General features: G+C 40.2%; 5 protein-coding genes and 2 long non-coding RNA genes across 30 annotated transcripts; 3 read left to right on the plus strand and 4 right to left on the minus strand.

Moving 5' to 3' along the window:
• The first annotated feature begins 1,600 nt into the window (after nucleotides 1-1,600).
• LOC124429437 (fasciclin-2) lies at nucleotides 1,601-68,468 on the plus strand. Of its 7 annotated transcripts, XM_046974738.1 has the most exons (12): nucleotides 1,601-1,674; nucleotides 2,084-2,204; nucleotides 50,532-50,697; nucleotides 51,453-51,476; nucleotides 52,405-52,574; nucleotides 52,881-53,146; nucleotides 53,288-54,347; nucleotides 54,431-54,889; nucleotides 61,674-61,805; nucleotides 61,951-62,020; nucleotides 62,922-63,047; nucleotides 64,345-68,468. In XM_046974738.1, exons 2-12 carry the CDS (start codon nucleotides 2,171-2,173, stop codon nucleotides 64,484-64,486), a joined length of 2,649 nt encoding a protein of 882 aa, XP_046830694.1. In that variant the 5' UTR covers nucleotides 1,601-1,674; nucleotides 2,084-2,170; the 3' UTR covers nucleotides 64,487-68,468. The 7 variants fall into 7 exon arrangements, with proteins under 7 accessions (XP_046830694.1, XP_046830693.1, XP_046830689.1 ...); XM_046974737.1 differs by lacking the exons at nucleotides 1,601-1,674; nucleotides 2,084-2,204 and adding an exon at nucleotides 16,387-16,845; XM_046974733.1 differs by lacking the exons at nucleotides 1,601-1,674; nucleotides 2,084-2,204 and adding an exon at nucleotides 18,732-18,819.
• Nucleotides 68,142-70,786, minus strand: LOC124429451 (galactosylgalactosylxylosylprotein 3-beta-glucuronosyltransferase I). The gene is made up of 4 exons (XM_046974771.1): nucleotides 70,518-70,786; nucleotides 69,502-70,022; nucleotides 69,042-69,338; nucleotides 68,142-68,957 (listed from the first exon to the last, which is right to left on the minus strand). The coding sequence occupies exons 1-4, from the start codon at nucleotides 70,615-70,617 to the stop codon at nucleotides 68,859-68,861; spliced, it is 1,017 nt and encodes a 338-aa protein (XP_046830727.1). The 5' UTR covers nucleotides 70,618-70,786; the 3' UTR covers nucleotides 68,142-68,858.
• A 455-nt stretch (nucleotides 70,787-71,241) lies between these two features.
• On the plus strand, nucleotides 71,242-92,169 carry LOC124429434. Of its 12 annotated transcripts, none has more exons than XM_046974711.1 (19): nucleotides 71,460-72,157; nucleotides 72,285-72,434; nucleotides 81,232-81,481; nucleotides 81,707-81,783; nucleotides 82,088-82,301; nucleotides 82,686-82,820; nucleotides 82,969-82,998; nucleotides 83,076-83,157; nucleotides 83,242-83,436; nucleotides 83,514-83,648; nucleotides 83,714-83,954; nucleotides 84,066-84,294; nucleotides 84,387-84,832; nucleotides 84,975-85,936; nucleotides 86,036-86,820; nucleotides 87,172-87,484; nucleotides 87,576-87,825; nucleotides 87,986-88,213; nucleotides 88,384-92,169. In XM_046974711.1, the coding sequence occupies exons 3-19, from the start codon at nucleotides 81,405-81,407 to the stop codon at nucleotides 88,587-88,589; spliced, it is 4,605 nt and encodes a 1,534-aa protein (XP_046830667.1). In that variant the 5' UTR covers nucleotides 71,460-72,157; nucleotides 72,285-72,434; nucleotides 81,232-81,404; the 3' UTR covers nucleotides 88,590-92,169. The 12 variants fall into 12 exon arrangements, with proteins under 12 accessions (XP_046830672.1, XP_046830676.1, XP_046830667.1 ...); XM_046974712.1 differs by having other exon boundaries at nucleotides 72,285-72,402; XM_046974716.1 differs by lacking the exons at nucleotides 71,460-72,157; nucleotides 72,285-72,434 and adding an exon at nucleotides 71,242-71,265.
• On the minus strand, nucleotides 72,795-98,000 carry LOC124429470. The gene is made up of 2 exons (XR_006943467.1): nucleotides 97,966-98,000; nucleotides 72,795-73,095 (listed from the first exon to the last, which is right to left on the minus strand). It is a non-coding gene; the product is annotated as an uncharacterized LOC124429470 (long non-coding RNA).
• On the minus strand, nucleotides 91,923-96,353 carry LOC124429462 (kelch-like protein 10). Its single transcript, XM_046974798.1, has 9 exons — nucleotides 95,751-96,353; nucleotides 95,162-95,499; nucleotides 94,749-95,080; nucleotides 94,495-94,676; nucleotides 93,997-94,208; nucleotides 93,600-93,935; nucleotides 93,389-93,511; nucleotides 93,132-93,299; nucleotides 91,923-93,011 (listed from the first exon to the last, which is right to left on the minus strand). The coding sequence occupies exons 1-9, from the start codon at nucleotides 96,149-96,151 to the stop codon at nucleotides 92,815-92,817; spliced, it is 2,289 nt and encodes a 762-aa protein (XP_046830754.1). The 5' UTR covers nucleotides 96,152-96,353; the 3' UTR covers nucleotides 91,923-92,814.
• Nucleotides 96,806-101,249, plus strand: LOC124429458 (15-hydroxyprostaglandin dehydrogenase [NAD(+)]-like). 7 transcript variants are annotated; one of them, XM_046974784.1, is made up of 8 exons: nucleotides 96,811-96,927; nucleotides 97,135-97,187; nucleotides 98,347-98,480; nucleotides 98,696-98,819; nucleotides 98,895-99,001; nucleotides 99,099-99,272; nucleotides 99,380-99,534; nucleotides 99,710-101,249. In XM_046974784.1, exons 3-8 carry the CDS (start codon nucleotides 98,388-98,390, stop codon nucleotides 99,822-99,824), a joined length of 768 nt encoding a protein of 255 aa, XP_046830740.1. In that variant the 5' UTR covers nucleotides 96,811-96,927; nucleotides 97,135-97,187; nucleotides 98,347-98,387; the 3' UTR covers nucleotides 99,825-101,249. The 7 variants fall into 7 exon arrangements, with proteins under 7 accessions (XP_046830744.1, XP_046830740.1, XP_046830739.1 ...); XM_046974783.1 differs by having other exon boundaries at nucleotides 96,909-97,000; XM_046974788.1 differs by lacking the exon at nucleotides 97,135-97,187 and having other exon boundaries at nucleotides 96,806-96,927.
• Nucleotides 101,250-101,724: 475 nt separating this feature from the next.
• Nucleotides 101,725-102,951, minus strand: LOC124429469. The gene is made up of 2 exons (XR_006943466.1): nucleotides 102,128-102,951; nucleotides 101,725-102,052 (listed from the first exon to the last, which is right to left on the minus strand). It is a non-coding gene; the product is annotated as an uncharacterized LOC124429469 (long non-coding RNA).
• Between the last annotated feature and the right edge of the window lie 26,544 nt (nucleotides 102,952-129,495).

Raw genomic sequence — 129,495 nt, forward strand, 5'->3', positions numbered from 1 at the left:
ATGAAGATCTAAAGGGAGAAAGAAATATACGGTCTAGCCCGATCGTTTATAAGAGAAGGTACTTAACGAGAGATATAACTCATTCGTGAATATGCATACGTTGGAAAGAAGCAAGGTAAGTAATTGTCGGTTAATTGTCGTACCCAACTTTGGAGTTAGAGGTAGGCACAGGGACAATTTAGAGCGACAAAAACAACGCATAATAATTTAATCGTCGAATTAATCGCAACGGGACGAGAATTACTCGATCTCTTCCTTTTTTCGCGTGCAACATGGATCGTACGGAGATGCGTTTGTAGGAACCGCGTTACTCCCTTACTCATGAAACTATAATCGTATAATATTCGCCGATAAAATATCGAGTACTCTCCTCGCAGACAGTTTTTAATGAAGCAAACGAAGGCATTTTTAACGAAATTTAGTACTTTCAATTCTCTTTCGCTCCTCTTTTCTTTTTCTATTTCGACTTTCGAAATCGAGGACCGAGGACAAAGAAGAATCAAGCCCTCTCCTCTTTAACGAACGGCTACTTGACTGGCAATGAAAAAATTATCGAAATCGTCGGATACCTTTTGCCCGAAGGGAAAACTTTTCAAAGCCAGTGCTCCATCTGACCGTTCGTTCAATGGTAGAAACTGAACTGTTTAATCGATCGCCTGTACGAACGCAAATATTAACGTACCCACGTATGCACATAATGTGCCCATTAAATAACGCAAGAGAGTTCCTATTGAAATTATGCTATACATTTTCTACGTCACAATAGAACGTACCATTTTCTAAGAGAGAGAGAGAGAGAGAGAGAGAGAATATAAAGCTGGCTCATCATTTTTGCAAATAAGAAAACGATTGCGTAACGGAAAAGTCATATAACGGATGAAGATGATTATTTTCCTCTTATGGGGTGCGTGCAACTATGAATGGAATATATATGAGAGAAGTGAAAAGGTATGCGAAGGGTGGGTGCAAGTCTACTCCTATGAGCAAGGTTAGCTTGTGCCAACGCGTAGTAACAGTCATCGAGGACGAGAAACCTATTCGCATGGATGCGTCCCTCGAGGGCGACTTCTTCCCTATCTAGAAAACAGGCCCACGATGGCCCTTCATTTCGTACTACTCACGTTTTCCTTCTTTCGACGCCAAAAAGGACGTCCTCTCGTTTATGATATCACAGGAGAACTTGGAAAATCTCCTAAAAAAGGAATTAAACGGATGAACGGCATTTGTTACCGATTCGTTTCCTCGTCGCTATCGAATCTATTTATCCTTATCGCGTATTTCTTCTCCTCGAGGGAGACGTATGACGAATAGTGATTAATTATAATTCTTTTATTATATTTCATTTATTCATTAATTCGCGTTTAATATAAAAACTATAATGGAAGGTACGCGCGATACAAGCACGCGTCTATTTTACATGCCTATTTATTTAAAAGCTTTAATTATTCGATTAGAAAATTGTTGTTTACATTTAAAATCGAAATTAATTACATTCTTCGTGTATATCATACTCCTACGTATTCATATTATATACTTTTTATTATTTTTAATCAAAGAAATTAATATTTGTATTGACTCGCTATGTACCCACAGTGACGCCATTATCCGAACTACGGGGTCCACTTTGCGTGCTGACAGGTGTACAGGGTACTTTATCGCTCCTCATAGTTGCAGGTAATTACGACATTATTTTCTAACATATACCCTCTTCCGATATATCAATCGATAGCCGAACGTGCGATACTTAAGAGGCCGTGATCGCGAGTTGGGGGATCAACGCTTTCGAAAGATATCTGCGAAGATATAATCGAAGACCCCCGAGTGGGGTCTATTACGTCATAATTTCTCTCTCGGATTTTTTCCTCTTATTTTCACGATATCGATACTTTTCTCGCCTTTTACGATCAATAATTGTCCAACGATAGATGCGACGTCTCTTGCATCGAATTCGAGTTTCATATATACTCGCCTGTACACACACGCGCATATATTTCCTACACGCACACATACATATGCACACAGACATATGCACGCACTCTTTTAATCTTATCCTAATACTAATGTAAGTTTTAACGCTTTTCAGAGATTTTCCAAAATTTCACGAGATGGAACAGCAGAGCGCCAAAGCAGCTGTTGGTGTATCATTTCTTCGTGTTCCTTGGTCAAAAGGATGCTCATAATCCAAAGGATCAACGATATATCAGGTAAGTAAATTTCTTTCTTAAATATTTCCTCGATAATTGTATAAGAAGCAACATAACCTATTATTCTATATGATCGGAAGGTTGGGCTTTTCGAAGAATTTGTTCGCCTATGTACGTGATTATATATACATATATATGCGAGTGTGTGTGTGTGTGTGTGTATATAAAAAACTACTTATTACGAGCGTATTGTCGTTGCCGAGCTCGACGTTCGTCTACACGTCTGCACGTGTAGAAAAAAGCGACAGTTTTTTTTCGTCCTCTCTTTCGCATCGAAATCGGATATTTTCTAAGAAATTACATAGGTCAGTACGTCGATCCAGTTCTACAATTTATATAGGTTAGTCGTCGCATCCAAAAATATATGTCGTAGTCTCTTTTTCATTTCCACCGTCTATGCACATTCAATGTATTCCTTCGCGATGTAAATACACATATATCGTTTTAGTTTCTTCTTCTTCTTCTTCTTCTTCTTCTTCTTCTTCTTCTTCTTCTTCTCGATAATCGACCATGTCCGACTATTATCGAATCATGATGCATTACTTTGATCATATAAATGATTCGATATTCGTAGGTAGAAATTCGATAAAATATTTCTTCCTTACAAGATATATATACATATATTTATACACATGTAAATACGTAGATTCTACGAATCGTCCGATTTAATAATGACCGACGCCGAGAGAGAGAGAGAGAGAGAGAGAGAGAGAGAATATGTAGAAACTAATGATGGCTCGATCGTTTCGTCTATGGATAAGAGTAAGTAGGCCTATGTGTACACTATTGAAATGGCTATTCGATGGTTTAACAGAGCTTTGAGTCTCCCTCTCGAATGGAGTAACGACGTGAAGTAATGCATTTCGAGACTGATGGCGTCATCGTTTTTGTTACGGGGCCGTATCAAAGGCTCTCTCTAGATGATGTTTAGGCTTCGAAAGCCGAAGCCGGTCACGTTCCTGATATAAGAGGAGTTTTTCTTTTTTCAACACAGTCTTTTTCAACACGGGGCGAAAATTATTAGGGCGATCAACCGCGCCGATCGAATTTCTCTTCGTGGAAAGGAATCGCGAGATATCGATCTATTATCGCTGTTTCGCCGACGTTTGCTCGATACTTTTTCGATAATTGCTTCGACGCGATATTTATTAACGACTAACATTATACGTATTTATAAATGATAATGTTTTTTTCGTAAATATCTCGCTCGAGAAAAAGAATCGTACATGGATGTTGCTCGTCCCATCGGACACGCGCGTCCACGTTCACATACTCGCTTTCAGGGTCGGCTCTCCTAACACTTTGTCCTCTCTTTTTACCCCCTTCATCGAAAGCCCCCGAAGCCGCAGATTGATGCGTCGAATTATATTTGTCGCATGGCGCAGCTGCTGTCTAAATTATACGCTACATTTAGTCGGACAACCCTCTACCTCCTCCTCCTCTTTCTCTCAACGTCGCGTACAGCTAGGCGCATCGTCCCTCTCATTGGCTTTGATGTACTCCGAGACTCTTGGGAGTCGATGAATTTTATTCCACCTTTGCGGTCGTCGGGAGAGAAGAGAGATGGGGGAGGGAGAGAGAGATTTTCAGACGGGGAGAAAGTCGATGGTGGATTATTTAGCGTTCTGTAACGAGAATCGGATAGGAGAACGAAGAGAGAAAATGTTAAAAATGTTAAGTCGTTAGATTTTTGCGTCTAGATCTATCGGCTACTATAAATGAAAATCCTAACGATACACAATCTCTCGCCATAGTCTCGAATTCTGAGAGAATTTACATCAGATTCGACCCCAGCGTACTTTCCTCTATGCTTTTAAATTTTGACGTATGACGAACGACGGCAGGTGTGCTTCCATTAATTTCTTTTTCGTGAGAATCGACCCTAAAATTCAACGTGCATTCTCTTTAATATCTTGGATTACGTTGGAATTATGAAAAAATATCTATTGTTTTGATGCTATTGGATATATCTTTTAGATGAATGCTTTTCTATATATTTCAGTTTTCTATTATACTAGAAAATTATTTATCTTTCGAATAACTCTCTGTATATACGCATATGTCAGATTATTTATTCGAATCTTCAAGCCATTTTAACGTCCGCGCATAAGCAACGTGTTTTCGCGATCATCTCGGATGGAAAACAGATCAGTTTGTTCGTTTATTTTACAGTACTCCGATGCAGGCACACGAGTGATTAAGTTTCAGAATATAGAGTTGGAAAGGGCGTCGACGATAACAACGTTGACCGACGAAGAGGTTACATCGATGACACGTTGTTTACGAACAAGGAGAGGGTGTCGATAGACTAGAAGGCAACGAATAACGTGTATAAGAACGTGTACAACTCTCGTCCAGATATTCCTCCTCTTCCTCCTCCTCCTCCTCCTTCTTTTCCTCTTTTAATGCGCACATTTTCTTATGGATTTTCACTTAAAGGCGATCTTCGTCGTCGTCGTCGTCGACGTCGTCGTCGTTGGCGAGCGAGCATCTCCTTCATTTCATATCGAGATCAACCTCTCTTTCTACCTGTCGGCTCGCGTACCTGACGCGTACTAAAAAGCTTTGAAAAATAAATAAGCTCGGTTATACGCTATGCTGCGTTGTAGCATTCATCCGTTATTGCATACCTGGTTTCGTGCACGCGCACATAAAATAGAGACAAGTGCAGCTTGTTTCGATAAAATTGCAACCGACGTTTTTGCTTTCCTTTCGCGATCATGCACGCGTTGCAACAAGTTTTTTCTTTTTTTTTTTTTTCCTTCTTTCTTTCAACCAGTGGAGCACCAACGAACGGAGAGAGACTCGTTGCTTTATTATGAATTTGTTTCACAGACGAATGGCGATTCAATATTCCATGTTGTATTTATTCTCTTCGTTGACATTGTCGTCGTCTTAATCGTACATATATATATCGTTGAATGAACGAGCATTTTAGTATTTTTTAATTGACGTCGATGAGAGGTTTCAGTCGAGTGTTATCGAATAAATGACTCTCGTTTTTCTTTCTCCTTCTTTTCATCTCTCTCTCTTTCTTTTTTATCTCTTCATCCATTGCTTTTCCCAGTATCACTTTTTCATGACGTTTCACATCGGTGCATATAATCTCGACGAGGAACGAATTTTCAAGTGGTTGATCGGTCTCGTCTCTCTCTCTCTCTCTCTCGTCCCTCGGCCTCTCGTCGGAATAATATATATATATATATATATATATATATATATATATATATATATATATACACGACATACTCCATGAATTATGCATATTTTCCGCGATATGAGTGCCTGAGCGATGGGGTGGCACGTAGATTTGACAGACTGTAAATTAGGTTGGAAAAATGCACGCAAGCCCAGAATCCGACTTCGTATCGTGATCCTCTCTGATGCGTCGAGAGAGAGAGAGAGAGAGAGAGAGAGAGAGAGAGAGAGAGAGAGAGAGAGAGAGAGAGAGAGAGAGACGAGACCGGAAGAGAGGGACAGAAAGATGCGTCGAAAGATCGATACATGGCCTCGTTTAAGAACGAACGTCATATCTTTTCCAAGAAGTTTACAGACACACGAACGAAGAATCCCTTCGCATACGTATTCCTGAACGTTCTCTCGACTATCATTTTGGAACTAGTTCAGCAGGATGCATTTCAATCGTTCGCGCTGTCTAACATCGATTTATCGAAGAAAAGAAACATGGAGCTTTCCGCGAGAAAGGGAATTAAAAGACAGAAATTACACGGCACCTGTAAAGGTAGCAACGCGCTTTAACGCTTGCCTAGACGTTAGGTAATGAGATTACTAAAATGAAGTGCACTTAATTAGCTTCTACTTTCGTTTTCCACCTATCAAGGAAAGGAAGACAGCCACCTTGTCTTTTCTCCTTTGCGAGACGAAAGAGAATTTCCGAGACTACAATTATATAAGCTTATATAGGTACTTTGGTATAATAGATATTTCTTCATTCTTCTTTGCACCTGTCACTTTCATCGTTTCCTCTCGAAAATTTATTGCGATTAAATGATAAATTTTCGAAAATGTTTAATAACAAATTCGAAAGAAAAAAAAGAAAACACGAAAATCTCGCAGTTTAGAATTTTGCAGATGATTGACATGTAGCTTTGCACCTCGAATTACTATCGTTCTCCACTCACTAGCTCTCTCCGTCTAGAGCGAGGAGAAGAGGGAGAAAGAGAGAGAGAGAGAGAGAGAGAGAGAAAGATGGTGACAATAGGATAGAAACGATAAGCGCTTTCGAAAATGATCATTCGAACAGGCACCGTCCATTCGCGTCCAACCAAGCACGTCGTCGAGAGGAGGACACTGTTCGATAATTCTGATACTACCTTCTATGAATGTAAATCGACAACGACGATTCCGCCACGTTGTAACATTTATTCCGTACTATCGAGTTACATCGCGAGATATTCCTTTGTTAGAATTCCGTGCTAGTTCGATCATTGAGAATCTTGTTTCTCGATGAGAGAGATCTTCTGCCGCCAACTCTAGATAGTTGCTCTAAATATCTAAAGAGCACGAGCGCATAATTGTACCTATATAATCCAATAATATCCCTGTACACGTATCTCTGTCTTGTATCGTTACAGAAACATCGAACCGATAGAGGGATCGTTTATCATCCGTTTATATCCATTTACGTCACACGCGTATCGATCCAAACTACATTATTGATAAATAAATTATCGAATTTCACCGTTAATTCGTTATGTCATATATTCGAGGAAAAATACGAGCGATTTTCTACCGTAAAACTCGTCGTTACCCTTTGATATCTAATTTGTCATGGTAGACGGAGTATTTCTAATCGATATCGTTGCATCTGTCAAGTTTACCCTTCCGCAGGTTGAACGCACTATATAATTTCGCTCTGCGAGCCTTCTCTCCCTCCCTCTCTCTCTCTCCCTCTCTCTCAGGCACTTCCTAAAGCCAAACAATGCGTAACCATATTGGCACGTATCACGAAACATTAGAACAGATTGAATTAAACGCATCGATCTCGGACAAATATAATGTTATAACTAGCCTGTAGGCTTTATGAACAAATATGTATGCGCGCTCATACACACACGCATATGCTTAGAAATTCATAAATTCTATGTAATCATTATTACATATCAAATTAATATAATTGAGAGCTATCGAGTGCATCGTAGAAAGAATTAATCGTTTTCAAGATTGGATCGTTCATTTTTGACTTAGATGAAGAGAATATTTGCCAAAAGCAGAAACATAATACCTTCGGAGATATATACGATACTATATTCTATGAGACTAACGTAATGTCGACTAATTTATTGGTTAAACATTTGCACAGTATGCAATTAATGTTACAAACGACTGCATATGCGTATCACGGAAACTGTATTTACACACGGCAAACGAGATCATATTCTCGCAATTAGAATCTCTCTCTCTCTCTCTCTCTCTCTCTCTCTCTCTCTCTCTCTCTCTCTCTCTCTCTCTCTCTCTCTCTCTCCCGGCACTCAGATAAAGATAGGAAAACAGCAAAGAAAGATAAGAGTGAGATAGAGAAAAATGTACATAATATAGGATGGTGACATAACTTTTGAGGTAGATGGAGTATATAAAAATGATGAAAAAAAGAGTATGCGCGTTTGTCTTTTCTTTTTCAAAGTAGAAATTCTTCGTTGGCGTGGTCAGAATAGCTAAGAACGTAGGCGGGAGTTATCGATTTTGTTTGAATCTCGTAAGCAAGCATAGAAAAGGCAACTCGTAGAGCGTGGAAGGCAGAAGACTCGAGTATGAGAGATGGTGGATGGTGGGAGACGGGAGGAAAACGGCGACACGATTTCGCGACGTTAACACGGATCGTCGTCCTTGGAGATCGTCCAGCCGACGGGGTGTTCGTTGCCAGGAGACCCGGAGTCATCGGAGTCCGACAAAACGCCATGGAAAAGCGCCTCGTCCGACCTTTTTGTCGGCGAGCAGAGAACAAAATTCGTGTCTCTGCTCGCTCGTAAAAGGGATCAGAAACGATTTTCGCGCCGAGTTTTGTGCCTGTTCTCGCCTCGAAAATCTACCTTCGCGTATTACCTAAGTACTTTTGCAACCATCGATCTACTCGTCGACGGCGACGACGGCGACGATAAAAATGTTTGCTCGACTTTACTCGTTCTAGTTTTCTTTTTTTTCTTGCTTTCTCTCTTTTCTATAACTTTTCCTATAACCAAAACGAATTTATTATTTGATCATTTCAATGTTATAATTTACGTATATATTATTATTCTAATAAATGTATACTCTGTCTCTCTCTCTCTCTCTCTCTCTCTCTCTCTCTCTCTCTCTCTCTCTCTTATTTCCTCTCTATAACGACACTTGCGTACTTTAACGTTTTTCGAAACCAGAATCGAATCGTTATGTATTTATAAAAGCTCGTTTATACGCGTTAGAGCTCGAATTAGAACGTACATTGATACGTACCGTGAATTTATGATATTCTTTATTACCCTTTGCATATTTATAAATTGGGGTTGTGCGACGATATACGCACAGAGAGATAGATAGAGTGGAGAAGAGGGATAGAGTATTCAACGTTTGGAAGCCGCGACGAGTCGTACCGAAAGAGATCGTGACGAAAGATTTAAAAAAAGATGACGACGGGGAAATCTTTTCTATTCCTAAATTTAGCACTTACGCGGATTAAAATCCATTAAATCGTTCTGTCCTTTCGGAACATGGTCACGGGAGCTAACCTGACCCGCTTTTGTGCCGCGCGTGTACATACAATAGACAAGTATCCCGTGGAAGAATTTAAATTTAATACGTAAATGGAGGCAATGCACTCTGCTAATGCAATAATTGCATTAGGTCGAAGCGACGTTCCAGCGCGATAATTCAAGAACCCATTGCCCATCTATTTAGACGTCCACGGAGTTCCGGACGACCAAGTTTCCCTTTATTTAAGTGCCGAACGATCCTCGCTGTGTGCTCTTCCATCCGCGACCGATCGAGAAGCATCCAAGTAAGGAACGATAAATGATCGCGAGTCGATGCACAGAACTTGTCATTTATTTTCGAGACATCAAGGAGGGACTTTGTGTTTTTGTTTTTTTTTTTGTTTCCTTTAATTACTTGCCAACATTCTTTCTTTCAATTTGTCAGGATAATTCAGCGCACGGATGAACTCGGTACGTGATCGTACGTGACCTACCCCGTTCCCTTCTTCTAAGCGAAGGTACGTGTATTTTCTTCACAAAAGAATGTTGACAGAAACGAATGAATTCCGTTTGCATAACGCACCAGTCATATTCGTAATTTGCATAGCAATTTCCGCGCTCGCTGCCTTCCTCATTTTCCTCGTTCTAACGTTCTTTGCTCTATTGTATTCGTTCAGGAAAGAAGCAAAGAGGAAAAATAGGAAAGCAACGACGGCAACGATAATAATATCTCGGTTCGGTTAAGACGGTTGATAAGTCATAGAAGAAAATAAGCGGTTGCGTGTGACGCACATGGACGAGAAACGTTTAAAATTTATCCGGACAATTTATCGAGGACAAGTACAGGAAAATATTGCAATTGTACCGTTTCTGTTCAAATCGCACAAAACTGAAAGAGCACTTTCTTTGCGTAGTTACATCTTTATCGGTGCGCACGTAAAACACCGATATCAACAAGACGCTCGATAAAAGGCGCGCATGTGTGCATGAAAAGCTACTCGTTAAAATTTTAACGGCACGGAAACGCCAAAAAGGAGGAAAAAAGCGAGAAAAGAAAAAATCTCTGATAAAGACAGGTGATTCTCTTGCGAAAAAACGATCTTTTTTCGATTATATGGGTAAAGGTCAAAATCCTGTTTCCCTGTTTTCTACTGGAAATCGAGGAAAGATAGCGCAGCATCCCTTCCCCGAACTCGCGCGCTACAAATTCGCCAAGTCCGGTAATTCCAGGATACGCCGTCGGACGAGGGTAACGAGGTTCCTGTCGGATTATCTGGCGCTCGCTGGCGACCTGGGAGGGCTGAAAGGGAGATATATGTACACGCGCACATCTATGTATAAATGTATATTGAGAGAGAGAGAGAGAGAGAGAGAGAGAGAGAGAACTTGGCAGGAGGGTTCGCGTGTGCGTTGAGTATCGTTGAAACCCCCTCGGACGGCGCATCGCGGAAAATATCGATCTTCCTTCTCTTCTGGACGTTTAACAAGCGCATTACGTTAGCCCCTTTTAAAAGATCGCACTTCTGACTTCAATGGGCCGTGTAATCCGATTAGGATCGGCACAATGCACCCTTCTTCTTCTCTCTTTGTTGCAAATGTGTAACGTTCCATGCCGTTTGCATCTGCTGTCGGTCTCTCTTTTTCCGAGGATATGCCATGGCCTACGTAGCATGCATATGTCCGATTTGCATCGATCGAGTATCATCCGACAACGAAGTGGTCCACATTATTGGACGTCGAATTTTTATTACGCGACTTCTCTCTTAATTAATAATCGTCATTTACGATCGTCATCCCCTTCTTCGTTTTTATTTCATAAAATGTATTTTTCGAGAAAGAGCTGACGATCGTAAAAAAATCTCTTGGTTCCTTTTTTCAGAAACGCTCGATAAAGATGTCATGAAAATATTTAAATAGAAAACGATTACTCGTTCCAAGATTCCCTGAGTAAACGCAGACGCGAATGCATCATTTTACACGACATAAAAAAGAATTCTTCGCAGGACGATAAGCGATTACCGTTTCTAGCGCGTTATCGTCCTTTATCGTGATCGAATTTCTCGAGCGAGGGACAACGATGATAAGGAAACATCTGCTTAAGGTACGGCAAGAAGGTACGATAATCGAAATACGCTGTTTCGCGATCCCTCGGAGTTATCCAATTGCATGGAGGCTTGCTTAATAGACGCTACAATTTCAAGGATGTAAACTTTAATTGGCAAAAATTCCTTCGAAACTCGGGGACGATATACTCTCTATATCTCCGAGAAAGGGAATTTCTACTTTAACGGGTTCGATGGGGAACATAAGATCGCTACGGTAGAATGCCGATTATTTTCCAAGTTGAAGGGAAACTAAATCTTTTATCCGGAGTATAAATACCTTATCAATATCAAAACAATATTAAAAAGTTTTCCTTTTTATCGTACATCGTCTTAAACCACTTTTCCTATTAATATTGATAACTACGAAGAAAAGGTAAGAGAAATAAATGCACATCTATCTACGTATCTAGAAATCTAAACTTTTTACTTCCGCCAGTCGAAAACTGTTTATATATTCTCGAATAAGGGGGAGGAGGAGGAGGAGGAGAGGGAGAGAAAGGTTAAAGAAGGAGTAGGTAAGTACGCACCAAGAAGACACGAACAATGCTGCCTTTTTACGGATAAAAAGCGGTTACTGTCTACGTTCGAAAGTTTTCCCCTCGGAGAAATAGCACCTTTCTTTTGGTCGTGCTCGTAGGACCGAATAAATGTAACTTTACCGGCACGGGGCGGCTTCCTCCTTAAGACGATTCACGGCCTCGCCCTTCTCTCTCTCTCTCTCTCTCTCTCTCTCTCTCTTTTCCCAAAGGGGTGGGGTGGGGTGGGATAGTCTCAGGAGCAATATTTCTCAACTGAATCCACCCTACCTAAGTTCTACGTGTCCTCCTTTTCCTTCGAACAGCGGACCTATCGATTTGTCCCGCGGAATATTCCGATTCGGTGAGTCCAGAGAGATTTTGATTTTCAACGTAGATCCCGGCATTCTTATCTTCCTCTCGGTACTGAGAAAAAAAAGCATTAAAACATTGGAGAAATTCTTATGTCGGCGAATCAACGATAATCCTCTTTGCAACGCGATTTGGTATCCGTTCTTGTTCGGCAACATTTAGTTTCTCTTTGCAAATGCTTTCCTCTCTTTCTCTCTATCGCTCTCGTCGAAGTAGGACGACACAAATATCTTTCACTCCCCGCAATATCGTCTCGCGTCTCGGTTGCTCTAACCAAGAATACGTATACCGACGACAGATGCTGTCCTCGTCTGGTCGATGCGAAACCCTTTCGAGCAGAGGCGCCCGCCTGGCTGCCTGCCTTTCAGGCGCCAGCAAACCTAGTTCGAAGGAAGAGTAGTGGGAGATAAAGGGAAAGAGAAAGAGAGAAAATCAGCTAGCAGTGCATCTCCTTTTCTTTTTCATCCATCCTGCGCGTCTTCCTTTTCTCCTCCTCTTTCTTTTGATTCATTTTGTTTCGTTTCATTTCTTCCAATAGTTACACCTACCTCATACTTTTCTAAATGATAAAGAAGCAAAATTATATTATATGGAAAATTCATATGTCGTTCCAACGGCTACTGCGCTAGGCACATTTTTTTCTTACGACTTTTACCTCTTTTAGAGGTAGACTCTTCGAGTTGATTTATCTCATCCTATGAGTCATCCATTTCTTCGCGTTCGTCGTTCCGAGCTCACCCTCGAGCCCTTCCACCTAGCTGCTCTTTTACGTTCTCTAAAAGTTCGACGAACCTCTTCGAATCGCACGACACTTTTCTCGATCGCAACGTAACGCAAATATTTATTTAACGTTCGTATTTTCTTCTTTCGAAGTTTCTTGACCCGTTGTATATTTTTCCTCTTTCCCCGGTCCCAAAAGCAATGCTTTTCTATCCAGGCAGGAAGATTTAAGTGTTTAATAACCGAAAACTTTTCTCGCGGCTTTCTAGAGAAACGGAAAGAAAGAATTCATTCTAGCATCTAGTCGACGTTCATCGGGCATCGATGGCACTTTACTTCTCTCTCTCTCTCTCTCTCTCTCTCTCTCTCTCTGGCCTTTCCTCCTTCATTGCCTTCGCCTCTGACGTCTCCATGAATCGACGATACCCTCGACAGGCGTTTATTAATCTTCGGTGCCTTCCGTCGGTGCAACGGTGCCGCTCTAGAAAATGAAATAAAACCATTCGAGGAGGGTAAAAAATCGAACAAGGGCTGTTCGAATAAGAAGCCATGCAAAAAAGGGTCGTCTTTTTCTAGAGAATAGAATATCTCTGAAAAATTCTCATGGAACTCGTCGATCAACGTCGATATTGCTCGTGCATTTCGACATTAACTACAATATGTTATTCGAATGGAATTATCGGATTGACTATTGGAATGTTCCAACTGCTCCTCATTCTAGAGAACGTTCGCAAATGGTCTTTGAAAGGGGAATCGTAAGAGGAGGAATCGTTAAAAAGTTTTTCTCCGTTGTTCTTCCGTTTTATGTAGAACGCGTGCACCGGCACGCGCATAAACGTATATAACGTTTGGATTATCAAACACGCCGATTGTGACGCGAAAACAAAGAAAGAAGAAATTTGTCCTTTTTTCGAATTAAAAACGAATTACTTTCGTGGCAAAGTTTGAAAGAATCGACTCGAAAGAGTGATCTTTTTGATACATAGCTTGCGAAAGAGATAAAGGGACGAAGAAGATGGAAAATACGTGGGAAAAAGAGAATCGTCTTTTCGGTTCGAAGAATAAACGTTCTGCTAACGAGAAGTTTTTTACTAAAAAAATGAACGGCCCCCTCTCTCTCTCTCTCTCTCTCTCTCTCTCTCTCTCTCTCTCTTCAGTTTGTAAACATCACGCCACGCACCGTGACAAATGACAAATATGTAAAGAGCCCTCTCATCTCCTCTCCTTCCTCTCCAATCCTCTCTTTTCTTTCTGCCGAGGTGGATAGTCGGTTAGACTCGGCAGCATCGCGTTTCCTTGCGTCACGAGAGGCAAGTTGATGCCGCGAGCAAGCGGAGGAGGGTACACGCGAGAACATAAACCATCACTGTGGGGTCGACGAGTTTATTTGAACAAGTACGAATCTCGAGAGACAGAAGGGAGAGGGAGAAAGACAAAAAGGCTCGGTTTGGGCCAAGAAGAAGATAAAGGGAAAGAGAAATGGAGGAGAGAGAGAGAGGGTGTTTTTCTAAATAAGAGAAAAGCACTCGAAAGAAGCCCTGACTTTGAGTATCGTTCAGTGTCGGAACGTAGGTTTGTCGTCTCGCCTCGTAATCGGACCGCCTCTTAATTTGCATCGCTATCGTATCTTTTGATATTCGCACATAGATGCCTTTTAATTTTTTCTTTTATTTCTCTTCTTTTACTCCGTCATCGTCGAATTAAATTTATGTTAATTGAACATAAATACGCCTTGAAAATAATTTATAGCTACTACTACGACCATACGATCAAATTCTAATTGATTTGTTCGGGGGAGAGTCGTTGGTTGTCGTTACTCGTGTTTGGCCGATCATAAAGCAATATGCAAATTGCACGAGGTATTTTGCCATGATAACTCGATTATTCGCATAAATTTGCAGATTTATCTTTGCTATCATATATATTACGCGAGCTTTAAACGAAGTCGTATAATTCGACTCCAGAGGAGTACCTGCGTCTTTACTTTTCACTCGTTCTGTTTTCTACGATCGAGACCAAGATAGATGAGTAGACGGATGGATAGAGAGAAAGAAAGAGATAATTTTCCAAGCATCATAAGCAAATCTTCGTGCAAACAGCACACCGATTCTAGGCGCCTGGCTCGAGTAATGCTGAACTAGGTACTATCGCATGCTCGGCATTATACACACGAGCTATTATCACGCGCCTAATTACAATGGAAGAGTCGTATCGCTATGGCGATATTTGTTCGAGTTTTACGACGGAGCCCATCAATCTTCCAGATCCTCGAGAATCATCGACCATTCGTAATTCTCTCTCTCTCTCTCTCTCTCTCTCTCTCTCTCTCTCTGGTTCTCCTTGCTCGTCAGTTAACGAGAGGGGCAAAATCTTCGACGTCGAGTATAGGTCGCACTTAGCAGCCTGCTACACGATTTAATTTTTACCTCTTCGACTCAGAAATCTTTTATCTTTTATTTTTTACGCGTGTCAACAAAGAAAGATAGAGATCGTGCCGTGTCGCGATAAAGAAATATATATATATATATATATATATATATCTTCAGAAACGTGTGCCGTATCAAAGAAGACATAACCCGATTCGTAAAATCGTACCTCGATTACGTGATATTTCATGCCTTTTTTCTTCAAAATGGATCACTCACAGAATTACAACATAAGCTTGCTCGTTCGTAACAATATGGTAGTAGTCATAGCATTGTTACAAAGCTAAACGATATATAATGCACGCAGCATAGCTAAATATCGTTTACGTATCAGTTTCTCTCGACAGTATTGTATTTTATCTCGTATTTACCAGAACGAGAGGGAGAGAAAGAGAAGGGGGAGTGAAATCGAACGGAGGTAATGTCGAATCGAGGTAAATTTTAGGAAATGTAAACAATTTACCAAATATATTGACGTAAAACGTGACTAATATACACAACGTACACAATGAAATATCGTAGCGTTTGCGCGTCTATAGAAATAAATGCAAATAGGACGCGTCGACACTCACCCGCCTCCTTTCCACGAATACGTGTTCTTTGCTTCTGTCGTATAGGTTTAATTAGCTAACAGAATCGTTCATTAATACAACCCTTAATTCATTCGAATAATATTTCTGGCGAGGTACATACACTTTCGAATTCTTTATAGTCTATGATGATGAATAATGTCGATCGATACGCGATCGGCTTTTCTATCGTTTACGTTACGCTTTCTAACGTATCCCCCCGGTTTTACGTATCGTCGTTTGCTTCATCGATATCACTCTTCTTTTCTTTTTTCTTTCTTTCTAGTAGCAATAGCAGTGGTTCGTTGAAAATCTCCACGCAGTCGAAAATGATACTAATTCCAAGAACAAGACGTTTCATTGTTCAAATTTACCTGTACTAAATACTGGCTTTTTTTACGTTCGACGATGCATAACAGGCCGTAGCAAAGTTAGTTCGTTATCTTTCTCTTTTACACTCTTTTAATAAAGCAAACTCTACGTTTGGCGTAAAAATTCTCTTTCGCGAATTTCGTTACCTGTACACCGTGTATAAACGCGTTTGCGTGTAGGAGGTATGTACGAACGGAAAATGCGTATTATAACGTATATATGTCCACCGCCACCGCGCATTTGTGTGTGTACGTGTGTACGTGTGTACGTGTGTACGTGTGTACGTGTATACGTGTATACGTGTAGGTAGAAGAGAGAGAGAGAGAGAGAGAGAGAGAGAGAGAGAGAGAGAGAGAATACGAGCACAGCCGAAGGTCGACGATTTCGACCGAAGGCCGAGCCGAGCGCGTTCGCGGCGCTCCCCGTCACAGTTTGAGATCGGCCAGCGTGACGATACGACGTGAAAATCAAGTAAGAAAGAAAGAGAAAGAGGAGGCGCACCGTGTGGACTCTCACCTTTGCATTTTTTTTCCCCTCTTTTCTCTTCTTAGGCCGGTGATGGCGCACGAGATGCAAAGTATATAACGAATTTTTTTATTTTACATTCGTGATTATTAACCGTCGCTCGTTGGCCAAGATAATAGAGAGTTCGCGTGTGGTGAAAAAACGATAGTGCTAGAGAGATCGGAGAACGGTGAGATTCCACTATAGTAAAAGAAGAATATATTTTACCGTCGACGACGGTCAAGAAGAAGAAAAAGAGTGGAATCAGAGTGGAGACGAGAAGGAAAGAAAAGGCGATCGGTTAATCCACGATGGCAGATCACGGGCATCCGGCTGCAACAGTATGGCTCTTTGCGTTATTTTATCTTATAGGTAAGTGAAATAAACGAAAGGATAAATTTTATTTCTTTCTCTCATTTCTTTTTCCGTTTTTTTTCTTCCCCCCACCAAACTCATCGTCGAGATATTAGCAAAGGTCTCGCCTCGAAAAAGACGACGCTCGATCTCGCATAGGCGGCGAAAAACACTTGCGTCTTTTTTCTTCTCTCTCTCTCTCTCTCTCTCTCTCTCTCTCTCTCTCTCTCTCTATTCCGCCATTGGTAGATGGCGGTTACATTGGTTGGAATTCGTTCGCGATCGCGGATTCATACGCTGTTGGCGCCGTGATTTCAACCACGTTTTTCCTCGTAAGTCAGCGACAGAAGACGGAGAGAGAAAGAGAAAGAAAGAGAGAGGAGAAGATCGCCGCCTGGTTCGAGCGATCGCTACCTTTTAGAATCGTCTCTTTGCCATGAATTCGTCTCGCGGTACCACGTTCTCAACCTTCTTAGCGGTGATTCATCGTCTTCTTTAATACGCGTGAACTTGTGTCGTTCGAGGCTAATTAGACGGCAACGTAAAACCTCTAGTACGCATTAAGAAAGGACGTACGTTGACCCTCGCCTCTCTTTCCACGTACCTACGTACGTATTTACGCGCGCACAGAGAATTTTTTTTCTAAAGGGCTCGTTGGGCCTTGCCACGCACCTGTTAGAGGCGGCGCTTCGGATTACGACACCTTTCGAACGGAAGAAGAGAGAGAGAGAGAGAAATCGACGAGCATTTTCTTTTTTCTTTCTTTTTTTTCCTTTTTTTGTTTTTTATATCTTCGGAGAAAGGAGGTAAAGGTAACTCTTTCGGTAACTACTCGTTTCTTAAAAAATCGTCACGTAGATAGAAGAATCGCTTCTTTTTCTACGACCGGTGCTAATCGTCCAAAGACGAAAAGAGATGGCGGGGGGACTCTTTCTCGAACGCGATTCGTTTCGTTCCTTTACTATCTCCCGTCTTTTCTGCGAGGCCGTGCGTTAAACTCTCTTTCCCTTTCGTCCTTTGCTCTTTCGTTCTTTCTATCTTTCTCTCGCTTCTCTTGGTCCGGTTTCAAACGGCTAGCCTCCGAGAGCTCGTCCTGCTTTTCTTCTTTTTCTCTTCTTGTCCCTTTGGTTTCCAAGCGTACGAGCGCGTTACTGCTCGTAGCCTCTCGTAGATTTTAATTTACGTTTTAAAGAAGCGTGCCGAGGGAGAAAGAGAGAGAAGGTAGATAGCCGAAGGATAGCGCTTGTATACGATACGCATATATACGCATATATATATATATATGTATGTATATATGTATTAACGTTCCTTCGATATCAGGTTTCACTTTCGAGCGATTTCGATTCGACGAAAAAAGGGGTTTGCGACACCTTACAGTCGTCCGTACGCGAAAATATTTCGTCTTACCGATCGAGAGGAAGTACAACGATGATATATCATTCCATATTGAATTGTTCGAGCTCTTACCGATATCGTTCGAGCTCTCTCCTCCTCCTCCTCCTCCTTCTAAGGAAAGCGTTATAAGAGGAAATGTAGAAATAGTGCCGTGAAAAAGGCACTCCTTTTATTCGAGGCGAAAGCAAAGATCGGCTTATTGGTGCGCGGGCCTTGCTACAAAGCCGAGGAAGGAACACCTTTCCTCTTCTTTTCATACACTTTCTCTCTATCTATCTCTCTTTTTCAGCGTACAATGAACGATGGAAAGGTGAAAAGCGTATCGTATGGATGATAAAGAAGCTTCATTCCCTGACAAGCACTCGCACGCACACACGCGCGCGCGCGCGCTTTTTCTTCTCTTCCTCTTGTTGCGTTGTAATAAGCATGCGCGTGTGTATGAAGAAGAAGCGAGCGAGGAGGTCGTCAATCTTCTACTTCTCTCTTTTAACACACGGTATTGTCGTACCGTGACCCGCGCGCGTATGGATTACGGATTCTCTACATTCCGTTCTTTCTTCGCTCGACGACAATATTTTACATACCTACGGTATCTATGTACGTTCGACGCGAAGTGGTTTCCTCCGGTAATCGTCGTCGTCGTCGTCGTCGTCGTCGTCGTCGTCGTCGTCGTCGTCGTCGTCGTCGTCGTCGTCGTCGTCGTCGTCGTCGTCGTCGTCGTCGTCGTGTCGCAAGAAACTTCCTATTCGAACAATTCCGCGTTTCGAGTACACCTCTATAGGGAATTTATTCCATTATGTTGGAATTTTCCGAAAGAAAATGGCATGTCTCGTTGTGCACGCTTTTTCCACTCGATGTAATAAGAAAAGACGGGAACGCGATAATTCGTTGGAACATTAACGTGAAAAGATAGCGATATATGCGTGCGTACATATATATATTATCTTATCGATAAAACGAAGAGATAAATCGGAATCAATGGAAAACGAGTACTACTATGGTAGTAAAATCATTAAGTTACATTAAACGATCTTTTTCTTTCAATTTCTACGACAAAGATTACGATGGCGAAATATGCGTAGAGAAGAGAGAAGAGCGTGTTCTCGAAGCGTGAAAGATATTTCTTTATACTTTCGAGACAATGATATCCTCTTTCGTTCTCACGAGACCTTTTATTTCGATCGTCACGCACATCGCTCTCCGTGTTAGACGAGAGAGAACGAGACAGCCATCTTTTTTCTCTCGATCTCGAATTTAAGACCACCTTTAGAACCAAAATCCTCAAGCTTTGCTTTTTTTCTGTTAATTTTTAAATCACGATTGCCCCCGCCTCCCCTCCCTCCTCCCTAACTACCATTTCGAGTCATTAAAAGGGAATTTGTAGTAATTTTTTGATTTTCTTTCTTTACTCTTTTTTCCGTTTTTTCTCTCTTTTTTTTTTTTCTTTTTTTTCTTTTTACAACGACTATCGTTGGACCTTTCAACGATATATCCTTTGAACGACTCAAAATAACTTTAATCGACTCGAGACCGTCGAACAAGCTGTTGTACGAGATAAAAACGTTTTACGTTTTTAATAAAAAGATTGAATCGATTCTATATGCAAAAAGGAAAGAAGATAATTGGGAACGTATAGTGTTTTGTTTGGATAATTAATCGATTAAACGATTTCTTTTATCACCGATACGGACGTTAATGAACGTAATAGGAAAGGGAGATTGATTTGAATCGTAGCGAGCCATACCAAGGGTTTATCGTTTGAGAGAGGAAGCATGCGTTTTCAGAGGAGGGATATTAGAGATACCAGCAGGCAAGAAAAGAAAAGAAAATGAAAAAGAAAAAGGAGAAGGAGGAGAAATGAAAGGACGTAGAAAGAAGACGTGAAGACTAGATGCACGCGTTTTCTCTGGTCCCTATCTCTTCCTCTCTGCGTCTCTCTTCCCGCCCTATGTATCTCTTGACGAGCCGAAATGTGACGTCATCGAGCAACCCGTAGGATCAAACAGTTAAATACTTGACGCGAATTAAATCCACTGCCCACCCGTGCGTTCGTCGAAGGCACGTCGGACGGTGACTTACTAAAATAACAGACGTTGTTATTTAATGAGAGAAAGGGAGAACGCATGGATCGCTCTCTCGAGGAGGAAAATAGGAGTGGAGTCGTCGTCGTCGACGTCGTGGTTAATACGAAATTTCATCCTTGAGGATTCAGAACTCAACCGATTTCAAATTCTTCATTTACGCACGTCATTTTTTCCTTTTTTCTTTTTCCCCGTATATAACAATAGGACTCTTTTCGCTTCCGACGTTGCTCTCGTCGAATATTCGTTTTTGACGAATCCTTTAAACGCGTCCTAGTTTAAAAGAGACAAATTACGATGCCCGAATCGTTCCTAGACGATTCTTTTTCGTTTTTTCCTCGCCTCGTATTTTACGACGCTGTCCTCGGCGAGATGCAAAAAAAAAAAAAAGAAGGTTGAGACATTGTGGAAATAGAATTTAATTAAAATATCCCCCAGCACCGTTTGTTTCTTCTTCGCCCGTTATTGCTATTAAACCGGTAGAAAAAAGAAGATAGCTGTTCGAAATCATCCCGGTTAAAAAAAAATGGAAAAAGAGAAAATAAAAAAAAAAAAATAAAAAAATAAAAAAAAGAAAAAAAGAAAAGGTGAGATATCTTCGGGAAAGGCGAGAGAAACGGTAGACCTCTTATCTCTCGGGATAAATGAGACATTCTAGGTAATTAAAAGCCTCTTGGCATGTATTTTCTTCCTGTGTTATCTCTCTCCCTCGCTCGCCGCGTCTCCTTTTATTTTCCCAAGCACGGAACTCGATCGCAAAGAGACGGAGCGAATATGTATATCGAGGTTCGAAATAGCTTCAAAATGGTCTTGGAAAGATCCTACGAAACGTTCGTTTTAAATTGCTCGAGGTAAGAGAAGTTAGCGACGTATTTCTCTTCTCTTTGATGATAGAATTGGATTCGCTGCCTAGAGCTCTCCTCGCTGTGTTTTCCAATTCAAAACGCATTCCCTCCACGAGGAAGAAATAGAGAAAGGAAGGATCCGTCGAATTTCAATGCCTTGTCCCTTGCGCGGATTTTTGTGGAAACCTGTTTTGGGCTTCTGCCAGCAACCTGCCGTGTGCACCTGTACGGACAAAGGGCCCCTTCTTCAACTTTTCAACGGACCACCGAGTGCTGCTTCCCCTTCGAGATAGTGCGTGCCTTTCGTAGGTAGGTAGGTAGGTAGGTAGGTAGGTAGGTAGGTAGGTAGGAAGGAAGGAAGGAAGGAAAGGCCTCGCTCTATATCGGGTGTCTAAACTAAATCGTAAGTCGTCGAGCACGAAACGTTCACGACGTAATTTATCCTAAGTACAGAATCGGGAAGAACCGATTTTGTTGCATTTTGCTGTACCACGCGAATTAAAAGAAACTCGAACTTTTTTTTTTTCTTCGCATCTCATCCGCGGGACCATTGAAAGTTACTCTCTTTCTCGATCGATCGTATCGAAAGATCTCAGGAACTCGTCATTTTCTACGACGTCGTGGAAATTTATCTCGAAGGCTCGTTAACCGTCGAAGAAACGTAAGAAAGGAGAACCCATAAAACCGCCCTCTGAGTTCTCTTTTTTTGTTCTTTTCGGAGCCCGTTGGAGGAAGTCTCTCCTTTGAGTCGACGGGGGGAGAGAGTTCGTCGTTGTTACGACGCGAGGTCAGCCGTGACTCCCCGTGGTTCTAAGCTTCTTTCCGTTAGTTTCGCGTCGACCGATACGAACGTGAGAATAAATCAGAATCTTCGGTGTCAAAGTGTCGAGTGTGGTCTCCCCCCCCCCCCCCCCCCAAGTTCTATATTACTCACCCTTTACGATAATAGAGCTAGTTTAGCAAAGGTTTCTTCTTGAAAGCGATAAGAGTCCTTCTTAATTTTCCTTTTCATCCTTTTGAAGGATTTCATCGTTTTCCCTTTTTCATCATTATTGTCATCTTTTTTAAGCGAGGAACGATCGCTTAATTGCTTTCGTCGAGAAGCGAATGCCGCACGATATACGACGTGTTATTTAGGCCGATTATTTACCAAACCTGTAATCATTATTTTCCTTTTATTATTATTTTTCTTTCCTTTTTTCCCTTTTATTAAAAATTCTCGACCACCTCCCTTTCCTTCTCTATTATTGCCGATTGTGCATTCAAAGGGACGTTTCGACAAAAAAAGGGCATAAGGAAAAGTAAATCTTTGGTACGAGTCCGCGGTCTCTCTCCATAGAAGTAAACGCTTTGAAACGAGCTCGTTTCATCTTTCTCTCTCCAATTTGTTGAAATATCTGGTCCTAAGTGGTATTCAAGCAGCGCACGAGGTACCCACGGTAGAAAGGAACTCTCGCGTTGCTCCTACAGGATACATACTTCTACCTACCTACGGGACTTTTGCACCGGCTTATTAAAATTGAAGCCAAGCTCCTTCGCTTGAATTTTTTTTTCAAACTCGTATACTTAAACGAAACCAGTATAAATCTAGTCTAGTTCTCTGCCAGTGCTTCATAATTTTATCGTAAATCTAGACACGCGCGTTAACGACCTCGCGTATGACTCTCTCTCTCTCTCTCTCTCTCCTTTTTCGTAGTAATTTTACGCGCGACCGATAACGAGAGCGACGAGATAATCGATAAAGCATCGATGAGATATAGATAATCGAGCAAGGAAGGGGGAGATAGAGAAAGAAGAAAAGAGCACGATAACCAAGAACGATGTCAAGTTTGCGTTCCCTTTAACGAGAGTAATCAATGAATAATGGATTTCTAGAATTCTGAATGTGGTATCGATGACTAATTTTCACGAGTATTTTGCAATTTTTTTCCACGGAGAAGACGTATGTACTTACTACTTTTCAATCTGAGAATATCCTCTTGGGGACGATAAGATCTTAATCGACGTTCTTAATCGTTTTAGAATTAATTTCTAATGTTATCTACTTTTTTGTGTTGTATTTTTTCAACTCTACTTTTTTTCTTTTTCATTTTATCTGCAATTCCTTTCCATTTTCTCTCTCAGCCCCCACCCCTCCCTCTCACTCTCTCTCTCTCTCTGTTCCTTTTTCCATCCAAAGGATCCTGGAACAAACGAAACGATCGAGGATCGTCGACGGTCTCTATAAATATTTATCCTTCGCTACGGGCTATTGCCAGCAAATATTTGGCCGTATTACGGCGGTAGCAGCGACAAATAATAGTCGGGAGTGTACCTCTAACGATATATGAGAGAGAGAGAGAGAGAGAGAGAGAGAGAAGCTGTGTACCATAAACGGGGCCGGTCGAGCGAATAATTTATTACCAGAGTGCGGTGCGCAGCGAGATTTGCATAAAACAGGGGTTTTCGCGCGGGAATCGATCGAAAATTGTAACCTTCCTTCTCTCACCCCTGGTGCTTTCTAAAAGAGAACGCGAAACATACGAGTTCCTCTAGCTCTCTCTCTCTCTCTCGTATGAACGTGGCCAATATCACACCAGTAGGTAGAAAACGTAGCTTACACTCTCGATCGAGGGTCATCGGTTCGATTAATAAATTAGTACGGCGCATCGAATCTCGTAATTATCGAAAATCCAGGGAGTATATGGGATGCGCCTCATGAACTCACTCATTTTCTCTCTCTCGCGTGCGCGCGGTCTGTTAACCGTAATGCGTTGTACGTACGAATCGTAGTAAAGAGGGTTGCTCGCGTTCGTCCCTCTCTCTCTCTCTCTCTCTCTCTTTGTATTGCAACAGACCAAACAGACTTTCTGCTTTCCCGTTCATCGATCTCTTTCATCTCTCTACGTCTCTCGCTTTTGCCCACTTCATTTCGATCCTTTAGTTTTCATTGAGCGGACCTAGCGTAAAGTCAGCGATCGCAAAGGGACGTCATTAATGAGTCCGAGGGAAATAGTCATCCTCCTTGTTAACCTCTGTCAGCTTGCTCGTCGTCGGATATGAAACGAGGAAAAAGTTTCTAATAATCGTCGAGTCCTCGGCTAACGGCTTTTTCATGGAATGCCCGTTAAACGATCGAAGGCTATTAAAAGTTTCGATGTTGTAAACCGAGAGATAGAAGGAGAGAGAGCCATTGGTGGTAAATAGGCACGCTATACTTTGAACGTTTCCTTATCGATAAGGATAAAGGGATTATCTATTTTATTCCGCATAGAATAGCGTCCCCCCCTTCCTTTATCTCTTTTTATTTCTTAGCTTCTTCCCTCTTCCCGTTCTCGACGTTGTCGCGATGGAAAAAAGAAAGGAAAAGAAAAGAAAGAAGAAGAAAAGTAGAGCGTAAGTAGAGATCGAGGAGGAAGATGTCTGGGTCCATTCGATCGCGCTTATGAGATCCCGAGCGAGAGTATCTCGGAACGAGACAAAGTTACAAACTGAGACCTCGATCGGATGGCGATACTCGTCGTCGTGCTCCTTCCGAGTCGATTCAATTGGAAATTCCTCCATTTTCTTAGATTAGAGTCTTCCTCGTCGTTCCTTTCCACGACTTCCTCCCCCTTTTATCTTTCCATCTCCTCGTCTTCGTGATAAGGACTAACAAAAAGTACGTCGAGATTCCATATTTCGTTCATTTCGGCCTCGATAATTTCCCGGCTTTATTTTTCGAAGCTTATCGGCCATTAATCGCGTCATTGCATCCTGTATGGGCCGTATTCATCCAACGAAAGAGAGACGAGAGAAAATGGTCGAAGGGTGAGAGAAATCGAATTTCGCTTAATAAATGATGTATACGGAGAGTATGATTCGCGCGCGAATGCACGACCGAAAGGATCCTCTCTCTCTCTCTCTCTCTCTCTCTCTCTATTCTGCGGCCGTCTATTTCGCAATTCGGTACGTATTTCGTTTTTTATTTCATTTTTTTCGTCGAACGTTCGATACAGGGACGTCGCGATTAGTAGTCGTGTTAAATTGATTATTTCATTCGTAGAGGAACGTTCATAGTAATAAATTTCCCGATCAACGTCTTCATTCATTCATTGGGGCAATCCTTCTCCCCCTCCCTCTCTCCTCTTTCGACGCATTTATTTTCGAAGCGCCGTCGCGTCGCGTAGTCGCGATTCGTCATCGACTTTTTCGCCGTGCTACCCGTTCGATGCTTCGTCAAAGGAACGATTTATTTATTCTCGACTCCAAATATTTACCCTCGGATGGAAGAGAGAGAGAGAGAGAGAGAGAGAGAGAGAGAGAGAGACGTGATAGAGTGGGAAGGACGCTGGACAAGTAGAAGCATTTTTGAGAGAAATGAAAATGGAGAGAGAGTTCATTGTAATTAATAGCCCGCAAAGTCCTACGATGGCAAAAAAGAGATGGAAAAGGAGAGAATTAAAGGGGAGAAGGAGACTCGTTTTCAATTGAATGGAACGTAATTCGGTCGTCTGATTTCTTTGTGAATAGAGCTTGATTCGCCTGCCTCCTTGTCGTCGTCGTCGTCGTCGTCGTCGTCGTCGTCGTCGTCGTCGTTAGGACGACGCACGCAGCCATCTTGTCGGCCTACGACACAGAGAACGAGAAATTGCGCGCAGGGCCGATTTTGATGGATCGCTCGGTGATATCCTATCCTTGTCCCGTTGCCGGGAGAGAATTTCGACGAATTTCTTCCCATGGGATCTGACCAGACGAGCTCTCTTCGCTCGACGTAGACAGGACATAGAAAGGCACTCAACTTGAGATGCGAGTTTCTAATCGGGACATATTCCTGGCCAAAGTTTTTTCTTCGGATAGAATTTGTTGAAGGTTGAATCGTTCATTTTTACCTATAAATCGGGCGCATCCCGCGCGATCGAACGAATAATAAAAGTCTTTAAATCATTTTTGCCCATTCGGATTATTAGATAGACGGGACTTTTGGGAATCGCATGCTGCGAGTTTTTCGAGCGTACGAACGCCGATATAATACGCCGTACGTACCGCGTGCAAGGGGGACGCGAAAGGAAATACAATAATTGAATTTAGATCGAAGGGCTGTCTTGTCACTCGTCGTAGTCAGTCTCTTTCTCTCTTTTTACGGTCGCTTCGCTTCCTCAATTAATTTGTGAGGCTTCTCTCGCGTGCCTATCCTCATCTTCGCTCCCCCTACCTTGGGAGCCTTTTTCTCGGGATTCATCCCTTGTAAGTCTTCCGCGCTTGGAAAAACACTGTCCAATGACTCTGCATTGTTTTCTTTGCCATCTCTCACTTGCTTTGTCCTCTACCCTTGGCCTTTCTCTCGATCTAGACGACGCGCTCGATAATCAAATGTGCTATTTCGAATGAGCTTCGATATGGCTCGTTGAAAAGAAATTGAATGCAAAAAAAGAAGGAGATTAACTATTCGTAAAATTTCAAGGATTTTTAAAAGAAGTCGTAAAATAATATATAACTTTTTAAAATGATCCTGCAAATTGTGGGAAGCAAAGGAAAGAGTTGCATTATCAGAACGGGAAAAACGGGCGATTATAACGCCTCCAACTCCATGTGCCATCATTTTTGTCTCATTTTGAGTGTAAGCAGAGACTTTCGTCTTTTCTTCAATCGAAAGAGGAGACAATGATAAAGATTATTACGCGTCTCTTCCTTCCTTCTCTTCTCTACCGTTTTATTCGCCGGACAAACATGGAAATGGAGAGAACGTTTCTCATTTCTGTTCCCCCGACAATTTTTTCCTTTCTTTTCCACTTTTTAAATTGCGACTTGCGTCGTCGTCCTCGGGGCAATGGAATGCGTCGCGGAATTTACGAACGTGCGTGCGAAATGAATTATTAATGACTTCTGCCTGCGTCTGCGTGTCCCCCCCCCCCCCCCCCCCACGTATGAGAGAGAAAGAGAGAGTAATCCAGTAGAGACTGCGTAGATTATGTATTATCGTAAATAAAGTATTTTTCATTAGCCACTTTCATTGCTCTCGCGTTTTCTACTTTCGTTGATAAATATGTGTATCGGCAGTGTAGAGGGGAATATCTCCCTATAATTTCCAGGACACTCTACTTGTTCGCTCTCTCGTCCTTTTCTGCGCTTTCGTCGACTAAAAGATATGTGCGTGCACGCGTACATACATACATACATATGCATATGTCGTTAATCGGAAGAACATTTTTACCAAGCGAAAAATTCGCTTCGTGACGTAAGCAAGTTCCGATTATTAGCTCGATCTGAAGCTGAGTCAGAAAGGACGATCGCAAAGTTGGCTCGAGAGAAAGAGTGGTAATTTCTCGTAGGATTAATGATGAGACCGTGTACTACGTTTAATGGATCCCCCGTGCGTCAACCATTGTTCCGGAGGATCGTTCTTGAGAGAGCTTCGCGAGAGTATTTTTCCGACGGAAGAAAATGCTCTTTATGAAACAACTTAAGGAGAAAAAGGTAAATAAAAAAAAGGCCTTGATGTACTTTTTTCCGTATATTTACCAAATATCTTACTAATTGTATCTGCAAACTTTGCGACGATGTAGAAAATGTGATTTTCAGTTGACGCAAAAATCACGACTGGTTCGTTGTTCAAATGATGTCGACCGTGATGGTAGATAGTGCAGATTTCCATAACATGACACTAACTACTTGGATTTAAGGGCAGACAAAGCGTTTGTAACTCGAGTACCAGGAAATCTCGCAATGCCTCTTACCAACTCTCTCTCTCTCTCTCTCTCTCTCTCTCTCTCTCTCTCTCTCTCTCTCTTTGTCGTCGTCGTCGGAACAGAGCCTTCGATATCCTTCGTATAATCTCGTGGCCCATCTTTCACAGCTCGAGGCGAGAAGTGGAAAGTGACGCGGAAACGTTAACGGAGTGTTCCGAGGGTCGCGTGTACCGTAAAAAAAGAAACGAAGAATTCCCTGGCTTTTTTACGAGTCCGTTTGTTGGCCTAGTAGACGTTTTGCGGAAACACGAGAGCCTTCGTTACGACAGAAGAGGATACACAGCGTACTTTTCTTTCTTTCGCTCTCGCACTACTCTATCTTTCGTATTTCCTTTTGGTACACTTTGCCCGAATCATTAAAAGACTCGTCGTCTCTCGTGACTCTCAGTGAGATCTTCTTACTTACTAGATCGGATTTTGAAAGATTATATCAGACGTCAGTACGTTAACCATAGTTTCGTCTTCTTAGTATTGCTCTTTGTCTCGTCCGCAAAAAAATATGTACTTTTGTGTCTAAATTTTTTTTTCCCTCCCAACATTGGAAAATAACACAATTTTCTACTTGTAGGCTTTTCTAGAAAATCCTGGTAATTAAAGCTGATAAATGAGGCGTCCTAAGTCAACTAATGCTTTACGTCGCGTTTCCCCGTAGTCGACGAGTAAACGTGAAGAAGTAAGAAGGAAAAAAGAGAAAGAAGAAGAGCCAATTCTTTTTCTACAACTCGAAAGCGTTCTCGGTAAAAATTTTACGAGTTCGCCTTACTGCCGCTACCTTTGTTGCTACCTGCTACTCATTGAAAAAGTACGAAGGAAGATTAATCGAGCTAAAAAGAAGTCGAAAGAGCGAGCGGATTTATTAGAAAGTTTTTTAAGAGAAACTTTTTCAAGTGATAGAAATGGAAAAAGAAATTGTAATGGTAACTGCAATAGGTAGCGGTGCTGTAGCGTAAGTACTGTTAATTTTTCGGGACATACGCTTCAACGATCTCGAATTAAATTGTGAAAGACGGAATGAGAAAATTCGAGATAACGGCGAAGCACACTTTGTGCTTCGGGCAATTCCGAAGTTGCCTCGGAACTAGTTCAATTTACTCTCTCACTCTCTCCTCCTCTTCCTAGTTACATTGTTTTCGTTCAGCGAAAGAAACGAAAAGAGAGAGAGAGAGAGAGAGAGAGAGAGAGAGAGACGCGCGTAGGCAGGCACGACCTGTTTAGGCTCGTACTCTCGAGAAAGAGTAGAGAAACTTTAGAGGTTCTTACAACAAAGTGTTGCTCGAGGTGAAATCTTTTTTCTTTCTTCGAGAAAGAAATTAAAGCAAGTCTTTTACAGTAGTTTTGCCATTTTTCCTCCCAGCTTCTCCCCCGAATTCGATCTCTCTCGTAACGTATCCGATACTTGGCGACCGGCCAAGAAACTGTGAATTTCGAATAGAGAAATTCTTCTTTCTAGAGAATTCGTTATTTCTGTTTTTATACCTCGAGCGACAAGCGGGCGCTGGTTTTGAGTGTCAGCTTGTGGACGTTTGCAAAAATTGGAAAGACGAACGGTCATGGAGAATAATAGAAAAAACTTGTTTCTTTCTTGTTCCTTTTTTATAGACAGATAGGAGAACAGACAGGTCGAAGCTCATAAATCTTTTCGCGATCTTTGATTACGCGTTCAGAGCATATGAAATCGCGAATCCACTTGTCATCGTCCTATTTTAATTGGACAGATAGATGTTTTCAATAGCTGTCAAACCGCAAGCGTTATTGGAGAATACTTGGATGAAAAAAGAAATGAAGAAAAAAAAAGGGACAAACGAATAAACAAACAAGAGCAAGCTACTCTTCGAACTTCCTTTCGATTATGATTTTTCCATTTCTTTCTTCCTTCGTTATCTCGATACGTCTTTTTTCTAATATTTTCACGCTCTCGCTGTTCTTTGAATAACTCCTTTGCCGTATCTCTTTATGCGTTGGCAGAAAGCCGAGACAAGGAGAATGAGATATCAAAAGAGCTATCGTCGTGTGTCCGCGCCTTATCGGTCTCCTCTTCGCGCGCGCGCGAGAGAGAGAGAGAAAGAAAGTGCGATGACTGTCTGTCTTCGACGGCCGTCGAAGAAGTACTACTACCTATTCTCGTGGTCACACACGTGTTTCGCCTACGTTGTGCAACACCGAAACTCCCGTGTGAACGCGACTTCCATGCTTTCCCAAACGCGTGCCACCGATCCCTACTCGTCGCACGAGAGTCCAGTCGACAATTTTTTTCTTTTTTTTCTTTTTTATCTCGGCTCTTGGACTAGACGTTGGATTATTTACAGATTTTTTTTCTTTTTTTTCCTTTCAAGATGTGGGAATTTCAGGAACATTTTCTCTTCATTTTTTCGTATATCATGTCTTAACACGATATACGATATTGATCATATTTGTTGGATGTATTTACAGATTGGTATTAACAGGGAGTATATTCACGAGGAAACGCTCGATAGTGTTAATAGTATAACCGGATTCTTCCGATGCTTTCTTTCTCTCTCTCAATTTCGATGTAACCACCCCATATTAACGGATCAGAGACTAATACGTTCGCGCTGCAGGAGTCGATAGGACTCTCCTGGTCTTAATTAAGACCCAATAATCTCCGACCCTCCCCAGGCTGAGGGGAAAATCGGGTAACGTTGACAACGTAAGAAAAGAGAGAATTAACCATCAAGGCGAGCAAGAAAGGACGAACAAATGGTTCGCGCTCTGGTTCTCTAATAAAGGTAAATTTTTCTTGCTCTCGATTCGCTCGATAAATAGAAAGATTACCTATGAAATATACGTAGCACGTATGCATTTATATAGAAAAAAGAAAATAATAAGAAATTAAATCGAATATTCGACGAGGAAAAATGATGGTTAATTTTCACTTTGTTAGAACGCCAGGGCGTATCTCCTCGATTTCTCGCGCTCTCTCTCTCTCTCTCTCTCTCCCTCAACGCGAGATCCCCGGGGATCCAGGAAGAGCACCCTCCCTTTTCCTCTTCGGTTCGTTTCTTCCACCCTTCGCTTCCAGGCTCCCACACTCCATCCCGTGTCTCTTTCGAATTATATCCTTTGAATCTACAATTATGGAGCGGCACTGGCATGCGGGACACGTTTTCGCGAAAGTTTGCGCGCCGAATACTAAAGCCACGTGGGCAAACAGGATCAATACCTGAAGGAGAGGGAGAGAAGAAGGCAGGCTGCGATATTGTACGTGTTCTTTGGTTGGTCGACCGCTCGTTCCGCTTTCTTTCCTTCCTTCCTTCCTTCCTTCCTTCCTTTCAGCTTCCTTTTCCTCTATCTACCTTCTTGCCTTTAGCCGTTGCCTTTCTTCTCTTTTATTTTTCTATCCTTTGTTCGTTTTATGCAACCTCACGAACGATCCGCACACTTCGAACGGATAGATATCGTTCTCTCTTTTTCTGTTAGGAGTGTTATGTGACACGTGATTCGAAATTCTACTTGGCTCATCTTTGATTCTTTTAGATCTATTCTCAGAGATTTTCTTTCATTCGAGTAATCGGTCGGTCATCGGACGTAAAATTGGATCTACGTGAAAAATATTTTGTCTGGAAAAGCAACAGCAAATGGCTCGATAAAGAGTACCTTCTTCTTCTTCTTCATTTATTCCATTGCAATTCTCAGAAGAAGATGACACGTCTTTAACTTCATCTCCTTACATTCCCGAATTCGTATTTTTCATTACGATTCTTTTCTAGTCGTTCAAAAATGAAAGCTTTAACTCGCGCGAGAAGATTAACCACGAGAATCGTAAACGACGATGATCCTTTCGCGATATTATATCTCTCTGTCTCTCTTCTCGATAATAGCGTAGAAGAAAGGCGTACAAACTCCGAGCAAAAAGGGCTTTTTAGCGAATGAATCGAACGAAATTCGATGATAGCTATCCTATTCCGTTCGACCTATTTCTCTTAAAGAGAGAGAGAGAGAAAAAAAAAGAAAAAACATAGCCAAGAGAAGACTACTATGCTAAAAGAAGAATGAGAGGGAGGGAGATAGAGAGTAGCGATGGTTAAGGGCGGAGTTTCGAATTTCTCGATAAATTCTCTCTTTCTCTCCCCTCTCTTCCCACGTGAAACAATGGCAGAGTGGCGTGGAAAGACGTCTCGAATTTCGCTGAATCAAAGGTGATGGGTCGAGAAGAGAGAGAGAGAGGGGGGGGGGCATAAAAGATGATCGGGCGGGGGTGCGAGGAAAGAGAAAAAGGTGCAGAGGGGTCGGTCTATGGCATGGCCAAGGGTGTAATCGATTTTGTCTAGGGTCTTGCGTACCGGCCATATTATCCCTTCGCGGTTTTTCTATAGTGTCATTGTTGCGTTGGAAAGAGAGAGAGAGAGAGAGAGAGGGAGAGGGAGAGGGAGAGAGTGGAGGAAAGGAATACTCGCCGACAGTCTGAGTGGGGTAGACACAAAGCCTCAGCTATATTACGTTTCCACTTGTACTTTTGTAGTGTCTCCTTGGGGGCCTAGGCGCCGACGCCACGTTCCACGTGTTCTTTCCTCGCTCTTTTGCTCTTCCTTCGTGGTTTCCGTTTCCACGGAGAGAGAAAGGGCTCTCTGTCCTTCTCGTGCTCCTCGTTGTAGAGGCCTCTTCTCTTTCCTCTCATATACATAGACATCTGTTGCCAGATTTCAAAACTTCCGCAATTTATCGTTCAAGGTTTTAGCGATGAAATTCAAACGTATACGGTAAAGATTTGTAGAATATTTTCTTCTTCTTTTTGACATAAAAAATGTCAGAAGACGATTTGCGGGAAGCTTGAAAATTTAATTTCAAAACTTCGATAGATGAGCACGCACATCGTGGTATTACACTCACGTAAATATAGGCACGTCAAAGGATTAAAGGCACCGCTCGCTGATTCAATCCGCTGCTTCACGTTCTTCAATGGTTACTGTAAAACGAGTCGCGTGTGATGTGTTTCTGTCGGCTATATACTGCCCAGATACGATCCGTTTTAAATTAAAGTACCCTTGGCCATCGTTCGCATCGAATTCGGCTTCCTCTCTCTCTCTCTCTCTCTCTCGTATTCGTTTGCGCGTGGGTGAAGGTAATTCTTTAATTAAAGGATCCTCCGGTTGTGACCCTTGGTATCGAATATGGAACGACGTTAACGTCTTTGATCTCTCAGTGTTAGCTTCTTAGATTAGTTCTTCCTCGGCTCCTCGTTTACGCGAATATCTTATCTCTCTTTGATTTCAATATTTCATATCGTCTCGCTAAGCTCTCTAGCTTTGATCTCTCTCTCTCTCTCTCTTCCTCTCTGTTTGTCGATTTCGCGAGGCATCATTAATTCGTGGCACTCGGAAACGAATATCTTCCGAATAGTTTGGCGAGAATTATTTTTTTCTTCTTCCTCCTTGAAAACCATCGTGGAGCGGTGTTCACTTTGCGAAGCCAAAGAAAGGAGAAGAGGAGTCTCGCAAAATGGCGTAGAGCAAATGTTCCATTCACGCGACGATTCGCGCGCATGCGACTTCTCTTCAATTGATAACTTTTCTTCCATCTCCTTTAGTCCTGTTACTCTCTTCGAGCTAACTTGACCGGCCATTAATCCTATGGATAGAGTCTGGAACGCGTGCGCGCGCGCGCTCTTTAGCATCGAAAATGCGATTAAGAAGAAGTCAGATAGAGAAGAAAATTAGAGGTCGGTTCTCGGTCAAAGTTCGCTACAATCCGACGATCGCATTAAAGGGTATTCTCTCGTTATACCTTTCGCAGGAGAAAGCATTTGATGTTTTTTTTTAGTAGCCGTCCTAACTGCCAGGAAAGACTGACTCGAACGATCTTCGGATCGTTATTTTCTTTTTGGTTGATTCCTAAAGTAGTAGTAGTCGGTATCGAGAGCGAAGGAAAGGTCGATTCGAATTAACCGTTCCGAAGAAGAAAATCCGTCTTGCCTCGCTGGACCCTCCTTTTAATCCTCGGAGAGAGTCTCAATTCTGACCAGTGGGGATCAACGAGAACGAACCGTTCTTACTCACCGTTATAAATCCAACGCTTTACGTTGAAGGAAACCAGTCGTGGGGCTATGCTTGTTCCTCTTTCGTTTTCTTTTTCGAACGAACGCGCAATTAAGTGGAATGTTTAAGATAAACTGTGCGATTTCGTTCGAGAGAAAATCGTTTCTTTGCGCGTTCTCGAGTATCCTTCTTTCTACGAGCCATTGCATATTACTGGAGCAAAAGGCAAGCCTTTTAAATATATCTACGTAATGACATCGTCGAGAGTATCGTTCAAGAGTAATCGTTTGTAATATTTAAATAAGTCGCATTTATTCTTTCTTGACGCGAACTCTCCCCCTCTATCTACCTATCTATCTATCTATCTATCTATCTATCTCCGTTCAACTTTAAGATTTATCGCATCGTCGGAATTTCTATTCGCGCGTCGAGAGAGAGAGAGAGAGAGAGGAGGAGGAGGAGGGCCAGCTAGCCACTCTGGTTAACTTTCCCGAATGCTGCCCATGCGGCTCTGGGCGATCGGATTGCCAACGAATCTCGATACATGAATCACGATTACTGTCGGCTGAAACAATACATTTCCCATAGGATACGCGGGAGCAATGGAGATACAGACGGAGAGATAGCGAGACTTATTAATCATAATAGGCGGCGTTACGTAGTAAACGTAAAAGTCGTCGTTAAACTTTTGTCGATCGGCCTATAGCCTCGTACCTTCTTTCGTCCCTAAATTGGGGATTATTCGAAAAAAGAAAAGTCCGTATAATCTCTTTTATCGTACGATCGAAAAAAGTTTGAAAATTCGCCGATTCTCGTTGCTTTATTATCGTACCTTTTCCTGGCTCTTCCTCCTTTCTTCCACCTCGTATATTTTAACTCGCGAGACGTGACTATGTTGCGTAGCTAGATAACGTTATTACGGTTAGCAATATATCCTACCTCCCGAAAGGATAAAAGGAGAGTAAGTATGTTATATAGCATCGTAACTTACGATTAACTATGATTATTATTACTCGAATGAGCGTAGAGAAACAGAAGGGAGGGAAATTACATTCTTCCTCTACTTGCGAGAGAGTCCTACGACTACAACGAATATAAACAACCGTAGAATCGGTAATAAAAACCACTAGGGTAGAAAATTATCAGGGAAAGAAATCACTAGCCTGTAGTGTTTTTATTACGTCCAGCGGATCGAACCTGATTTTTTTCTTTTTTTATTTTTTTATTTTTATTTCTTTTTTCTTTTTTTTTCTCTCTTTTTTTTTTTCCTTCTTTCCTTTCTTGTTCATTTTTAGAGTAAAAAAGGAAGGTCTTGAAGCGTGAAAAGATTCTACCTTGGTGGTCTTTGAGAATCGAGGGTTATACTTTGACCCATCTATGCGTCAGTGTTTGTAGGTACGGAACACGGAGAGGGTGTCTTTGTAATCTGACGAGAAAGAGAAAGAGAGAGCCTCGATTTTCTCTCTTCTCGCGATCGAGCGAGATACTTTTTGATGGAAGCCCTTACACGGTAAACATATAAATGCAAATTTTTTGAACGTTGCCGCGCTTCTGCTTGAAAAAGAAACAAAAAGAAGAAAAAAGCGAGCTTGGGACGACACAATGGCCGAAGAAAAAGATGGGTAGCATAAAAGAGAGAGAGACCCGTTCTTCCGAACTTCGTTGCGGAAGATTGCACTTTGGTTGTTGTTAGTCGCCTCGTACCTAGTTGTTTTATGAGAGAGAGAGAGAGAGAGAGAGAGAAAGAAGGAAAACGGTAGGATCCTTCGAAAGAAAAAGATGAAAGTGATATTTTGGTACGAAAGAATGGAAGGGGTGGACGTCGTATTATCAAGCCTAGTATTATCAAGCTAGAGACGAAGGGAAAGTTCGATCGAATGAGGAGAGGCGACGCCAGCTAGAAACCCTTCCACTCGAATGTTACGCGCGTACCTAGCAAAGTACACATGTCGTGGATATACGCCTAAACGCATTTTTTATCTAATCGAGAAAGAAGAGCGCGCCAGTGATATTCGTTCGATTTCATTTTTCATTCATTGCACCGTTATAAGATGCTCGACGAGTTCGATTATTATTACGTGCGAAAGTTATTTCGATGGTTACGAAGAGCCAGCCACCACGTGTTGCATATCCTTTGTTCGTCCATGCACGACAGGGTAGATCATATGCCTATATGTTTATGTATATAACATGATGCCTATGTGATGGATGAGAAAAATATTTTCAAATTCAATATTTTATATTTCATTTGTTTTCTATATAATCCAATATTAGGATATGGAGAATCGCGCGTAGTGCACGTGCGATTAAATTTGTATCACGTTATTGCGAGGGAAAAATCATAGTTCGTTTTCGCACTTGTACGGCGTTTGTTCCTCATACACAAGGGACGAAGAGGAGGGTGCTGACGAGGGAAAGAGAGAGAGAGAGCTACTCCCTGTTTGCGCGTCAAGCCGTTTCGTCACAATGAGACGATAAAAGCGAGAGAAAAGAGAGGAGAATAAGAAGAGAGAAGAGAGAGGGTGGGTTTTTCTCCCTCTTCGAAATATGCTCTCTCTTTTCTCGCGCGAACGCCCTCGCAATTACTCTGTTTATGTAAGGGCGTGGTTTCCTTGCGTTTAATTCGAAACTGTGCTGTGCTCTGCTGTGCTCTGCTGTGCGCCGGTACGCTTTCCCCTCTCGTCATCTTTACGCGTGACACGCGCACACAGACGACGAGCTCATTTACCTTTACATTCGTGTGCAGAATGTCCTGTGCGTAAATAAAGTCGTGGCTTATATTGCTCCGAGGATTGGCAGATCCGGTCTAATGGGCGACGACGACCTAATCAAGCCATGCACATATAGCTATTCCTAATACATATATATATATATGTCCTACGAGCCACGCGCACGCTAGTTAGCAATAAGCGCCTCTTTCTCTATCGTTCGAGAGCGGAGACAGAATTTTCGAGCTTTCGACGTGGGAGGATGCCATGAACGGTTAACGATGATTGACCGTCCGTTATTATATGCCGTTTCGAGAAGAAAATAATAAACGAAGAAGGCGCGTTACTCGATACCTACATCGAGAACGTATGAACGATGGGAAGGATTGGATCGTTTTTTTTTTCGACGAAGCTTTGGCCCATTATTAGTGTCCATGATCATCGGGGATGAGTCATGGGAACAGTGGAATTGGACTAAGGGCTCAGAAAAAGAGCGAGCGAGAGCGAGAGAGAAGGATTCTCAAGTAAGGACACGACAGCTTTGTTAGGCTGACTCATTCAACGTGATGTAAGATTTAACCCTTTGAGTTCCTACCGTTCCACTTAATTCATAATGCGTGAGACGGAAAGAGAAAGACGTTTAGTACGATTTAAATGGCCTCGAGACTGGACGCGTAATACCTTCCGAGCATCTTCATTAAGATACACGAGCGCTGCTTCAACGAAGCACGCTCGATAAAACGCTCGAGTAGGAGAAGAGGAAACCGGGGAAAAGAAATAATGTCATCGTGGGATCAAGGGATAACGAACTTTTGTCCGAGATACTCGAAAAAGAGCGAAATGCAAAAGAAGTAAGTTGAGACGAACGAGGAAGCCCTTTGAAATCGATGAGTGGAAAAAGAATGGAGCGACGTAAGGAGAGAATTATGGGAGCTGATATCGAGGATAAAAATTGTCTATAGGGATGAGAGTCGTCGTAGCTCCAGGAAATGATATGCAAAATTTTATGCAAACAACCCTACTCGATAGGCGTGTATCGAGAAGTACGAGAAGCGTAGACGACACTCGATACGTTCTATTCTCTCTCTCTCTCTCTCTCTCTCGTTCCTTATCATTGTCCTTCTTCTCCCCATTTCTCGATATCTTGGCGAAACGTTCCCTTGAAACGCGATCCAATTCAGTTAGGTAGCATCGTAAATGCGTATGCGCGAGGGCTTATCGAGAAACGTTTGTTCGATTCCAAGCTAAAAATCGACTTTTTTGTTTTTTCTTTCTTTCTCTCTTTCTTTCTTTCTTATGTGTAAAAGTCCATTAATATAGCATTGCCATTAGTTTGATCGCTTAGCCGACTTTTCGTAGTCGAATAGTTCGTCGTCGTGAATTTCGGTTGAGTCGAATTCTAAAGCGTTTCCGTTCGGTGGCGAGCCGGAAGAGAAGGGATCGAACAAAAACGCTGTGCAAAAACTAACGCGACCGACACGAGGGCGAGAATGAACGAGGAGAAGGGATGGGTGGATTCCGAGGAAATTCATATCGTATCGAATGACGGACCGAGGGACAATCATCGAAGAGACATTTGATCGCTGGAGCAAACAGAAACGAGCGTTGAGCTGCTCTATGCAATCGATCCGCGTCGTCCGCGTTGCGAATAACAAACGTATTTGTTTTCTCTCTCTCTCTCTCTCGTGGATCCACAAAACCTTTGGTCGATAGAGAATTCACATACGGGCCTGAAGATTTTTTTCAATTTTATCAAGTATCCTCGCATGGCAAAAATATCGCCATTTTCGACTATTTTGACGGTTTTATTCTTATCGCGTCTGAACCAACGAACCATACGTTCAATAGCATCGATCGTAATGCTAAACTAGCGCCAAAGTCAACATTCCGTGGACGTTTCCGAAAATCGAAAAGCCTATAGTATATCTTTCTCTCTTTGTCGGTACGCGGTGCAAAATTCAAAAAGTGAACATGGACAAAATATGTTCCATATCTGCTCTCGTTAATATGTAAATATGCCGACCAGAGGGAGATGCCAATTTCCTGTCCAATTCTCAGATCGTCTATTATCTCGGAATAAAAATCGTTTTGGCACCCTCGCCATGAGCCACGGAGAGAGAGAGAGAGAGAGAGAGAGAGAGAGAGAGAGAGAGAGAGAGAGAGAGAGAGAGAGAGAGAGAGAGAGAGAGAGAGAGAGAGAGAGAGAGAGAGAGTAGCCCATCGACGATTCGTCACGATTTCCATATTGATCTTTATTCTCTCTCTCTCTCTCTCTCGGAATTATAGGATCTATGACACATGTGCGCTATATATTTATACAGATCGCGGGGATCTATTGAATCCCGGAGGGTGCATTTTTGGATCGACTTTGACTATGACTTTCTTACGATGTTATCGAAAGATCTACGCAATTTATCACGAGTGTTAATCGTGATAAATATATTTTGTTAAGATCCTATGGGTATATACGTATATATCTATTACGTTCTTTTTCCGTGTCCAGAGTAGATTGGCACGATACGAACGCGTAAACCCGTAACACTCCGCTATAGGGTCCCTACGCGCTCCCTATAAATTGCACCCGCGAGAAGTCGAACGTTCCACTTTTCTCTCTCTCTCTCTCTCGTGTTGTCCGTCTGTATGTATGTACATACGTATATTTCTCGTGAGAACATTCCGAGCTCTCTCGAGTAAGTGCTTTAGCAACGGTACGTTACTCGTTAACGTTCGCTCCCTTCGTTTTCATAGAAATTTCGACCTAGGGATTTTTCTACTTGCGTTTCCACGCTCGAGAGAAAAGGAAAACTACATAGAGATACGTACTTAGGCGTATATTTTTCGACGAGTCTTTATCTTTCTTGAGATGGTCATTTTTGCAGGGAGCATAAATTATCGCAAAGAAGAAGAAGCCAAGTGGCGGACGTCGCTAAACGAAAGAGCAATCAAAGTTCGTAGGCGAACAATGAGGGTTGAGACTTTAAAGGATGTATCGAGTTAATAACAATGGTGTGCCATTTGCATTGCCGCTGCTATTGCCGTTACCGCTTACGTTGCGTCGTCGTCGGCCTTGCGCGCGTTGCTCTCTTCGAGCTCGCCAGCTCGAGGAAGCTGATAAGTACCTTTATATATATATACGACTCTTGTTCACGGATGATCTCGTGGGCGTGCCTGCGGCATGAGATCGTTGCACCGTAGAACCATTAAGGCAGAGAGAGAGAGAGAGAGAGAAATAGCTACCCTTAAACCTTGATCCTAGAGTGAACTCTTACGACTTAAGAATTACGACCTAAGAGAAAATTACGATCGGTCGAGCCGAGTCTAGTAAAGTATCGCTGTTCCACTTTCTGTATTTGATCGTCTACGTGGAACGTTGTTGCCCTTTTATGACTTTTCCTATAAGTTTCGATATCGGACGAATCGAATTTCAGGCTACTGTCCAACGTTAAATTATTTCGTTGCCTTTTTTATTACCCCAACAAATGCAAAAGTCAATAATTTATCGCTTTATCGTAGACATAGCGATAATGTACTGTAAAAGATAATATACCTAACCACCACCGTCACCACGAGTGACGCTCGTAAAAAATGACAAACCTTTTCTATTTGAAAATAAAACAAAACGACCGTTCGCCTGCCCGCGCCTGTCTGTCTGACAAACATACGTGACTCGATGGCGGTGGGGCGTCGTGCTGACCACCGAAAAGCAATATAATAACGCATCGCTGAACAAAATTCGACGGGAAATAAAAACTACGAGACTCTTTGTTCTTTTTTTTATGCGATGCGATGCGATGCGATGCGGAGAGAGAGAGAGAGAGAGAGAGAGAGAGAGAGAGAGAGAGAGAGAGAGAGAGAGAGAGAGTCTTGTACATACGTATGTATGTCCAGAAAAGCATTTGTTAGCCGAGTCGCGTGATACGATCGACAAAGACTTGGGTGTTTTATACGCGAAGCAACAGATAGCCGAATGGTCGTGGCACTTCGTTGTAAATCGACGCGATGGATAACGCTTGGCATATGCCATATCGTGTATAATACATAGTATTGTATATATCTATACACATAGGAGCAAACGGGGTCAGTAGCCCGGAAGAAGGAAAGAGGGCTCGTTCGCGCGTACGTACGAGCGCGAAACTCTCGTCGAAAGAAGAGAGAGAATTCACCCAACCCATTGTCGTAGTTGTCGTCGTTCTTCCGTCCGCGTATTATGACCGATCGTGGATTAGCCTTCTTTTCATTAAATATAACAGCGAGGGTGAAGAATGGGGAAGAGATCTTGACGTTTCTGGCAGTCACATTGCTGCTTTATAATTGACGTTTCTCGGGGGTGGCCTCCTAAGCTCATACCGCCTGTTTCCCTTTGACATATGAGTGTCTGACATATGTGTGTGTGTGTGTATGTCTATGCACGCGCGCGTATGTGGAATGAAGGAGGGTAAACCCAGAGAGGAGAAGGAGAAATTGAGATTGACAGTTAATTTCGTCGTCCTACGTCCTGTGCCGCTGTGTGTGCCGCTTTTGTTGCTGCTGGCTGGTCCGAAATTTCGAAGCGTCGAGATTGACCTTCCGCTCGGCCGAACCAAGTTCAACCATCGAGTAGAGATCCCGCCTAAAATATCCATTAAAGATCCCATGTTCTGTAGGAGATAGAAGGAGATGTCGAAGATGGTTCGAGCGGTGCTAATCTTTCCAAACGAACTAACGTTCGTTACCATTTTTCATTCGATCCTTTCGCTTTGTCCTTTTTTTGTTTTCTTTTTACGCGTCACGAAAACAACGAACGAATTAAAAGAGCACCATCTTTTAAGCCACTGGACCTCTCGAGAATGAATTTATTAATCTCAGTAGTCTTCGCACTTTCGTGGTCGCACCATGCGCGAGAATTATTCTCGTTTTCGACATGGGTGGTGCTTTTAATCTCTGCGACATCCCGCCGTAACGGTGGCTCCTCTCTCTAACTCTCGGACAGCCAAAGGGTGCACCACGAGGCACCCCTTAAAAGCGGAAGCTTCGGATTACGCGCAGAGAGAGAGAGAGGGAGAGAGGAAGGAGGAAATCGAGTTTGCTGGGACGCTCAATTTACTTCGTTTCCTCCATATGCCTTCTTAAGCTATTTTCGCGTTGATGAAAACTTTGCTCACGTACCGGCTGAGAAATAAATAACTCATCGTTAATTTCTTCCATCTTTCGAATTCTTTATCCTTCCTATCGTTGAGAAAACTTATCGTAAGATAAGTTAATGAAGTTAAACATCAGCGTTGTGCCTTTGCCGCCTCTCCGGATTTATTATTATCAGAGGAACTTAATTGGACAACCACGAATCTTTCTCTTTCCTTTGCAAAAACTTTCTTCATTTCGACGTGAAACTTTGACGAATACTTTTTTTCTTCTTTTCCTTCATTTTTTCATTATTACCGTAGTAGAACAACATTCATTCGATACTTAGCTAGCGCGAGAAAATAAATATTTCCATGTCTCTTCTCTTTCTCGTACAATAGATATTTCGTGTTTATGAATATTCATGTATCCGTTCCACGATCGGAGATAAAATATGTATAATTGCATTTTTCCATAAAGATGAGAGAAAAAAAGAGAGAGAAGTGTTGTGCGCGCTCGGTACGTACGTGGCTTCTATATGCACCATGCATCGCGTGATTTTTTTTTCTTTTTCATTTATATTAATAATCCGTGTGCAGTAGCGATTTTCCGGATTATATAATCAATATGGAGAATTGGAAGATTTTTATTTAAAAATATCGTCTCTCCATATTTTAACGAAATTTTGTACGTTGGAAACGTACGTTGTATTTAGAACATTTGTGTCGCAAATAATGATCTTCTTTTTTATTTGAAACACGAAATCAACGGAATATTATACTCGTATATTTTTTTGAATTACCATTAATCACCATGTCCGCTTGCAATTTCGAAACGGTGACGCAGATTTTTTTCACGACACGTGCGAACGATGGAAACGGATGGAAAAAATTCTTTTTTCTTTTTCTTTCCGACTTGTCCTTGCTAAAACGTGATAAAAGTAGAGAAGAGAGAGAGAGAGAGAGAACGTTTGGATTTCTTATCTAAAAGAACCTTTCAGTTTTCTCTCGGTTTTCCCCCGGCTTCTCTCTCTCTCTCTCTCTCTCTCTCTCTCTCTCTCTCTCTCTCTCTCGCCCTTTGTGGGCGGATGGCACGAAAAACTGGCGGAATGCGAAATGGCAGCTGTGCGGTGCTCTCCCATGAAGGGTGGAGAAGCTCGAGAAGAGAAAGTTGTTGGAGGCCTCGCGAAGAGTCCCACGAGTGAATTATTTAAGTCTCGTGGCCCATCTTAACCGACGATCCCTCTCTCTCTCTCTCTCTCTATCTTTTCTTCTTTTCTCTTGGCTCGTCCAACCCTGGACTAACTCCATCTCTTCCCTTACCGCTGTGAGTTCTCGAAGGAAATTTAATTTTGTCCCTCTTGGAGAAGTAGAAACGGTCCTTCCTCCTTCTTTCTCTCTCTTGTCTCGAGCCATGCTTTTTCTTCCGGAGAAACACTCATCCTCCTTGTCTTTCTCTTTCCTCTCTGTCTCTCGCTAACCCTAGAAATCGTTTTTAATTGGCCCTAACGAGATCGTTTAAAGAGAAGTCTTAACAAAACACTCGATCTATCGGAAAAGGGGAAAAAAAAAAAGAGAAAAAAACAAAAGTTAAATATACCTTTTCAAGTATTCTAACGCGATCTCGACGTTCGCTCTTTCATGTATTAAATTTAATTTGAAATTCCTTCTCGCCACGAGAATATTGGGAAATCCGATAAGATTTCGAAATATCGAGAGAAAGAATTCGAAACATTCACAGAGAAAGAATTTATAACGTAATTTAGTAGAGGCAATAAATCGAATTCAAGATTTATACCACTCGGATGTAAGAGCAACGTATGCACATAGATAGATATGTATATGCGTTAGATACGTATTTGCCGTGATCCCATTTTTAGATTCTCTCTCTCTCTCTCTCTCTTTTTGCCTTGATATTCTCTTATTATCTCTTCTTCTTTAACATCTCGTTATTGAGACATTACGTTTCTCCATTCCCTCGAGTTCAATGTAATCGGATCTTTACCATTTTCTGGTAGCCACTTTCTGTATTTATTAGATATTCGACGCTTATAAAAATTTTCTTTCTTTTTGACGCGACTTTAAAATAACGGTAAAGAAATTGCACTTTTCTTTTAATCTAGCTTTAGCGTTGCCTACTTCGCGTTGCAGTTGAACGATGAGAAAGAGAGATAGATAGAGATGAAAAAGAGGATATGACGTGATTAAAATTTAGCTGAAATTTTAATACTCGTATAACAGAAGAGTTATAGTGAGAAAATAATGGAATACGATTTTTATTTTCGCTCTTTCGGATCCCAATAGCGCTCGCACTGTCTGTTTCCTCTTAGACGGGACATGTAAATTTCATTTACACGTCCAGAGAAAATTGTGCAGTCCCTTTTGCGTTAAGTCTGATTTCATGCTCTCTCTCTCTCTCTCTCTCTCTCTCTCTCTCTCTCTTTGTCTTTCTCTTTAGCTATCTATCTATGTCTATCCGTCCATCTGTCTTTGTTCTTTCCATCTTTGCGTCTGGGTTGCGTCTTTCTTTCTCGAACCAAGGAGCAAGGAAAGGAAGGTTCGTCTCGTTGAAGCCGAATTTCCCGGACCGGCGAGCACCCCTTCGAGGATACGTTTAACGTTTCTCGAAAGTTCGATCCGACCTTTGCGCCTCAGTCACTCCTTAGAATCAGCTTGCCGTTTCTGGTTTTAGTTTTGGAAAATTACTGAATTCTACTCGCGAGTAGAATCGGACCATGGAGGTAAACTAGTCAACATGAAGATTCTAGTTTCTTTTTTTAGCCCGAACATGCACGAACTCGAAAACTAATCAAACGCCATTTCCTCTGTTATCCATTTACATTTCCTTTATCTCTAATTTCGATGTTTCAAGTGCACCTTCCTAATTCACTTTCTTTCCAATATCGTTTTCTATAAAATTAAGGGAAAAAAATGAAAAATGTGAAGTTCTCCCAAACGTAACTGAACTTATCAACTTAGCTTCTACCAGCTATCGGGGCCGAAGAGAAAAAAGAAGATGGGGAAAGGAATCACCTAAATTTCAAGTGTCAGAGAAACGTGTCGGCACCGAACGAAGGAAAGAAAGTCGGGGGAGAGAGAGAGAGAGAGAGAGAGAGAGAGAGAGGGCTTGCAGAAGCTCCTCTTCTTCGCGAGTTCTCTTGGAAGAACGGAAAGTGGGTAGAAGGAGGTAGTGAATTACGACTCGTACACTCGAAGGGAGAGGGTGAGAGAGACGAAAGATGAGAGGAATACCCCGGAACGTCGCGAAAATCGATGGAAAGCGGGACGACGTTGCGTGTACCATTCACGTGGAAGCCGCTTCCATAGGAGACAAGGCCATGAATTAGGGGAAAATAGCTTTTAGTTGAGGTACCAATACCGCGATGGTAACGGTAGTAGCGTCATCAGGTGTACGACCAGCGACAGGCTGCTCCGTTATATAGCAGAACCCTTTTACCGAAATTGCTGGGTATCTCTAGAGCCTGTGTTGCCCGGGTATATGCGTTTTCTCTCTTTCTCTCTCTCTCTCTCAGTGACTATACACTATACTTATATATCTATATACACCGCGGTGTCGCGCAGATGCGCGTTCACTTATCGAATAACTTAATCTTAATCCTAAGAGTAATTTTTCTTTTTCTGCAAAAGTAAATGGAAAACTGTCCTTTCGCGAAATTTCTTATTCGAATAGTTAATTAAAATAGTCGATATAAGCGCGTTCACTCGATAATAGATATACCTAGCGTAAACATATATGGATTTAACACGATGCGCGTGCGTACGCGTATACGTTTGGTTCGGTCTAGTTGGAAAGAACAGAGAAAGAAAGAGACGCACTCGTCGTTCACGTGCACGAAACCAAGCGTGTGACCGCTCGAGTTCCAGCTCGTGTGTGCACTCGCGTAACGCGATAAACACGTGCAAGCGGTGTAACGAGTGTGTCCTGTCTTTCTCTCCGTAGAGAGAGAGAGAGAGAGAGAGAAAGCTTGCGTTTAACGAGATCGCTTTGAAGAAACCGGTCTTTAGTAAACGAGTAACTCCGCTCTCGTAATTTTACGAGAAAAGTGTTAATCCTATACCTTTACGCGTCACCTTTAACGCACACGCGAGTTTTGCTCGAGCTTTACTCTATCGTCGCACGTTGGCTCGATCCTTCGAACTTTTGTCGGAGATAAAATGTTTATGAGGTAAATCTTGCAAAGAGAGACGTGCAAGATAGAAAGGCCGATCCTCTATTCCTTTTTTTTTTTCGATTTGTAACTTTTTTTCCATTGCAAAATGTCTATGTAAAAAAAATATACGATTCTACCTAGCTGATAATAATTTCCAATCCGTTTCCGGCAAACGAATTTTATCGTTACGCTCACCTTACTTCCACACGTTGGATCATGTTCGACCGGATGTATGCGTCCTCTTCGCAGATGCGGCTAAAAGTTCGTATCGCATGACCGGAACTTTGTACGGAAGAACCGGTGATCGAAAACGATCGAAATATCTACGCTTCTCATCTCTTTTCGCATATTTTTTCCGACCATTTTTGCACTCGAATTTCTTACATCTTTCGCGCCATTCAACGATCTCGAGAATAAGTCGTACAAGTAGAGTTTTTTTATATTCTTTCCTATTCGTCTCTTCGATGTAAAGCAATTTCACACATTTGTCGATGTTTAAAATTAAGTGTTTCGTTGGAACAGAGAGAGAGAGAGAGAGAGAGAGAGAGAGAGAGAGAGAGAGAGAGAGAGAGAGAGAGAGACGAGACATTAAACGATCGCCGATGAGAAATTTTCGGATCGTTTCGTTCTGAATTATCCTGGCTCGATCGATTGTATCGAGCTCCCTTAATCGGTAGAATTTATCTAGAGGATTAGAACGGGAATTAGGATTCCCTAATCGAGAAACTTTGAGAAACTACCCACGGAGTATATATCGAATCGTCTCGGTTAGACTTATTGCCTCTGGGAAAGCAATTGTCTTTGTTTTTTAGAACGCATTATGTATATCTACCGACGAGATGAGCATCGATCGTATCTTCGTTACGTATGTAGATAGCTCTGATAAAAGCACCCTTAAGAGCGCTCTTAAGAAAGAGTTCTCGCGGAATGAGGAAAGGAAAGAAGGACGATCGGGCCAATTCTTTTCATATCTTTCAAGTTTGGGCATGTACGGTCGTACTTGGAAAATTCAGGAAGCCAGACCTCGTTCTTATCCAGCCAATTCGATATCGTGGAATTTGATCAAATCCTCTTGGCCCCCTCTATTTTCGTCTCTTCGCGTCAGAGAAAACGCTACCCTGACAGGAAAACGTATCCACGAACAGAGCAGGCTCGTTCTGTTTCTCGAACCCTCCTAGATCGAATTCTTCCAGCTCGAGTGACAACATGTCGGCGAGTTTACCCGAGCCCCCCCACGTAGTGGTAGGTACCTCCCGCGATGCGCCTCGCATACACCGGCCAACGGGGGAATGCGTTGGTAACCAAAGGAACCACCTTCCGATACACGGACAGAAACGCCCACCGATGACACTTTAAAGGCAATGTACTCTCTTCGGTATACATGCGTATCTACACGTGCGCGTATATACAAGCACTTACACCGGTCTTTCCGATACCCCCTTGGCTTTTCCTAAAGCAGTCAGGGGCTGAGAAAGAGGAATATGTATGTACGCGTGGAGTAGCTAAAATGGCCCGGGGTCGGGGGAGGGGTGCTTTCGTCGTCGAATGGCCCCTAGGGTGGTTGTGCCAACAAACCCTAACTAACGTAAATAAGATGTCCTACGAGGGTAGATCTCGCCCTCTAGCTATCTTCTTCTATTTCTAACATCTTGACTATAGTTATTCCTCCCTTCCGCCTCTCTCCCTCTCTCTCTCAACTATCTCGTTCCTTCTATCTCTCGCAGTCCGAAGGCAACCCTCCGGCCAATTATGGGATTTCTTCGCGAAAATTTCCGGAGGAGAAACTTGTCTCTCTCTCTCTCTCTCTCTCGCACGCCCTAACGATTATCCTACGAGTGCATACGACGAAAACGATGATTCCGCGAATTTCACGAAAGGGCCAACGTAATAACGTACAATAGTTCGTGTATCTATAGAAGGGAGTGCTTTTGCAGGCTTGGAAAACGTTCTGTTGTGCCCAGTGACTCGTCCAAATTTGTTAAGCGATTATAGAATTTGCCCTCGAAAGAGAGGCGGAGAGAGGATTCGCTTTTATCGAGGGCGTATATTATTATATGTACGACGATATTTCTATAATGGGTTGTGGAGCAGCGTACCCAGCTCGAAAAATGTCACGCTGATAGATACGATATGTATTTACACATCGTCGAGGGAGATGATTTAACGTTTTCCCTAAGAGATTCTCTTATCGTTCTCTTTTTTCTTCGGATAACATCGTAGATTCGTTCTCTAGGAGGAACGACAGATATAGATGAAACGTTTTCGAGTTGCTCGGTCTGCGTCGACGATGAGACTTGCATATGTACGTACATGCATGTACCCCTCGCGTAAACGAACGACTCGATGGTTTTCATCGAATCGCTTTACTACCGGTAGTTTTCTTAATCTAACACGGTACATTCTTATCTATTTCGCACGAATTTAGCGCAGTTATATTTAGGGCAGTCGTTTTTTAACTTTTAAGTTATCACCTATTTCGTGCCGAACGAAATGACTTTGAGAATGCTCTCCCAACCATCCCCATTATTTCGCTCTCCGAAACACATTAAACTCTCTCTCTCTCTCTCTCTCTTTCTATATATATATATATATACATATATAAGGAAATGATTAATTTCTCCTCCCTGTCATAGGAGACTCGACCCCTGATACTTTTCTCTCTATCTCTCTTTCTTGGTGCAAAGCAGCAGCAGCAGCAGGAGATGACGAATTTGCGAGTCTTGTCGGGAGAGAAAGGAGAGAGAAAGATGGTAGAGTTATCGCGATGGAAGGGGGAGAAGAACGAAGAACTTGCTTTTATTATACCTTATTCCTCCTTTGTATTTAGGATACGAATCTGTACGAGGGGTTGCTCGTTTCATTTTCTTTCGATTACTAAAGACCACTCGTATTTCGATGAGAGAACAACGGAGCTCGTGAAATTCAAAATCAAACCTCTGGCAGAAATCATCTCTCTTACTCTCGTCGAACGTAATTTCGAAACGATTTCGACTCGATCGCAAATCCAGACGCAGATCAAAAAGCAAGGAGAAATTTGTCGATCGAACGAGAATATTATTTTCCCTTGTACGAGTATTATATAACCTTCGCAAACCGATTAAGGAACAACTTTCTTGAACATATTTCATGAACGAGAGGATCGATCTTTAACGCGTCCGTCCATGTGTGCGATCAATTATACCGGGAGGAAAAAGTACAGGCACGTAATTACTCCGTGTGCTTACCGGTCCACATAAGTATGTAAGTATGTAAGTACGTGCCTTGGAAAATTCTTGGAAATCATCGGCATTGATTTCGATTAATTACGTTACTACCCACCGTCTTTCTTCCGCTGATTATCGCGCAAAACACGTTATCCTATATTATATCGCATTACCGAGCAGTGTAGCGGCATGTTGTAGGTAAAGTAATTTCCGCCTATACGAATTAATTCCTTTGGATCTCGTCATGTGAGAACTCGCGTATGTCGATCGATGAAAAGCTTGATAATTTAAATAAAAATACATTTTGTCGACGTTATATCGTTTAGTAGAAAATATTCGCAATCGATATCAAGCGATCCTAAAGTAGCGGTGTAGTCGTATTTGCGTTGCTCTTTTAGTTGATTAGAAGAAGAAATCTTTATTGTTCGTCGTTTCTTGTTCTCCCTCGGTCATTTCAAATACGGTCTCGAAATCGAGGAGGAGAATATCACACGGCTGTTGTAAGATTGTGAAAAGCGAGAAGGACGTTTTTACATTGTTTTACATTTTTACATTTTTACCGTCGTGTCGTCCTCACCGCGTTTGACGCGGTCAAACCGTTTTAATTATCTCACAATTGGCGATTACGTCAGTCACCGTGGAAGTCGTTTTACGCGTCAAACGCGTTTCGCTCGCACGTGGATTATATCACGAGGAGATCGTAAAAGAAATCTAATTTGTCAAGTACTCGAAATAATTTCTATTTGGTTTAACAGCTTTTGGAAGCGCGTAAAAAGCGACATATATATGTTCAATGTAAATTTGTCGAAGGATCAATCGAAAGGCAAAAGGATTGATCGCACGAGAATCGTTAATGATTACATAATTAACATGAGGATCACTTGACAAGGATCTTTTCTAAGAGACGGACTCGGTAAAAGAAACTCGTCGTCGGAAGCAATAGCGATAGGTTAGGGAAAAGGCGAGGTCCCTCGCGTTTCCTAGTTAGAACAATTCCGCACACTTTCGCTCGTCGCAATTAATTAGCTTAATTCTCGCTTCCTGTTGTCTTGGATGTATTATCAAGCGAGCGGTGAAGGGCGAGGAGACGTTTCAGGCCCGTCACGCACGCACGCATGCCAGCGCACATTCCGCGTAACGTAGTTCGCCTCGCGCATTTACCGACCTACCTACCTCCGGATGATGAGAGAGAGAGAGAGAGATCTAATGGTTATGGCAGGCATCGCGTCACGAGCATGAGTGCCGAGATGTCGATCTGCATCTCCGTACTCTGCGTTTACGTGCTAGCGCCGCTTCCGCAAGAGCAACAGCCGTCACTTGCCACGGCTCGATTAGGTAAGAAGGAACCCTCTGGTGTTGCATCTAATTAAACTTAATATACCGTGTCTTCTCTCTCTCTCTCTCTCCACACCTCTTGGATTCTCCCCACCCCCCACCTCTTGGATTATGAAATGGTGAAATCAAATGTGAATTGTAATAATGAAATTGTTAATTTTTTTTTCAGCGTACGCGAATGCGGCTTCTCTGGAGATTTTGCCGAGTGGCGAGACGCAAACAAAGCCTATCGGATCTAGCAACATTTTTATGTGCAAGCCGAACGTCGATAACTTCGAGCTGATCACCAACATGCAATGGCTCGATCCGCAGAATCGCGTTATAGAGTCTCTCAAGTGAGTAGCAATTAAAGTATAGTTTCTTTTTTTTATCGTCCCGTCGAAAAATTCCAATCGAGTATACGCGTTTTAGAGTCGCCGGTAATACGCGAGTTTGCATTAATTAAGGATACTTGTTCTCCACGTCCGTGTGCGGAATTGTCCAACGATCGACCCAGTATATATTATACGTACGTGCATACGAAATACATAGAGATAATAATTCTCTATGTATTAATCTTTTCTCGGATAAAAGTTGAAAAGCGTTTTATTCGCTCGTTAGATCTCTCTCTCTCTCTCTCTCTCTCTCTCTCTCTCTCTCTCTCTCTCTCCGCTTCTTTCCAACACGGACGAAACTCGATTATCCCCAATTATTCTTCCTTCTATTCGGCACACGTATATTACAGCATTATGTTTCGCTATTTCCATGGTAATGGGAACTCGGCCGCGAATATCCGACAATGAGTGAATTCGAACGAAAGAGAAGCGTAATCGAATTTGGATAATCGAGGTACCGCAGTACGTATCCGCACTGTACGGAATTAAATTCAATTTGACCGAGAATAAAGTGGATATAACCACTTGCGATCTTGCGTACCGTTTCTCCCTCTTTATGTATGTATGTATATATATTGTTGCTTGTTGTTTAATACTATGCAGTATTAAAAAGAAAAAAAGGAAAAAATGAAAGGCATATCAGCCAGCGAACCGACAACCAACGAGAGCACTAATGTTAACGAATTTCTCTTCATTTCTATCGCACACACACACAGATTCGTCGTATTGCCGATCGAAAGGCGAGTATACACATATTTAAAAAAGATTTTTACATGTAATCATAGCGTATCAGATTTTTCTTTTGTTTTTTTTTTCTCTCATTATGTTATCAAGCGCATACACATTTAGTAAGAAAAAGAGAATACATATGCGTCGGTCCTACGTACAATCATCGAACATCACCGGCATCGATACGGCTTTGCTATCGAAACGCGTCGTGTCTCGTTTAGATCGTTTAATTACATCTTTTTAAACAAACGTCTCCGAGTTTCCGTACGAATACCCACCAACGACAAAAGTTATCGTTTGCTCGATGATTATAAACTTGTAAATATTCGAAACACACTTGTGCCTTTGGAAATTCCAACGTCGACGATAACGTAACGTAGTTCATGCGTACAACTGCTTACCAACGTTTACTTAACTTGTACTTTTCTCTCGTCATTATTCGAACAAATTCTCGTGGCAATTTCGTTTCTTTGATCGTTAGTTAATTCGTCATCGTGGCCTAGCGATATAGCGCGCAAGTGGGTAGCGCCGTAGCGCGGGTGTCATTAAATTTATAAAATACGAAAAGTGTAGTATAGAGTTAAAAAGGCTATGATCGGTATCTTAAAAATGTCTATTAATCGAGCGCGTGTCATCACACCTATCCCGCGCGCCTATAAGTACATTTCCAATTATGCCTGTCTATCCTATCGCAGCATCGTCATACACATACACACGTCATGCAATACCCCATGCGAATATCGTGCAAAGTCACGTTAACTACGTTTCTTCGTAGTTAACTTGCTTGCTTGCTCTCTTTCTCCCTTTCATTGTGCGCAATGATAATCCAATTGTAACTCGAGTTATAATCTAGTTATAATTGTTTGCCTCGACGATTTTATTCGACGAGAGTCACCTCCTTCGTAACGACTGACTCTTGAGGACGATTCTTTTTCGCAGTACGTCGCCGGGCCATTCGAAGCCGGCCATGTATACGGAATTGCATCAGGACAACAGTCTCTCGCTCTTCTTCAACTCGCTTCAAGAGGAACAGGCAGGGAGATATACCTGCAAGGGAACGTACGCGAACTCGGTGCCTCTAAATAAATCGGTCACGATCGATACCATTGGTGAGTTTTTCGAAGCTTAGTCGCAATGCCATCGGAGAATAGAATATCAATAGAATATCAATGGGTATTTTAATCCGCCGAAGAAGATTCTCTAACCGATATCTCGATAGAGATCTATAACGAATGACATCTAATTCTTTCGCGCAAACATTTCCTTTTTCTTTTCTTTTCTTTTGTTTTTTTTTCTTCTTCTTCTTCTTCTTTCCTTTAATCGGCCACGAGAAACGTCAAGGATCGGCCACAGTTCGCTAACACTTTGATCGCAGTTAGGAGATATTGAAAATGGACGACGTGTCTATGTCACAGTTGCGATTACCTGGGACGACGCACCGAAAAATCAATATCCGATCCTCGGTGAGGATTTCTCGATCCTTTGCAAAGTCCGTGCCAGGCCCTCACCCTCCGTCGATTGGCTTTACAACGGGGAGCTGGTAAAGACGAACGATCATTACATCATCGACACCCATGCGCTAAAGATAAAAAATGTTCAAGAGTCCGACGACGGTATTTACACGTGTCGCGCCTCCGTGCCGACTACCGGTGAACTCCGGGAACGGCCAATACGCGTTGAGGTAAATATCAACGATAATCGCTTATTTATATACCCTTCGTAGATATTTATTCGTTCGCAGCCGTACGTTACGAACTCTTTTATGGAGAACGTTGTTAGAGGATGTGTTATTAAGATATTTTAATACGTGTTTTATTATCAGGTCCACGTACGTCCAACCATCGAGGAACGTTCCACTCCGGTCGACATAATCGAAGGAGAAAACGAGAACATCGAGTGCAAAGCGAAAGGCAAGCCACCGCCAAAGTATACCTGGGTGAAATCCCTTACGAAGCAAAATCTTTCGAACGCCGATCGTTTTACCGTTAATCCGGATACCGGTGACTTGGCCATTATCACCGTAAATCGGGAAGACGCCGGGGAGTATCAGTGCACCGCGACAAACGCGGCAGGTTCGGCCACCAGCAACATAGTCGTAAACGTGATCGTAAAGCCAAAAATCATGGAGTTCCCTAACGTGACGGTGATACAGGGTAACGAGGTTGACGTCAGGTGTAAAGCGTTTGGTAGGCCACCACCCAAGGTGACCTTCAGGAAGCACACCGCCGAGAAAGCTTACGTCATCGGAACTCAGGCGGACGACGGCAGAATAGTTTTGGTTAATCAACCGGACGAGGTTACCGGCGAGACCGTTGGCACTCTTAACATTCGCGACGTTCTTAGATCGTACGATGGTCTTTACGAGTGCGTGGCCGAGAATGCCGGTGGGGTGGCTCATAAAAATGGTCACGTAACCGTCGAATTTCCCCCGTCGTTCGCTTTCATGCAGAACAACACCGTCTGGTCTTGGGACAGGAGGCCCGTCAATTTGACCTGCATCGCCGAGAGCATACCGAACGCCACGATCACGTGGATGATGGCCGGAAATAAAAAGATCGAGAACGTGCCGGAGATCAAACAGTACGGCAAGGGTCCGAACTCCGTGCTCATGATCGTACCATTGGACAGCAGATATTACACGGATTACAAATGTATCGCGGCGAATTCGCACGGCACGCGAGAGATTATTATCGAATTGAGACAAGCCACGAGGCCGAACGAACTCTTGCAAGCCAAGATGGCCGAGATCACGGCCACTACCATCCGATTCGATCTCGTACCGCCGCCCACTCATCCAGATTTGCCCGTTAAAAGTGTCGTCGTACAGTACAAAGAGGAGATTCAGACTTGGGACGAGGCTAGGAATAGAACCTGGTCGATAGGTGAGTTTCCTTTACTTTTTATTCCCAAGATCTTTTTTTTTTTTTTTTTCTTTTTTTAACGAGACTTTCCTTACTTCTATTAGATTCCGTTTACGTCATCGAAGGCTTGAAACCTCAAACCTCTTACGATTATCGATTTGCTGCGATAAACAAGGTCGGTCAGGGCAATTGGGGTACGTTTTATCGTGAAACCACACCCGGAAGGACCTTTCCCAAAGAACCAAAGATCATAACGAAAGGATCGAGCGAGTACGACGTCTCGGCGTTCAGCAATCAGTATGAACTTTTCTGGACCGTTCCGCCGGACAACGGTGAACCAATAGACATGTATCTTATTAGATATTGTCAGATCAAACGAGTAACCGACGGTGGCTGGCAAACCGAGGAGGATACCTGCAAAACGTTGGACGTTAAAGGTGCCGGAAGAACGAAATATTGGCTAAAGGATCTCCGCTCTGACAATTTTTACAGCGTCGAAGTAAAGGCTCACAACGCTATGGGATTTAGCAATCCGGGTGTCACCAAATTCAAGACTGCCAGGGGTAAGTTTTCTCTCTCTCCCTCTCCCTCTCTCTCTCTCTCTCTCTCTCTCTCTCTCTCTCTTCATCGATCGCACCCCTTTATGTTCTTTTTTCTCTCTCTTTGTTTATTATTTATTTATTTATTCATCTTTTTTTCTTTTTTTCTTTTTCTTCGTATAGTTTACTACCTACTATTTTTCGATGTTCAGTATATATATATATATATATTTTACCCTAAAAATATTAATCTACATTAGAGAAACCAATGCACAAGGCTCTCGCGCACAATTAACATATATTATATATACTTGAATGTATGTACACGCACACACGCATAAATATATATATATATATATATATATGTATATGTATATGTATATGTATATGTATATGTATATGTATATGTATGTGTGTGTGTGTGTATATATATATTTTTTTGTTTTTACGTTAACGATTCAAAGTCGTACTTTTGCCTCTGTTTCTTCTATATAACAAAATGAGCAGGGAGAAGGGCGCGACCAGGTTGCATTGTCACGATTATCTCTAATTTCACGATTAATTTTTTTGCTCGAATGTTGTTTGCAAGAGAATGATTTTCATGATAATTTTAAGGCCCTTCGCCCCTCGCGTAGAGACATGCATCTGAGATTTCTCATCTAGTCTAGTTTTTTTTTTATCTCTGTCCGATCTCGTTGGGTCCCCGTAGTAAATTGTTTTAGAAACAAGAAATTACAGAAAAGAAAAAAAGAAAAAGAAAAAAAACGAAAAAAAAACACACACACACACACAATGTACATTCACGACTAAAAGAGAAAAAAAAACATACCTTTATAAGAGACGCTTTTTATCATTCAGAATCTACAGGCAGCGTTGTGGACTACACAATAGTATCATCTGGGGATACTTCCAAGCTCGCCGTGACCGCCATTGCCACGACAATAATGATTCTATTTTCAAACATTTAAAATCGTCGTCTCTCTTAGGACCGTATCGTTATATTAAATTAATTCCCTCCTGTTGTTGTTCTTTCTCTGTAAATTGTATAACACGCAAATTTAGTACTCTCTCTCAGAGCGAAAACGAAACAAAACACCTACGGCACTTACTGCTACCCGTTACTTACACCGCTGGCTATACGACGAGTCTACGTATACAAAAAAAATATACTACGTATCGCTTACGTTATTATCGTTCGACATTTGTTTTACCGGGATTTTTATTTGTTCATCGCCGTCGACGATTCACGTTTATTATTATTACTTCTTCTATCTCTCCGCACAAGCCCCCCCCCCCCCCCCCGCCATCCCCAGGACCCCTTTTTTTCTCTCATTTCTTTTTCTCGATGGATAAAAGACAAGAAAATATTTCTTTATTCAGCCTTTAATCCGCCCGTGAAAACGAGCTATACTCGTCGCATACGTACACGATTACATTGTATATCAGAATATGCGCGTGAAAAGATATACATTCTTCTCGCTACGAAGCATCGACTTTTTATGCGTCGATTTACGCGTTGAAAGTAAAACGGATAAAAGTGAAACGAAACAAAACAAAACAGAGACAAGAAGGAAAGAGTTGATAAAAGAGTTCCGTTAAAATTCTTCTCGTCCGTATAGAAATGATGTAAAACTATCGGCACACATACACATACATTCCGAATTTAGTAGTGCATCGAAAATAGCGTTTAAGGGAAAGAAAAAGAAAGAAAAAGCAAATTATTCCCCCACATTTTTATATCTCCATATTATTTATATATGATGTATATATACGTATATACGTGCGATACACACACATAGCGTATCTATAGATAATTATTATTAATTGCTCCCTCCTTTAGACGAATTTATTAATACGTTACTTCTTCCTTTTGGTTTTCCTTCAATTTTGTTTCCTTCCTTAGGCGAAGCTTAACGCGCTATGTCTCTTCGGTGTTGTTTAAGTTTTAAAGGGTTACAGAGTACGAACTTGCTTTTCATATTTCAATTCGAAGCGTTATTAGTGCTCCGCACGATGAACTGCCAATTATTTTTTGATCGTAGGTGCGTCTAGTTTCTTTCGCAAAGATAAATTTATAGTTTAATTATTAACGAAATATATATCGGTCTTGTACAAAACACAATCTCGAAATTATTCGTCGAATGGAAACGTCGGTGCAACGATAAAAAGTAAGAGACAAACGAGGAATAATTGTTCTTTCCGTTTTGTTTTATTTCTCTTCCTGTCTTTTGTTTTTTTTTTTTGTTTTTTTTTCTTCTTTTTCTCTTCTTCATACCACGGCATACGTTTGCGCGTGCTCTACGTGTGTTTTGTACAGTCGTGACGATAGTTTGGTGCATATACGATAATATAATACACATATAGGTTTCTATTTTCACGTTGAATCTAAGAGAAATAAAAGTTACTTGCTTTAGATTGGCCTAAGGTTAAATGCTACAAAAGCAAAAGAAAAAAAGAAAAGCGTAGAGAAAAGCCAACGGATAATATTTGCAGAATAATTTGGCGATTTGTTTTTTTTTCTTTCCTCCTATCCGCGTATTCCCTTCTAACAGAAGGTTGAAAAGAGACTCACTCGATGTTCTCTCGTCTGGACGATGCGCGTGTTTCTCGAGAACCAAAGAATCCCCAAGCAACCGAATCTCGGATCTCGGATCTCGGACGTCGTTATTGCGACGTTAACAAGACGCGAATGTGTGAAAAGCGGACGTTACCGTGCGAGCGCATACGAGGACGAACGAGAGAATCGATCGATTGGATAGACTCTTGCATTTTTTAATATTTTTCTTTTTTTTCTTCCTCATTTTAGTTTTGGGCTCACTTATACGCGCAGTCGCGTACGATTCTTTTCTCTTCTTTCTTTTTTTCTTTTTATTGGGATTTTATTCAGTCATTAATTTTGCTTAATTAGTTTTTGGAAAATACATGTTTAGTGCGCATGGTCTATGTGTTATTATTATTATTATTATTATTATTATTATTATTATTACTACTACTACTACTGCTACTATAATTATTATTTACTTATTATTACTACTACTACTATTATTATCATCATCATCATCATCATCATCATCATCATCATCATCATCATCAACATCATCATGATGACGCATAGGTAACATTATTATGTTCATCATCATCTCTTTAAGTAGTTATTATAAATCTATTATTATTATTATTTTTATTATCAATATATTATCATAATATCTGTTGATATTGTACCACTCCACTGTATTACTACAACATATTATCGTTAGTATTAGTAATTACCAATACCATTATCATTACCATTACTATTGCAACCATTGTTAGTTGTTACAGGAAGGATCAATTTTTCTCACGAACAGCGAAGCGATCGAATGGAGATTGATCTATCGATCGAAGTACGACTCGAAACGAAAATCTCGTCGTTTGATATCCGAAATTTGTCTCGATCTCTATCGACTTTACTCAAGTGCCTAATTTAATGTGAAAAACGACGGCGAGATTTTCGTCAAAGACGTTCATTGCGAATCTTTTTATTTTTTTTCCCCTAGTGTATACGTATACGACATAAATTATTATTTATTCGAGTGTGCCTGGGTTTTTGGATATATACATACATATACCTATGTATATTAAAGGCCACCATACCATCTCGCATGGCATGCGCTGCTTTCTCTCTCTTTTTAATCTCGTATTATTATTTTTTTGTTTAATTCGTTCGTTCGTTCGTTCGTTCGTTCGTTCGTTTTTAGTTTTCCTTTTACTTCGGTTTCTACTTTGATGTCATCACGGGTGTTTGCTCGTGCGGGCCCGCACGCGGGCGCGCATACACACATGTCTATATATATATGGCTGCGTGCGTGCGCGCGCGTGTGTGTGTATATGTGTGTATGTACGTAAATATATCCTTAGCTCTTAAGAAATTTATGATCGATCTGCCGAGGATAATATATTCGAGGATGATAGTAGAAATATACATACACATGCATACATATATGTATACATATATATGTATATAAATACGCACTTGTATCGAGGGAGAAAGAGAAAGATCCAATGTCGGAAAGGTGGAAGAAATCATTCCTGCTAATAATGAAGAGCGAAAAAGATGAAAAGAAAAACGTTTAGGAAAGCTGTTTTTTCTTTCTTTCTCTTTCTACCAAGAAAATTATTCTCGAGTGGATACAAGATACTCGGGGTTGTTGCATTCGCGAAGCTTCTGCGTTGCATCGTCTTTTAAAGGTCTTCTACTTGATCTTATCGATATACGGATGACCAGACGACGATAAGAGAGAGAGAGAGAGAGAGAGAGAGAGAGAGAGATCATTGATGCTCTTGAAAGCAAATTCGTTCAAGGAACTCTCGTAGAGAAACGAACGGTGTTGTTATAAATAGTACACTTTAAAGAGGAAATTGAGAAAGATGGAAGAGAGGATGGCGAGGAAAGGGAAAGATTCGTGATATTCGCGTGCTAACGATGGCTAGAAGAGAGAGAGAGAGAGAGAAACACGTAGAAAACGTAGGTCAAGAAACCGCAAAGATCTATTTTCGAAGTGGCTCTTTCGTCCAAAGTCTCTTGAGAGGAAGAGAGAGAGAGAGAGAGAGAAAATTCGCCCGCGTGCCATGGACGACGTTGATGCGATAATAGTGTTTGGCTTTCTCTTTTTCTCATTCGTGTTTCGAACGTTAGAAAGTTTATCGCTTGCTCGCATTCGTGACGAAAACACGTTTAAGCCTTCTCTTTTCATCGTTTCTGAAATAAGATTGAAAAGGAACCGTGAGAATTTGGATTTTATTTTTATTCTGAACGGTCCGTTTGATATTTCATGTTTTATCTTTTTCTCGTGTCTATGCTTTTTTCTTTTTTTTTTCTTGACGTGTTTTGTTTTTACGCCTTTCATACAATTTTCTCAAACTCTTTCTCTCATCTGTCAACCGTTCGTACCCACCTCGTCCTCTTTTCCGGGATATATTAAATGGAAGAAAATCAACAAAAGAAAAAACAGCACATGCGTCGTTGGTCGTATTCCAGTAAAATATACAACACTTATATGATGTAACATGTACAAAAAACGTATCTTTGTATTAAATATTAATCTTAGATAGCATTTACACGCGCGTTTAAGGATTATGTATTAGCCTAGTGCCTACATGAACATGCTCGTATTTATGGTGAGAATTTAGAAACGTGTGTGTAGCCGTCATTTTCCTTCCTGAGGAACGTGCAAAACATTGTAAATATTAGACGCATAACAAACGGAAAATATATGTCAATGTACCAAGGAAAAGAGATATAAAGAAAAGGAAAGAAAAAAAAAAGAACGAGCGATCTCATCGAAAACGCGTCGAGGGAGAAGCCATCGTCAAATCCGTCAGTATTTTTCACATTTTCCTTGATCGACCGAAACTACAAGGAAAAGAATAATGGGGGAGGAAACTGTCAAGTTTCTCGAGTCTCTAAAAAAAAAAAAAAATAAAAGAAAATTTGGGCCAAAGATCTGCACGAATTTGAGATGGTTTCTTCGCCAGCCGTCTCCTTTATTTGTTTTTCTCGCTTCTCATACACTCCATCTGATATTTTTTTTCTTTTTTTTCTTTTTTTTTTTTTTTTTTCTTTTTTTTTTTTGATACAAAAAGAAAGAAAAACGAAATTGTCCAATGGGAAGCAACGCGCGGCAAGCAAGGACGGTAAATATGCCTGTACTACACACGCATAACAAGAGAAGATACAACAAAGTAGTATTATTACACGTATCTACTATTATCTGCATACACACGCACACGCACACATGTATATCACATTTTATTGCTACAGTAGTGTGAATTGTAATTGAAAGAAAACACAAAAAAAAAAAACTAAAATAATAATACTAACGAATAAAAATAAAAAAAAGTAGCAAAGGAGGATGCGCGCGAGGAGGCACTCGATGGAAATGCTTTTTTGTGAAGGTAGCACTTACGTAGATTAGCGAAGGCTTAGATGGAATTAAAAGAGAAAGGAAAAAACCAAGTAAACAATTAACACACTAGGCGTATTCGTCATAGGCGTATTTATCGAACGTAGCTTTTTCATCCCATTTTTTTTCCTCTTACACGGATATTTCCCTTCCCTTCTTTCTTTTCTCTCAGCTTTATCGCGACCAATAGTCTAACCTTATTCTCTTTCTCTCTCTCTCTCAGTGTTGTTATTGCGTCGCTGTATCGTTGTTAATCTACCGCTTCTTTTATCTCTGTTGCTGCACTGCTACTCGTAAAGAGTTAACGCCTGACTTGTGTACGCTATTCCTCTTTTTTTTTTTATATTATCACATATTCTATACTTATTAATCGTGACATGTACTACACATATGTATGTAAAACCATCGTTAACTTTGGTTTTTCCGTAAAAACCCGCTTTGATAAAGACGGATTTTTGGCACGTACCCAAAAACCCATGTTCGACAACGGTATCACCTTTACTTCCAGCCCCCATCAGCCCAACCTACCGTCTTGTTTCTTTTCAGGATACTAAAAAACGATTGTACGAAGCGAACGTGTCAGGTGACATCGAGACGAGCATTGCGTTAGGATTATATTGATTGTAGTTACTGTGTAAAATAATCAAAAAGAAAAAAGATGGAAAGATGAAATTCGTACACGAAATCTCGTTCAATCGTCTCGTCGAAAATGTTATTTCGACTTGTCACCAGGCATTTTCGCGACACTCGAGCTTTTTGCACTAACGAAACCGCAATGAAAAAGGCTATTACTATTTTTGCAAAAGCTTTCGACATAAAACGTTCTTGATACATTCATCCTTTTTCTTTTTTTGTTCCTCTTGAAGGTCTAGATACGACGGTGGTACATCATCAGGGTCCTTTGATATCCAGCGCCGCGATAATCGGTATCGTTATCGCCGTGCTCTTCATCATCATCGTGATCATTGACGTGATATGCTGTTGCGCGCACAAGACGGGTACGTATAGCGAGAGAACACATCACTTTCCTCCCTTCTTTCTCTCTTTTTTTTTTTTTCTTCTTTTTTTTTCCCCGTGAAAGTAATATTGAAAATTGATCGAACGTTGCTACGTTCAATCGTATCACGTATGGTATGATTTCAGGAATCATATATTATGTATGCGAACGATCTCGACGGAAGCCCGTCGACGAGGAGGACGCCAAGCTCGGCAGGTAAATTAATTAATTCTATCGATTTTCTCGTGCGCGAAAAATTTTCCCTACGTATCCACTACGTACATTCACAGACATATTTTTGACAAATGCACACGCGCACGTACATCTGTCGTACGATCGACTTTTCCGATAGTTCGAAGATTTCTTATCTATTTGCAATTCGTGAATATACATACATACATATATATCTCGAGATTGTTCCGTTGATTCCAATTGAAGAAGAAAACGAAACGAATAAATAATTATTTACGAATATTATCGACGATGTAACTGGAAACATAGATAAACAGGGCACGTTCATTAAAGTCTTCAATGAAATCAGGCAAATGAAATAAATATGCATCGTTGATAATAATATTTGTGAATAATAATCGGACGAGAATCGCTCTCCCTTATATAAATCATCTTCTACATCCTACATTTACGCTTTGGCAAGTCTGGCGCTATAGTATATATTATATACATACATACATACATGATATTTATCTATATCGCATCATGTTTTTTCTAATTTATACCGTCCGAAGACTCTCTCTCTCTCTCTTTCTCTCTCTCTCTCTCTCTCTCTCTCTCTCTCTCTCTCTCTCCTTCTTTCAACGAGCGTCTCTTGATCTCGACGTATTTACTTACCGCGTCTACTTTACTACTCGTTCGATAATAAGCTGCGGGAGAGAAATTTCTTCCGCAAAAGACTTCAATGCGGAAATACTATGAGAAGATCGTTATATAAGACGGAATTTCGTATACTGCTTTTTCGAGGTTTATTAGAGGCACGAGAATAAAAATAAAAATAAACAAAAAAATAAATAGAAAGAATATAATGAAAAACGCAACACATAGGACAAATACTTTTAAAGATCCTCTCGCATTTTTCTCTCTTTTTTTTCTTTACCGGTAGTCTTTACGGTTGGCGGTTTCCATTGCCGTATTGCGACCAAAAAATGGCCAATGTCGCCGGGGTGACGGCCATCCAAGACTCGGGTAGTGGAAAAAATACCATTAGATTGGTCAAACACACTGCCATGTAAGAGAAATATGACGATACGTATATAAGTGAATCAGTAAGAAGCATGAATGACCCGTACGAGGGCTTTCTGACACGGTTTTCTACTTGGCATGTTTCTCTCTCTCTCTCTCTCTCTCTCTCTCTCTCTCCCTCTCCCTGTTTTCGTTTTCTCTTTCTTTTGCTTTTGTTTTCTTTTTTATCCCTGTCCTGTCCCCGCGCGCGCGCGCGCATTCTCCTTCCCCCCCTTTTTCAACCATCTCTCGCTCTTTTTTTGTTTTTGTTTTTTTTTTTTTTTTTTTATTTGAACCTATAAAATATCGCAATTTCTAAAAAGTAAGAAAGGATAAATAGTACATATAGAGAAAAAAATTTGTTGTTTACGTTCGTAACGACGAAAGAGCGAACGTTTCTTTGCATTAAATTTTTCTTCCTACGTTCTGTTGTTTTTACCGCCAACCAAAGAAACGTCAATAAAATCGTACATCGCTCTCGGTTCATCGTAATCGTCTACGTTGCTAAATATATTTATATTCTTTTTCACAGCTCTTATTACGTTTCAGCTAGCTTGCTCGTCATTATTGCTCGGCTTATACTCTATTCTCTTTTTTCTCCTTCTCCTTCTCCTTTCATTTTTCTCGTCAATCTATGCGAGCATATTCATCATCGCTTCTCGTAAATCGATCAACTAATATCGCTAGAGCTTTGGCCATGTTGCATGATAGACACTCGAAATAATTAGTTAACGATTATAGATAGCGCACTTACCACTTTTCTTTTCTTCCTTATTCGTTGTAATAAACGCTCGTAACGTCTTCTCATTTTCGTCGATCGAAAGGGACAAATGAGAAACGTTGAACGAGAGAGAAAGAAAAAAAAGGGCTTAACAAGTAGCTCTCATCGAGTATACTTGACACCACACTCACGCACACATGAGCGCTCGCGCGTGTTTGGTCCGTTTGCGAGTAACACGATACCACCCCCGGTGTTTCACGTGAGCAGAGAAAAAACAAATATCATCGATTATCAATTTTATTTCTTTTTTTCTTTGTGCGCGTGCATAATGCTCCACGAGTGATTAGCATGTTTGACCTGCTACGGTACATTACGTTGCATCCATGTTGCACCTTTGCGACGCATCTTTCGACACGCGCTCTCTCTCTCTCTCTCTCTCTCTCTCTCTCTCTTTCTCTGTGTGTGCGTGTGTGTGTGTGTGCGCGCGGTGTGCTTACCGAGAAAGGAGATAATCAGTTCGTTCGACGTGAAACTTTTCCTGTCTCTTAAACGAGAAAAATAATAATAAATGTGGATTTTTCAGAGACGAGAAGGAGCCACTCAAGGAGGAGAAAAAGATAACACCGATCATCGACTCTGGATTACGTAGGGAAACGTCGGTCACCTTCGATGGCAAACGATCCGTTTCGAAGACTGGTTTCGTTGGAAAGGATTCGGCCGTCTAGATATTCTTCCGGCGTACTAGATTGTAAAAGATCCTCCTCTCTCAAAGTAGATACGATATATATTTACGTACGCCTTCTTTTTCGGGCATCGTTCAAAGAAAAAGTGTTCTCGAAAATTTCAACGAAAAATTATAAATTTGGATGACGGTACATTCGTGAACCCGCGCTCATACACGTAACCTAATAACAGATATACGCGTACCAAGGGAAAATCTTTTTTCTATCGTAAAAAGATCTCTCAAAATAATTTTTCCCACGGTCGATTACACTTTACGACGTTACGTTTGATTCGTATTCCCTCTTTCCTTTTGATTCCAATTAATCGGTCGGATCGAAAAAAGGGAAGATCGCATTCGAGACGTTCGTTTGTGAGTGTGTGCGTGCGTGCGTGCGTGTATGTAATATTAACGTAGCTGTTTATGAACAATCGTAAAGGAAGTCTTAGATCAGATTTCAATTTTCTCTACTCTCTATGTCTCTCTTTCTCTCTCTCTCGCTCTCGCTCTCGCTCTCTCCCTCTTCTCTTTCTCTTAACGATCTTTTTTTCCTTTTTGGAGAAAAAGATCGAAAAAGCAAGGGCAATCAGCTAAACGAAAGTACGATAGAGAATTTCGATCAATGGATCGTCGTTTTAGAGATAGGAACGCATTCTGAATGTATTTCTAACGTATTACTTATATATATCCAAAAATGGGAAGATAAAATTAAAGTTGGGTTAGATCGATCGTTTTATGAGAGGAAGAAGGAAAGAAGAGAATGAAAGAAAACAGCAACGATAAGTGAGAGAAAAAGAATGTACAAAATTCATCACGAGCATTGGTAGAAGGATGTATCGATAATTAGTTGATCAATGCTGCTTCGAGGCACTGTTTAACAAAATAGAGAATAATCACGCAGTCTAGTACGCTGGGTAGCATAAGTGCGTTCGTGCCGGATCATCTTACTTTTTTCATGAGATATCAGGCACGAAGACGAGATCCGAATCGCGTGCTCTGTCGTTTCTTACCTTCTCTCGATGACCTTCCGAAGCGAAGAAAAAAGAATGGAATAAAAAAAAAAGAAAGAGATACGTTTGAATGAGAAAAGTGTGGAAGAAGAAAAGAAAGCAATGACGAGAGCAATAAGAGCTCCTCGGAAGAAGGTCGGCAGAGTTTCATTACTCTATATAACGTGTATATATATTTTTCAATATTATTCTCCCTGCTCCTACGCTTACTTGTCTATCTACCTAAATCCGTTCGATATTCTCCTTGATTTGAAGAAACGATAGTCGATCTTGTGATTTTCATTTATATTTGCGATTATCCGCATTTTCTTTCTTTCTTTTTCTTATTTTCTCTCGTATCCTTCGTTCTTTTAAAGACTGACTGACTAACTGACTGATTCTTTTTCGTTTAATCCCGAAATCATATTTATTACGATTCAAATCTTTTCTTTCCTTTGTCGTTTCATAGAAATTCATTTTATTCTCATCGAACGCTCGTTCTTTTTGTTTCCTCACATTGCTCCTCCAACATGCCAAAAGATTTACGTGTTCTCTCTCTCTCTCTCTCTCTTTGAATCGTTATCGCTTGGTCTTTCAATCGTACATTTCGTTTCGCGAGCGAAACTACGATTTTTCTCGTTGTGTATATTTTCGTAGTAAGAGGATTGTCTTTTCTCGCGTTAGACAAGATTTTATGTCGAGGACAACGACGAAAAAACGCGCCTGTTTTTGTCCCTCTCGTTTCTTTTTAATACGTGTTTCGAGCTAAGGTGCGTACTTACGATAATTTTCGATAAGTATTGAGAAGAATCGCAAAGTAGCTGACCACCACTCGCGTTCCCCTAGAGAACGTCACATTGGCGAACTCGACGATAGAAAAAGAAATTTGCTCGTTGATAGGATCGTTATTCGATAAAGTTTGCGAAAAGTCGACGAGTATGTAGTTACTTAAATACATACTATATAGAAAAATATATATCCACGTACGAGCAAGTACTTGACATAGAGGAATTGTATGACCCTTGTGAAACTCGATCCGCTACTACTCTCTAGTATTATTAATTGTAATTTTTTAATTTTTATTTTATATTACTTTTAACTGGCGTTGGAACAAAACGAAAAATCCGCTCGCTCTCTCTCCCCTCCCCATCTCTCTTCGAATATACTTAGATACATACGTATATAAGGTGAACGTAATCGATGGCATTTCGAGGGATCGTTTCGTAACTTTTTAAGACGGTAATTATAAATAGAAGAAGAAGGAGAAAAAATAAGAATGCGGACGTAAGCTTGCCTGTTCCACGAAACGATTTGCCTGTTGTACACGGAGTCCGCACCTACGATAAAACTTTGCTCGTTCGAGTTTATTCATATTGTTCGTATATCGAAAAGAAAAGAAAAAGAGTTTGAATTTCAAAAATCAAATTCGAACGTTCGAGGTTGTACCGTAGGAGGAAGTTTACGACGTGAGACACGCGTGAACTTTTCTTGCCCTTTCTAAAGAATAAAGAAAGAAAAAACAAATATATATATATATATATATATATTAAAAGTATGTTGTATAAGACGGCTTCTTTGCAAAAACGCAGTTAAAAATGTGATACGTTTTTGTAATTACGTGCTTGTGAACGTTTTTCGCCCCCTCCCCTGTAAGAATTAAGGATGATAAATTTAGGGAAAGTTTCGATAGAATTAAAACATTGTACGCGAGTTCGCTGAAAGTCGCGTTCGCGAGAAAGAAACTTATCAAAAGACTAAAGTCTCTTTCGAACTGGATTTCGAAAAATTCTACAAAGATCCGTCGAAACTTTGATTTTTTAGTTTTTATCTTGCAAAGGCGACTTTCAGCGCGAGTAGCTTTTTTACGTAACGTGACAAGGAAGAGTTTTGCCAAATATATAAGTACTTATTAGCTCTTAAGTCTTTATTAGCTCGTAACGACATGTGAGGACTAATGATGTATGTGCGTGCGTGCATGTGTGTGTGTGTATATATATATATATGTATATACATATACATATACACACATATATATATATGTGTGTGTGTGTGTGTGTATATATATATATGTGTATGATGTATATACACATGCATCGATCGAGACGAAGAGAAAAGTCGAAACAAAAATTATCGAGATCGACGCAAAGTTGTTTGGTCTTTCTCGACGATGATGTTTCAAATTGGAGGTAGCATCAACGTTACACTTTACTCGTTCAAGCGATTTTTGTATCCACCGCTAAAATGATCGTAAAATGGGACAAATGAAAAAAAAAAGGAAACTGGAGCTCTGCATAGCTTCTCCTGAAAATCAAAAGAGGGCAAAAAATATTACTGCGCAGCTTCCGGTTTAAAAAAGAATATTAACGATTATTATTATTATTATTACTATTATTACTATTATTATTATTACTATTATTATTATTACTATTATTATTATTACTATTATTATTATTATTATTACTATTATTATTATTATTATTATTATTATTATTATTATTATGATTAAAGGTTCGTAGGTGTAAGGCATATTTTTTATGTATGCTTTTTCTGTACGCGAAGAAACGTACCCGAATAAAGACATAAAGACATTTCCAAAAGCCAAAGGAGAGAAAAAGGAATGATGATAAAAGGGACTCGCGAAATTTTCGCAATGATCGAATCTAATAGGAATTTTTTTTATAAATACATTTATCCTTTATTGGTTTATTTTAATATCAGGAAGAAATCTAAGATAGAAAAAATTGGATCGCCGCGTCTGATAGAAGCATGTGCGCGTAAAAGGAATATTATAAAATTCTTTGAATTATTTGAAAAGAAATAGCTGCTTTAAGAGACGATATCGATGAAATTAAATGTCAATGATCAAAACTAAGTAAATGAAAGGCGTGAATTATCGTTGAAAGAAAAAAATAATTTATTAGCATTGCCCTATCGCGATTGATTTAATAAGTATTAATAAGTATTAATAAATATTGAAAAATTGTAAAAAGGAAAAAATCTCTAAATAGTGATTGACCTGATGAAACATCGGACGATAATATATCATTATGATTCGTTGGTATGATACATTCCTACCTTATTGACGATTCCCATCGCGCGCGTCTCGTAAAATTGTGCGCACGCAAAGGAAAAAGAAAAAATATTAATTTTCGTACGTTTTTCTTTCTTTTTCCTTTTTCTTTTATCCTAAGAATCAACGACGCCTCGTCGTCTTCGTATGCGAAACTATTTTCTTGATGGCACACGGTCGATACGTTTGACTATATGCAAAACGTATCGGTGCTCTCATCGCTCGCTTCGATTCGTGTTTAGACAGAAGGAGGTGTAATCGAAGACACTTGTTTGTTGACAAGTAAAAATTACATCAACATTAATAAGAAATAACGATTAGACCTCTATCCCCATATCCGAACGTTTTCCCTTCTTTATCAATAGCTGTTCGACGTTCAGCCGTGGTGGTTCTGTTCGCGTATGCCAAACGTATATCTAAAATCCGTGTAAAGAGTTCATTTAAATATAGATTATGTATTCTTAATTATCCAAAAATAGAGATTATCCCCTATTACTCACTTTTGTACAAAAGTCTGCTAAGGGCTCTAACTCGTCTCTGGTAACAATTTGTCGAAGGATCTCGCTCTCTTGATACCCACCCTGCACATCGTAAGAAAATACGGCATCGTTATTCTCTAAGAGTAGCTTCAGGTTAATGGCAAAGCCTGCCATATCAATAGGGAACGGTCTGTCGGGTTTCCAAGCGGCATTAAAACCAATAACTTTATTGGTGGCATTATCACAGATAGGTTTCTCCACCATTAGACCACCGACGAGACCAACCGGCCAAACACCGACCTTCCGAATCTTCTTCATCTGAAATCAATGGGGGCGGACGGGGGATGGGGAGGAGGAGTAAAGCAATTGCCGGTTAGACAACAATAGTCCGTTTAGGAAAAGCTTTTTAGATTTGTTTTTTTTTTTTTTTTGTTTTTTTTTTTTTTTTTATATATATATTGTTTTTTAGACCTCTCTTCACCTCTTGGAACAATTTCAGGGAATAGGTATTGTCGTCGTCGGCGAAGAACACTACGCCATTGTCGTTCGACTTTAGATTCTTTCTGAGCCAGTGCAAAGCGGCATTTCGTTGCTCGACGCCTCGAGGCTTCTTCCAATTGGGATCATTTTTTCCGAGCTTATAATTGGGCGGAGTAGCAGCCGCCAGGTGGGTGTAAATCAAGCAGCTTTCCTCGAGCAACTTTGAGACGAGCCTCGTCCTCTCGGGCGAGTCCTCGACTACGATCCAATGGAAGTTCGGTACGAGTCGAAAAGTTTGGGAAAGTCGCGTTAATTCGGCCTTTTGTACGGCCCTGGCGAACGTAGGTGTTATCGCATATACCGTTGTTTTATCGTTCACCGTCGCTGTCTTGTTCAAATCAAATATCTTTTGTCTCACCAACATTATTTGATATTGAAGCATATCTTGCGTCTCACGTTGATCGGCTAGCAACAATTCTATTTCTTTCCTCATCTCTTGCCACTTTTGCAGTTCCTGATAATCTAACGAAGAAAAATCATGCGTAAGAAATATTCGAAAAAGTGTCTCAGGTCAAAATCAATTTAATAAATGCAACGTTAATAAATATCTATTATATTTGGATATCGTGAAAGTATACGATTCCCCGCCACGTAAAAAGGAGAGAAAAGAGACGTAAAAAGGCGGTTACATTCGAATCGAAGCGGGCAACATTCTGATATTTCTTCTCTTTTCTCTTTTGCCCCCTCGAAAATAGCCCGACAAACTATATACTTGAACTTTACGCAGACTAAAATTTATCCATCGATTTCAATCGAGCGCTCGTCTGACCGACATTCTTTCAAACTATTTAAATTTGACATCAAAGCTGTCTACGGAAGCGGCCATTGGCGTGACGGTTCTCTCTTTCTCTCTCTCTCTCTCTCTCTTCCTTTCTACATGTATCATACACTCGCAGCAGCAGCAGCAAGCAAAGACACGGGGAAAATATAACCTACGGATTGGACAAACATACTCACAAGTAAATTGTTGTACTGCGATAAGACTAATCACGAAGAGACCGAGAAAGCCCTTTCCACAGGAGTATGTCAAGTATCCGAAAAGCATAACGCGTTTCATGATAAATTAGTCGCTCGACGAAACACACTCTTTCATCTCTAGGTCACACCTTGTCCAAATGGTCGTTCATGTTCTTCGAACCATGAGCTGACATCTACGTTCCTTACTTTCTATCCTTCCAATAGTTTTAGATTCATTCACTCGTGATGGCGCTCTCGAGCGTGTCTCCGTCATGAGTGCCAATTATCAATTCGAGCTCTTTCTTTTTCTCTCTTCTTACTCGAAATATTATCATATATATATATACATATATATATATATATATATACATATACATATATATATATATATATGTACACATATATTGTAATAAGCGAATCGAACAAAGTAAAATTCTATTAGCCAACATTCGTAGAAGGCTGGACTAGAAGCGATCATTCCTTCTAGTGACAAAACTATTGACTCTTCCTTTCTCTTTCTTTGCAACGGAGAAAAGTCCCTAAACCGATTCTGCCATGTTAACGTGAATAATACGGTAGGTGGCGAGAGTGGTCAGAATGATGCAAAAAAGAATATATACCCATCGGCAGAGAGAAGAAGAGCGATATTTTACCAGACTTTGAAGCTCGAGAACGATGGTCGAAAAGAATGAACGAAGTTAATCATTGTGATTATTGTTCGAAGACACGAGGGACGAGAAATGGGAGGGTAGGTTTATTTCTTTTTTTTTCTTTCTTTTTTTCTTTTTAACATCCCTAGCCTCGCACTCATAATGTTAAGTATCCATACGATTTTATGGTCTGCATTTGAACGACTTGATATCGGAGTAGGATAAGGGACGAGACGGTGGTACTGCACGTGCGTATCTTGGACTCTCTGTCACCACGGTGCAGCGTCACTCTGCTCGTCGCCAGTAGCCTTCTCGACAGTGTCGGCACAACACTGTGCGCTTTTCAAGAGGGTGAAAGGGGGGATGGGTCACGGCGGCGGGGGCTAGTCGATAGGGCAGGAGAGAGAGAGAGAGAAAGAGGGAACGTCGAGTCCTCACCTTGCAAGAGGTGAGCTCCACCACGCATTGCAAAGCGGCTGCTGCAAAAGTGAGCCGACTCTTCTTCGGTCAGTTGCTATTTGCAACCGCTGCTGGCAGCGTTTGTTATCGCAGCTCCTGCTGCTATCTTTTTCTGCTAAAGGATAGAGGTTTTTGTGGAGGCGATAGTCGTGGTGGTTGTGCTCGTTTGATAGATAGTGGTAGGTGCTTGTGCTTGTGCTGCGCCTTCGTCGAAAAAGGGAAAGATAAAGATAGGTAGAGCTAGCGAGCGAGCGAGCGAGCGAGAGAGAGAGAGAGAGAGAAAAGTAGCCCTCGAGGTTACGAGGCCAGAGGAGAAAGTGGGTGTTGCCGAAGTAACGTGTTGGACCGTTCGGGAGCTGCCGAGGGACATGCCGGGAGCCCGGACAGGTGGTGGCGTGCTAGAATACGACGAAGGATAAAGAAGGAGATAGAGAAAAAGAACTAAAGAAGGATGCCACTTTTCGTTGATTCTCGATCAACGAGTCATCGACGTCATCAACGCGTCCTCGACGTAAATTTCGTGTTTAGTGAGTAAGTCATGTCAATCTTTTTAATGTTGTGCCTCTTAAAGAGAAGAAAATATTTTCTCATTAATCTGTCGTTTGTACTACCGATGCATTTCGCTTACCAACGAATATCCGATATTAAATTCGTTAAGGGATAATTCGTTGAATAAGGGATGCTCGAGAGTAATCTTAGGTGCATCTCTGTTGGCGGAGATTGGAGGAGACTCGAGAAGGATCGCATAGTTTCGTACTCGTCGAGGAAATATACAGGTCGGATGCAAATTACGATCGCGAACGAGACGGTAATTGGGGCGAAGGGATGTTAAGACTCCTAACGTAGATTGGGATGTTTTCCAGCCCCTTTCTCTCTCTCTCTCTCTCTCTCTCTCTCTCTCTTCTTATCAACTCCGACCATCCCTCCTTTGCCTCCATCCTCCCTCTCTCTCTCTCTCTCTCTCTCTCTCTCCTTTTTTCGTTTGTTTTTCTAAAAGAGGAGGGAGACCGCCGGTGCGCAAAGCTCACGTCAGTGGAACTTTCCGACGTAACGAGAAGAGGAGCTAGTCGCGTTATTGTATACAGCGTGCTCGTGCCCTTTTGCACTCCACGTTTTTTTTGAACCGCCGCGATCCACCCTCTCTCTTTCCTATTTTCCACTACCATCATCTCTTCCTTCTCCTCCTCTCCTCTACAAACGGCGTTGAGTGTTACACTAGAATACCGAGAATAATACTCGAGGCCCGTCGACAGCTCGAGAGAAGTTCCTCACCACCTCCTCCTCAACCCTCTAACCTCACCCTTCCTCTTTCTCTTTACTTCCACATTCATCGCTACCTCCACGAGTTTCACCGAACGTTCTCTCTCTCTCTCTCCCCCTCCCCCACGTTTTCACCCATTCTCCGAGAGGTGTGTGCACTGGCCTCGATTAGTCCCCGCTTATAGAGAGAGAGAGAGAGAGAGAGAGAGCTACCGGATTATTCCTTTTTTTTAAGCAGGGCTGCGAGGGGTACTCGCTAACGACGTCACCGTGTCGAGTGAGTCACGGCTTCTAAATTGATCCCCCACCATCGAGCTCAGACCCTTCTTTCTCACATTTCCTCCCTCTTTCTCTCTTTCTCTCGTTCTCTTTATCTCGACACGCTCGTCAACCTCTTTCTTCTACCATTCTTTTCACCAACATCCCACGACCTATGTACGTACATACAAACGTTTGTCCATGTTCGCTCGAAGGCCACCGTGAGGATAACTTTAATGATTTCTCGCGATATCGTCGATATTCGGCAAGGCTTTATACATCCTTTGTACTTATATTTTATCTGTTTTCCTTTTGTTTCGATAATCGAGTTCATCGTTCCGCGTTAGGAGGTACCTCGGCAAAGTTCTTTGTCGAAAGCATACGTTGAGATTGATCAAAAGTTATCAAGGTACTTGACTCGTGTACATATCCTTCCCTGTAATTTAGTACCACAGATGACTTTATCCTCTCTCTCTCTCTCTTTCGCTCCCCTTCGTTCCCCTTCATTCACTTTATCTTTCTAATCTATCTGAGTGAAACAGACATTTCAGAAAAAGCAGTCGGAGATAGATCGGAAAAATTTTAATAACACGTTTACGCGCGACCCACGAACCGGATTACGGATATACGAGTCGGTACGATCTTATCGATCACGACGTATCGATAAACGTGTCTCATCGTGATTCATCGAGTTGGTTGTTATCGTTCCGATCAAGTATACTCCTATATACGTTCTCTCTTTTTCTCTTTCTCTTTCTGTGTACTTTACAGCACCGCTTTTGCAAGATTTCTCTAGTATGACACAGAGACAACTTTGGACTTTGCGAGATGAAATATAAAACAATGTCGGCACTAGGGCAAATTTCGTTCATGCTACACTTTACGAGGGAAACTTTATAAGCTTGATCGATAGGGAAAACTCGAGAATCGAGCTATAAAGCATTCCAGGATACGTGTAATGAATTACGCGTATAGTACCCTTTTGTTACCTTTACCTTCGCTCGCCCTTCTCTTCTTTGTTTGTTCGCCCGCGCCTGTGTTGGCGCGTCTTTTCACCTTTTCTTTTCTTTTCTAATCACAGATGACATCTCTTACAAATAACTTCAATACGAAGTTTCCACTCGTTTGCTCTTTATTCGACGACGAAATATCAGAGCAGAAGAGACGCGTTCTTTCGAATTTTTCCTCGATTGGCCACTTTCGAGCGAACGTGTTCGGTCTACCAACCTTTTAAAGGCCCGGAGCGAATCGCCCTGCAAAGTGCATCGCCTTTGCCTTCGGCATTTTCATTTTCGAGAGAGGGAGACCTGCAGCGAACATACGAAAAGGAATGGCAGAGAGAGAGAGAGAGAGGGAGGTGGAGGGGGAGGGATTTTAATACGAACAATAAATACAAAGAACAAAGCTCGCACCCTGACATTTCTCGTTGCTTACCGAAAGGTCAGCCCCAATTTTTGTTTTCGAGAGCTGGGGCAGGTAAAGTCTCAGGGGGAATCAGCCACGGACGCATCGATGACTTTATCTCGATGAGAGAGATTATAAATGAAGTATGAAAAATTCAGTGGCCTATAACGATTCATCTTTGATCGACAAAGAAGGGAGTGCGAGAGAGAGAGAGAGAGAGAGACATACAAGTATACTTGATTGGCCTTTTCTTCAATTTACAAATCACAAGAGCCGTTATGACGTTAACTATCGATCATTGCATATCGGTATGTTGTTAATTTCGATCGATTTAAATGGGACACATCCTAGAAGAGAACTTTCCTATAAAATCTTAGAGATCGATCGAGTGGCGGCGAGCAAGGAATATACTAAGAGGGGTAAAGTTAACGCTTAAAACTGTCCAACCTCGAGCATCACTCGACATACTTACATAGATCGTAGAGTTGGCCGACTCTTAAAGGTTAACGTACGGTGAAACGTCGTGTCTTGTTTACGAGTGGGAACAATGAAGATCTCGAAAGGATATTCGAGAAGAACCCTCGTATAATAGATGTTGTATATAAATTTAAAGGAGGAAACTCCTACTCGTGTAATATTTTCCTCAAAGTGATATCACCGTTACGAATCGATGCTGCTCTCGCAATCAAGCCGAGTACAAGACTCTCTCACTCACTCACCCTCTCCCTCGTTCTTCTCTCGGAGTTACTCCGAGAAGAGAGTGTCTCGTCTTTTCAGAAAGTCCGTTATTGAAACGTCACGAAAGAAGAGGACGACGAACGCTTTCCAGTCCGATCGATCCGCTCGTACCGAATTCTTATTCCGTGTGGAGGTATTTGTGGCAGGTATTTGTGAGTACGGGATAAATAATCCAACCGACTCTACTCCGGTGGTAAAGAGCGAGAGAGAAACCGAGAGAGGTACATAACGATGGACGAAAGAAATAACGAGCGTCGAAGGCGCTTTTTCAAACTATTCGGGTCAAGATGTATTAAATTCTTGGCTCGATGCACCACCTGCCCGATTAGCGACGGGACCTTCCCGTTTCTTTCCAAGATCTTTCATGCTCGTTTACTTTTCGAATGGGTATTTCATACGAACGGCCAATCCCCATTTTCTACTTTCTTGTTTCCTTTCCTTCTTCTTTTATATATCATGATCCGAATTGCACCGCCGTCCTCGATAACCATTAAGGATCTATTATTATCGTTGTTTGGTTTAAGAATTCATTTAAACGACGATTATAAAAGGTCCGTATAAAAGCTGGTAGCCTTATTTCCATTTCAGTTTGATCGCCGTTAACGATAAAGTTTTCGATAATCGATATTATATTCTTCAACTTTTACAGAAGCCTGCTCACTCTATTGTTCATATATTTATATATTCATCTATGCATTCGGAACGTGTTATCGTTTAATGCAACAGTAAATGTTTTCATATCAATTACTTGTTTCTTTTCTTTTTTTACGATTTAGCATCACTATAAGCAATATTAATTTGTTTGACCTCCATACCATAAGCACACGCATACCTTATCTCATTTCTCGGCAAGATCTTACAATACCGTTTCTCTACTTTACTTGCTCGAACGACGGCGAGTATTCGAACGCGCGTCGGTTATGAAACAAAAAGAAATATTGGGGAGGTGGGGTCTTGCGACGGTGAGCTCTCGTCCGAGACGATGCTTATCTACCAGTTTGGCGCGTCTCTGTAAAATGTATAATAGAAAATGTATAATGTATAAGCGAAGATGGAGGGTGAGAAAGACATAGATAAATGGGGCTCGAACACGGTGACGTTTGTCTACGAATCACCGTAATAAAGCACGCTTTATCGTTTTAGGCTCGAAACTCGACGAGCACGCGAGCATGCCCGGAGTTGAACCCTGCGGATTTACTCAGCACTATATACGACGGCCACGTACCGTAGTCGGTACGACGTAATCTCGAAATAATATTAAACAGTATTTCTCTGTATTTCTATGTATTTATTCGTGATCGTAACGAAGTAAGGAATGGAATGTTAGTATCGAGTTTGCGGTTTATTGTTGGAACGACGACGGACTAGGGCTTTTGCTGCCGATACTGCGAGAGGGAGAGAGAGAGAGAGAGACAAATAATACGAAAAGTTATTGTCGAGGAATAATAATGCCTCGTCATATTGCTGTTTTAAGAGGTATTGCGAAGCTATGCATTTCAAGACCGAATGGATACAAGAAAGGAAGTAAAAAAAGAGGACCCATCTTGATATTTCAATGAATTCTGCTTTGCGAGTCCACGAGCGGGAGAGAGCGAGAGAGAGCATTCTCACGATACGTCGAGATTCGTACTTATGTAAGACACCTTTCGTATTTTCTTGCATCATTTCGAGGATTCCTGTCCAACAATTTACCGACCCTCGAACTCTCTTTTTCTTTTTCTTTCTCTTCTTGTAGCAGCCCTCTTTTCTAGTCGTTCGAAGAGACCGAAAAAATATTAAAAAAGTACCGAGTGCCGAGACAAAAGAAGTTTCTTTCCTCTTCTTCTTCTTCTACTTCTTCTTCTTCTTCTTCTTCTTCTTCGAGAGAGAGAGAGAGAGAGGGATAAAGTCGACGATAAGAAACATTTCTCAAGAACTTACGAAATAGAAAAAAAAGAAAAAACAAAACAAAAAAGAGAAAAGAAGAAAATGAAAACAAGTTCTTTAATGAAATAATTATTACCAACATTTCCAGACAAATGTTTGGGTATATATTACGGTATGCAACTTGTTGATCGAATGCAAAAAATGATACGCGAGAGAAATTCGTCTCGCATCATTCCTTCGTTTATTTTCGTGGGGTGATTCTTTATCGATTCGGTCGAACAACCAAGTCGATGGGAAGATGGAAGAGGTGTTCAAATCTCTGGTACAAATAGAAGATACCTTAGTTATTTTTCGATTAAGTTATTAATTCGTTTACATCGCGAACGACGCGCTTACCAACGATCTTAGATATTGGCCGCTTTAAAAGATTCGCTGCTATATACGGAAGATTAATAAAGAGGACAGAGAGGTGAGAGCAGGGGGAAGAAAAAAGGGCGAAGTTCAAACAAAGAAGGCGAACGCCCGAAAGAACGAATGGGGCGTTTCGTAATTCTTCCTCTTAAAAAGATTTCAAGTTTCAATTCAATATATATATATATATATATATATATATATATATATATATATATATATATATGTTATGACCTTTACGATAAGGTTATCTGTACGATAAGGTTATTTACAATGGGACGGAATTACATTGTCTAGCCACATGTGGGATAAAAAAGAATTTGGATCCACGACGATAACGAGGTGCTGCTATTCGTTGAAAAGAATGACAGTGTTTCGTAGAGAGCGGAAGAAGAAAATAACAGATATGCGCGACGAGTTAAAACGTCTTCGTACGAGCTTGGGGAAAGTCGGCGACAAATGACGGAACTAATTCAAGAAGTTATCGACCTATCGATCGACGACCGGTGATAATAGAGAGGGAGAGAGAAATGAGAGGTAGAGAGGTTTGCGACTCGTGTCGGTCGAACGAAACGAGTCGCAAATCGATATGAAATTTCAATTTTCCACCCTCTCAGATTCATTTCCTCCGTCTCTCAGAGGAAGGTGTATCCCTTGTGCGCGATGGCCGACTTCATCTGTCACTTTCCATTCGATTTCTATTCGAACGTTCTATTAGTTTGCATTTGTATTAGGAAAACAGCTATCGTGCGGTCCGGCGTAATGCCTTTGCGTCGCATACATTTTCAGTTCGTCGTAAATAATATATTATCCCGGAAGGATATCGAGCAACGTTGATATTTCTAATCTTTGTTAATAGAATCTCGACTAAATCTTGCAAGAAAAAGAAAAAGTCTATATAGCATTGTTACGTGACGAGTGGTAATTGGACTGGAAGATTCTTCAAGGTTATAATCCATTGAAAGAGTAAATCGTAAATCTGTGTTTCGCTCGTTCACACTCGGTTTACTCGTAGAATCCCTAACTACTACTATATCCTAATTGGATGAAAGAGAAAGATATCGTATATTAAATGCGAGAGTTTATCGACCCCGATAACTTCCTTACGTTTTTCGCTTTCCAACAGATATTTTCATTGTTCGAAAATTTTCTTTCTTCTTCTTTCTCCCCACTTCGATAGATTGATCGACCTTTGGCATATCGGGATTCAGGTTAAAAAGATATTTATAAGGGCCCATATTTATTTAATCGGCTATGTTGCAACGCTCTTGTTCAGGGTTGAGAGGATCTTTTTATTATACAGACAGATTGATGCTCCGTCGATCGCACGTAAAGACAAAAAGAGTCCCTTTTATCCCGTCCAAGAACGCTCTTGCGATTCTAGGAAGAAGACAATGCACGCGTTGTCCTACCTCTACATATGTAGCATACGTTGTATATGGGTATGTATCAGCGGAACCTGCTCGTTCGAAGCCTGGATCGCGTTCCCTTGGATGTTATCCAACGACCTTCGGATTGCGTCGAGATCTCGAGCCAACCAAGGCTCTCTCTCTCTCTCTCTCTCTCTTTCTATATATATACGTATATATATACTGTGTGTAGTTCTCTAGACAGAGTACTCCTCTCGAGGAAAGAGATAACGATAAAGGGAAAAAATAAATAGCAATATCTAGGATTACGTTCGATCGAAAGATAACGAGTACGATATACTAGAGATTGGAACGATCACGGATAATCCGATAATGCTGATCTCGATTAATTACGTAAACGATTAATCCCTCGAGAGATCGATAAGCAATTATCTTGTCTCTCTCTAATAACGCTCGGTTTAACTTGCCTACAAAACGAGTTTTTGAAGAATTGATTTGCGCGAAAGAGAAAGCTAAATCGGTATCGTCTTTCTTCGCTTGGGAAAGCTTTTTCTCTTCGGAAAGTAGAAGTCGTCGACGTTGATCGTAAGTAGGTCACAGAGAGTACGAAAGCTCGCGCGTAAGTCGTGTCTCGAATCATTCCGTTTGGGGAGAGTTAAACTGGGCCACGGTGCGTCGGCCTCGACACCAGAAATATTGTCGATTCTTCCCTTACCCCTCCTTCTTTCTTCTCTTCTACGTCAACGATTAGAAAATCGTCGGATGTTCAACTATAAGCTCGATAAACTAAAGCTCGATAAACGAAGATGAAAAAGAATGACAAAGCACGGTTGGTCAGCCGGCCGTCCGTCCGTCCGTCCGTCCGTCCGTCCGTCCGTCCGTCCGTTCATTCATTTGTCTCGGAAATTTATGTTCTTTTCTTTTCTATTTCTTTTCTCCTTTTTTCTTCGATTCCGTCTACCGTTTACGCCGTAGGTATATTTTTAACTTTCCTAAGGCTTAACATAGCAGGCTCGATGGATGGTATCTCTCGCCTTGCCTCGTCTCTTTTATTTTCTTCGCACGAGCAATCTCACCTATCAGACGGAGAGAGAATGAGGATACAGCATCATCTCTTTTCTTTGTGCAAAATATAATCTCCTTAAGGAGGTTGAAATTGCTTCAATAAAAAAAGAATCCTTCTCTCTCTTTGGTTGCCTTCGATAAAAGCATTTTCGATGCTTCGACATTATCTCGCAGATAAAGAATTCTATGCTATTGGGATGTGATTTGTTCTTTGAGGAATAGCGATTTACTTATTACTTTGGATGAGAAATTGCGAGGAAAATCTTGGCAAAAATCTTCGAAGGAAATTTTCAAAATGATTTCATTCACTTATATTTCACTATAACATGTGATTCATTATTTCGACTTTTTTTTTTTAAATTATTTTCAAAGTTAAATTCGTAATAAGGCATAAATACGCGTTTTGAAAGTCGTTTTGAAAGATGGAAATCATTGAAGATGTTTTAAAGCAAAGGATTATCAAAATTGTATCGTTAGGACGAATAGAAGGATATTTTTGTAACGTCGTCGATCGCGAGAAATGAACGGTGTCGTGAGTAAGAAAAACTGAAAAAAATCAAGAAAAAGAGAAGAGGGATGCTGCGATGGAGCAGATGACGCGTGGTTGGGATTTTTCGCGCGGCTCCCATTTCTTTAACTCTCTCTCTCTCTCTCTCTCCCTCTCTCCTCGTTCCAGTGTCTATCTCTTGTCTTCGTCCGTTGAAAGAGGTCGTTGATCTTCCGAGCGAGAGAGAAAAGAGAGGAACACGTTTGTGGGCATACGGCCTTCGTGCGACCTTGACACTGGGACGTGTTTAAAGCGAACTACTTTTCAACGGCTTTTTATCACGGCTACTTAATTTCCGAGTAAAAAAGTCGTTTTCGAATCGTGCGAGAAATCGTTACGTCCAAGTGCTTTGTAACGGTCGTGCCTACGTCGACTCTCATTATTTTCTCGTAGATGCAGTATGAAAATTCGCCTCTCTCTCTCTCTCTCTCTCTCTCTCTCTCTCTCTCTCTCTCTCTCTCTCTCTCCTTTATTCATTGCTAAAAAGGGACAAAATGTTCAACCTTCGATTTGAAATGCTTTTCATTTGAGTTCTTAACTCGTATTTTAATTTGATGATAATATAATTGTATCGAAGGACGATAGATATTAACCGACATAGACCTATCCCCGAGCGACCTATCGCGAGGAATTGTGAAACGGACATATTATTCGACAAGTCACGTATTTATTTTCTCTCTTGGCAGAGGACCTTTGGCGCTGAGGAAGGTCCGAGGAAGATGGCCGGAGGATGGAGTATAGTATCTAGACAGACGAGACATCGTCCTGCACGAAGTTGGCCCCCGTACGATTAGAGAGAATCGAGGTAGAAAGGTGATTGGCAAGGGAGAGGGTGCTTCCTTCCATTCTGAGGATCGAAATGAGCGATCTACAGGCTACCCTCGAGTTCTCCCTCGAGCTCTGCAAGTTCTACAATGTTGACCTCTTTCAGCGAGGGTAAGGAGCATTATTGAAAGCTTCTTTTATTGCACGACTTATGAAAAGGCTCCAGTCCAGTTCGATAGAGTCGTAGAAATAGAAGCGAACGGATAAAGGAGAGAAGAGAAATCAAAGTCCCAACTAAAGTTTCACTTTTATCATTCCTCCTCCCTCCCTCTACCCCCCACCCCCCGCCCAGTGATAATCCTTCGATGAAAATATGTCCGATCTCTGTTCACGTAGATATTACCAAATCCGGACGGCTCTTCGAGTGTCGCCAAAATTGCCGGTCAAGGTGGAAGTCAATCAGCCGCGAAACCGTGAGTGTCCGTCGAGATCAGACCTGGGTAAATGATTGCTAACCAAGGACGATACGGATGTATCAGAGATCGTATCAGAGATTTGTATTATTCAATTTTTATTAGAAATATATTTTTCAAGAAGAGATAAAATTGAGAAAAGAGATAGAGGTAGCAAGTTAAATTAAAAATCTATAATAAGAATAACTTGTGATAAAACGATCACGAGTTTCCCTTCCTAGTGAAGAAATCAATTACTCAGGTCTAATCGAATCATCGTCACCCTCTAATTGGGCAATAGGGGAACGTAAAGACGTCGTTTTAGATTCGTTGGAGGCACCGGGCACGAGCAAACGCTTTCCAATCTTGTACAGAAACGAAGAGGTGACACTGGGTACTTCGGTCCTATTTCGTGCCCACGTGCTTGTACACAGTCACAAGATCGAGGAGGCCCTGTCTCGCACCCACTTCAATCTCGGCGTCGAACTATGGTTCAGTGAACATACACAACCCGGAAACATGGCATGCGTGTCATCGAGGTGAGCACTTTAACGGCTGCCTCTTTCCCTTTCTCTCCCTCCTCCTCTCTCTCTCTCTCTCTCTCTCTCTCTCTCTCTCTCTCTCATTTACAATCGGTTTATCGCGATCACGATGAAACACACTGACGTAACTCGAGGACTCGTGGATACGCTCACGCACACATGCATGCACGCACACGTACCCACACGTAAGCTCGCACGTATTAGAAATGATACAACGAATGAGTGTTCCGATGAAACGGACGAAAATCGATACTTTCGAACAACTCGTGCACTCCTTTCTCTCTCTCTCTCTCTCTCTCTGTCTCTCTATTTTTTTCTCCTCCTCTCCTTCTCTTTCGCGCGTTTTTTTCTTTCATTATTCTCCGTTCGATTCCTTTTCAGGGCATTGCAGTTAAACTTCGCGCCAACGAAGGGCCTCCATTATCATCTCCCGGTACTCTTCGATTACTTTCATCTCGCCGCCGTATCCATCACGATCCACGCTTGCCTCGTGGCGCTTCATCAGCCGTACATCAAGTCGGTATCTCTTTCGTTCTCCTTTCTCTCTCTCTCTCTCTCTCTCTCTCTCTCTCTCTCTCTCTGTCTGTCTTCTACTTATGTATTGGCACGCTGTTCATTATTCTTTTTCGTTTCTTATATTGGATTTTCGCGCGCGAACAATCAGGAAGAGCATCCTGCATTATGTTCAGAGTTGGTAAGTTCAGAGAAATCTTCTTTGCATATTTATCAATCTTCCCGTTCGGCCAATCAACCCATTTACGTAATTTGTAGCGCACCACGCGGTGGGAAGCCTTGGTTGCAGTTTAAACAGACGGCAGCCAACAATGAGAATAACGCAACATTCGGGAACGTTGTAAGTTTAGCAGTCAAGTGGTGGTTCATTGGTTTCTCCTTAAACTGACTGCGATTGAATTCTCCTTATATTTGTTGTCCGTAGGAAAGCACGACAAGGTGCGTCGGTTCGGCTACCAGGATGCAACACGCCAGGTTGGTACAACAGGAAGTGACGAGATTACTTTTAGCCGCTAGGGAATCCCTGTTGAACGATCTGGCCGATCTAGCGAGACTTTTACCTTCTTGGCAGCAAAGGGCACTGGAGCTTGCACAGAACACGCACAAAGAGATCACCAAGGTCGTGTGTTAGTTCGCTATCCAATATCCGATCGGTTTATCTTGAAAATAACATGTCATGCATGTAATCGATTGCAGATGATGGACACGGAAGAGGCAGATATAGCTCAACTATGCGCACAAAATATCGTCCTCTGGCAACACTTTCTGGAAGCTTTCTCTGGTCGCGAAGCTGTGCATCAACATCTCGCTAGGATTCATCATCAGTTGAGAGTAAGATATTGCGGCTCGATCGTTTGTCCTCGATCGTACTTGTTTTCACCAAGCTCGTTTTTTAGGTCAAACGCTTCGCCGAGGGTTTCTTCGTGTTGGAAAATCCAAGAATGTCGGCGGCGGGCTGTTACGACGCAAATTATCAATCGTATCAGGCTGTGAGCGAGACCGCACGAAGATCGCGTTATCTCGCCTCGCTGCCACCGTTGCCGGTACATTGCCCGGAATTGGACGGCGATCTTCATTCGTTGCCTTTAATATTCGAGGATCAATATGCCGATATGCAGCAGAGACACAGAAACAGTAGTAAGAAGAAGACCGTCCGTTTGATACGATCTAGATCGGTTATCGGACGTTTTATCGGTTAAAACGAAAAATAGATAATGCGTTATATACGTAGAATGTGTTACCCTTCAGTTCCCAGCATGGACGATTGCAGCTGTGGGATCGCCGCGATTCTGGAGTCCAGGTCTATGGGTATCTGGTCGCCGAGAAGCGAAGGTGCTGCGCAGGATATTGGAGCGATGCAGGCTCGTTTCGCGACCAGCCCTTCGACATTGCCGGCCAGGCATAGCAAGTCTCTCGATCAGCTGGGCCCCGAAATGGCGCCGTTGCAGCCAAGATCGTCTCCTAAGACATTACCCAGGTTTGTTTGAGCCTCGTTGATCGATCGTTCAACTCGTGCGGGCCAATTAAAAATCTTTATTCCTTACGAGATTTACGCGTATAATTCAATAGGTCGGTCTCGACGCAATTATTTCCCAAACAACGTGGCGGTATTAGAAATGCGACCCCGCCAGCGACGGTTCCGTCGAGAGGAGGAAGGCCAAGGTCAACGGTACCGTCCGGCAACACCCTCTTACCACCGTCCGGACAGCAGCAGGCATGTTCGGCGCCAAATCCATCGTTGAGTTCCACTCCGGTGATACCTCTTCCTCGTGCCAAATCCACCCAGATGTTGGTGCAAAATCGGCAACAAGTCGATCCGCAATCCGCGTCCATCGGTTCGCTCCTTGTGGCGATGTTTCCCGAGCTACCGTCGGACACTCGACTCCCTGGCTATCGGCCGTCCGGTAAATCCTGCGAACAGAATTTAACGGTACCCTCCTATATCAGAACGTTGGACTTGGCCCAGCTGGCCGATTGCTTGAATACCGAGAGCAAATCTTCACAAATCTCCGAAGGTATGATCTCTTTCTTTGTTTCCTTTCCTTTTCTCCTTTTTTCCTTTCCTTCGGTCCCTCTATTTAATTTCATTCTCGTTACATCTCCAATAAACGAACGTATTATCTCGCGTTCATGTGCGAGTTCATGTGCTTCTTTCAGAGTTTCACTCTTTGGACACCAGGAGGATACGATTGGAGCCAAGGAGTCATCGATTGTTGAACCGCCAAGGCCTTTCCGGCAACGATCAAAACAATTTTCCTCTTGGCAAGTCGGGTGCAAACGTTGATGGTTTATTGCGCGAACAACAGCCTCTTCACACGACGGCCACTCTCGACAGGATAACATATCGTGGAAATGGCAGAAAGCAGGCACATCAAACAGGTGGTAAATACAATCAAACGAACGGATTGGAATCACGACGTTATCACACAATCGGGAAAACTAGCTCGGGTCATGGACAACGCAATCGGGAAATGCAGAATTCGATGAACGGTACGACCCTGACGAGCAGTCATTCGTTGCTGATGGAACCGTTGTACAGAGTATCGAATTACTCCTCGACCACTACGGATTCCTTCTTTTATCGAACGAACGGCACCAGCGGCCGTACCCGCGACGAGACTGATCGACCAAAGAGACCAAAGAGTACCGACAGACTCGTCGACGAGGTTGAGAGGAACGAATGTTGCGAGTTTAGGAGAGAGAGAACGAAACGGAAAGATGAGAGAGTGACGAAGTCACCACGAAACGGTGTAACTTTGTCTTGTTACATGGAGGAGAAACAGCAGAAGCGAGGTCAACGCGAAAAGAAAACTATCGAATCACCTAACGAGCCTCTCTACGAGGTAATTACGCTCAAGGTCGAACCAAAGAGGGAGACGCGCGTTGAAAGGAGAAGGGATAAGCACGGTAGGAGGCCACATTCCGCTCCCGTTCTCGACACCGAACGTCCTCCGCCCGAGGATGTTAGAAAGTGTGCGCATAGGAACAGGAAGGCCGCACCACCGCCTCCGGCTTATCAGGATCCGGCTATGGCACCTTTGCCCAAGTATCGTCATCCACCGCCAGCTCCTACGACCAGTGTCCTCGAAGTTGAGAACAACAATAAGATCATTCTGAAGGTAATGATAATGGTTTGCTATCGAATTCTTTTCTTCCGTTTCGTCTGATTTCCGATGAACCCTGTCATATACTGTACTGTATATAACATTCTTTTTCAGGTTGAACCGATAAAGTCCCCGATCGAGATATCGATTACGAACGGTAAAACGCCATCGTCCGAGATTTCAAATACCGGTGAACAGCCGCCCAATGTGAAAAGACTGAGATGTGCCAGCGTACCCGTGGCACAGAACAAAATCGTAGTACCGCGTAGCGCCGTTTCGCTACCATGCATGCCGATACGCGATAGCAAAGATAGCCTTAGCAACAATCATCCCGTCATTCCAAATCCCCTTAGTCCGCCGTCCACTCGACCGAGTAGTCCTACGACTAGTTCGAGCTCTAGCAACTTGACGTCCGAGTGTTCAGGTTGGGTCAGTAGCGGCGACACGTCTAGCTCGGAACAAAGGCGTAACGCGAGATTGTCCAGCGAGCAATTGCGTCAGAAGCTTTCCAAGATCGTACCGAGGAAAAAGAGTCCGGCAAAGGAGAGTAGTCCGATCGAACATTCTTACGAAGAAGTTAGATTGCCGCCACCCAAGATGTTCCAGGACGAGCCACCACCTCCCGAAGAGTTTCGTGATCCACCAGTCCCTATCGACAATCCTCTTTATCACGTTTACGAGACGGTAAAAAGAACTCGGAGTCCCAAGCGAAACAAGACGGCACCCTGTAGTCCTCAACGTAGTCGGGAAAATGCATATGGTGCTGGTAGGGATATCTGTTTGGATTGTTATCAAGAAGGCAAGGAACTTTTGCAGAGCACACAGGACGACTTGATCAATTTTAAAAAATGCAAGGAGGATTTTAAGCGACAGATGAGCTTCTCTGGAAGGATTTATAGGTGTGTATTTATTGGATTTTGAGGATTGTCCTGACCAATGCTCTCGGTTCCTCCGATACTCTTCCGACAGACCGCAACGATCCTCTCTCTCGAAATTTTTATCTTTTGTTTCTTCCCGCTAACGCAAGAATGTATTTGTAATATGGCGTGTTTTGTGTCTTGGATGGATTGAGTCGAGGAGTTTTGATTCGCCGTTTCTTGTCTCTCTCTCTCTCTCTCTCTCTCCCCCTCTTTTTCTCTCTCTCTCTCTCTCTCTCTCTCTCTCTCTCTCTCTCTCTCTCTCTCTCTCTTACTCCGCTCCACCTTTCCGTTCGTATTTTAAGTTCTCTTTATCTACCTTACCCTATTTAGAGAACGCAAAGAAGCGCAGTATCGCTTCCATAAGCGTGCCCGTTCTTTCGGATACGGTGACCTTCTGACCCCGTCGTCGATTCAACCTCTAAGATCGAATGTGCCTCTTAGCGATTACCCGAGTCTGGCCTCGACCTTGCCGTATTTCCACATCAGCGACGAGTACCGACTCTTCTCGCCGGAAGGTGCTCATCTAATCGTTTGCGTACACGGGCTCGATGGTAATGCGGCTGATCTACGTCTCGTCAAGACTTATCTCGAATTGGGTCTACCTGGGGCACACTTGGACTTTCTCATGTCCGAAAAGAATCAAGTAAGTGTTTCCATCTTTACATCATATATATTCTCCTTTCTTCTTTGTTCTATATGACTTTGTTGTTGAATTAAATCTTATCGCTTTTAAGGGTGATACTTTTTCGGACTTTGACACGATGACGGATAGACTGGTAGCTGAGATTCGTCATCACATCGAAATATCGGGCTTGAATCCAACGAAAGTGAGCTTCATCGGGCACTCTCTGGGGACCATCATCATACGAAGTGCTCTAACGCGACCACAACTTCGGCCATTACTTCCTCGTTTGCATACCTTCCTTAGTTTAAGTGGACCTCATTTAGGCACTCTTTACAATACCAGTGGATTGGTTAATGCTGGTTAGTGAGATTATACTTAAAACGTGTATATATATATATATATATATATATATATATATATATATATATATATATATATATATATATATATATATATATATATATATATACGTTTGTATATACACACATCTGTTGGTATATCTTTTTCATATATCGCTAGGTATGTGGTTCATGCAAAAATGGAAAAAGTCCGGATCGTTGCTCCAACTGGCGATGAAGGACGCGCCAGATGTCAGGCGTTCCTTCATGTTTCGTTTAAGTCAGAAGAGCAATTTGCAAAAATTCAAACACGTACTCCTGTGCGGAAGCGCTCAAGATCGGTACGTGCCGCTTCACTCGGCGAGAATAGAACTCTGCAAGGCTGCCGTACGTGATCCGTCCGATCAAGGTATTCCAATATCTCGCCTATGGAAAAAAACCATCAGAAAATATTTTAACTTTTTTCTCTTTTCTCTCAATCGAGTATATTTTATAATTATACGCATATACACGAATATATAAATGTGTCTATCTGCATATGTATTATATTTAATTCATGACAAGTTTTCTTATTTGTAGGGGCAGCGTATCGCGAGATGGTGCAAAATATACTCTATCCCGTGATGTCGGCATCCGGTGTGAGTTTGGTTAGATACGATGTCCATCATGCGCTTCCACCGACAGCAAACGCTCTGATCGGTCGAGCAGCTCACATCGCCGTCCTTGACTCCGAGCTTTTCATCGAGAAATTTCTCCTCGTTGCTGGTCTCAAATATTTCAGATAAGGAACGGGCACAGTTTCATTCACGGATGAGAGTACGGTCATGATCTGTTGTGTACTCTAAGTCATAAAAGCCAAAGAATGATGAACGACAAAAAGGAACAAGAGTAATGAAAAATATACGATAGTATGTTGATAGGGAGAGAGAGAGAGAGAGAGAGGGAGAGAGAGAGAGAGAGAGAGAACGGCGCGTTATCGTCGCTTCTTTAATAGCTAGTCCGTTTCTAATCATAAGTATGGGAGACACCGCATGATTATTGATTAGGTAGTTTGATTAACGACGAAGAAAAAAAACGATTACATTTTAAAAGTAAACGATTTTCCCACGATCGCATCGGTTTAAAAATCTTTCGGCCTAGTTCGAGATCGATCGACGATTTTTAGAAAAGAATACAAAAATCAAAAAAAAAAAAAAAGAAAATCACGAGCAAAAATTATCGGGAATCATCGACGGATCCTCGTAAAGCCAATTTCATCGATATGTCGCGACGAAAAGTCATACATACCTACATTAATTTAATTGTAAGATCGTCGAACGAGATTGGTCAATTGGTCGGGCAAGTATGCGTCGCAATGTACATTTCTTTTTCTATTTTTCTTTCTGATTTCTTTTCAAGAATTTCAAAAAACTCGCAATCGACTCGAGTCATTCGTCGCAATATACTTGCCGCTTGTTATAAAGTACGCAGACAGTGTTTCGCTGACTCTGTCAGACTAACATAAGAGTTAGTCCGCTAATGATATAAACATAACTCGTTTTAGTTTTCATACATGCACGTTAAACCTATCAACAGCAACGCTCAAATTTTCACTACGTTAATCGAATGTTATTGTTAATGCATTTTGTCGCTAAGAAACAAACAAAATTATGATACTCGATCGATTATCGTATTCATCGAAAATCGTATTTAATAAATATTCGTATATTCGTAATCCTCATTTCACATTTTTAAATTGACACCTCAAATATAATTTCCTCCGATTGGTTTTTGTCAATGAAGTCACGGATAATTCTCTTTGTAAGAGTCAGCGATTCGCCGCGTATTTAAAAGAAAAGAAAGGAGAAAAGTTAAAAAAAGAAATAAAAAAATAAAATAAAATATAAAATAAAAAGTACGCGAGAGAGAGAGAGAGAGAGAGAGAGAGAGAGAGAGAGAGAGACAATGCGAGAGAAAGCATTGTCTAGGCATTAGGAAAGTTATGAAACGCATGTCAATTGTTACCCTCAGATAAGTGTGAGTGCGTCCCGTGCGTGTAGAGAGGATGGATGAACCAAATAAGAAAACGAAAAAAAGGATGATGGACGAAAAGAAAAAAAAAATAAACTAGAAAAGACAACATGAATTGGAGTATTATATTTGTGCGATTTTCTTTGGTGTTGCACGGCGAAACGAAACGTGCACAATTCGATTAGAACTTTTGAAGGAGCGTAACGCGAACGAGCTTGCGAACGAAGAATACATGTCGCGCTAATGGAAGATGAAAAAAGGGCGCTCTATTTGCGTGCGAAGAAAACGGAAACGTATCTAAAGAAAGAGAAGGAAAGAAAAAAGTCGTTTCAGGTATATGAAATCCCTCCAGTACTAGATCTCAATTGCTCGTAACAATCTACGGAGAATTATAACTAATTAAATAACTCGACCTGCGGATGTTCTACATAAGGAGATACGCCTATTACATCGATCGATTAATCGTCGTCGGAAATGAGAGACGCGCGCGCGCCAGAGAGGGAGAGAGAGAAAGCTGAAACGAAATATATGTGTATATATATATATATATATATATATATATATATATATATACATACATATATATTAATAATAAAGAAAGAAACGTGAAATGGCGTTATAGTTTCGTAGCATCATCGTCGTAGCTTGTCGATCATTATCGTACGATTAGCTTTTAATTAATTATAGCTAAGACTCTTTACAAGACTCTTAAGTCGTTGGTGCTAAGTATCAAAATCTTCATTTCTTTCTTCATCATCATTTATTTATATGTATATTCAAGACCGATTTGTTCCGCTTTTTATCGTAATATTAAAAGCCTTGGGTAATATCGTTCCTTTTTATCGCGAGTGTGTGCTTAATGAGAAAGAAAAAGAGATCCAGTAGAAATTGAACGCGAACCTTGATCGATTTTTTTACGATAAATTAAATAGATTTTTGCGACTCATTATATTTCCTTTTTCCTTTTTCAATGGGCTGGTATCCCATATAAAGAAAGAATAAAAAGAAAGAGAATGCTTGTGTGTGTTTGTGTGTGATTTGTGTGTATGAGAGAGGGAGAGAAATAAATAATTATTATATGACCATCTATGATAAAACATTATTAACGATTTTTAAAAGGCATTAACAATGACGACATTTGCATATTAATTAATTATATGAACGAATCGATTATTATAAATGAATTTATTGGAGCGTAAACAAAGTTTCATTTTGACGATTCGACGAAATGCATACCGGCCCTTTTTCGTCGCATCGCATTGTAAGAAAAAATACGGTGACCGCCAAAAGAAAGGAAAAATAATAAGAAAGGATTCGAAATCGAATAATATAAAGAAAATTAGGCAATATTGAATAATAATCTTCGAGAGATAATTTTTTCACTCATCGTGAAATCATATGCCGTAGGAATTTTCATTAAAATCATAATTAGTTGCTCGTTTGCATATGAGTCTTTGTAATCATATCGAGAATTAACATACGTGTACCATTTGAATTGATTTTACATAAGTCAATATGTGTATACACACACACACACACACACACATATTAACATGATTTGTGTAATGTTTTAGTTTCTTATCGTCGTACGCATGGCACAATTTTTCTCGAGAAACTCGTTTTGACGAGGACAAAGTTGCGAAAACTCCAAACGAAGATACGATCCGACGATAGATTCTAACGATCGATCGATCGATCGATCGATCGATATACATGTGTGTGTATGTACATAAACACACGTAGGTATATCATTTAACCGTGAAAAAAAATGCACATTCGCAATTTTAGAAGGATTTACTCGATGGATTTCTCGGCAGTAGGGCGAGCGCGTCATCGATTTTAATCTGATTTCTTTTTTACGCGCGTACGTGCATCGATTGTTATACTATTTTTAATTACGAGAATCGACCAAACGACAAACGATCGGCGTGTTCGACATTACGTTCGATCATGTTTGAGATCTTACGATTGGCAAAAAAGAAAAAAATAAAAGGGGAACACGCTTGACTCGTTCGTCCGTTGATTAGTGGTATATTTTTTAATTCAGTTTAATCAATGAGATCAGCAAGTATTTATCAATACAACTATGTATGGTTTTGTGGAATAAGATCGTGTATCGTGCGAGAGGGATTAGAGAGAGAGAGAGAGAGAGAGAGAGAGAGAGAGAGAGAGAGAGAGAGAGAGAGAGAGAATGAGAGGGGCGAGAGAGAGAAGTACAAGAAGAAGTAAAGAAGTTTGTCGTTAAAGGAGAAACACCAATGAAGAAGTAACAATGTATACACTATACATAATATATGCGTACATATGAGAAAAAATGAAATAAATCTATACATAAAGAGATAGATTAATATAAAATCTCGATTTATTAATGAAGGGCATGGGCTGCATGCCAACAACCTCATTTTTATCTTCAGCTTGCTCTATACTTTCATAAAGAAGAAAAAGAAAGAAAGGAATAAAGACACATTTATATAGTTTTATTAATAGGATTAAATCTCTCTCTGATTACATAACAATCACGATAACGAACACAATCGGAAGATACACGTGTAAGAATAAAAATTCGAAATAATTTTCACCATTTCGTTCTTTATATCTTCGAAATAAACGTGTTTGAAACACTATAGATAAAAGTCATAGATGTACGTGATAATCAGAGAAATTAAAATCGTATATACACGCGTGAAATTAACGTGTCCCTTGTAAATTTTACAAACATTAAAAAAAAGAAAAGAAAAAAGAAAAAAAATAAAAAAGATATCAATATCGCATAAAAAATTTGCTAAAACGATAAATTGCTAAATCGATTGATGGATAAAAATTTGTAAAGTTGTTCGATCTTGAATCTTTTGTAGAAATGTTGCTTTGCTTCCGATTAACGATATGATTTTGTGTGTGCTTTTGTGCGTGTGTGTGCGTGTGCGTGTGCGTGTGCGTGGGTGTGCGTTTTTTTAATTTCTTAAAATAATAATAAATAATTAGAAAGGATAGCGTTCCGTCCTATTCGACGTTACGAAAGTCCTCTGGCGCTTCGTCGTTTTCCTCGTGAAAATTTCCAAGAGCACCCTCGGCCATACCGTCAATAGGTCCAGCAGCATTCATACCAATTGCTTCGTCTATGATCATGGCAATGTTCGTCTCGGTAGGACCTTCTCCAGCTTGATCCGGTTTTACACGACCATTTGTAGTTGCTTGACCTAAATATCGACGAGATACTTTTAACAATAAATAGAATATTTAAAAGATATATAGGCGAGAAAGAGAAAAAGATCATAGGAAAATTAAAGGTAAAATAAAATAAGATAAATCAGACTTACCTTGACCAAGATCTCGTACTTTGCTGAGGTAGGAGTACTCTCGTGCGTTTGGCAGACCAGATATCACGCAGGCACTGAGAGCACTACGATTGAGATTCATCGGCGACGCGTCGTACCACTCGTTGCTATCCGCATCGTAGCACTCGACGTAGGCGATAGTGGTTGTACCTAATGGTTATGGGCGATAGTGATTCTACTTCTCGTTTCGATCATTGAAATAGATCATCGAGAAGCCAGTTAGAGACTCTTTGACTCACCATTGAAACCTCCAACTACAAAGATCATATCGTCGAGGATCACGGTGGCAAAGTTACTTCGTGGACTGAACATTTCGGTGACTTCCTGCCAATCCTCAGAGTTGTTAGGACTGTAACGTTCTCCTAAAAGGAGATCAAGGAGATGGCTAAAGAAAAGTAGAAAGGACAAACTGATTGTCGCTCGGGTTTCGAGTATCGAAGAAACTTTCACCGGAACTTAGCCTAATGAAGCCGTTGAAGCCGCCCAGAGCGTAAAGACTATCTCGAAAAGCAACCAACGAGACACCGGATCTAGGACTGATCATCGATCGAATGTAACTCCACTGATTGCTTTCGAGATCGTAGACCTCGGCGGAGTCGAGGATTTCCTGTCCATTGAAACCGCCAACGATGTAAATCTTATTGCGGAGTGCGGCCGCACTAGCGTCCGAACGTTGTCGATTCATCGGCGGTATCATTTCCCATTGATTCTTCTGTGGCTCGTATCGTTCGGCCGAATTCATTCTGGTTCTTCCATTGTATCCTCCTAATGCGTATATCTTGCCACCTTTTGAAAAAATAGAGGGCACTTGATATTGACTTACTTTCGAAGTTTAACAATGACTTACCGTGCGTACAGACGCTAACATAACACCTAGCGTGGTACATGCAAGCTCGTTCACGCCATTCCTTCGTCACTGGATCGAAACATCGGACGGTGTTAAAGTGTTCATTCCCGTCAAATCCTCCAATCATATAGATGAGATCGTTGAGAGCGCATATCCCGTGATAAGCTCGTGGCGTCAGATCCGTGCTTACTGATAGAAACCATCTGTCAGCTCTGTAGTTTACACAGTTGACATTTACACAAATATGATTCTTAAGGCATGGATTACGCAGATATTTTCTTCGCTATCTATCCTTTTTGTTTCCTTTTATTTTATTTTATTTTTCTTTTTCTTTTGTTTTGTTTCTCGTTTCTTTTTTTTTGTTTTTTTTTTGTTTTATTTTGTTTTTTTTTTTTTTGTTTTTTTTGTTTTTTTTTTTCATTTCCTTCATTCTTTTCTCCGCACGTTCTCTTTATTTTACTATGGCCAATCGTTTCGCGACGACATGACCAGTTTTACCTCGTGTCGTAAGTCTCGACGAAACTGGTCGGTGAACCGGCACTCCAACCGCCAATCGCAAAAAGTATTTCGTAGGGTACTCGTGGTCTCGACAACGGATTCTTCATGTCGATTTCTCCGTTCTGTTTGTTGTCTTGTTCGGTTAGGTAAGCTTTTGCCGACTGCAATGTTCGTTGACAGGCCTGGAAGGATAATAAATTGGAGACATTTCAAATTCATTCCAGTAATGTTTATTCCCTTCGTATTTTACCTACTTCGTTTTCCCGAATGAGTTTCCAATTGAGGACGTTGTCAGCGAAATAATTGTAGCTCATTGATCCATAACGTATACATTCCAGCAACTTTGTCACGTGAATCTTCCTCTCATCCACTTTATACTCGATCCATGTTTTAACGGCCTCGAATACTATCTCTTCGTTTTTCACGTTGAGTTCGTCGTCCTCTAATATTGACTCCAATTCCTCCGACTGCAATTCCTTGAACTCTGAACTCTCGTAAAGTATTTGTTTGAAGTGATGACGAATGTATCTTCGGCCTTTCTCTTCGAGATCCCGGCAGAAATAATGACGTGCAAATTTGAAGATTCCTAAGATCGTAAAAAACGAACTTAGGATCGATCAACATTCCTTTTCGTCAAAGTCATGTCGCGTATTGACCTCCCTAATACCTAGACAATTGTCCGGTTTGAGTTCTTGCAAGAGAAACTGACAACAGAGCTGGACAACACCAAGGACCTCGAATTGATCTGCCAAAGGTAAGAGTTGCTCTACGTTGTCCGCGTTAACGTTGCAGGTGCCAGTGTAAGCATAATCGAGGATCAGAGCGAAGATTTCGCTGGGTACCGAGTCGATGACTACCTCGGTAGTCTCGCTCTTTCCACCCTTGAGGCTATTGGTAAAGAGGGCTTTGAAGTAAGGACTAACCGCTGAAAGTATGGCTCGATGAACAGGAAAAAACTCGTCCTTGGCACATCTGATAGCACCGTCGCAAAGTTGTCGATTTGCTCTGAAAATAAATCGTTCGTTGATCGTGCGCTCTATCCTTCCTAAGTAGAAGAGGAAGAAGAAGAAGAGAAAGAGGAAAGGAAAAAAGAAAAGAGCCTCTTTATTTGTATAATCGATATTATTGGGTGTATTATATACGACAATCCTCGTTCGCACAATATCATCATTCGATTCATATCTATGTTAGCTTATAGAGAAATAATCCAAGTCCATGCCGCTAGGTCGGTCTAGATAATAGCCTGAAAAAATAACCTAAGTTCCGACCAGACAATTGGGAACTCGACCAGGGCATAATTGGAGGGGAGACAAACACACTTCCTCACTCTGGCTGCCTGTTTTCTCTTGCACTGTTTAAGTGCAAGAACAGCGGCAGTACGAAAACGACGTCTCGTAATATTTGATTGGGCAACGATAGCTTCCTGAGCGTCATCCTGACGTAATTGTCCATCGGTTCGTGGCCTTGAACCGAGTCGTCGACCTGGTAACGATGAAAGTAACGGCCGGAGGATTAGCAATGGATTTCGTGCTGGTCTTCCTCTATTGGCTCCTCCTCGCCGACGAAAAACTCCTCTCAAATCTTCCTCCCTCGAATCCTCTTCGCTCTCGTTATTATCAAACCCTGTCCAAACGTAACCGCGGAGACTCGCGGCCATGACAGACGAAGGCCAAAAATTTCCACATTCGAGTTTGCCTGATACTACTCTTAGCTCGATCGATCGTGTTCGATCGCGGCTGAGAGAAAGTCGTTAATCGAATTCGACTCGTATCGTACTTCCGATTGGAATTCTTCCATTTTGAATGAATATCATTTGAAAATGAGACATTTTTATTTTTCTCTACTTCTCTCTCGTTCTCTTCTTTTTTCTTTTTTTTTTTTTTTTCTTTTTTTTTTCAAATCACTCCTAAGCAGTAAATTGTGGACTGAGAGAGGTTGGCCGATACGGGGAAAATTATACTTCGGACGCTTCCTTTCATCCGAACATTCAAATATCATCGTCGAAAGATTTCGAACGTTTCAACAATATTTTTTGAATTAAAAAATTCTTCTCGCGTATGTAGATGAAAAGTTTATCAGAAAAACGGACAAATTTGTGAATTGAAAATATCAATTTTAAGCAAATCAAAGAAAATACAAATGAAAGATTTGCGTTCAAAGACGACGGTGGCAGGTTCTCATTTCAAGGGCGGGGTCGATGTCGCTTTCTCGCCCTTCGTGAAATGGTGAATCCCTAATCTTACGGCGGCTGAGGGGTATACAGGGAGGAGGAGCAGCATTGGATGGAAGGTTAAGGGCTGTCTAGGGGGCGCGAGTCGCTAACGCAGCGAGTCGACACGTACACACGTGCGTCGCGTGTTGGCACGCAACCCCGCGCCAATCAATATCCAGCTATATAGGGTGTGTGCGCATTCATTTGCCGTGGGAATTTAGGTGAGTCTCGATCTTTCAGTAGGAACCCGATCACCAACCACACCTCGTTGAAGCCTGGAATCTCGATACTCTCGTGCGTGTTTGTTTCTTCGTTTCTTGCCCCTTTTCCTCTTATCCATTTCCGTGCGTGCGTGCGCGCGCGTCCCTGCGTATATGCTTGTGTGCGCGCGTACTCTAACCGAGAGACACGTTTCGCTTTCGTTTCAGTCTCTATCATCTCGGCTTCTCGTGACTTCGGGAGAACCAGCGGAATTATAAAGGTATGGAAAACGTCTAAATATAACGAAAGGGAGACTTTTTCGCGCTACTAGCTTGCATCTTGTTTACTGCTTCGATTTTACATTCTCTCCGTTTATTATTATTATTATTATATCTTCGTTCTTTTTTTCATCGTCGTCTTTATCAAGACGTTTTATTAAGATTTCTCCTTTTTCACGTTTACAGAAGGATCATATACATTCGAGTGACGTTTAATTAGACGTTTAAATAGACCGGCGATTTTTATTTTCGTTCGAAAGAAAGTGACACAATTTGATTTTTCATCTCTGAAAGTATTTTTTAATTTTTAATTTTTCTTTTTTTCCTTTTCTTTCTATATCGTAACGCGAATCAGACGAACAATTTGCTCTCCTTTTTACGGCGAGACGAGACAAAATAAACGCGAGGGAAAAGATATGCGATCTTTCAATCGGCGAGTCTTATTCTAAAGGGGCATACACGTGTCAACCGGCAAAGTTACTTTGATACGCGCTATGTTTGACATGTGATGTGTATGGTAAAGCGCTTAGAACTTTGTCTCGTGTATCCCAACCCAGACTCACGCACACGCGCACGCACGTTACCTCTCTCATACATATGTAGATACAAAAACCTCGTAGGGGATTCGCAGTGGGAGACGCATTGGTAGGAAGGAACGGAGAAAGAAGAGGACACGTTGTTGGGAGTAAGCGCGTGCGGTAAACGACGTTTTCAAACTAAATTCAGTGACTCATGTACTTACGACACATGCGAGGAGTCAGCGAGTGAATACAGTGAGACAGAGAGAGAGAGAGAGAGAGAGAGAGAGAGAGAGAGAGAGAGAGAGAGTGACAGAGGCGGGTGGGAGGGGGAGAGAGAGAGAGAGAGTAGGAGGGAGGGAGTAGACGCGCTTTTGTTCCGTTCCACCCTGAATGATGGCGCGGTCTTTCACGATAAATCGAAACATTCGATAGCATCAGCAAAATCAACTCGTCGAGAATCAAATTCAAAGTTAAAAATCGATATTTCGTTTTATGCACGACAATCCGGTGAGCATTGTCAAGGCCGAGCAAGGCCGAGCAATGCCGAATCGGTCGCAGCCAAGTTCATTGGCAAGTGACTTGGATTGATTCACAACATTATACGATATATAATAAACTGTGCTTCTTTTTTCGTGTTTAGGGAGAGGCATTACGATTCAGAACTAGGAAATCAATCGAAGGATGGAAGTTAAAGGGCGAGTTGCCCTGGTAACGGGGGCTGCTTCCGGTATCGGCAAAACTTACGCCATCGAGTTATTAAATCAAGGAGCCAAGGTGAGCTAATAGCGATATTTCTTGTCTGTTTTTGCATCTTGTAATTTGTAAATACTATATGTTCATAATACTATATTTAAGAGTGGACGGACAATTAACAGAAAGATAGAGGATGTTTAATTAGAGAAGACGTTTGGAAACACTGTAATCTCTCTCTTCGTTTCTGTAGTCATGTAAATCTTATATCATCAGGCCGTTCTATCGATTTGACACAGGTATCGATTTGTGATATCAACAGTACGGAAGGTGAGAAATTGGCCGACGAACTGACCGTGAAATATGGAAAAGATCGAGTGATATTCTCCCAGTGCGATGTCACGGATTATCCACAATTCGAAGGTAACGTCATCACGATCACGATCATAGAAATGTACCATGGATGATTTTTCTCTTCTGATTGATCTATTTTCACAGCGTCGTTTCAAACAACGATCGCTGCTTTTGGACATATCGACATCGTCATCAACAACGCCGGTATCATGAACGATCGATTCTGGGAGCTCGAAGTTGACATCAATCTTGTAAGTGAATATTTTCCTTTAAATGGCAATCGAGAGTGACCATTTATGTAGCGAGAAACATTCTATACGGTGAATCTCGTTGTTTTTAATTCTTTAGAACGGTGTGATACGTGGCACTCTCTTGGCTCAACGATTTATGGGTACGGATAAAGGTGGACAGGGTGGTGTAGTCGTGAATACCGGAAGCAATATCAGTATCAACCCCTACGTCAGCGTGCCCATCTATTCGGCTACGAAGGCGGCAATCGTCAGTCTTACCAGAGCATTTGGGGTACGTCAGTATTGAAAGTTTATATAAGGGATATAGATGAGAAAAATCATTTTTATTATTTCAATTAATATAGATATTATTAATGTGACGTTCATTGTTGCAAATAGGATCAGTATCACGTGGAGCTAACGGGCGTCAAAGTGATGGCACTTTGTCCAAGTGCCACGGACAGTAATTTGGTGGCAGATGTTGGAAAACAATTACTTTCGCCGCGATATCAGGATGCCTGGAGTCGAGACACTGCTTCTTCGGTTCCGCAAAAGTGAGCAAAAATTAATAAGTCTCGATAATTAATCGTTATAGTAAAAGGAATTTGCTAAATGACACATATACTTAGACTTGCTGTTTTTATCATCGATATATTCCCAAATGGATACCGTATTCCTTGGATAAAAGATATTCTTTGTCTTCTTTTTCTTTTCTTATTTTTTTTCCAGAGCGGAGCACGTTGCCAAAGCGTTGATTCATATTTTGAGTATGGGCAAAAGCGGAAGTATTTGGATGGTCGAGAACGGTGAAGCACCTCGCGAAGTGAACTTTCCAAAGTATTAAATAATTCACTTAAGAGAAAATAATAAAAAAAATAAGTTTTAACGCGTCCGTCTTGCACGACACGTGATTCTTCCTCGCTTTGACCACAAGATAACTATGCCGTACCATAATATTACGTATAATTGTATCGATTTTATAATCGAACATTGCCGAAATCGTAAGTTCTCGATCGAACTCCGTGACGATCACGCTCAGGATCACGATTACGATATGGTCGATCGATGTTTGCTCGATCATCATGTCGAAAGACGATCTGTCGACATTTTGTACGTTTTTACTCATTCAACAGACCTGTAAGTAGCACCAATCCGATAAAATTAGCACGCTAGAATCGCGTCGATCGCTTGAACGTTAACGGATACGTCCGTTGATCATCCGCTTTTAAAAATGGAAAAAAGTACGTGTGACTGAGTGAGCGAGTATGTGTGTGCGCGCGCGCGTGTGTGTGTGTGTGTGCGTGCGTGCGTGTGCGTGCGTGCGTGTGCGTGTGTGTGTGTGTGTGAGAGAGATAGAGGAGAGAAAGAGAGCAATTGACACATGAAGTACATACTCGTATTATAAGTAAATAGGTATTATTCGTCCGTCGTGCGTCGACGAAGATAAAAACATAAAGTTATAAAAAGTAATAAGAAAGCATTGAATATACCACATTTTTCTACATATTTTTGCGGCAGAATAAAAGACAGCAAATTTGAATAAAGGACTGGGCCAATTAGCGAGGGCCTGATAAATAATATTCGCTTCTTCGAAGATTCGAAGCATTCTTATCGTACGATAGAAAGCTCATTTTTTTACTTGCAAAATAAAATCTGATAACAAATAACTGATATTGTAATTAATAATAGTAACAATTTGTGAATAATTATTTATACGTACCAATGATGCTTAAGAACGACAGACTAACGATCTTAAAGATCGAAGCTTAATCATTAATAATAATTAATCATCGAAAAACGATTTGGGTGGGCTGACTTTATAATTTTGATACTTATAATATGCATAATATCATAATTGCTTTATCGAATATTCGATCGCACATTTGTATACACGATTTATATAATTTTAAGCCTCGACCACAATTGAGGATTTAGGATTGATTATTTTCTATTGTCAATTTTAATTTATTATTTTATATGTTAAGTTAATTTCAATATACCATAATATATAGGTGACGAGCGAGATTTCGGAGGATGAAACACGTTCAAAGCAAATACATGCATACATACATACATATGTATATTACGTATTCTGGATCGACGAGATATAAAAGAAAAAAAAAAAAAAAAAAAAAAAAAAAAGAAAAAAAAAACTTCGTAGGTAGTGGAAACTGTTGTTGGTTTATTTGTTATGATTTGCTGAGAATGTATGTTGCAAGCTTTGCCAATAAAATCGCATAGCTTTTTAAGAAAATCGAAAAGAAGAATATGTCCTATTTGTCTTTTAATCTTCACTTTATTTTCTTTACGTTGGCATCGTATCGATTAAAACGAACAAAGAGAAAAACAGAAAACTCGATCAAACGTAAAACCGGTCATTTTACAATTATTTAAACATTGTACAATGCACTCGTAATACGATGAGACATTAATTAAATAATTTTACATTTCGTAAAGCGTTTCATAGCACGTAAGACGCAAATGTTTTTGAATATCAGAATACGATACATATTCGTACGACGGATACCAGCTCGATACGCTTTCGAATCGTCCTCGTTGAGTTCAGGTACGTTGCAGATTTTTTCTAACATAGGTCCTTTTCTTATATATCAATGATAGTTAAAGACGCGAGGTCGCGAACGTAAATTTAGGCATTGTCGCTTTTAAAAGGTATTCAGGAAAATGAAATCTATTTGCAGCGCAGTTTTCCAGTTGAGAAGAAAATCACGTAGATTTGGTAATAGTAATGAAGTACGTAGTATACGTTTTATTATTGTTTTTTGCAAACAATACGAAAGATACTAAGAATAGAACTAAGCGAGTAATAAAAACAAAACGTGGCTACACGCTTGACTTGAGTAAAATATGATACCCTGTTACGGCCCGGCCATCATTTCTCTTGAAGAGACGCACAGTGAAACTTTCAGAATCGCGTTAAGAGGAAGAAGAAAAAACATAAACGAAAGAAGAGGACCAGCCGACGAGACATCGTTGTAACCTTGTGGTAGGGATATTCCCTTGAATAGCTCTCATTCGTGCTTGGTATCGCTGTTTTCAATAGCTCATTTTAACCTAGAATTATTAGTGATAATTACAACTAACTTAGTTTTTCATTTACGTTGTTTCTTGTTATTTAATAATATTTACCCGAATAATTTATATTCTATTAATCGTATTTTCCATTTGTACCAAAATCCAGATCGATTCTTCACGATTGAATCAAGAAGACATCCTTTGAAAACCCTCATTCCACAGCTATCGTAATGGATCACGGTTGGAAAAAAGTCAACACCGATTGCATCGCTCGATGATTTAACGTGGAAAAGAAGATTATAAAGAAAAGGAAGGAATGTCGGAAGATGCGATGTAACTGATAACGAAAGTTGGACATCTCGGAGATCCCTGCGTTCTGTTAAAATCAGAGTGGGATAATGCAGTTAAATTTTTCTCTATCGAAAGAAAAAGACCCGCCCGTCATTCGAGATTATTGCTTTATATAATAGCGTACAACAATCGATTCCTCAGCTTCGGGCATAGTTGCGACGTCGTTCGGAAACTGAAAAGTAGAAAGAATGCTATTAGTATCATCGTTGTAATAAGAAAGCATTGAAAATATTTCAAATGTTTCGTGTAAAAATATGTATATGTAATGTTCAGAGAAACAGACTATTGTTTATTTAATAAAAGTAATATATAAACAGATCATGCGCATCATCTAGCGTGAACGTTGCCGTAATAGTTTCCGGAGACCTCGATGTTCGCAATTTTTCTCCACCATGGCATTCAACGCGTCAAAACATTAAATTATGTTAACACATTAATTTATACAACCTTTTACAGTACGTACATTCGTTCGCCACTTTTTCTTAAGATACATTTTATTTTTACCTGCTGATATTATGTTGTTACATTATAGTGCTTATTTTTATTACTAATAACAAAATAATTATTATTGTGTAAATATTATTACGAATATCCCTATTCTTATTATTATTATGCGTATTATTATGATTACAGTTAACAAAGAAATTATTTATTATGTTTTCATAATTAAGAATAAACTTATGAATGCTACAATTATTATTGGATTGTATTTGGCTGGCATACGAGTTGCGTCTGCTTGTCACCCAGAAACGTATTAATTGTATCTTAGTTACCTCTTACGTACTTCAAAATTACTTCTTAATTACCTCTTATTTATTTCTTAGTATCGCCTGATCGCGTCATCGCTGCTAATTACCCGTGTCTCTCCGTCTCATAGTTGCGTATAATAAAATAATAATATAATCTTATAATATTGATATAAACTTCTATTAATTTAAAATATTAATTTCGTAGCGGTTTTCTCTGGTAAAATAAACATAAACGCACTTTTTCACGACTTTGACTGTTCGCGACTTACTTTGCGCTTGCACTCGGACGTTTGCACTTCGTGATTCTCTTTTCTAAACGCTAAAACTATTAAATTAATAATTTCGGTAATTTTATAATTATTTATACGGTATTTATAACACGCGGGATAGAATAGAGTAATATTTAAACAATAGTTCATTTATTTAAACAATAAATATTCTGAATCGCTCGCGGGACTTAAAATAATTTGAATATAAACTTCTTTTACTTAAAAATGTTAATTTCGGAGCGGTTTTCTCTGGTACTATAAACATAAACGCACTTTCTCACGACTTTGACAGTTCGCGACTTAGTTTGCTCTTGCACTCCGACGTGTGCACTTCGTGATTCTCTTTTCTAAACACTAAATCTTATAAATTAATATTTTCGATAATTTTATAATTATTTATACGGCTTTTATAGCACGCGGGATAGAATAGAGTAATATTTAAACAATAGTGCATTTATTTAAACATTAAAAAGTCTGAATCGCGCGCGGCACTTAAAATAATTTTTATTTAAACTTCTAGTACTTAAAAATTTTAATTTCCTAGCGGTTTTCTCTGGTAAAATAAACATAAACGCACTTTCTCACGACTTTGACAGTTCGCGACTTAGTTTGCTCTTGCACTCCGACGTGTGCACTTCGTGATTCTCTTTTCTAAACACTAAATCTTATAAATTAATATTTTCGATAATTTTATAATTATATATACGGTTTTTATAGCACGCGGGATAGAATAGAGTAATATTTAAACAATAGTTCATTTATTTAAACATTGAAAAGTCTGAATCACGCGCGGGTCTTAAAATAATTTTAATATAAACTTCTAGAACTTAAAAATTTTAATTCCGGAGCGGTTTTCTCTGGTAATATAAACATAAACGCACTTTTCCATGACTTTGACAGTTCGCGACTAAGTTTGCTCTTGCACTCCGACGTGTGCACTTCGTGATTCTCTTTTCTAAACGCTAAAACTATTAAATTAATAATTCCGGTAATTTTATAATTATTTATACGGTTTTTATAGCACGCGAGATAGAATAGAGTAATATTTAAACAATAGTTCATTTATTTAAACATTATAAAGTCTGAATCGCGCGCGGGACATAAAATAATTTTAATATAAACTTCTAGTACTTAAAAATTTTAATTTTGTAGCGGTTTTCTCTGGTAAGATAAACATAAACGCACTTTTTCACGACTTTGACAGCTCACGACTTAGTTTGCTCTTGCACTCCGACGTGTGCACTTCGTGATTCTCTTTTCTAAACACTAAATCTTATAAATTAATATTTTCGATAATTTTATAATTATTTATACGGTTTTTATAGCACGCGGGATAGAATAGACTAATATTTAAACAATAGTTTATTTATTTAAACATTGAAAAGTCTGAATCGCGCGCGGCACTTAAAATAATTTTTATTTAAACTTCTAGTACTTAAAAATTTTAATTTCCTAGCGGTTTTCTCTGGTAATATAAACATAAACGCACTTTCTCATGACTTTGACAGTTCGCGACTTAGTTTGCTCTTGCACTCCGACGTGTGCACTTCGTGATTCTCTTTTCTAAACACTAAATCTTATAAATTAATATTTTCGATAATTTTATAATTATTTATACGGTTTTTATAGCACGCGGGATAGAATAGAGTAATATTTAAACAATAGTGCATTTATTTAAACATTAAAAAGTCTGAATCGCGCGCGGCACTTAAAATAATTTTTATTTAAACTTCTAGTACTTAAAAATTTTAATTTCCTAGCGGTTTTCTCTGGTAAAATAAACATAAACGCACTTTTTCACGACTTTGACAGTTCGCGACTTAGTTTGCTCTTGCACTCCGACGTGTGCACTTCGTGATTCTCTTTTCTAAACACTAAATCTTATAAATTAATATTTTCGATAATTTTATAATTATTTATACGGTTTTTATAGCACGCGGGATAGAATAGACTAATATTTAAACAATAGTTTATTTATTTAAACATTGAAAAGTCTGAATCGCGCGCGGGACTTAAAATAATTCTAATATAAACTTCTAGTACTTAAAAATTTTAATTTTGTAGCGGTTTTCTCTGGTAAAATAAACATAAACGCACTTTTTCACGACTTTGACAGTTCGCGACTTACTTTGCGCTTGCACTCGGACGTTTGCACTTCGTGATTCTCTTTTCTAAACGCTAAAACTATTAAATTAATAATTTCGGTAATTTTATAATTATTTATACGGTATTTATAACACGCGGGATAGAATAGAGTAATATTTAAACAATAGTGCATTTATTTAAACATTAAAAAGTCTGAATCGCGCGCGGCACTTAAAATAATTTGAATATAAACTTCTTGTACTTAAAAATTTTAATTTCGGAGCGGTTTTCTCTGGTAATATAAACATAAACGCACTTTCTCACGACTTTGACAGTTCGCGACTTAGTTTGCTCTTGCACTCCGACGTGTGCACTTCGTGATTCTCTTTTCTAAACACTAAATCTTATAAATTAATATTTTCGATAATTTTATAATTATTTATACGGTTTTTATAGCACGCGGGATAGAATAGACTAATATTTAAACAATAGTTTATTTATTTAAACATTGAAAAGTCTGAATCGCGCGCGGCACTTAAAATAATTTTTATTTAAACTTCTAGTACTTAAAAATTTTAATTTCCTAGCGGTTTTCTCTGGTAATATAAACATAAACGCACTTTCTCATGACTTTGACAGTTCGCGACTTAGTTTGCTCTTGCACTCCGACGTGTGCACTTCGTGATTCTCTTTTCTAAACACTAAATCTTATAAATTAATATTTTCGATAATTTTATAATTATTTATACGGTTTTTATAGCACGCGGGATAGAATAGAGTAATATTTAAACAATAGTGCATTTATTTAAACATTAAAAAGTCTGAATCGCGCGCGGCACTTAAAATAATTTTTATTTAAACTTCTAGTACTTAAAAATTTTAATTTCCTAGCGGTTTTCTCTGGTAAAATAAACATAAACGCACTTTTTCACGACTTTGACAGTTCGCGACTTAGTTTGCTCTTGCACTCCGACGAGTGCACTTCGTGATTCTCTTTTCTAAACACTAAATCTTATAAATTAATATTTTCGATAATTTTATAATTATTTATACGGTTTTTATAGCACGCGGGATAGAATAGACTAATATTTAAACAATAGTTTATTTATTTAAACATTGAAAAGTCTGAATCGCGCGCGGGACTTAAAATAATTCTAATATAAACTTCTAGTACTTAAAAATTTTAATTTCGTAGCGGTTTTCTCTGGTAAAATAAACATAAACGCACTTTTTCACGACTTTGACAGTTCGCGACTTACTTTGCGCTTGCACTCGGACGTTTGCACTTCGTGATTCTCTTTTCTAAACGCTAAAACTATTAAATTAATAATTTCGGTAATTTTATAATTATTTATACGGTATTTATAACACGCGGGATAGAATAGAGTAATATTTAAACAATAGTGCATTTATTTAAACATTAAAAAGTCTGAATCGCGCGCGGCACTTAAAATAATTTGAATATAAACTTCTTGTACTTAAAAATTTTAATTTCGGAGCGGTTTTCTCTGGTAATATAAACATAAACGCACTTTCTCACGACTTTGACAGTTCGCGACTTAGTTTGCTCTTGCACTCCGACGTGTGCACTTCGTGATTCTCTTTTCTAAACACTAAATCTTATAAATTAATATTTTCGATAATTTTATAATTATTTAAACGATTTTTATTGCACGCGGGATAGGATAGAGTAATATTTAAACAATAGTGCATTTATTTAAACATTAAAAAGTCTGAATCGCGCGCGGCACTTAAAATAATTTTTATTTAAACTTCTAGTACTTAAAAATTTTAATTTCCTAGCGGTTTTCTCTGGTAAAATAAACATAAACGCACTTTCTCACGACTTTGACAGTTCGCGACTTAGTTTGCTCTTGCACTCCGACGTGTGCACTTCGTGATTCTCTTTTCTAAACACTAAATCTTATAAATTAATATTTTCGATAATTTTATAATTATTTATACGGTTTTTATAGCACGCGGGATAGAATAGACTAATATTTAAACAATAGTTTATTTATTTAAACATTGAAAAGTCTGAATCGCGCGCGGGACTTAAAATAATTCTAATATAAACTTCTAGTACTTAAAAATTTTAATTTCGTAGCGGTTTTCTCTGGTAAAATAAACATAAACGCACTTTTTCACGACTTTGACTGTTCGCGACTTACTTTGCGCTTGCACTCGGACGTTTGCACTTCGTGATTCTCTTTTCTAAACGCTAAAACTATTAAATTAATAATTTCGGTAATTTTATAATTATTTATACGGTATTTATAACACGCGGGATAGAATAGAGTAATATTTAAACAATAGTTCATTTATTTAAACAATAAATATTCTGAATCGCTCGCGGGACTTAAAATAATTTGAATATAAACTTCTTGTACTTAAAAATTTTAATTTCGGAGTAGTTGCATTATATTAAACAATTGTATATTTATTTAAACATTGAAAATTCGAAATCCCGATCACCGAATCATTTCTCCTTTGTCTTTTGAGGAGTAAGCATCTAAAATGTCTCAGTGTGCCTTCGCTGCAAGTATCAACGAACTTAAGGTAAATATATTTTTATATCTTACATTTCTTCAATAATTTATACTGTTTCTTATTATAACCATGATATTATTAATTTTGTTTTTATTTTGTTTTTTCAGTACGTCATTGCAATCGCTCGGGAACCAACGATGTTATCTTGTTTTGCTTAAATATGAATATTTCAAAGTAGAAGCAGTGTTTGTTCGTTCGCGTTTCGCGATTTAAAAAGCAAAAGTTTTTGCAACGTCTGCGTGCAATGCAGTCGTTAGAGTCAGTGTTTGTTCGCAACTTTATTAATTTTTTAAAAGTCGCATAGGCTGTATTTATAAAGTCAGTAGAGTTTCGCGAATTAAATTCAGTGACCGTTCGTTAAAAAATAACTATCGCGATGTAGAGTCAGTGCATCATTGAAGATATTCTTGATGAACTTTGATGTCGACCTACCTAGTTTTCAACCACATACGGATCGTCCCTTCTCAATTTCGACCTGAACGAGTGTTTTGGAGCCATCGCAGAACTTCTTAAGTAGTGAGTGAATTTTTAAGTCCCTCCAATCACTCAATCATGTCGAGGACGAAAGGTCCGAATCGGCACGGGTGATTGGTTGTAATTAATTAGTAGAAGAGCATTGAGTGACCACGAGTAAATTTCTTCGGAGATTTACTCGTGAATGGTTTCTTAGTTTTTCATTTATTTATTAGATTAGGATAGAGTCTTCTTGCTCAAACGCGTTTATAATTATTTGAGATTTTGAATATTTTAATACATTTTTAAATATTTTACTCGCACGGAAATATGTAAAGAATCGATATTCATACGTTCTAATAAAGAACGAGTAAGAAGACACTCGCGATGGATAGTCTCTGGATTACAAACGAAACTATGGATGATTTTATTACAATAATTAAAATATTCGTTTGTAAGAAGGAACGTCCAAGGGTTTGCTTTATATTTTTAAATAATTATTAATTAAATATTTAATCGATTTAAATTGATACAAAAAAGTCTCGATAGAGTCATTGGTTTTGAAAGAGAAAAATCGAGTAGAATGATTGCTAAAAAACAAAGAGACGTAGTCCGTAAGCCTAGATGATAAATTAATTATTTTTTAGCTCAGGATTTTCAGCAATTAATATACTATTATCTAATTTCTAATTTTTTTATAATTAATATCTATTTTCTCCCACTCTGCGAAAAAGTATCTTTCGAAAGGATAATAATAAGTTTTCAGATTCGTTATGGTTGTATTAGGGTTTTCTTTCATATCTTAGAATTTGGAATCAAATTTTGTCGTTACAGTTTTAGAGTGATAATCGATTAGGTTGAGGAACGAAGCAAAGAAGAGGCTATATGCCGAAGACAACATGTGGACAATTATTAGGCTATTGAGTTATTTTCAAAGGTTCACTAGGAACTTTTGAGAATGGCTCTTAGTTTTACTATGTTAATATTTTAATTTTACCATGTTGTCACTCAAAATGCTCTTATGGTGATGGGTGTAGGGGTGTAAATTTAAAAAACTGAGACGAAGTAACTTTCCGTAAATAATATTCCCACATTGCCACGCGTACGCGAATAGGATTATTTCATATTTTATGCCTTTTTAATATTAAACTGTTTTTTAAAACTTGATTGAATTTATGATTCTAGTTTAATAAAATCAAATTTTACGTTAAAGTCGATTGATAAATTTAGCACATTTTTTCTTTTCTAAAGTTCAATTAAATTCATAATTTTATTTTAATAAAATCGAGTTCTATATTAAAATCACATATCTATGAAATGTAAAAGTAATATAATATTTCTTTAGATCAGTTTATCATTAATATTTTTTTTCTTAGCTATTAACTTTAATTAAATTAAATTCAGAATTTTATCGTTCGTATAATTAATATACATATATACATATTCTTTCGTTTTCCTTATTTCTTTTCAGCTAGCTCTAAGTTGTGGGAACGCGAACACGGGAAGGAATAATTAATAAATAGGATTATCTTAACATTTAAACAATGTACGATATACGTAAAGTATAATTAATTAATATTTAAACAATAAGATATTCTTAGCAACGTTATAAAAATCATATACATGTATTGTCATTTACTATCGATTAATAGATATAATATTTTTTTCAGAGAGAATAATATTTATTTGTATTAATCGTTTATTTTTCTTAAGTTTAATCAAATTAAATTTAGCATTTTATCGTCCGTACAATTAATTTACATATATATTAATTCTTTTTCCTTTCCTTATTTCTTTTCAGCTAGGTCTAGATCGTGGGATCGCGAACACGTGAGGGAATAATTAATTAATATTTAAATAATAGGATATTCTTAGCAACGTTATAGAGAACACGTACATATATTATTATATATTATCGATTAATAAATATAATATTTCTTTCAGAGAGAATAATATTTATTTATATCTGTGTTCAGAATATTTCATTTCTTTTTAATTAATCCTTTATTTTTCTTATGTTTAATTAAATTAAATTCAGCATTTTATCGTTCGAATAATTACTGTCATTTCTATTTTTTCTTATTTACTGTCATTAATTATCCTCTATATATATCTCGGCTGGAAGCCATGGGTGTGTGCCTCTGTGTGGGTTGCTGTCTCAGCATCTTATAGAGCTGCTTCTCTTTTATTCTCTTTCTGGAGCTCTCCTTTCTATTTCATATTTTGCATTCTTATTTACTATTATTAATTATGATTTATAAGTCTCGGGTGGGACCCATGGGAGGGGCCCATGGGTGTGGGCCTCTGTGCGGGTTACTGTCTCAGCATCTTATATAGCTGCTTCTCTTTTCTTCTCTTTCTGGGGCTCTCTTTTCTATTTCATATTTTTCATACTGATTTACTATTATCAATTATGATTTATAAGTCTCGGGTGGGACCCATGGGATGGGGACATGGGTGTGGGCCTCTGTGCGGGTTGCTGTCTCAGCATCGTGTAGAGCTGCTTCTATATTCTTGTCTTTCTGCAGCTTTCTCTTGTATCTCATATTTTTTTTCTTTAATTATGTTCTTAATTATGTCATTAATATGTTATTTCTTTTCATTATGGCTTTTCAGATTTTTATTATGTTATTTCTATTTAATTATATTTTCATGGTTTTAATTATGTTTTTAATATATTTTTATTAATTATGATTTACAAGTTTTAGGTAGGAACTATTAGATGAAGCGGACTGTTGTTTCAGCAGCGTGCAGAGCTACTTCTATTTTCTTATCTTTCAGCAGCTCTCTTTTATTACTCATATTTTTCTTCTTTAATTATGTTTTTAATTATGTTTTTAATTATCTTATTAATATGTTATTTCTTTTCATTATGTCTTTTCAGATTTATATTATGTTATTTCTTTTCATTATGTCTTTTCAGATTTATATTATGTTATTTCTTTTTAATTATGTTTTTATGGTTTTAATTATGTTTTTAATATATTCTTTTTAATCATAATTTACAGGTTTTAGGTAGGAACCATTAGATGAAGCGGACTGTTGTTTCAGCAGCGTGCAGAGCTACTTCTATTTTCTTATCTTTCAGCAGCTCTCTTTTATTACTCATATTTTTCTTCTTTAATTATGTTTTTAATTGTGTTTTTAATTATGTTTTTAATTATGTTATTAATATGTTATTTCTTTTTATTATGTCTTTTTAGAATTTAATTATGTTATTTCCTTTTAATTATGTTTTTATGTTTTTAGGTTTGTTATTAATATATTCTTATTAATTTTCATTTTTAAGCATTAGGTAGGACCCATGAAATAAAGAGGACTGTTCTTTCAGCATTATTATGTTTTATTTTATATATTCTTTTCTTTTTCTTATTTTCCTCTTAACTTCTTTTTTTCCAGGATAGATCATCGAGATTCACTTGCGGTCGGATGCGTCATCCTAGCATGACATGGATTCATCATCGATTTTTACGCGCGAATACGGGCAGGATAGGAGAACACTCGCACGCTTGTCGGCAAGCACAGGCGTGGGTGTTTGCGGGCGCGACTAAATTTCGTTTGATTGTTCGAATCGAAAACGCGAATTTAGAGTAGAGTCACCGTTTTTCTAACACTCACGTGAATGAACGCGGGCGCGACTTAAAAGTCCTACCGGGGACTTCGTTTAAATTTGCTCGAATATTCGATTAGATTACCTCGCGAACGCGTTTTTTTAGAGTAGAGTCACCGTTTTCCGAACACTTGCGTGGGTGTCCGGGCGCGATTAAAAGTCCTATCATGGACTTCGTTTTAGTGTTGAAATTCGGGGTGCGCGAACGGTTTACCTTGTAGTGCTGTACATAGCTAGCTGATGTTATGATAATCCTCATATTTGGTAGCGGGGCGGAAATCCCGACAAATATCATGGAAAGTCTAAATATCGGTTAGCATATGTCACTTTGGATTTCAACTTAGAGTCACCGTTATTATCTAACACTCACGTGAGTGTTCGCGTGCGCGATTAAAAGTCCTACCGGGGACTTCGTTTTGTTTCCTCGAATATTCGATTAGTTTATTTAGAGTAGAGTCACCGTTTTTCGAACAATTGCGTGGGTGTCCGGGCGCGATTAAAAGTCCTATCATGGACTTCGTTGTAATGTTGAAATTCGGGGTGCGCTTCGGATTTCAACTTAGAGTCACCGTTTTTCTAACACTCACGTGAATGTTCGCTTGCGCGATTCAAAGTCCTACCGGGGACTTTGTTTTATTTCTTCGACATTTCGATTAGATTACTTCGCGAATTTGGATAGGACAGTAGAATCTACGTAATTATAACACACGTGAGTGTCGCGAACGCGATTAATGCGCTTTGATTGTTCGAAATTCGGAAGCACGAATTTAGATGTGCTTAATAATCCGTTATGCCCGAGGCGAGGGTGTTGAACGGTAAAGCTCTCTGTAAGTGGGGTCCCTGTAGCTGAGGCTATATACCTCCTGTTAGCTAAGTCGCCCTAAATATCCGAAGCGGAAGGCATAAGGGATCGGTATCGCGGAACGCGGATTTTAGAGTAAAGTAGAGTCACCGTTAGCTCGTGGGTCTCCACATGCAGCAACCTCCACGTGGTGAGACCTGGGTCGTTAATACTTGCAAAGTTTAATTATAAATCTTATAATGCAAGTATTATCGAGCGAATGGCTGCATATTGTATTACTTTTCCATAATTTTTTTAATCTAATTCCAACTAAACATTAACATATTTCCATCTTATATAGCTAATAATACTTCGAAAGAAGAAATATCACAGAATTTATTGTACAATAATTTCTTAGACGAACTAAAAGGAAATTTTTCTATCACACTTTTTTGTCCGCTGTTATTTCTATTTATTCTTATTTACTCTCACTAATTATCCTTTATATATCTCGGGTGGGACCCATGGGAGGGGCCTGTGGGCGAGGGCTTCTGTGCGGGTTGCTGTCACAGCATCATATAAAACTGTTTCTCTTGTCTTATCTTTTTTGGGGTCTCTATTCTTCTCTTTCTGGGGCTATCTTTTCTTACTCCGGCTCTCGTTTCTATCTCATATTTTTCCTTTTGAATTATGTTTTCAATTATGTTATCATTATGTTATTTCCTTTTAATTATGTATTCTTAATATTTATTTATGTTGTTTCTTTCTAATTATGTATTTAATTGTGTGTCTAATTATGTGTTTAATTATGTGTTTATGTTTCTAATTATGTTTTAATTATGTTCTTAATTATGTTTTTAATATATTCTTATTAATTATAATTATTATTATAGGTCTTAGGTAGGATCCATGGAATGGTGCTGAGCTGCACTTTTATTGTTTCTTTCTCTAGCTTTCTTATTTATTTATATATGTTCATTTTCTATATTATTTACTTATTATTATATTTATTTTCTATTTATAATCTATGTGTATATTATGTTTTATTTTATATATTTTTTTGCTTTCTCTTATTTTTCCTTAGTTTCTTTTTTTCAGGATAGATCATCGAGGGATAGGTTCATCTGCGCCCGGATCATACATCGTATGGCAGGATTCATCATCGATTTCTACGCGAGAATACGGGAAGGATAGGAAGAACACTGGCGCGCGTGTCGGCGGGCACAGGCGTTGGTGTTCTCGGGCGCGAGTAAACTTCGTTTGATTGTTCGAATCGAAAACGCGAATTGTAGAGTAGAGTCATCGTTCTTCTAACACTCGCGTGGGTGTTCGGGCGCGATTAAAGGTCCTACCGTGGACTTCGTTTTGATTTCTTTAAAATCTCGATGGGGGTACTTCGCGAATTTCGGCTTAACAGTAGAATCTACGTAATTATAACACACACGTGAGTGTCGCGACGCGATTAGTATTTCTAAGGAGTGCGCTTTGTTTGTTCGAGATTCGGAAAGCACGAATTCGGATGTGCTTAATAAACCGTTATGTCTGAAGCGGACGGTGCTAATGGTGGAGCTATCTGTAAGAGGTGTGTAGTAGCTAAAGCTACACATACCCTGTTAGCTAAGAAGCCAATGCATTGAAGCGGAAAGGTATGGCGGATCGGTATCGCGGAACGCGGATTTTAGAGTAGAGTCACCGTTAGCCCGTGGGTCTCCAATTGCAGCAACCTCCACGTGGTGGGACCTGGGTCGTTAATACTTGCAAAGTTTAATTGTAAATTTTTAAATGCAAGTATTACCGAGCGAATGGCTGCATATTGTATTACTTACCAGTATCTTTTCAAACTAATTCCAATTAAACATTAACATATTTTCATTTCATATAGCTAATAATACTTCAAAAGAAGAAATTTAACAGAAATATATTGAACAATAATTTCTTAGACAAACTAAAAGGATATTTTTCTATCACACTTTTTTGTCCGCTGTTATTTCTATTTATTCTTATTTACTTTCATTAATTATCCTTTGTGTATTTCGGGTGGGACCCATGGGAGGGGCCTGTGGGCGAGGGCTTCTGTGCGGGTTGCTGTCTCAGCATCATATAAAACTGTTTCTCTTGTCTTATCTTTTTTGGGGTCTATATTCTTTTCTTTCTGGGGCTATCTTTTCTTTCTCCGGCTCTCGTTTCTGTCTCATATTCTTTTCTTTGAATTATGTTTTCAATTATGTTATTATTATGCTATTTCCTTTTAATTATGTATTCTTAATATTTATTTATGTTGTTTCTTTCTAATTATGTATTTAATTGTTTGTTTAATTATGTGTTTATATTTTTAATTATGTTTTTAATCTATTTTTATTAATTATAATTTCTAAGCTTTATGTAGGTCCGATGGAATGGTGCATGCTGCTTCTCTTTTCTTTTTCTAAGTCTCTTATCTAATTATATATATTTATTTTCTATTTGTATTTTATATATGTATATATATATATTATTTTGTTTCATATATTTTTTTGTTTTATTATTTCCTCTTTATCTTTTTCTTTTACAGTATAGGTCATCGAGGGATAGGTTCATCAGCGACCGGATGATTCGTCACATGGCGGGTTTCATCATCGATTTCTATGCGCGAATACGGGAAGGATAGGAAGAACACTGGCGCGCGTGTCGGCGGGCACAGGCGTAGGTGTTCTCGGGCGCGATTATATATCGTTTGATTGTTCGTATCGAAATCGCGAATTCTAGAGTAGAGTCATCGTTCTTCTAACACTCGCGTGGGTGTTCGGGCGCGATTAAAGGTCCTACCGTGGACTTCGTTTTGATTTCTTTAAAATCACGATGGGGGTACTTCGCGAATTTCGGCTTAACAGTAGAATCTACGTAATTATAACACACACGTGAGTGTCGCGACGCGATTAGTATTTCTAAGGAGTGCGCTTTGTTTGTTCGAGATTCGGAAAGCACGAATTCGGATGTGCTTAATAACCCGTTATGTCTGAAGCGGACGGTGCTAATGGTGGAGCTATCTGTAAGAGGTGTGTAGTAGCTAAAGCTACACATACCCTGTTAGCTAAGAAGCCAATGCATTGAAGCGGAAAGGTATGGCGGATCGGTATCGCGGAACGCGGATTTTAGAGTAGAGTCACCGTTAGCCTGTGGGTCTCCAATTGCAGCAACCTCCACGTGGTGGGACCTGGGTCGTTAATACTAGCAAAGTCTAATTGTAAATCATATAACGCAAAAGTATTATCGGGCGAATGGCTGCATGTCTTTATCCGACTTAAACATTTTTTCATTTCATATCTTACTAAACGTTAATGTACTTTTATTTTACTTAGCTATTTATGTTAGAATACCTAAAGATAAGAGTAGATGTTAAAGAATTTTTAAATAATTTCTTAGAAAAATATATTGAAAAGTTTTTAATTGTCTTAATAATTTAATTAAACAATATGACATTTCGTAAAGCGTTTCATAGCTCTTAAAACGCGTTAGATAAAATTGCTGTCTTTCGCTCTTTCTTGTTCGGAACTTCTAAGAAGGAACACTGGAAGTACGATACAAGATACTACAAACATTTCGACGTTTACACCTCGGAGTACGAAAGGAGACTGACGTGGTATCTCGTATCGTCCTTCGAATGGTCCTTTCTTGTTGTCATTATCGATCGACGAAAGTTCACTGAAAACTATTTAATCTAACGCATCTTACGTGCTATGAAATGCTTTACGAAATGTAAAATTATTTAATTATTGTCTCATCTTACTACGAGTATATGTACATTGTTTAAATAATTATAAAATGACTGTGTCTATATGACGAGTGAATGTAGCGGTAAGGAAAGATATCATTTCGACGTTTACACCTCGGAGTACGAAAGGAGACTGACGTGGTATCTCGTATCGACCTTCGAATGGTCCTTTCTTGTTGTCATTATCGATCGACGAAGGTTAACTGAAAACTATTTAATCTAACCCATCTAACGTGCTATGAAACGCTTTAGAAATGTAAAATTATTTAATTATTGTCTCATCTTACTACGAGTATATGTACATTGTTTAAATAATTATAAAATGACTGTGTCTATATGATGAGTGAATGTACCTGTACGGAGAGATATCATTTCGACGTTTACACCACGGAGAACGAAAGGTGACTGACGTGGTATCTCGTATCGTCCTTCGAATGGTCCTTTCTTGTTGTCATTATCGATCGACGAAGGTTCACTGAAAACTATTTAATCTAACGCATCTTACGTGCTATGAAACGCTTTACGACATGTAAAATTATTTAATTAATGTCTCATCGTACTACGAGTGTATGTACATTGTTTAAATAATTATAAAATGACTGTGTCTATATGACGAGTGAATGTAGCGGTAAGGAAAGATATCATTTCGACGTTTACACCTCGGAGTACGAAAGGAGACTGACGTGGTATCTCGTATCGACCTTCGAATGCTCCTTTCTTGTTGTCATTATCGATCGACGAAGGTTCACTGAAAACTATTTAATCTAACCCATCTTACGTGCTATGAAACGCTTTACGAAATGTAAAATTATTTAATTAATGTCTCATCGTACTACGAGTGTATGTACATTGTTTAAATAATTATAAAATGACTGTGTCTATATGACGAGTGAATGTATCGGTAAGGAAATATATCATTTCGACGTTTACACCTCGGAGTACGAAAGGAGACTGACGTGGTATCCCGTATTGTCCTTCCAATGGTCCTTCCTTGTTGTCATTATCGATCGACGAAGATTGACTGAAAACTATTTAATCTAACGCATCTTACGTGCTATGAAACGCTTTACGAAATGTAATATTTATTTTTTCTCTATTATAATATTATAATAATATTATTATAATAATATAATAATTTTATTAGTATCATCGTTATATTAAGAAAGCACTGAAAATATTTTAAATGATTGGTGTAAAAATTTTTATATGTAATGTTCAGAGAAACAGAATATCGCTTATTTAATAAAAGTAAGAAATAAACAGTTCATACGCATCATCTAGCGTGGATGTTGACGCAGTAGTCCCCGAAGCCCTAGTTGTTCGCAATTTCTCTCCACCATAGCATTAAACGTGTTAATACATTAAATTATATCAACACAATAATTAATACAAACATTTACACTACGTACATTTGTTCGCCACTTTTTCTCAAGATATATTCTATTTTTACCTGCTGTAGTTATGTTATTACATTGTAGTGCTTATTCTTATTACTAATATCCCTATTCTTACTATTATTATACGTATTATTATGATTATAGTTAACAAAAAAAATTATTTATACTGTTTCCATAATTAAGAAGAAACTTATGAATGCTACTATTATTATTGTATTGTATTGTACGAGTTGCGTCTGTTTCTCTCCCAGAAACGTATTAGTTGTTTCTTAGTTTCCACTTACATATTTCTTAATTACTTCTTAATTACTCTTATTTATTTCTGGTTACGTCCGTAGTAGTTTCAGGTTTACTCCGGAATTGTGACTGGTTACGTCCGTAGTTTTTTTTTCCTGGTTCCTTCCGGAATTGTGCCTGGTTACGTCCGTAGATTTTTATTTATTTTTTCATTTTTTTTCCCTGGTTCCTTCCAGAGTTGTGACTGGCTACGTCCGTAGTTCTTTTTTCCTTTTTTTTTCCTGGTTCCTTTCGGAGTTGTGCCTGGTTACGTCCGTAGTTTTTTTATTTTTTTCTTCTTTTTTTTTACTGGCCCCTTCCGGAGTTGTGACTGGCTAGGTCCGTAGTTTTTTGTTCTTTCTTTTTCCTGGTTCTTTCCGGATTTATGTTTGGTTACGTTCGTGGTTTTTTTTTCTTTTTTTTTCCTGGTTCCTTCCAGCGTTTTGACTGGCTATGTGCGTAGTTTTCATTTTCTTTTTTTTCTGGTTCCTTCTGGAGTTGTGCCTCGTTACTTTCATAGTTTTTTTTATTTATTTTTCCTTTTTTTTCCTGGTTCCTTCTGGAGCTGTGACTGGAATCGTCCGTAGTTTACTTTTCCATTTTTTTTTCGTGCTTTCTGCTGGAGTTGTGCCTGGTTACGTCCATAGTTTTTTTATTTATTTATTTTTTTCCTGGTTCTTTCCGGAGTTGTGACTGGCTACGTCCGCAGTTTTTTATTTATTTTTTTTTCCTGGTTACTTTCGGAGTTGTGCCTGGTTACGACCATAGTTTTTTTATTTATTTATTTTTTTCCTGGTTCCTTCTGGAGTTGTGACTGGTTAGTTCCGTAGATTTTTATTTATTTTTTCTTTTTTTTTCTGGTTCCTTGCGGAGTTGTTACTGTCTACGTTCGTAGTTTCTTTTCCTTTTTTATTCCTGGTTCCTTCCAGCGTTTTGACTGGCTATGTGCGTAGTTTTCATTTTCTTTTTTTTCTGGTTCCTTCTGGAGTTGTGCCTCGTTACTTTCATAGTTTTTTTTATTTATTTTTCCTTTTTTTTCCTGGTTCCTTCTGGAGCTGTGACTGGAATCGTCCGTAGTTTACTTTTCCATTTTTTTTTCGTGGTTTCTGCTGGTGTTGTGCCTGGTTACGTCCATAGTTTTTTTATTTATATATTTTTTTCCTGGTTCTTTCCGGAGTTGTGACTGGCTACGTTCGCAGTTTTTTTATTTATTTTTTTTTCCTGGTTACTTTCGGAGTTGTGCCTGGTTACGACCATAGTTTTTTAATTTATTTATTTTTTTCCTGGTTCCTTCTGGAGTTGTGACTGGTTAGTTCCGTAAATTTTTATTTATTTTTTCTTTTTTTTTCTGGTTCCTTGCGGAGTTGTTACTGCCTACGTTCGTAGTTTCTTTTCCTTTTTTATTCCTGGTTCCTTCTGGAGTTGTGACTGGCTAAGTCCGTAGTATTTTTATTTATTTTTTTTTTTTCCTGGTTCCTTCCGGAGTTGTGACTGGCTAAGTCCGTAGTTTTCTGTTCTTTTTTTTTTCTGGTTCTTTCCGGATTTGTGTTTGGTTTCGTTCGTGGTTTTTTTTTCTTTTTCTTTCCTGGTTCCTTCTGGAGTTGTGACTGATTAATTCCGTAGATTTTTATTTATTTTTTCTTTTTTTTTTCTGGTTCCTTCCGTAGTTGTGACTGGCTACGTCCATAGTTTTTTTATTTATTTTTTTCCTGGTTCTTTCCGGAGTTGTGACTGGCTACGTCCGTAGTTTTTTTTTCCTGGTTCCTTCCAGAGTTGTGCTTGGTTACGTCCGTGGTTTTTTTATTTTTTTCTTTTTTTTTACTGGTCCCTTCCGGAGTTGTGACTGGCTACGTCCGTAGTTTTTTGTTCTTTATTTTTCCTGGTTCTTTCCGGATTTGTGTTTGGTTACGTTCGTGGTTTTTTTTTCTTTTTTTTTCCTGGTTCCTTCCAGAGTTTTGACTGGCTATGTGCGTAGTTTTCATTTTCTTTTTTTCTGGTTCCTTCCGGAGTTGTGCCTGGTTACGTTCGTAGTTTTTTTTTATTTATTTTTCCTTTTTTATCCCGGTTTCTTCCAGAGCTGTGACTTCATACGTCCGTAGTTTTCATGTCCATTTTTTTTCGTTGTTTCTGCTGGAGTTGTTCCTGGTTACGTCCATAGTGTTTTCATTTATTTGTTTTTTTCCTGGTTCCTTCCGTAGTTGTGACTGGCTTCATCCATAGTTTTTTTATTTATTTTTTTCCTGGTTCTTTCCGGAGTTGTGACTGGCTACGTCCGTAGTTTTTTTTTCCTGGTCCCTTCCAGAGTTGTGCTTGGTTACGTCCGTAGTTTTTTAATTTTTTAATTTTTTTTTTACTGGTCCCTTCCGGAGTTTTGCCTGGTTACGACCATAGTTTTTTTATTTATTTATTTTTTTCCTGGTTCCTTCTGGAGTTGTGACTGGTTAATTCCGTAGATTTTTATTTATTTTTTCTTTTTTTTCCTGGTTCCTTCCGGAGTTGTGACTGCCTACGTTCGTAGTTTCTTTTCCTTTTTCATTCCTGGTTCCTTCCGGAGTTGTGACTGGCTAAGTCCGTAGTTTTTTTATTTATTTTTTCATTTTTTTTTCCTGGTTCCTTCCGGAGTTGTGACTGCATACGTCCGTAGTTTTCATTTCCATTTTTTTTTCGTGGTTTCTGCTGGAGTTGTGCCTGGTTACGTCCATAGTTTTTTTATTTATTCGTTTCTTTCCTGGTTCCTTCCGTAGTTGTGACTGGCTACGTCCATAGTTTTTTTATTTATTTTTTTCCTCATTCTTTCCGGAGTTGTGACTGGCTACGTCCGTAGTTTTTTTTTCCTGGTTCCTTCCAGAGTTGTGCTTGGTTACGTCCGTAGATTTTTTATTTTTTTCTTTTTTTTTCCTGGTCCCTTCCGGAGTTGTGACTGGCTACGTCCGTAGTTTTTTGTTCTTTCATTTTCCTGGTTCTTTCCGGATTTGTGTTTGGTTACGTTCGTGGTTTTTTTTTCTTTTTTTTTCCTGGTTCCTTCCAGAGTTTTGACTGGCTAGGTGTGTAGTTTTCATTTTCTTTTTTTCCTGGTTCCTTCCGGAGTTGTGCCTGGTTACGTTCATAGTTTTTTTTATTTATTTTTCCCTTTCTTTCCTGGTTCCTTCAGGAGCTGTGACTGGCTACGTCCGTATTTTTTTTTTCCATTTCTTTTTCGTGGTATCTGCTGGAGTTGTGCCTGGTTACGTCCATAGTATTTTTATGTATTTCTTTTTTTCCTGGTTACTTCCGGAGTAGTGACTGGCTAAGTCCTTAGTTTTTTATTTATTTTTTTTCCTTTTTTTTCCTGGTTCCTTCCGGTGTTGTGACTGGCTACGTCCGTAGTTTTTTGTTCTTTTTTTTCCTGGTTCTTTCCGGATTTGTGTTTGGTTACGTTCGTGGTTTTTTTTCTGGTTCCTTCCAGAGTTTTGACTGGCTTTGTTCGTAGTTTTCATTTTCTTTTTTTTCTGGTTCCTTCCGGAATTGTGCCTGGTTAGGTCCATAGTTTTTTTTTATTTATTTTTCCTTTTTTTCCCGGTTCCTTCGGAGCTGTGACTGCATACGTCCGTAGTTTTCATTTCCATTTTTTTTCGTGGTTTCTGCTGGAGTTGTGCCTGGTTACGTCCATAGTTTTTTTATTTATTTGTTTCTTTCCTGGTTCCTTCCGTAGTTGTGACTGGCTACGTCCATAGTTTTTTTATTTATTTTTTTCCTGGTTCTTTCCGGAGTTGTGACTGACTACGTCCGTAGTTTTTTTTTCCTGGTTCCTTCCAGAGTTGTGCTTGGTAACGTCCGTAGTTTTTTTATTTTTTTCTTTTTTTTTACTGGTCCCTTCCGGAGTTGTGACTGGCTAGGTCCGTAGTTTTTTGTTCTTTCTTTTTCCTGGTTCTTTCCGGATTTATGTTTGGTTACGTTCGTGGTTTTTTTTCCTTTTTTTTTCCTGGTTCCTTCCAGCGTTTTGACTGGCTATGTGCGTAGTTTTCATTTTCTTTTTTTTCTGGTTCCTTCTGGAGTTGTGCCTCGTTACTTTCATAGTTTTTTTTATTTATTTTTCCTTTTTTTTCCTGGTTCCTTCTGGAGCTGTGACTGGAATCGTCCGTAGTTTACTTTTCCATTTTTTTTTTCGTGGTTTCTGCTGGTGTTGTGCCTGGTTACGTCCATAGTTTTTTTATTTATTTATTTTTTTCCTGGTTCTTTCCGGAGTTGTGACTGGCTACGTCCGCAGTTTTTTTATTTATTTTTTTTTCCTGGTTACTTTCGGAGTTGTGCCTGGTTACGACCATAGTTTTTTTATTTATTTATTTTTTTCCTGGTTCCTTCTGGAGTTGTGACTGGTTAGTTCCGTAGATTTTTATTTATTTTTTCTTTTTTTTTTCCTGGTTCCTTCCAGAGTTGTGACTGCCTACGTTCGTAGTTTCTTTTCCTTTTTTATTCCTGGTTCCTTCCGGAGTTGTGACTGGCTAAGTCCGTAGTATTTCTATTTATTTTTTTTTTTTCCTGGTTCCTTCCGGAGTTGTGACTGGCTAAGTCCGTAGTTTTCTGTTCTTTTTTTTTCCTGGATCTTTCCGGATTTGTGTTTGGTTTCGTTCGTGGTTTTTTTTTCTTTTTCTTTCCTGGTTCCTTCCGCAGTTTTGACTGGCTACGTCCGTAATTTTCATTTTCTTTTTTTTACTGGTCCCTTCCGGAGTTTTGCCTGGTTACGACCATAGTTTTTTTATTTATTTATTTTTTTCCTGGTTCCTTCTGGAGTTGTGACTGATTAATTCCGTAGATTTTTATTTATTTTTTCTTTTTTTTCCTGGCTCCTTCCGGAGTTGTGACTGCCTACGTTCGTAGTTTCTTTTCCTTTTTTATTCCTGGTTCCTTCCGGAGTTGTGATTGGCTAAGTCCGTAGTTTTTTCATTTATTTTTTCATTTTTTTTTCCTGGTTCCTTCCGGAGTTGTGACTGCATACGTCCGTAGTTTTCATTTCCATTTTTTTTTCGTGGTTTCTGCTGGAGTTGTGCCTGGTTACGTCCATAGTTTTTTTATTTATTTGTTTCTTTTCTGGTTCCTTCCGTAGTTGTGACTGGCTACGTCCATAGTTTTTTTATTTATTTTTTTCCTGGTTCTTTCCGGAGATGTGACTGGCTACGTCCGTAGTTTTTTTTTCCTGGTTCCTTCCAGAGTTTTGCTTGGTTACGTCCGTAGATTTTTTATTTTTTTCTTTTTTTTTACTGGTCCCTTCCGGAGTTGTGACTGGCTACGTCCGTAGTTTTTTGTTCTTTCTTTTTCCTGGTTCTTTCCGGATTTGTGTTTGGTTACGTTCGTGGTTTTTTTTTATTTTTTTTTCCTGATTCCTTCCAGAGTTTTGACTGGCTATGTGCGTAGTTTTCATTTTCTTTTTTTCTGGTTCCTTCCGGAGTTGTGCCTGGTTACGTTCGTAGTTTTTTTTTATTTATTTTTCCTTTTTTATCCCGGTTTCTTCCAGAGCTGTGACTGCATACGTCCGCAGTTTTCATGTCCATTTTTTTTCGTTGTTTCTGCTGGAGTTGTTCCAGGTTACGTCCATAGTTTTTTTATTTATTTGTTTTCTTCCTGGTTCCTTCCGTAGTTGTGACTGGCTACGTCCATAGTTTTTTTATTTATTTTTTTCCTGGTTCTTTCCGGAGTTGTGACTGGCTACGTCCGTAGTTTTTTTTTTCCTGGACCCTTCCAGAGTTGTGCTTGGTTACGTCCGTAGTTTTTTAATTTTTTTATTTTTTTTTACTGGTCCGTTCCGGAGTTGTGCCTGGTTACGACCATAGTATTTTTTATTTATTTATTTTTTTCCTGGTTCCTTCTGGAGTTGTGACTGGTTAATTCCGTAGATTTTTATTTATTTTTTCTTTTTTTTTTCCTGGTTCCTTCCGGAGTTGTGACTGCCTACGTTCGTAGTTTCTTTTCCTTTTTTATTCCTGGTTCCTTCCGGAGTTGTGACTGGCTAAGTCCGTAGTATTTTTATTTATTATTTTTTTTTTTTTTCCTGGTTCCTTCCGGAGTTGTGACTGGCTAAGTCCGTAGTTTTCTGTTCTTTTTTTTTCCAGGTTCTTTCCGGATTTGTGTTTGGTTTCGTTCGTGGTTTTTTTTTCTCTTTCTTTCCTGGTTCCTTCCGCAGTAATGACTGGCTATGTTCGTAGTTTTCATTTTCTTTTTTTTCTGGTTCCTTCCGGAGTTGTGCCTGGTTAGGTTCATAATTTTTTTTTATTTAATTGTCCTTTTTTTTCCCGGTTCCTTCCGGAGCTGTGACTGCATACGTCCGTAGTTTTCATTTGCATTTTTTTTTCGTGGTTTCTGCTGGAGTTGTGCCTTGTTACGTCCATAGTTTTTTTATTTATTTGTTTTTTTCCTGGTTCCTTCCGTAGTTGTGACTGGCTACGTCCATAGTTTTTTTTTCCTGGTTCCTTCCTGAGTTGTGCTTGGTTATGTCCGTAGTTTTTTTATTTTTCTCCTCTTTTTTTTTACTGTTCCTTTCCGGAGTTGGGACAGGCTACGTCCGTAGTTTTTTGTTCTTTTTTTTCCTGGTCCTTTCCAGATTTGTGTTTGGTTTCGTTCGTGGTTTTTTTTATTTTTTCTTTCCTGGTTCCTTCCGCAGTTTTGACTGGCTATGTGCGTAGTTTTTATTTTCTTTTTTTTCTGGTTCCTTCCGGAGTTGTGCCTGGTTACATTCATAGTTTTTTTTATTTATTTCTCCCTTTCTTTCCTGGTTCCTTTCGGGGGCTGTGACTGGCTACGTCCGTATTTTTTTTCTTCATTTCTTTTTCGTGGTTTCTGCTGGAGTTGTGCCTGGTTACGTCCATAGTTTTTTTATTTATTTTTTTTTTCCTGGTTCCTTCCGGAGTAGTGACTGGCAAGTTCCGCAGTTTTTTTATTTATTTTTTTTTCCTTGTTCCTTCTGGAGTTGTGACTGGCAACGTCCGCAGTTTTTTTATATATTTTTTTTCCTGGTACCTTACGGAATTGTGCCTGGTTACGTCCATAGTTTATTTATTTATTTATTTTTTCCTGGTTCCTTCCGGAGTTGTGACTGGCTAAGTCCTTAGCTTTTTTATTTATTTTTTTTTCTTTTTTCCTGTTTCCTTCCGGAGTTTTGACTGCCTACGTTCGTAGTTTTTTTTTCCTTTTTTTTTTCCTGGTTCCTTCCGGAGTTGTGACTGGCTACGTCCATAGTTTTTTTTTCCTGGTTCCTTCCAGATTTGTGCTTGGTTACGTCCGTAGTTTTTTAATTTTTTTCTTTTTTTTTTTACTGGTCCCTTCCGGAGTTGTGACTGGCTACGTCCGTAGTTATTTGTTCTTTTTTTTTCCTTGTTCTTTCCGGATTTGTGTTTGGTTACGTTTGTGGTTTTTTCTCTTTTTTTTTCCTGGTTCCTTCCAGAGTTTTGACTGGCTATTTTCGTAGTTTTTTTTTCCTGGTTCCTTCCAAAGTTGTGCTTGGTTACGTCCGTAGTTTTTTTATATTTTTCTTTTTTCTTTACTGGTCCCTTCCGGAGTTGTGACTGGCTACGTCCGTAGTTTTTTGTCCTTTCCTTTTCCTGGTTCTTTCCGGATTTGTGTTTGGTTACGTTCGTGGATTTTTTTTCTTTTTTTTCCTGGTTCTTTCCAGTGTTTTGACTGGCTATGTGCGAAGTTTTCATTTTCTTTTTTTTCTGGTTCCTTCCGGAGTTGTGCCTGGTTACGTTCATAGTTCTTTTTATTTATGTTTCCTTTTTTTTCCTGGTTCCTTCCGGAGCTGTTACTGGCTACGTCCGCAGTTTTTTTATTCATTTTTTTTTCCTGGTTCCTTTCGGAGTTGTGCCTGATTACGTCCATAGTTTTTTTATTTACTTATTTTTTCCTGGTTCCTTCCGGAGTTGTGACTGGCTACGTCCGCAGTGTTTTTATTTATTTTTTTCCTGGTTCCTTCCGGAGTTGTGACTGGCTACGTCCGCAGTGTTTTTATTTATTTTTTTGCTGGTTCCTTCCGGAGTTGTGACTGGCTAAGTCTGTAGTTTTTTTATTTATTTTTTCATTTTTTTCCTGGTTCCTTCCGGAGTTGTGACTGCCTAAGTTCGTTGTCTTTTTTGTCCTTTTTTTTCCTGGTTCCTTCCGGAGTTGTGACTGGCTATGTCTGTAGTTTTTTTTCCTGGTTGCTTCCAGACTTGTGCCTGGTCACGTCCGTAGTTTTTTTTATTTTTTTCTTCTTTTTTTTTTACTGTTCCCTTTCGGAGTTGTGACTGGCTACGTCCGTAGTTTTTTGTTCTTTTTTTCCTGGTTCTTTCCGGTTTTGTGTTTGGTTATGTTCGTGGTTTTTTTTTCCTTTTTTTTCCTGGTTCCTTCCGCAGTATTGACTGGCTGCGTGCGTAGTTTTCATTTGCTTTTTTTTCTGGTTCTGACCGGAGTTGTGCCTGGTTACGTTCATAGTTCTTTTTATTTATTTTTCCCTTTTTTTCCTGGTTCCTTCCGAGGTTGTGACTGGCTATGTCCGTAGTTTTTTTTTCCTGGTTGCTTCCAGAGTTGTGCCTGGTTACGTCCGTAGTTTTTTTTAATTTTTTCTTCTTTTTTTTTACTGTTCCCTTCCGGAGTTGTGACTGGCTACCTCCGTAGTTTTTTGTTCTTTTTTTTCCTGGTTCTTTCCGGATTTGTGTTTGGTTACGTTCGTGGTTTTTTTTTCTTTTTTTTTCTGGTTCCTTCTGCAGTTTTGACTGGCTACGTGCGAAGTTTTCATTTTCTTTTTTTTCTGGTTCCTTCCGGAGTTGTGCCTGGTTACGTTCATAGTTTTTTTTATTTATTTTTCCTCTCTTTTCCTGGTTTCTTCCGGAGCTGTGACTGGCTACGTCCGTAGTTTTTTTTTCCATTTTTTTTTGGTGGTTTTTGCTGGAATTGTTCCTGGTTACGTCCATAGTTTTTTTATTTATTTATTTTTTTCCAGGTTTCTTCCGGAGTTGTGACTGGCTATGTCCGCAGTTTTTTTATTTATTTTCGTTTTCTGGTTCCTTTCGGAGTTGTGCCTGGTTACGTCCATAGTTTTTTCTGGTTCCTTCAGGAGTTGAGACTGGTTACGTTCGTAGTTTTTTCTGGTTACTTCCGGAGTTGTGACTGGTTACGTCCATAGTTTTTTGTGGTTCCTTCCGGAGTTGAGACTGGTTACGTTCGTAGTTTTTTCTGGTTTCTTCCGGAGTTGTGACTGGTTACGTCCATAGTTTTTTCTGGTTCCTTCCGGAGTTGTGACTGGTTACCTCCGTAGTTTTTTCTGGTTCCTTCCGGAGTTGTGACTGGTTACCTTCGTAGTTTTTTCTGGTTCCTTCCGGAGTTGTGACTGGTTACCTCCGTAGTTTTTTCTGGTTCCTTCCGGAGTTGTGACTGGTTACCTCCGTAGTTTTTTCTGGTTCCTTCCGGAGTTGTGACTGGTTACCTCCGTAGTTTTTTCTGGTTCCTTCCGGAGTTGTGACTGGTTACCTCCGTAGTTTTTTCTGGTTCCTTCCGGAGTTGTGACTGGTTACCTCCGTAGTTTTTTCTGGTTCCTTCCGGAGTTGTGACTGGTTACCTCCGTAGTTTTTTCTGGTTCCTTCCGGAGTTGTGACTGGTTACCTCCGTAGTTTTTTCTGGTTCCTTCCGGAGTTGTGACTGGTTACCTCCGTAGTTTTTTCTGGTTCCTTCCGGAGTTGTGACTGGTTACCTCCGTAGTTTTTTCTGGTTCCTTCCGGAGTTGTGACTGGTTACCTCCGTAGTTTTTTCTGGTTCCTTCCGGAGTTGTGACTGGTTACCTCCGTAGTTTTTTCTGGTTCCTTCCGGAGTTGTGACTGGTTACCTCCGTAGTTTTTTCTGGTTCCTTCCGGAGTTGTGACTGGTTACCTCCGTAGTTTTTTCTGGTTCCTTCCGGAGTTGCGTCAGGGTTGCGTCAGGGTTGCGTCAGGGTTGCGTCAGGGTTGCGTCAGGGTTGCGTCAGGGTTGCGTCAGGGTTGCGTCAGGGTTGCGTCAGGGTTGCGTCAGGGTTGCGTCAGGGTTGCGTCAGGGTTGCGTCAGGGTTGCGTCAGGGTTGCGTCAGGGTTGCGTCAGGGTTGCGTCAGGGTTGCGTCAGGGTTGCGTCAGGGTTGCGTCAGGGTTGCGTCAGGGTTGCGTCAGGGTTGCGTCAGGGTTGCGTCAGGGTTGCGTCAGGGTTGCGTCAGGGTTGCGTCAGGGTTGCGTCAGGGTTGCGTCAGGGTTGCGTCAGGGTTGCGTCAGGGTTGCGTCAGGGTTGCGTCAGGGTTGCGTCAGGGTTGCGTCAGGGTTGCGTCAGGGTTGCGTCAGGGTTGCGTCAGGGTTGCGTCAGGGTTGCGTCAGGGTTGCGTCAGGGTTGCGTCAGGGTTGCGTCAGGGTTGCGTCAGGGTTGCGTCAGGGTTGCGTCAGGGTTGCGTCAGGGTTGCGTCAGGGTTGCGGCAGGGTTGCGTCAGGGTTGCGTCAGGGTTGCGTCAGGGTTGCGTCAGGGTTGCGTCAGGGTTGCGTCAGGGTTGCGTCAGGGTTGCGTCAGGGTTGCGTCAGGGTTGCGTCAGGGTTGCGTCAGGGTTGCGTCAGGGTTGCGTCAGGGTTGCGTCAGGGTTGCGTCAGGGTTGCGTCAGGGTTGCGTCAGGGTTGCGTCAGGGTTGCGTCAGGGTTGCGTCAGGGTTGCGTCAGGGTTGCGTCAGGGTTGCGTCAGGGTTGCGTCAGGGTTGCGTCAGGGTTGCGTCAGGGTTGCGTCAGGGTTGCGTCAGGGTTGCGTCAGGGTTGCGTGAGGGTTGCGCCAGGGTTGCGTCAGGGTTGCGTCAGGGTTGCGTCAGGGTTGCGTCAGGGTTGCGTCAGGGTTGCGTCAGGGTTGCGTCAGGGTTGCGTCAGGGTTGCGTCAGGGTTGCGTCAGGGTTGCGTCAGGGTTGCGTCAGGGTTGCGTCAGGGTTGCGTCAGGGTTGCGTCAGGGTTGCGTCAGGGTTGCGTCAGGGTTGCGTCAGGGTTGCGTCAGGGTTGCGTCAGGGTTGCGTCAGGGTTGCGTCAGGGTTGCGTCAGGGTTGCGTCAGGGTTGCGTCAGGGTTGCGTCAGGGTTGCGTCAGGGTTGCGTCAGGGTTGCGTCAGGGTTGCGTCAGGGTTGCGTCAGGGTTGCGTCAGGGTTGCGTCAGGGTTGCGTCAGGGTTGCGTCAGGGTTGCGTCAGGGTTGCGTCAGGGTTGCGTCAGGGTTGCACCGGGGT

The sequence above is a fragment of the Vespa crabro genome, chromosome 15, assembly GCF_910589235.1.
Source record: "Vespa crabro chromosome 15, iyVesCrab1.2, whole genome shotgun sequence".
Taxonomy (NCBI): domain Eukaryota; kingdom Metazoa; phylum Arthropoda; class Insecta; order Hymenoptera; family Vespidae; genus Vespa; species Vespa crabro.

Coding starts and splice junctions, on each gene's coding strand:
- LOC124429437 (XM_046974735.1), top strand. CDS start 50,263: ATGAGTGCCGAGATGTCGATCTGCATCTCCGTACTCTGCGTTTACGTG. Junction 51,477..52,404: donor GTCGTATTGCCGATCGAAAG/GCGAGTATACAC, acceptor TCTTTTTCGCAG/TACGTCGCCGGGCCATTCGA. Junction 52,575..52,880: donor GGTCACGATCGATACCATTG/GTGAGTTTTTCG, acceptor TCTATGTCACAG/TTGCGATTACCTGGGACGAC.
- LOC124429451 (XM_046974771.1), bottom strand. CDS start 70,617: ATGAAACGCGTTATGCTTTTCGGATACTTGACATACTCCTGTGGAAAG. Junction 69,339..69,501: donor CCCTGAAATTGTTCCAAGAG/GTGAAGAGAGGT, acceptor CATTGATTTCAG/ATGAAGAAGATTCGGAAGGT. Junction 68,958..69,041: donor TAGCAGACTTTTGTACAAAA/GTGAGTAATAGG, acceptor CACGGATTTTAG/ATATACGTTTGGCATACGCG.
- LOC124429434 (XM_046974716.1), top strand. CDS start 81,405: ATGAGCGATCTACAGGCTACCCTCGAGTTCTCCCTCGAGCTCTGCAAG. Junction 83,158..83,241: donor ACGCAACATTCGGGAACGTT/GTAAGTTTAGCA, acceptor TGTTGTCCGTAG/GAAAGCACGACAAGGTGCGT. Junction 84,833..84,974: donor ATCTTCACAAATCTCCGAAG/GTATGATCTCTT, acceptor TGCTTCTTTCAG/AGTTTCACTCTTTGGACACC.
- LOC124429462 (XM_046974798.1), bottom strand. CDS start 96,151: ATGGCCGCGAGTCTCCGCGGTTACGTTTGGACAGGGTTTGATAATAAC. Junction 95,500..95,750: donor ATTGTCTGGTCGGAACTTAG/GTTATTTTTTCA, acceptor ATTTATTTTCAG/AGCAAATCGACAACTTTGCG. Junction 94,209..94,494: donor GTCGAGACTTACGACACGAG/GTAAAACTGGTC, acceptor TGTAAACTACAG/AGCTGACAGATGGTTTCTAT.
- LOC124429458 (XM_046974788.1), top strand. CDS start 98,388: ATGGAAGTTAAAGGGCGAGTTGCCCTGGTAACGGGGGCTGCTTCCGGT. Junction 98,481..98,695: donor TATTAAATCAAGGAGCCAAG/GTGAGCTAATAG, acceptor GATTTGACACAG/GTATCGATTTGTGATATCAA. Junction 99,273..99,379: donor GTCTTACCAGAGCATTTGGG/GTACGTCAGTAT, acceptor TGTTGCAAATAG/GATCAGTATCACGTGGAGCT.